This window comes from Vitis vinifera, chromosome 11 (genome assembly GCF_030704535.1).
Source record: "Vitis vinifera cultivar Pinot Noir 40024 chromosome 11, ASM3070453v1".
Taxonomy (NCBI): Eukaryota; Viridiplantae; Streptophyta; class Magnoliopsida; order Vitales; family Vitaceae; genus Vitis; species Vitis vinifera.
The window spans coordinates 19,713,256-19,857,434 of NC_081815.1; the positions used below are offsets into that span (position 1 = coordinate 19,713,256).

The 144,179-nt window shown below is 36.1% G+C and overlaps 7 protein-coding genes and 2 long non-coding RNA genes across 11 annotated transcripts; 7 read left to right on the forward strand and 2 right to left on the reverse strand.

Moving 5' to 3' along the window:
• The first annotated feature begins 9,360 nt into the window (after positions 1-9,360).
• LOC100254769 (xylose isomerase) lies at positions 9,361-16,846 on the forward strand. Of its 2 annotated transcripts, none has more exons than XM_010658499.3 (21): positions 9,361-9,488; positions 9,788-9,878; positions 10,665-10,775; positions 10,962-11,036; positions 11,155-11,284; positions 11,378-11,469; positions 11,661-11,711; positions 12,269-12,345; positions 12,421-12,475; positions 12,590-12,691; positions 12,912-12,963; positions 13,179-13,224; positions 13,306-13,361; positions 14,487-14,538; positions 14,664-14,743; positions 14,872-14,942; positions 15,035-15,075; positions 15,212-15,311; positions 15,426-15,497; positions 15,595-15,672; positions 16,442-16,846. In XM_010658499.3, the coding sequence occupies exons 2-21, from the start codon at positions 9,819-9,821 to the stop codon at positions 16,475-16,477; spliced, it is 1,437 nt and encodes a 478-aa protein (XP_010656801.1). In that variant the 5' UTR covers positions 9,361-9,488; positions 9,788-9,818; the 3' UTR covers positions 16,478-16,846. The 2 variants fall into 2 exon arrangements, with proteins under 2 accessions (XP_010656801.1, XP_002277520.2); XM_002277484.5 differs by having other exon boundaries at positions 9,473-9,620.
• Positions 16,847-20,359: 3,513 nt separating this feature from the next.
• On the forward strand, positions 20,360-52,441 carry LOC100249651 (ADP-ribosylation factor 1). Its single transcript, XM_002277545.5, has 9 exons — positions 20,360-20,523; positions 20,609-20,788; positions 20,885-20,923; positions 21,221-21,283; positions 23,240-23,258; positions 26,464-26,575; positions 27,495-27,542; positions 27,852-27,982; positions 52,057-52,441. The coding sequence occupies exons 2-9, from the start codon at positions 20,686-20,688 to the stop codon at positions 52,088-52,090; spliced, it is 549 nt and encodes a 182-aa protein (XP_002277581.1). The 5' UTR covers positions 20,360-20,523; positions 20,609-20,685; the 3' UTR covers positions 52,091-52,441.
• Positions 52,442-61,994: 9,553 nt separating this feature from the next.
• Positions 61,995-108,434, forward strand: LOC100247834 (probable 1-deoxy-D-xylulose-5-phosphate synthase 2, chloroplastic). 2 transcript variants are annotated; one of them, XM_010658498.3, is made up of 10 exons: positions 61,995-62,276; positions 104,893-105,087; positions 105,239-105,403; positions 105,535-105,685; positions 106,085-106,356; positions 106,457-106,730; positions 106,831-107,138; positions 107,339-107,620; positions 107,717-108,001; positions 108,134-108,434. In XM_010658498.3, exons 1-10 carry the CDS (start codon positions 62,154-62,156, stop codon positions 108,284-108,286), a joined length of 2,208 nt encoding a protein of 735 aa, XP_010656800.2. In that variant the 5' UTR covers positions 61,995-62,153; the 3' UTR covers positions 108,287-108,434. The 2 variants fall into 2 exon arrangements, with proteins under 2 accessions (XP_010656800.2, XP_002271585.1); XM_002271549.4 differs by lacking the exons at positions 104,893-105,087; positions 105,239-105,403; positions 105,535-105,685; ... (4 more) ...; positions 107,717-108,001; positions 108,134-108,434 and adding exons at positions 62,552-62,746; positions 62,904-63,068; positions 63,220-63,370; ... (4 more) ...; positions 65,130-65,414; positions 65,547-65,847 and having other exon boundaries at positions 62,033-62,276.
• LOC132254630 (uncharacterized) lies at positions 66,378-71,164 on the forward strand. Its single transcript, XM_059740640.1, has 9 exons — positions 66,378-66,463; positions 68,575-68,643; positions 68,735-68,792; positions 69,278-69,694; positions 69,782-69,928; positions 70,022-70,147; positions 70,240-70,659; positions 70,754-70,891; positions 70,979-71,164. The coding sequence occupies exons 1-9, from the start codon at positions 66,378-66,380 to the stop codon at positions 71,162-71,164; spliced, it is 1,647 nt and encodes a 548-aa protein (XP_059596623.1).
• LOC132254671 (uncharacterized) lies at positions 71,937-72,361 on the forward strand. The gene is made up of 2 exons (XR_009466973.1): positions 71,937-72,050; positions 72,149-72,361. It is a non-coding gene; the product is annotated as an uncharacterized LOC132254671 (long non-coding RNA).
• LOC104880780 (uncharacterized) lies at positions 89,835-91,219 on the forward strand. The gene is made up of 3 exons (XR_786928.3): positions 89,835-89,947; positions 90,464-90,526; positions 91,124-91,219. It is a non-coding gene; the product is annotated as an uncharacterized LOC104880780 (long non-coding RNA).
• Positions 108,435-126,256: 17,822 nt separating the features above from the next.
• Positions 126,257-127,797, forward strand: LOC100244502 (zinc finger protein CONSTANS-LIKE 5). Its single transcript, XM_002277917.5, has 2 exons — positions 126,257-127,075; positions 127,160-127,797. The coding sequence occupies exons 1-2, from the start codon at positions 126,362-126,364 to the stop codon at positions 127,529-127,531; spliced, it is 1,086 nt and encodes a 361-aa protein (XP_002277953.1). The 5' UTR covers positions 126,257-126,361; the 3' UTR covers positions 127,532-127,797.
• Positions 127,798-133,050: 5,253 nt separating this feature from the next.
• On the reverse strand, positions 133,051-136,555 carry LOC100261525 (probable receptor-like serine/threonine-protein kinase At5g57670). Its single transcript, XM_010658497.3, has 10 exons — positions 136,234-136,555; positions 135,821-135,939; positions 135,541-135,659; positions 135,332-135,453; positions 134,852-135,241; positions 134,464-134,718; positions 134,204-134,361; positions 133,904-134,119; positions 133,450-133,599; positions 133,051-133,359 (listed from the first exon to the last, which is right to left on the reverse strand). The coding sequence occupies exons 1-10, from the start codon at positions 136,364-136,366 to the stop codon at positions 133,213-133,215; spliced, it is 1,809 nt and encodes a 602-aa protein (XP_010656799.1). The 5' UTR covers positions 136,367-136,555; the 3' UTR covers positions 133,051-133,212.
• Positions 136,556-139,672: 3,117 nt separating this feature from the next.
• LOC100256439 (PTI1-like tyrosine-protein kinase At3g15890) lies at positions 139,673-142,029 on the reverse strand. Its single transcript, XM_002271845.3, has 4 exons — positions 141,966-142,029; positions 141,683-141,830; positions 141,296-141,558; positions 139,673-140,536 (listed from the first exon to the last, which is right to left on the reverse strand). Exons 1-4 carry the CDS (start codon positions 142,010-142,012, stop codon positions 139,843-139,845), a joined length of 1,152 nt encoding a protein of 383 aa, XP_002271881.1. The 5' UTR covers positions 142,013-142,029; the 3' UTR covers positions 139,673-139,842.
• Positions 142,030-144,179: the final 2,150 nt, after the last annotated feature.

The following is a 144,179-nucleotide window of genomic DNA, read 5'->3' on the forward strand; positions in this document are numbered from 1 at the left end:
ACTTCCTCTCAAAGATTTACAAATAAAAGATCTCACAAAAATCCTAGCACAAGAACTTTAAGCTCAAATGATACAAGTAAAACTAGAATTGAAAGGTGCACTAAAGATATGCAAGTTTTGAAATAATGGTGCACTAAAAAATACTCTTCCAAGGCTCAAATATAATCAAGAAAGATTTGAGAAGGTTAAACTATTTAAACAATGAAGTTTGGAGCCTTTTTATAGAAGAGAAAAGTCAAACTAGCCGTTTGGGGGTTCGACCGGTTGATTAGCCGTTAGCATTAAATGCTTGGCAGGTGACCGTTAGCCTCAACCGAACCTCGACCGGTCCTCGATTGGACCTCGACCGGACCTCAACCGGGAAGAGAATTAACTCGACCGGGAAGAGAAGGTCACTGGGAGAGAGAAAAACTTTTTCGCCTCCCTCGACCGGACGACACAACTGGTCGACCGATTCCTCAACCGATTGAACCAGTTGAGCCATTTTTTAGCTCAACACCCAACCTTTTTCAACTTAAAACCTTTTAACACAAGTTTGAAAATCATTTAACATAAGGTTTTAGTTGAAAACATGAAATCATCCAATTCTAAAGATATTTAAAACAATATTACTCTTAGATGATTTTGGTGCATAAATAAATAATGAAATGCATTAAAGTCCTAGTGCACCAACAACCTTACAAAGAGATCTTATGAAGCTTAGGTCTTGAAAAACTCTTTTCTTTGAGGTAGTCTTCTTCTTCATGATTTCTCATTGGCTTGATTTGTCTTTGTGATTACCACTTTGGAAATCATCTTGCCTAATCACACTTGAAATATGATCATTAGTCTCAACCTTATTTTGTTATCATCAAAATCAAGATTAACCAAACTTTGGTTTCACAAAGACATTTTGGTAATTATGTGAGGTTGCATAGAGATTAGTGAACAAGGTCTTGAGATTAGGTTAATTGATTAATTAAATAATCCTGTGAGGTTAATTAATCATTTACGACATATTTTGAGCTAGATTTAGTGACTCAAGTCCTTGGTGGGTTTAAGTCACTTAAGTCTAGTTAGGGAACCCTAAAAATACTCCCTTATGGGTTAGAATTTCACCTCTATAGAAAGAGAGTCATAGTTTCCTTTCTTCTAAAGATCCACCCTTTGGAATGTTAAGATTGAGTTAGAGTTATCTGACGAATTACTATGAAACCACTTTTCATCAAAAGGAATTGATTTGGGAACATCCAAATTGATGGGATAAACACAAACAATGCACAACCAGATTTTATCTCCTTTTGTGAGAACCTAATAGGAATTAATCAAATAGAGCAACAAGAATTCACCCAATCAACAAGTATATGAACACCAACAATTTTTAGCGTGGAAAACCTTCTCCAATGTAAAAAGTAAAAACCACGGGACTTTTAGGCCACTTAAAAACTCCACTAATATAATCAATGGGTTACACAATTGTCTCTTGATAAAACTAGAGGCATTCATCAACCATATCTCAAGACAAAATAATCTTGACGATTTCAACAACTTTGCATAAAGACAATGGAGAAATCTCACCAAACACAACCACTGTTCTCGAACTGAAATATAACTGTTCTGAACTCCAAATCCAATCTTCACCGTACAGAATGAAGATCAATGAGTTCAGAACTTGCTCACCAAAAATCAGCTCAATCGAACCATTGATTAACCTTGATCGGAGCTCATGATCAAAACTGTCCGGATAGAAAACTTACCAAAACAGAGGCTCTATTCTAGGATTGAAAGACGATCGTCTGGAACTCCAAATCCGATCTTCACCGTTCATATTGAATATCAATGAGTCATAAACCTCTCCTCCAAATTTCAGGTCAATCGGCCTACATATGGGATTAAACCTTTGATGAAATCTGGATAGTGAAGAAAAACTCAGTTTTTCTCTCTAACTTCAAAAATGGTGGTTCTCCCCTTATCTCTCTTTTCTCTTTCTACTCTCTTTTTCTTCTACTTTTGGTAGCTGCAAAAAAAAAATTGAAGAAGAAAAAGAAGAGGGATTCTTATATAAAGGCCTAAGAGGTCTTAAATTGGGCTTTTAATTTGGGTCTTCCACATGAGGAAAAACCCATCAAATCTCTCCATTTCCAATTATATGGAGGGACTCGCCATTCCAACGATTGAACAACAAACTTCAAGTTTCTCCCTTGGTAAAGACTTCATTAACATATTTGAGTCATTGTGATCGGTATGTATATTCTCAAGTTCAAACAAGTTGTCATTGAGAGCATTTCTCATCCAATGATACCTCACATCAATGTGCTTCGATCTTGCATGAATGTTAAAATTCTTACTAAGGTGAATGACGATTTGGTTATCACAGTATACTACATAGCGATGCTGCTTAAATCCAAGCTCATGTATGAAACGCTTCATCTACAACAACTCTTTACATGCTTCTGCTGCTGCAATGTACTCTACCTCTGTTGTAGAAAGTGCAACACATTTATGTAGTCTTGATTGCCAAGACACAGCACCTCCTAAGAATATCATCAAATAGCCTGAAGTATACCTTCTATTATCTACATCCTCTGCCATGTCTGAATCAGTGTAGCCAATAAGTACTGGTTTCTCACTTCCAAAAGTGAGTTTCAACTTGAAAGTGCCTCGCAAATATCTCATAATCCACTTGACTACCTCCCAATGTAGTCTTCCTGGATTAGAGAGAAAACGGCTAACAACACCAACTGCATAAGCTATGTCTAGTCTAGTACATACCATGACATACATCAAACTTCCTACTACTGAGGCATGCGAAACTCTTCTCATGTCTTCATTCCCCTTATCTATAAAAGGGTTATGTCTGCTGCTTAGCTTAAAGTGACTAATTAGAGGAGAACTAACCATTTTAGCTTTGCTCATGTTAAATCTTTCAAACACCTTTTCAATATATTGCTCCTGTGACATATACAACTTCTTGGATGCTCTATCTCGCTCAATTCTAATACCATGAATTTTCTTTGTTGGCCCCAAATCCTTCATGGAAAATGATCTACTTAACTGCTTCTTCAGCTTATCAATTCTTGAAACATTTCTACCAATAATCAATATATCATCAACATAGAGCAACAATATAACAAAATCATCATCAGAGAATTTCTGGATAAATACACAATGGTCAGAAGTAGTTTTTCGGTAGCCTTGCTCCCCCATAACTAATTCAAACTTCTTATTCCACTGCCTCGGTGCCTGCTTCAAGCCATAAAGACTTTTCTTCAACTTACACACATAATCCTCTTTTCCTTTTATTGTGAAACTCTCTGGCTATTCCATATAAATTTCTTTATCTAAATCGTCATGGAGAACTGCGGTCTTAACATCCATCTGCTCAATCTCCAGATCAAGACTAGTTGTCAAGCCCAAAACTACACGAATAGACGACATCTTAATAACTGGAGAAAAAATCTCATCAAAATCAATACTTTTCTTTTGACTGAACCCTTTGACAACCAATCTAGATTTGTAACGTGGCTGTGAAGTGTGTTCTTCTTGCTTCACTTTGTAAATCCACCTGTTCTTCAAAACTCTTTTTCCCTTTGGCAACTTGACAAGCTCAAAAGAATGATTCTCATGCAATGACTTCATCTCATCTTGCATAACATCAACTTCATCTTATTTTCATATCTCATGACTTCCTCATAACTTTCAGGTTCTTCCTCATCAGTTAGTAATACATAATCATCAACAAAATACCATGTGGAAGGATGTCAGTCTCTGGTAGACCTCTTGAGTGGAATATCTGGTGGAACCTCTGCTACTGGTGACTGCTCATGAACATCATCATCCATCTTAACATGTGTGGGAGTTTCAACATCACCAATGTCATGTTGGTCATCATGTGTTCATTTTCAACCTGTGTAGGAAGATGTGTCAAAGGAATTGGATCTAAGTTAATCAGATTATCACTATACTAAAACTCTATTGCATCAGTCTTCTCAATGTTTTGTATGGTATGATCTTCCATAAACATAGCATCTCAGCTTCTTACAAGCTTTTTCTGCACCGAATCATAAAACTTGTAACCAAGCTCATCCTGACCATAGCCAATGAATACACAAGGTCTTGTCTTAGCATCAAGCTTAGACCTCTCATCTTTTGAAATGTGCACAAAAGCCTTGTATCCAAAGACGCATAAGTGATCATAAGAGATTTCATAATCTGACCAAATTCTACCCGGAACATCAAATTCTAAAGGAACACATGGTGTAAGATTGAGAACATGTACAACAGTATTTAAAGCCTCACCCCAAAAGGATCTTAGCAACTGTGACTGCGAAAGTAAACATTTCACCCTTTCAACCAATGTTCTATTCATTCTCTCAGCCAATCCATTCAATTGAGGAGTCTTAGGAGGTGTCTTTTGATGTCGAATATCATGTTGTTTACAATACTCATCAAAAGGACCAGAATACTCACCCCTATTATTAGTTCGGATGCATTTCAATTTTTCACCAGATTGTCTCTCAACAAGAGCATGAAATTGTTTAAACACCTCTAACACTTGGTCTTTTGTTTTCAAGGTATACACCCAAATCTTTCTTGGATGATCATCTATAAAAGTCACAAATTATAGAGATCCACCAAGTGTTTTTGTTTTCATAGGACCACACACATTAGAATACACTAAATTAAGCATACTTGGCTTCCTTGTATGGCGGTATGTTTTGAATGCAACTCTGGTCTGCTTTCCTACTAAGTAATGAGCACACCTTTTCAAAGATCCATTTTTCATACCAGAAAAAAGATTCTTCTTAGCCAAAATCATCAAGACCTTCTTACTCATGTGACTGAGCCTGTTGTGCCAAAGCTCAACCGTGCTATCTTCATTCACTGCATTGATACTGGAATCAATTACTCTTGTATGCATCAAATACAATGAGGAACACTTCTTTCCTTTTGCTACCACCATAGAACCTTTGGTGAGCTTCCACTGACTATCACGAAAGGTGTTGCAGAACCCTTCATCATCAAGCTTACCTATGGAGATTAAATTCATGCGGATATCCAGAATGTGTTTGACATTCTTCAAAATCAACACAATACCATTACTAGTCTCCAAACGCACATCTCCCATACTAATGGCTTTAGTCGAGCCATCATTACTCATCCTAACACTTCCAAAATCACCGGATGTGTAGGATGTAAAGAAATCTTTCCAATGTGTAGCATGGATTGAGGCACCGCTATCAATCACCCAACTGGTCCCCTGGCAAGCAAAATTAACGACATCACTATCATAAACAATAAGAAAATCTGAAGTGGTAGTGGCAACTCAATCATCTTCACCACCATTGTCATTCTTCTTGTCCTTCACTTTCCCTTGTTTTATATCTATCTTCAATTGGCAACAATACTTCCTTATATGCCCTTTCAAAATGGCAATAGTGACACTCAACATTGGCAAACTTGTTAGTCTTGTTTTTGCTTCTATCTCTGTTCTCCGGACCTCTACTCTTACTCCTCCTCTTCTTTTCAATAACTAGGACATTTGACTGTGAAGAAAAACCCTGTGACTTTCTTCTCATCTCTTCATTCAGAACACAACTCTTAACCAAATCCATATTCATAGTACCATTTGGGGCTAAGTTAGACAAAGAAGTTCTAAACGTCTCCCACGAGTCTGGCAATGTACCAAGAAGCCACAACCCTTGCACCTCTTCCTTAAACTTGATATTCATTCTAGCCAATCGATTAATAATACCTTGGAATGTATTCAAGTGATCTGTCATAAGAGTTCCATCTTGATACTTCAAGCTAATCATCTTCTTGATCAGAAACAATTTATTGTTACCATTTTTTCAAGCATATAACTGTTCAAGCTTGTTCCATAGACTCCGTGCATGTTTCTCTTCACTAACATGATTGACAACATTATCATTTACCCACTGTCTGATATAACCACAAACTTGCCGATGAAGTAAATTCCAGTTTGCATCAGTTTTATTTTTTGGCTTTTTAGAAACAAACACAGGCAAATAATAATCCTTCACATACAATAAGTCTTTCATATTTCCTTTCCAAACATGATAATTGAAGTCATTCAAGGGGTGTTTGGTACACAGGAATAGGGAGTGGGACTAGACATCTCATTCTTTTTATCTCTTATTCCTATGTTTGGATAAATGTTAAGAAGACAAAAATTGAATAAAAAATTATTCAGGTAGAAATCAAATCCAACTTATAAGTCAAATTTGAATTCATTAAAAGTAAGTGGTATTCTGATTCATTAAACCCATTTGATAATATAAAATAACCTAAATTTACTATTTTACCCTCTCATCTTATTCTTCAAGTTTGATACTTATCTTTTTTGCAAAGCTAGAGACCCATTCATCATCTACTTTTTATGCAACAAGTGATTCTCTCAAACTAAATCAATAAAACCTTCCACGACATTTAGAAAAAAAATTCAATTTCTAATTTAAATATTATAATTTCGGATATGATACTTGTTGAAAATTAGAACGAAAATTGAATTCTTTTATTTCCTTTTTTGGAAATAGGAAAAACATTTGCTACCTTTGAGAATTTAAATATTATAATAAATATATTCTTTTTCTTTTTTTTGGTAAAAATATAATTTTATAACTACCTAAGCATGACAAATTATTCAAAGTTTTAATAAAAATAATAATTGAATATTTGTACATTAAGGTTATATGATTTTTTATGGTTAATTTTTTATTTACGAGTATATATAGATTTTTTAGTTTTATTATTTAATAACAAAAAAAGCTCTCAAATTTTATTTTTTAAAATAAAAAAAAAATTTAAATTATATAGAAGGATATTATTGTAAATTTATTTCATTTTCATTTCCATTCCTATTATTATCAAACATTGGAATGGAAACAAATACTCATTCTAATCTTGCATTTCTAAGTTCATCCAAATGCTAGAAATGGAATCATCAAATTCATTTTTATCCACTAAGAAATAGGAATGGAAACAAAATATTCATTTCCATTCCCTATTCCAACGTACCAAACACCCCCTCAGAGTAATCATTCTACTTGTATTGCTTTCTATTGTTCTACACAAGACACATATTATCTTGAACAAATGCTCTGATACCACTTAGATTGGATAAACACAAACAATGCACAACTAGATTTTATCATCTCTTGTGAGAACCTAATAGGAATCAATCAAATAGAGCAACAAGAATTCACTCAATCAACAAGTATATAAACACCAACAATTTTTAGTGTGGAAAACCTTCTCCAATGTGAGAAGTAAAAATCACGGACCCCTTAGGCCACTTAAAAACTCTACTAATATAATCAATGGACTACACAATTCTCTCTAAATAAAACTAGAGACATACATCAACCATATCTTAAGACAAATTAATCTTGGCAATTTCAACAACTTTGCATAAAGACAATGGATAAATATCACCAAACACAACCACTGTTCTTAGACTGAAAGATGACCGTTCGGAACTCCAAATCCAATCTCCATCGTTTAGATTGAAGATCAATGAGTCACAAACCTCTCCTCCAAATTTCAAGTCGATCGGCCCACAAACGAAGCGGAATCGGACCTTTGATGAAATCTGGACAGTGAAGAAACACTGAGTTTTTCTCTCTAACTTAAAAAATGGTGGTTCTCCCATTCTCTATTTTTTTTTCTAATTCTATTCTCTTTTTCTTCTACCTCCGGTGGCTGCAAAAAAAAAAATTTGGAAGAAGAAGAAGAAGATGGATTCTTCTTCTAACCCTTTTATATAAAGGCCTATGAGGCCTTAAATTTTGGGCTTTTAATTTGACCTTTTATATGAGGAAAAACTCAACACAAATCACAGGTAGAGTTTTCTAAAGTATTGTTAATATAAATCCTTATGATAAAAATTGTATTTTTTTTCCTTCAATTGTTAAGGTCTAGAAGCTTAAGGGAGTATTTATATACTTAACCTGAATCTAGGATAAGGAATAGAGTGATCTTCTATTCCTTTCAATGGTGACATTGTCATAATTTAATTTACCACTAATATTTTAGATAATTTTCCATATTTGGATTGTGGTTTCGTAAGGATAATTTCTTATTAACATACTTTTTTGGGTTTGATTATTAATTCAAACAAATTTTGTTATTAGCATATTGTTAATGGTTTTAGTTTGTCGGGTGGGGGGTGTTTCAAAAGTAATAAGAAATATTCAAGATCATTTAAAATATTTCAAAAGTAGTGAAAAAAATATTCATCACAATTATAAATTTTAAAATAAAATAGATAATTGTTTATTTTGAAAATACTAAAACAAATCATAGCCATAAATTAAAGTTAGTTAAGGGCAAAGTTTCAAAGGAGGAGAGAGACATCCAAAGAGGATGAGGGGCTGAAAGACCCAAAGATTCTTCTAATATTTTGTTCCCTTTCCAAAAAATGAAATAAACAAAGCTTTTTCATAATAAAATTTTTATATAAATTAGATTATTATCCATTTTATAATTATTATTAATTGAAAGAAAAATACAAGGAATGTGACTACAAAATAACCAAAATCCACGTATTCTACTTTTATTTTATTTATTTATTTGATTTTGATGTGTCATCGCTGACTCACACCTTGATCCAAAATAGTTGTAGTTAGTTCAACTTAATTGGATAAGCCTTCGTACTTTTCCTCAAAAGCCTATTCCCATTGACAAAATCATTACCTTACACGTGGTCACCCATTGATCTCCCATCCACCAATCAACTAGGTGACCAGGCGGTAATGTTATCACTACCGTTGCAATTATAATATTTTAATCATCTCGGAAAGTCCTAAAAGTGCAAACAAAATCAGTGACAAAGTGAAAAGACATATTAGTCCTCAATTTTCCAATTATGTTTTTTTTTTATTGTAATCTTAATATTATTATCATAATAATAATAAATTCCAACCTCCTAAATAGTAAATACAAGCTGGTCACAAAAAGAAAATATATATATATATATATATTTTTTTTTTTCTCATAAAAATAAAAAGAAAAAATCTTTGACCATCTCACTACTATTTTGAAATAATATTATCTCTTCTAAAATCTTGCTAAAAAAATAGTAAGTGAAGATTATATTTCTTTTTATGAATAAACTAAATAATATATGATATTTTAAATAAATTAGAGATAAATGTAGTTTAGTTGATAAGTTGAATTGGCTAAAAAGCGATAATTAAACTATTAATACAACTATTTGAAATGTATAAAATAAAATTCCCATTAAATTAATTAACTATATAAGTTGCATAATTTCGATGGGGCAAAATCGAGAAATAAGGGAGATAAAATGACACGTGTGAATGACGTGAGGTACGTCCTTATCCTTGAAAAATTCATTAATCTTTTGAATTTCCAAAATTCATCTCGAAATTTGATTATATATGCAGAGGAGACAAGGGTTGGTTGATTTAGTTTTGTTTTTATCCACAGGAGTTGAAGCTTTTTCAGTGTCAATTTTATTCTTCTCTGTAAGTTTCTTGTAATTCTCAAAAACATTTAAGAGATTCAGTTCCCTAAGGACTGATCCTTATCTTCTATATGAGTTTATAAACGCAATAACCCACAAGGGTTTAGATCACTGGTTGTGAAAAACCTTCTGGGTAATGGCCAAGAAAGCCTATGAAATTTTTTTTTAATGGATTATTGTGATTTTTGGTTGATGGGTTTTGATTCTTTTGAAGGGACGAAGTAGACATGAAACATATATCTGGGTCTTTATTTCTATGCGTGTGTGATTGATGGGTTGCGTTTGCTTTTTGAGTTGCAGGAGTAGATTGGATGAGATAAAAGAGAGAAAGATGATGGCTGGGAAGGTTTTTTTGTTTCTTCTTTGTTTAAATGTGGTCTCGTTTGCAGTGGTAAAGAATCCCTTTTTCTATTTTTTTAGTTGTTTTTCTTTTTGATTTGATGCAATCATTTTTTTATTATAATAAAAACAACCGTAATCGATCTGTATTCTGTTTTTAATTTGGCAATGCCTACTTCAGAGATTTTAAAAACGAGAATAGAAAATAGAGCATCCAGACGTGTTCTTTTTAGTGGCCAATGCTCGTCTTTTAGCCAAAATTTCCTTATTCTGAATTCTAAAGTCTGTTTGGTTTGTGAGAAAATAGGGAGGCAGATAAACAAAACTAAAATCTAGGAACAGAATCTTCCTTTCATTGTTGAGTAATTACTCCTCACATTTTCTCAACATCTACCTTAAAGTGCAACAAAAAAAATTGAAGCTTTTCATATGATTAACCCCATCAAGTGCCTTATATTTAATATTAATGAAAATCATGCTTAAGATCCGTACACCGTTTTTTATTCTGAATATGTCAATAGATTTTGATCCTTCAATCAAGATGATTTCCTGCAGTGTAATTGTTTTCTTGTTGTGTTTACTATAAAGATAATATCATAATAAAACATGCAATTTCTAAAGCATGAAATTAGAAATTAAATTTGTAATGAACAAATGGGTTGGGGTCCTTGATTGCGTGAATTGCATTGATTCACTTCATGTTAGCAGTCGATTACTTCTTTGGAATAGGGGAAAAGGGAGTGAATTGTTGGAACCCAAAAATTTTAATGGAGAGGGAACTGAGGTGAGCCAAATCCTTTCTTCTATGTTGGTCTTTGATTTCATTAATCTTGTGCAGATTGCTTCCAGTCCACAAACTTGCCCTGCTGATGATGTTAGTAGCAAATGTGGTGCTTCAGATGAATGGGAAGGGGAATTTTTCCCCGGGATTCCCAAAATTAAATATGAGGTAAAACAGGGTTAAGACCTATTTGTCCTGGAATATTAAAACATCATCTGCTTCATCTCTATGCACTGGTTGTGTTTTAAAAAAGTTAATACCGAGGCTCAAATTCTATGTGGATCTGTCTCTGCAATCCCTTTGCTCCACTAATTCCTTTTTTCCTGAAAAATTGTGGGAATTGCTTGCTTTCAGGGTCCTTCAAGCAAGAATCCTCTTTCATACAAGTGGTATAATGCAGATGAGGAAATTCTTGGGAAGAAAATGAAGGTTGGTTTCTTTTCTTTTCTTTTCTTTTCTTTTCTTTTTTTTTTTCTTTTTTTTTTTTGCCTCAGATTTATTTTATCAACTAAATTGCAATTACCAATAAAGTTGTTAATGTCAATAGGATTGGATGAGATTCAGTGTTGCATTTTGGCACACATTCCGTGGAACCGGAGGTGATCCATTTGGTGCACCTACAAAGTTTTGGCCATGGGAAGATGGTACTGATTCATTGGCTATGGCCAAGAGAAGAAGTAAGTTGAATCTATATTGTTCTTCCATTTATTAATTGTTGGAAAATAGTGTATAACATGACCGATCTTTTTCCTCTATTAAATACAACTTAGTGAGAGCCAACTTTGAGTTCATTGAAAAGCTTGGAGTCGATCTATGGTGCTTCCATGACAGGGATATAGCCCCTGATGGTAAAACCCTGGAGGTGAGTCAATTTTCAAGATTATTTATTGCCATGATGATAGTTTTTAAGATTCAATATCAGAAATGAGGGGAATGTCGGTTGCTTACATGTTTGAATTCCTGGAAAGAATGAAAATGTTTTTGTTATATATCCTTTCCATACTCTTGAAATTTGCATAAGTGATCATATTTGATAAATGATGCTTGTTACAGGAAGCTAATGCAAACTTGGATGAAGTGGTCGCCCTAGCTAAAGAGCTTCAGGTAATTTCTTCATCCATGAATGGGTATGTAGTCATACACATGATTATATATCATACATCAAGTAGACACACTATTTACATCTTTGTTCTCCATCTACCTCCTTATGCATGCCAGTTAGTTGAGCTCCATTGATGATCAAGTGCTATAAACCCTTGCTGAAGTGGTTTGAATATGTATGCTTGTTGCTTTATGTGATATTACTTTTTTAAAAGGAGAGAGATTTGAGGGTGGGTAGTGTCATACCATTAGCAGCATTTTTAAAGAAGTCTCCATTCCTAATGCCTGAAAAGGGCACCAAGTTTAATCTGAGGTGTTCTAGTTAGGGGTTCCTGATTTACTGGAGGAAGAAGAGAATACAGGAAACCAATGTATTTTCTGGGCTGTCTGACAATGCTGCTGCTACCTAACATTTTTTATTGCATTGATCACACCTGCATTCATGGATGGCCAGTTCAACTGAATGGCCATGCTGTTGTCACTTTCTTTGGATGCCAATATGTTTGATATGTCCAATCTTTGTCAGGCCTGATACCTATACTTCCCTTGCATCTTTACAGGGAAAAAAGATCCATCCTTTGTGGGGTACAGCTCAGTTGTTCCATCATCCTCGCTATATGCATGGTGGTGCTACTAGGTAATTTTTGTTTAATCCTTGTTTGAATGTAATCTGCCTGTCAATGGGCTTATATTTTTTAATCTTGCTTTGCAGCTCTGAAGTTGCTGTGTATGCTTATGCTGCCGCTCAAGTCAAGAAAGCCATGGAGGTGGGTGGTAGTGTGCAAGCAATCTTTACAAAAAGAGCCATGTGGATATAAATTGTGCCTATAGTATTGCTGTTTCAGCTGGAATCTAACAGTGCTAATTTACACATTCTACAGGTTACACATTATTTAGGTGGAGAAAACTATGTTTTCTGGGGTGGTCGAGAAGGTTATCAAACTCTATTGAACACAGATATGGGAAGAGAGCTTGATCATTTGGTACATTTATTGGACATCCGTTTTGTTATTGTTCTCTTTTATATTACGTGAACTCTTTCCTCCCTTGGTACAAAATTTGGTACTTTAATATCGGTATTAGAAGATTTTTTATTTTTATGAGATTTGTTAGATCTTAGCTTCACTCATTATGTTTTCTTGTAATTTTTATTTTTTTTCTTGGTTTAAAGGTGTATGTCTGTTGTTTTGTCTATAAAAACAGGCAAGGTTTCTTGAAGCTGCTGCTGCATATAAGAAGAAGATTGGGTTTAATGGTACACTTTCTGTCCATTTCTTCCCTAAACATTTTATGTGATTAATATTATGAATTGATCGTCCAAGAAATCAGTCAGTCTAAAGTGGAGGAAATATTTTAAGTTGGATGGGAAAGACACTAAATAGATTTGGTTTTCTTTTTTCACTACTATTATTGTTATTATAATCACTTCTCCAGGGAATTAAATTTGCTTCTTTCTATTGTTCTTGCCAGGGACTCTTTTGATTGAACCCAAGCCTCAAGAACCTACAAAACACCAGTATTCTTCTTAACTAGTTCTTATAATTGATAGAGCAGCTAGCATTCGCATGTATGTTTACAGTATGTAATAATGTGGCAGGTATGACTGGGATGCTGCAACCACCGCTAATTTCTTACGAAAATATGGTCTTATAGGTGATATTCGCAATCCCCTCTTTATTCTATTCTGACAATATTGCATTCATTCTGGACTAAAATCATTTGCGATTAATTTCGAAATATACTAGGCTTTAAAATTGGCAATCTATCATGAACTGAGTTTTAGAATTTCCTATCGAGCTCCTTTAGTTTTTTTATTATTCTAAGGGTATGCTAGTTATACTATAAATTGTTTTGTTATTCTTTTGTTTACTTAAAGTTGAGCCTTTCCAGAGCATCTGGCATTTTAAATGAGATTATATTTACACATTGGAGTTTATCCTAATCTTTTTATGTCCAAACTAAACTTCAGATTGATACTTTCTGAACACTTTGAATAGTTTTATTTTATGAGACTTTGAAGCTTTTTTCCATTGGGTAACTGCTGGGCATAAAATGTTGGTGGTGATGGTGGTGTGTGTTGTGATTTTTTAAATACTTTTGTTTATTGTTTGTCAATGGAATTAGTTCTGGCTCATGAAATCTGATGATAGGTTAACAGACCAAATTTCTTGTATACATTTTCCTTGCTTATTCATGAGGAAACTAAAATGTTAAGGTACAAATTCATTAAATTCCTGGTTTCAGTAAGAATTTGTTACAGTTATTTTAGATTTAAGGTTAATTTAGGATTATTAAACTTGTCGCCTTCATCATGGGGTGTGGTGGCAGCTGCAATTCATGTCAGACATGTTTATGGCTCCAAGATGCAAGGGTGGTGTGTTTTCGATATGTCCCCTATTATTAAAAAAAAATTAGTTCACAAATTTGCTGAATTATATCTTTGTATAGACATCCTATAAAAGGTATGTTCTCAAAAAAAATGAAATGGGGATTCATGGAGAGATAAGATACAGCCTTTTTTCAACACTGGGCGCATGGAATATTTTCTGTTTCTGGCTTTGAGTATCATATATTTGAGTTTGTTTAATATCTTTTTATGGAATAGGTACTTCAAAGAGAACAATATTACACCTTTATCCATAAACCTTAAACTTGCCTTAATTGATTTATTTGTCATGGAAGCTTTGACACTATCTATTGAACACCCAAGAAATATTACAATCAAATACTGTACTGAGTGCTTCTTAACCTATTTTTATCCATTCTGTTCTTTGGTAGGGGAATTTAAGCTCAACATTGAATGCAACCATGCAACCCTATCTGGTCACAGGTTTGTCCTATAATTTTGTTTCAAGCTTTTCTAATGTCTTGCCTGCATGTTTGTAGCTTTTTCTTGATAATCACTTAAGGATAAAACTACTTCTTTATGAACTTTACTATGTGTGTACCATGCAGCTGTCATCATGAGCTTGAGACTGCAAGACTCAATGGTTTACTGGGAAATATTGATGCTAACACTGGCGACCCTCAAATTGGTATTACTGTCTACATAAACTGCTTTTCTAGAATTTTTACTTTTCTTTTGCCATTTTACAGGCTTGACATAAATTAGTATATTCTGATTATGAGATTGTAACCTATAGCTGTTGTTTCATGAATGCAGGTTGGGACACAGATCAGTTCCTTACAGATATAGCTGAGGCAACCATGGTTATGCTCAGTGTGGTCCGAAATGTATGTCAACTCGTTGCTGATGATTTTTCTTCTACTTTTTTTTTTGGGGGGTTAAAAAACATTAACTGGTACTACCTTTTTTTCATTGACAGGGAGGGCTGGCCCCTGGAGGATTCAACTTTGATGCCAAATTGTAAGTTTCTTTCTTTTTTGTTTATATGGACCTTATTTTTATAATGTTGTTTGTTTGTTTGTTTGTTTGTTTTTTCAATACTTCTTATGCCTCTGGAGATTACCATACTATCTTCATTTTTTTTTATGAATTTTAGGCGAAGGGAGAGCACTGATGTTGAGGATCTCTTCATTTCTCACATTAGTGGAATGGACACCCTGGCCCGTGGTCTCCGAAATGTTGCTAAATTAATTGAGGTGATATAACTCACTCTTTTCAGCTAGCAACTCCCAACTTCTTTTATTATGATATTACTTTCATTTTAATGACCATAACAGTAATGGTTTTTTGTTTTTTGTCCTGAAAAAAAGGATGGCTCTTTGGAGAATCTTGTTCGCAAGCGATATCAGAGTTTTGACACTGAAATCGGGGCTCAAATAGAGGTAATATATCATTGTTTTCTTTTTCTTTTGCTTTTATAGCTTTATGTCTTCCATTGGAGGATAATGCCCAGTATGCACTTATGCAACCTCCGAACAGGCTGGTAAGGCTGATTTTGAAATGCTAGAGAAGAAAGCCATGGAATGGGGAGAGCCAAAGGTTCCTTCTGCGAAGCAGGTATAACTTGAAGTATAAGATTCCTATTTTAATTTTCTGCTTATGACAGTCGCATAGCAATCTGTGATCTGTGGCCGTTTGGCCTGTGTAAAGATGACTGTTGCCCTGTCAAAATTGGATCTTAAGAAAAGAACCAAAAACTACTGACACAACTAGAGCAGAGTTTTGCATTTTCCAGACAATGGTATGCCCTTAGTCCTCCCTAATGCTCTGTCATTACCTTTCATTTCTGTTCCCATCTTTCTTCAGCATCTACACCCAAAATGCCTCTCTCTAATCCAACCCAATTGTGTTTCTGGACAATACAAAGACTGTAAATTCAATGAAGAACACTTCCTCATTAAACCACTCCGTAAAATCTCCCTGTTCAAGTTGAACTACATTCTGTACAAAATCTTTTGTGTTCTCTTTCACTTTCTTTACCTCTCCTCCCCTGAAATTCCCCTTGTTCAAGGACATGCGATTTTTCTTTCTTCTTTGCTCATGATTTTTATTAGTAGTAAAGTGAGACCAGCCTTTTTGGCCAACTAACCCCTTTTTAATGAAACAACCCCTCATCAAACCAAACTTTTCTAGGAACCTTTCAGTCCAGAGAAGATCTTCTTTCTTTCCCTTGTGAGATATAGTTTTTCAGATATCCTTTCCTTTTCCAGTCCATTTGATTTTGATTTAAGTATGCATGCCATGCTAAGACTGCAGGTCCATAGTTTGAAGCCACTGATCTTCCTCGAGTTATAGGATCTAATAAGTAATTTTTATTATGTTGCAGGAACTTGCGGAGATGATATTCCAATCTGCACTGTAGAAAGCAGCATGTTACAAGCTTTTATTTTTCTATTTAGTATTGGAGTCTATCAATAATATAGGAGCAACCATGAAGTTGAAATTGAGTCAGTCTTCTCGTTCTAGGACATTGATGAACTGATTCAGGGAATGGAACCTGTTCATATTAAGGGGGGGGGGGGCATAGAGCAGTTTTACTTTCTACTTCCATCGGAAAGAGCTCATGTATCTCAGCCTTTTGGCTACGGGCAAGTATTGAGCACATTTTACATGTTATTTCACAGCTTTCATGGTGAAAAGCTTTTCATTAGATGTTCATATTAAATTTTCATAACAGAGTATACAAGTCTTGACTGAAATAAAATCAGAGCTCACTTGTCACAGGAGTAAACATGGATTTTTTAGTACTCTTCTACCATCTTTTGGGATAGTTATGGACTGTTTGGGTGGGAGAAAATGTAGAGAGTTGGAAGTTGGTTTCTTGTATATTTTATAAGGCTTTTGGATTTGTTTGGCTCCCTAGAAAATGCAAGAGGTTTTCATGCTTGGGGGAAATCCAGCCAGTAAGATTAAAACCCATATTGGGTAATGTGTTTCTTGTAACATCCTCCTTTCGGGGTCATTTTGAGATGACAAAAGAGCTAATCAGTATAACCTGAAGAATGTTCAATTCAACAACAATTCAATGTTGGAATGGTTTTTGATAGAAAGGGTTTCTTTAAAATTTGTTATAAATCAGATCAGGAGTCTATGGTATAAAAATTGGATTATTTTATTTTATTTATTTGTGCAAATAAAAAAAATGAAAAAAAAATTCTACTGCTTTCTATAAGAATGAACCGGTTGATTTGTCCAAATTAAGGTAAAATGTTGAAGAGAGATGAGCAGACACTGAGACGCTACACTCAATAATACTTGTCTTGAATGTAGGGACCCCTCCTCCTGAGAACACGTGCCACGCACCTCATGGTAACACGTGGCACGCATTATCATCCGGATCACCCCTATCCGGATACACGTGACGCGCTTCTCATATCCGGACTGCCTCAAGGAAGGGCAAACGACACTTATAAGCATAAAACATCTGGACGGCTTCCATAATACATCCGGATGACCAACATATGTCATCCGGATATGATTGTCCGGGTCATTGACTGAAGTAAAGTAAGTCTTACACGTTATCACAACAGCCTGCCATGGTCCACGTTCCGCCACCTGCAGAGTGAAGGGACGACCTCTGTCAGCCGCCCGTAGGGTGATGATGGCCCTGCCACCACCTAATGTCATCATGACAACACAAAATATCTCCCCACCATTGGAGAGAGAAACAATGCTTCTGGAACTATATATATAAAGCCTTCACAAACAAAGAGGAGGTAAGTTTTGTTATACCTAGTAAAAGGCCAACTGATTTATCTCTCTCTCTGACCATGGCTGACAAAACCATCGGAGGGTGCGTCCGAACATCCCGTCCGGACGCCTTTTGCAGGTGAAACGACTGAGTCAAGAACCTATATTAGTTGAGATCGTGCGTCCATCCATTTGGCGACTACGTGGATCATTAGGGACGCGAGGCCTCAACATTGAACACAATAACCACAAGCAATTTCTATGCATAATTAAAAGCTATAATGCTCTTCAAACCATTTCATAAGGGATTTGATGAATGAAGATGAAACTCTAACCCTTGGTTGATTTTTCTCAAATTGCCCTTTGCCTGCTTGGATTCTTTCAACTAACATGACCTAGCATAAAATTTATACTTGCATAGTGCTAATATCCATACATGTCAACCTTATCTTTATAATCCTTCAAACATATATAAAAGACCCTCTTAAATCTTTTTCATAAAGAACCTTCAATCCATTGAGGTTCATGATTGAATTTTGATTAAGAATTTGAGTAAAATAGGTGAATAGAATTCCTAAAACCAATACAATTACAAGAAATTAAAGTTAAAATATTGTTTTACCAAACAATTTGAACAGAGAATTGACCTAAAATAATTTATCTTAAACTTGCCAAAGACTTTGTTTTTTAACTGTTCACAAAAGTGTATTGATATGATGCATTTTTAAGAGGAGAATGTTTAAACCAAAAGTGGTAGATATTAAGCTTCTTTTCCTAAAAGTTTTGGTTCATCACTTTCCATGTGTGCACTTTGTTGACATTGAATTATATGCATCTTATAAATATCTTATGTGTTCCAATTATTGATGCAAAGAAGTATAAAACACTTTAAATTTTGAAAGCACTTTCCATAACCATTACTGAGAAGTGTATAATCACGAGAATAAGAAAAAAAAAAGATTGAAATGGTTATTTGAAGATCATCTTAAAGTTAAAATTATAAATCACTGTATAACTTTAAATTTTTTTGACAGTGATTATAAAAAACGTTTTTGATTTTTTTAATAGTTAAAAGATAAAAAAAAAAATTGTGTTAAAAAAGTTAAAAACGTTTCTTAGAACGGACTTTTCTTTATGTCATGAATATTATTTTGAAGTTTAGTATGAGTCATTAAATGAAAAAAAAAATTCAATAAGAAATTACTGAAGGGGACCACTTTGGCTAGATAACAAGGGCGTGTCATTTATCAAGATTGAAGCTTAAGATTGTTTAGTGAAATCCCAATTTGTCTAGTAACATATATGTAAGTAGATATAAATATCATGGTTTTAAAAACTAGATCGGACCTCCCAGTTCAACTGATTCGATCGTCAGTCGGTCCGATTGTCGATCGGTCACTAATTATGTCTGATTCGGTCAATTGGGTCATAAATAAGTTGAACCGGTGATTTGACTGGCGAATCGGACAAACCGATCGGTTCCATTTGAATCGGATGGTTCAATTAATTTATTATTATTATTTTTTTAATTTTACACTAGCAAAACGACGTCGTTTTGATTCTTCTAATATCAAAACGACACCATTTTAGAGGATATAAAAACACTCCCTCCTTCATCTGACTTGAAAGTGAAAAAGCTGCAGCCCCCAATGCGTCGCGACACCCATGCCAACTCCCACCGATGGTCTCCCCCGTCGTTACATCGCCTGCCCGTCCTGGTGCAAAACCCGCTGCAACTATCCCCCCTCTCTCTCTTCTTCCCTCGCACTGTTTCTACTACAACCATCCCCCCTCCCTTTCTTATTCTCTCACACTGTTTCCGCTGCAATCATCCCCCTCTCTTCTTCCCTTGCGTTGCAAAGCCCCTTCTCGGTGCCCCAAACCCCTCGTCAGACCACCCCCCACCCCCCTCCTCTTTGTTTATTTATTAATTATTTAGTCTTCATAGCACCTCTCTTTTTTTGTTTATTTATTAATTAGTCTTAAGTGCTGTGCGAGGGTGGGAGCTAAAATTGATAAAGTAAAAAAATGCCTTTTATATGAATTTACATGAATGGTATGAGGTATAATTTAATGCCTTTTATATGGATTTATATGGATGATATGAGATATGATTTAATGGTAAAATTAAAAAATATTACAATTTTAAATTAGTTTCAAATTTTTTGATTTTTAAATAAAATTTTAATTTTCAAATAATATATAAATTATTATTTTTATTTTTATAATTATTTTAAATTTTAATAATTTATAAATTATATATTTATGACATCACCAGTTCGATAACTTTTTTAATTCAATGATTGTCCAATTATGAAAATATTGATAAATACATGAGATCAATATATTAATAGATGAGATTAAAATATAAAATAATGGGCTTAAGGATACTTTGTGGAGACATATTCTTTTCGGGAAATTAAAAATTGAACAAGGAAAAAAATAAATCTCCTTCACCTTTGGCCCTATTGGATCGGGACCCTTGAGGGAGTGGGAGTGGGGCCAATGCTGTGATGGACCCCAATGGAAGGTACGAAGAAATCGAAGCCAACCTCCATTTGTTTCTTGGTCATTTTTCAAAAGCCTTCTGCTTCAGCCTCTGCCTCTGCCTCTGCTTCTCCTTGAGGCTTTTCTAAACCTCCCCATAATTTTTCAATTCTCAATTAACCCCCCAAAACAACAACAAATCTAGCAAGCAGGCCCTCTCCTTTTCTTGAGGCACTGTTTTCAATCTCTGGAAATTTCCTCTCTGTTTCCTCTCTCTCTTTCTCTCAATTCACAGCCAACCGTGCTTGTTTTGCAGGAGGATAGGGTGGGTTCTGCTCTGCGGATCTGATCTTGTTTCATTTCTATCTGTCTGAACAACAAATCAAATACAGTATGGGGATTTTGTTTACTCGAATGTTCTCTTCGCTCTTTGGAAACCGAGAAGCTCGGATCCTCGTTCTCGGCCTTGACAATGCGGGGAAAACCACAATTCTCTGTATGGTTCTTTGATTCTAATCTTACCCTTTTCTTGTTTTGCATTTCTGTGATTTGGGTTTTAGGTGGTTGCTGATTTGATTCGAGTTTTGTTCAGATCGGCTTCAGATGGGGGAAGTTGTCTCCACAATTCCAAGTTGGTATTCTTTCTCTGCGCCTTTGTTTTGTTTGGTTGCTGAGAATCCTTAGGAAAAGGAACAGAACATTGAATTTTGAATCTTTCATGTTCTGCCATCAACTGCATCAAATGGTTGTATTCGGCTCACTTGAGGAGAGGTTTTGTCTCTTCGGGTTACAAATGACGAAAATAAAATCGAAGATTGAAAGTTTTAGCTTTAAATTTAAATTTTCCCTTTTTATTTGAAGCCTAGGAACCAAACGGGCATTAGTGTTTGAATCGTGGAATAATTTGTGTGTTTATGGTTTCATGCAGCAATTGGCTTCAATGTGGAAACAGTACAGTACAATAATATCAAATTTCAAGTATGGGATCTGGGTATGTGAATTAAATCCTTGATCTATATCTTCTATTAGCAAATGACTAAATTTTGGTTGGTGTTTTTTGATTTGTTTAACCAAATGCTGACATCGCACAAATGAAATTATAGGCATTATTAAGCTGCAGCTCTATTTTTCACCCCTTCTGATGAAATCAAAGGGCAAGTATTACTTTGATATTCTTTGATCAATAACTACCATAAAGGGAAAAAATTCTGTAATTTCTTTCTAGGTTGGATTTTGTTTGGTCTGTCAATAGGTGGATGCAGGGTGCCTATGTACATGTCTGGGTCTTGCTTGCAAATGTTTCCCAGATTGTTGAAACCTCAATATTGAACATTCAATTTGTTCAAACTCCCTATTGATGAACCTATTTTAGAAAATAATATTTCTCCTATTTGTATTGTGTGGGAGTAGAATCTTAGCAAATGGAGTTCTCCAAGGTCTAGAACTGAAGTTTATTGTATGTGGTTTTAGGTCTTCAGTCAATCTCAGCTGCAAATTTAATTGATTATGTGTCTTTCTGTTAAACTCGTGAAGATTGCCAGGAAGGTTGTGAATATGGAAGCAGAAAAATGGCTTGTTTCTTTATAGAAATATCTAGTCTATAGTTCTATTACTACACATGGACATGTACCCTAGTCTGGATTAAAAAGTGTTTTTTGAGTGATAAGATTGGCAAGAAACAGAAGAAATATAGATAGATGCATTACACAAAAACTAGTAATTGGCTGGATGCCATTCTATTTTCCATGAAATGTCTATACTCCTCTTTGTCCAATGGAGGTATAGAGGCATTCCCTTCTATGATTGTTTGGAACCCTTGGTCCCATCGAGAGTCAACTTTTTTGCTCGGGAAGCCATGTGGAGAAGAATATTGGCGTTGGACCAACTCAAAATAAGGGGATGGATGAAGCCAAATAGATGCTATATGTGTAAAGTAGAACAAATAGTTGATCACATCCTCCTTTGTTGCTTGGAAGCAGTAATGTTTGGCAGTTGACTTTTGCTCAGTTTGGAATAGAGTTGGTGGTGTACTCCTCACTAAAGAAAGTCTTTCTGAGCTGGCATGGTTTCTTTGTTGGGAGGAAGAGGAAGAGGAGAAAAGCTTGGAGAGCTGTTCCCTTATCCATTTTTTTGGACCATATGGAAGGAAAAAAATAAGCATGCTTTTGAGAATACTTAAAACGTTGGTCAAGTTCTCTAACAATCATTTATATATAACTTTTTGGAATGGGTTAGAGCATACAGAGACCGCTCTTTGTTCATGTTGAACTTTATTGATTGACTGAGATCTATATAGTGGGTGGGAGTTACTTATCAAAAAAAAAATATAGTGGGTGGGAGTTGTTTTTTTGTCTATAACTCCCCTTGGTTATGGCCTTTTGATGCTTTTGTATATGCCATGTATATTTAAGTGCTTGTTAAGCACTGTTAATATTAGTGTTTTTGGCCTATCTAAAAACGAAAAAAAAAAAAATCAACAGATTTGCATAACTATAAATAATAAATGGTTTTCCACTCTATTGTCCTCAAATGTTAGTATTTCCCTTGAATATGGGAAATCTCCAACTTTTTCACTTCATAAAATAAACCTTCAGGATTAGAGCTGGAGGTTCTGTGGTACTTTGGTGCGCCCTTTTTGGTGCTTTTTAATACAAATCTCATTTACTGATAAAAAAAATAAAAAATAGAGCTGGAGGTTCTGTGGTCTTAAGGTATGTTGGAATTTTACATGTTGTGTACTTGTATACTTGACTAACCTAGCATATGAATATATTGGTTTTATCCCTTACCTACAGCATCGTATTCTTCAGCCTTTTCTGGTTCTAGCATATAAAACTTTTCCTAAAGTAAAATATTATGCTCAGTCATGTAAATTTCTCCATGAAAGAAAAAAGAAAAGGAAAATTATGGCTATTTCTGATACTGTTTATATTGTTTGTTGGTACAGGTGGGCAAACAAGTATCAGGTAATCTTTTTCTATTGAACCTTTTTTTGCTTATTTTATGATAGAAAATTCTATTTGCCTTCTCTTGTTAGATACATTTATGTTGCATGTGTGGCTCTTTGATGTGCAGTAAAATTTTGTTCTTGAATGGTTATGATGGTAAGATGATAAATATCAGTTTTTTTTTTTCAGTTAGTTTTTGGAATTGTGATTTTACTTCTTTTGTCATTATTGCATAAATTTATGGCCTTGGTAAACTTCATAACAAGGGTCTCCAACGGGCAAGCCGGGCCTGGCCGGGCCGTAAATAGGAGGCCCGCGGCCCAGCTCGGGCCGGGCCTATGGGCCCGTTGACTGGTCAACGGGCCGGGCCGGGCCGGGCCATGCTAAAATGTTAGGCCCGCGGCCCGGCCTATGAGCCCGCGGGCTGGGCGGGCCGGGCCGGGCCGCGGGCTTTTTAAAATAAGCCAAAATGGCTTTCAAAGAAAGGAAGGGAGAGGGGGGGATTCGAACCCCTCCCCTCATGCTTAAATTTCAAGGCTCTAACCAACTAAACTACATTTCTTTTATGCTTATTAATTGAATTAATTATATATATATATAAAAATAAAGTATATTATTTTTTAAAGGGGCGGGCCTACGGGCCGGGCCGGCCCTCCGAGCTTAAATTTAGGCCCGCGGCCCGGCCCGCCCATAAACGGGCTCGGGCCGGCCCGGGCCTAAAGCGGGCCGCGGGATTTTTGGAGACCCTTACTGCATAATATAAGGGTCTATTTGGATATTGTTCTTAAAAGCAAAAAACAGTTTTAACAGACTTTTGATATAAAACAGTTTTTCAGAATTTGTTTTGAAAATAAGTTGTTTTTTAGAACAAGTTTCAAGTGTTTTTAGTGTTTTTTATTTTTTATTTTTTTTAAATTTTTTTTATTTTTTATTTTTGTAGCATGTTTTGAACAAAAATTGAAGAGTTGAAAAATACTTTGAAAACTTTTGCATTAAACCTAAGTGTGAAAAAAACTTCATGAAAAATAAGTCAAGAAAATTGTTTTCCACATTTAACTTCAAAAATAGAAGTTTGTTCTTGAAAACAATTAAGAACTATTTTTAAAAGATCACTAAACAAGCCTTTTTTTTTTTTCTCTTTCAAGATTACTAGTGAAGTCAATTAGGAGGGAAGAAAACCACAAAGTAATCTAGAAGGATTCTAAGAAGGGTGTGTTTTCAATCAAATCTTTCTAATCGATCTTCGAATGCGAGAGGTCAATCCACTTTTCAGTAGATGTTATATGGAATCCATGGGTCCTATTCCAAAGTGAGTTTTTTTGCTTGGGAAGCTAGTTGAGGAAAAGTTTTGACATCATATTAGCTCCAGAAAAGAGGGTGATTTTTAATGAATAAACATTTTCTTCTTAAACTTGAGGGGGCATGTTCTACTTCACTATACCAAAGCAAGGATCATGTGGCAATGGTTGTTCTCCTTATTTGGTGTAGTTAGGGTTATCCCTCTTCAATGAAAGAAACTTTGTTAAGTTGGTATGACTCCTTTATAGGGAGGAAAAGGAAGAAGGTGTGGAGAGCCATTCCTCTTTGCATTTTTGGACAAGTTTGTGGGAACGAAATCGCAAAGTATTTGAAAGCAAGGAACAAACTAATCAAAAGTTAAGAAATTCATTTCTTTGTAATCTTTCAACTTGGGTTGGCATGTACATGATTGATTTTGTGGATCAAGTGGGGTCTTATTGAGAGTGAGGGTGGTTTTTTTTGGCTTCTCCTTTGAGGCCTTTCCTTTTGGTGTGTATGTCATGTGTACTTTGGTGTACTGATTTTTGTTTTTAAGTTATGCATAGGGAACTTAATTCCTTGGTATCTTCAATTAGATTTGTCAACATTGGATTTTGAAAAATCTTATGATCATATAAATTTGGATTTCCTATTTGTTTTGAATCTTTCAATTGAGAAGATGGGGTTTGGGTTAGGGTGGATTGCATGGATTAGATTTCATATTTCTGTAGTTAGATTTTTATTCTTAGTGAATGGCACTTCTTCATGTTTCTTTTAGAGTCCTAGATGTCTGAGACAAGGGTATCCTCTATCCCCTTGTCCATTTTTGCTGGTGATGAAAGTTGTAAGTTGTTCCATCTCCAAGACTTGACTTCATTTTTCTGTAGTTATATTTTTATTCTTAGAAAATGACACTTCTTCATGTTTCTTCTAGAGTTCTAGACGTTGTAGGCAAGGCTATCCCCTTTCCCCTTCTCCCCTTTTTGTTGGTGATGAAAGTTCTAAGTTGTTCCATCTCCAAGACCGTGGGTGGTGGTCTTGGGAGAAGGGAGGATCAGGGATGAAGACATCCCTTCTTTTTTTGTACGCTAATGACACTTTTTTTGCTGTCTTGGTATCATAATTTAAATAGAAACAAAATTATATGAGTAAGGAATGTGGAGAATTCAGAGGTCCTAGCAACCATGCTTGGTGGCAAGGTAGGGAAGCTCCCTTCTATATGGGACAATGTGGTGTCATACCTCGTTCACATAGGGCCCTAGCATTTGTCCACATGCCATGGTGAAGAAGTGATAACAACCCCTTGTAGACTATTCCTTTTTTTGTTTACAGATAAAATGGTAGTTGACATGGATCTGTGTCGAACTATGCCATCCTCTTGGACTTCTCTTCGTAGAAACAGAAAAAGAAAAAAAAAAAAAGGAGGCTTCAAAATATTCCAATGTATATAATTTTTGTTGGAATGCCATGTTTGACTGAGGTACCAATCATAAAGAGTTCATTTTTGTGGTATAGAAATCTTGGGTTTATGGAATGTGTAATTTTCTTAAAATTTTTTCGAAGTGGCTGTTGGATACCAATAAGATGATGTAGCATCATTGATCACTCTAAAGTTGCTTTTTGAATCTTAGTATTGGGATTCTGGATTGGATAAAAAATGGATGTTCTGGGTAGGATCAAATCTAGAAAATTTTCAATTTCAAAAACTGGAAATAAGTCTCACTTAAATAAGGTTCTTTTCTTGTTGGTTTTATCATTGAATGGAAATAGATATTACATGCATATGGTTGTTTTCTTCTCTGTTTTATGAAGGCTAAGACATCCTTTGACCAACTTTGGTCTCTGCAATGTTTCAATTTACCTTTCTTTTGGGCATAATTTGTAAGTTTGCATCAAGGGCACAGGATCATCAGCTGCTTGTTTGGTTTATGTTTTTTGGGCACAGGCCATATTGGAGATGCTATTTTCCAAATACTCAAGCCATAATATATGTTGTTGATTCAAGTGATACTGATAGATTGGTAATAGCTAAAGATGAGTTTCATGCAATTCTGCAGGTACTGAACTGAGTTCTATAATTCCTGCTTCTTACTTTGCTTATTTATTATCCTTATCATTGTAGTTTTATTAACAGATATAGGCTGCATGTATGGTATACTTATCTAACACACAATTAGCAATTAATAAAATTGACCTAGTACTGTGTAGGCAACCTATCAAAACAAAAGGTAGTACTGTGTAGGGAGTGAAAGTGGTGATTTTTGAAAATTTCAGGAAGTCTTATTCTTCGTCTTCTTGTTGTTATTATTATTGTTGTTGTTGTTTATGATGTGAGGTAATATCATATAGATAAATGAATTAGAAGGCAATGATGCTGCACCTGGTAACTTGGGCTTCTTCTTTATTATTATTATTATTATTTCTATTTTAGAAGGTAGTGATGCTCTAAGTGTTAACTTTGGCTTCTTCTTCTTCTTCTTCTACTACTACTATTATTATTATTGTCATTGTTGTTGTCATTATTATTATTATTATTATTATTATTATTATTATTATTATTATTATTTCTATTTTTGTTGTTTATGGGTTGAATTTAGAAGGTAGTGATGCTATAATTGGCAACTTTGGATGATTTGGTTTTGCTTTAGTCCTGTTGTACATTTTCTCCGTATAAGAGTATTTGGCGAATTCTCCCATACTTTTGAGAGACTTTGTTTTGGTTGGTTTTCTTTTTCTATCAACAAAAAAAGAAAAAGAAAAAGAAAAGAACAAAAACAAAAGCAAAGACAAAAAGAAAAAAAAGAAAAAAGGCAAAATACTTTCCCTTGGATCCTGTTGTCCACTCTTCAGGTTTGGATTTAACATCATATTGATGCATATTTAAGATTTTATGCATTTAATCTATATTTGACTTGTACTTTTGCTCAAGATTATTAATTTAGAATGCGAACTTACATTTTTTGAATTTTATGGTAGGAGGAAGAATTAAAAGGTGCTGTTGTCCTCATTTTTGCCAACAAGCAGGTTAGTGGTAGTGTCATGTTGCTTTCTAAGATTTGTAGGGAGTGGGAAAAAATTTAATACATTTATCATACTTGGAGAAGAAAGTTGCATGTTTGCTCTTAACATAAACCAGAAAGTTGACAATAATGCTATGGACATTTATTTAGAATACAAGAAAAGGGTGCAGCTGCATTTTTGTGGTTAACCAGTTTAAAAAATCTTCTTGATTCAGCTTCATCCTCTATGAACTTTCTGCGCATAAATCCATCTGTGAAATTTGTGTGTTTAGTTGATTGTTTTTTCTTTCTCTTTTTTCCCTGTTCTATATAGGATCTTCCTGGTGCACTTGATGATGCTGCTGTGACTGAGGCCTTAGAGTTGCACAAGATTAAAAACCGTCAATGGGCAATTTTTAAAACTTCTGCCATAAAAGGGGAAGGTCTCTTTGAGGGCTTGGACTGGTAAGTCAACACTTTTAATGATAAACATGTTAGTGTTGGTTAATAAGGTTACCAGGCATCTGTGCTTTCAGATTTTGAGTTGCTCTATTGTTCACCATTTTCTAATATTTCTTGCATCACATTAGGTCCATATTTTTATGAAGCTCTTGTTAATCTATTTAACAAGAATCTCAGTTTATTTCTTCATTTCATGTTCCCCTAACATGCTTTGGCATAGATGTTGAGCTTTGGGAGTGCTGTTATTGTGGATAGGGTCAAGTTTGTAAAGTGGTCAATGTAAATTTAGGGAGATGGAAAGGAAATGTGCTTCCAAGGAGGGAAAGGAGGCTTATGGGTTGGCCTCTCTCTCTTGACCTTAAATTCTGAGAAACCTAACTGCCTACCACTAGAATATGCAAGTACTTTGATGTTATTTTGCCCCCCCTTGACCTATTTTCTGGCTCCGCAACTGATGCATCCCATATACACGTTTTGGCTGGATGGCTCCAGAGGTAATTCAGAATTCAGAAGGATATAATGAGAAGGTAATCTCTATTGATTGAGCTACTCCCCTGATTGAGTAAAAATTTCAATTTCAATCTATCAAGCCACATTTTGCATCATTATGGATATAGCATATACCTGAATGGCCAAGAGTATGTCTAGAGGAGGTAGAAGACGGTTTACTGTGGAATCTAAAGCTTTTGATCTTGTGATTGATGAAGTAGGAGGAAAGCTGAGAGGATGTATTTGGGAGAGATGTAAAGGGCTATCATCTTGGATCAGATTTGGAGATGCAAGCCTCAGTAGTTTGTTGGTAGGAGTGGAGTCCTGCTGTAGAGATAGAGATGATAGTAATTGGTCCCTCGCATGGGAGGAGGAGGGAAGGAAGTATAGATTGGAGCGTCGTACAAATGAGGCGGGTAGATTCATTCTCTGTTCTGTTTGTGATTTGGAGGCAAAAAGGTTTTGCTTAATTTTTCCAGAAGGAAAGAGGCTATCTGGAGGATGGAACACCTTGGATGAGAAGCTAAGGGAGGTTGGGGTAGCTCCATTTAGAGGAGTAAAGGACCCTCTTTCTCTTGAGGTGCTGAAGAAGGAAAAGGAGCCTGATCAAAGGACATATGCAGATGCAGTAAATCTGAGATTGGGGAGACTTGGGGACAAGGTTTGGCTGGAAGCGGGAAGGAGGGTGAAGCCTGGTAGATTAGAGCAACTGGGTCGTTGCTTAGTGGGTAGATGGGATAAGGTGGAGAACCATCCTCCTGCGTTGGATTATCTGAAAAACTGGGCTGTCCATGCTTGGCTCCTCAAAGGCAAGCTGGACATAGCTGTAATGGGAGGTGGGCTAATACTATTTGAGTTCGAATTGATGAGTGAGGCCGAGCGTGTTCTTGCTAGAGGGAAGAGAAAGGTTCTAGGCAGTGTTTTAATGATGGAAAGATGGCACCCGGAGGTGGGGTGTTTCAGCAATGGTGCTTTTGCTAGCGAGGTATGGGTGAGAGTGGTAGGTCTTCCCCTTCACTTATGGAATTGAGAGGTGTTTAAGCTGATAGGAGATGGTTGTGGTGGGTTCATTGCCGTGGACAACAAGACGGAATCAATGGCAGAGCTGCAATGGGCTAGAATGCTGGTGAAATTGGCGGGCAGGGACACACCTTCCTCCGTCCAGATTGTGGATGAGATGGGGTACTTCTCAGTCCAGTTGTGGTGGGAATCCCCACCTTGGTTCTCTCAGGTGGTGCCGGTGGGAAGTGGTCTCGGGAAAGGGGATGCAGTGGCTGAAGAAGTTGCAGGGAGTGGGTCTCGTAATGAGTGTAGAGGAGGCGTGCTCGTGAAGGTTGGACAGCCGAAGGAGCAGAGGGGAGTAGTTGAGCCGCCCTGTGGTAGTTCTTCAAAAGGGGTTTCAGGCTGTCCATATGAGTTGGCTGAAAGGGGGCCTGGAAAGGAGGTGACTGATGGAGAAGACAGCTGCGGGATCAGCAGTCGAGGTGGAGGGAAGTTGGCAAACATGGGAGGTTTTAAATCTGGGCCAGCTGCTTGTGTTTTTGGGCCCGATTGGGAGGCCCAAGCCAAGAGCGGGCTTGGAGAGGGTGGTCTTAAGTCAGAATATATGGGAGCCCAGATGCTTGGGCCAGATTGTGAGCCCAGGCCCATCATGTTAAAAGGGTGGGTAATGGGTTGCGAGGAAAGGCCTTTCCTCATAAAGGGGTCGATCGCGGGCTGCGAAGGGAGGCCCGACATGGGTTTTGAACCGGTGTTGGGGGGGTTAAAAGAAAATAGGGCTTTTCCTTGTGCCGAGGTCGGGGGGATGGAGATTAGGGCTTCAATGGAAGCTTCGGGTGGCCAAGTTAAGGAGGACGGGGGGATCGCTTGCATCCTAGGAGGAGATTGGAGGGATTCCGAGTATCTAATGGCGAAGGCGAGAGCGCGAATGACTGAAGAAGCGCTGTCGGCTGAAGCATCCAGGTACGAGCCCGTTATCGATGTTCTTGGGGGGGATAGGGTCCACTTCTCTTCTCCTACTCTTTCTGGGTGCGATCGGGCTATGGTGGTGGGGGGTGTTAGGGGTCCGGTAGTTATTGACGAAGGTGTTGGGTATCAAGCTCCGTTGCGTGCGTTGTTGACTGATGGCAGTCCGTGGGAGACGGGTACAGAGGGGGGAAAGAATAGGGGATTCACGTCAAAGGAGAGAGAGGATCTGGAGGAAGAAGAGGACCAGGGCAGCGGTTGGGATGACAGTAGCTTGGCTAAGTTCAGTAAGACTTTGGGATTCTCGACAGTTGGTGTTGAAGGGGAAGTTCTTAAATTACTGTTAAGGCTGAAATCAAGGAGGGATCAAGGTAAGAAGAAAGGTATTTCAGGGATGACTAGGTTTGATAAGGAAGTGAAAAAATTGGAATGGTCGATTAATTATGAAGGAGAGAGCAGGAAGAAAGGCTCGGATAGAAGAAACGGGGACAGAGCTCTGTGTCTTAAATGAAGATTAAAATCCTATCTTGGAATGTCCGGGGGGTGAATGACAGAAATAAGAGGAGTTCAATTAAGGCCTTAATCAGATCCCAAAAAGTGGATTTGGTATGCTTGCAGGAGACTAAAAGGTCTCAGATGACTCTAGGGGTGGTGAGAAGTCTTGGAGTGGGGAGATTTTTAGATTGGGGAGTTCTAAATGCGAGAGGGGCAGCTGGAGGGGTGTTGGTTTTTTGGGACAAAAAGAGTGCTGGAGCTGGAAGGGATGGAGGTGGGTCTTTTCTCAGTCTCCTGCCGGTTCAAGAACTGTGAAGATGGTTTTAATTGGATTTTTTCAGGAGTGTATGGCCCTACCGTAAAGAGATATAGAGAGCTGTTTTGGGAAGAGCTAGGGGCCATCCGCGGCCTCTGGAGCGATCCTTGGTGTATCGGAGGTGACTTCAATTTAATCAGATTTCCAAACGAGAGCAGAAGAGGGGGAAGGTTGTCTTCTTCAATGAGAAGATTTTCGGAAGTGATTGATGACTTAGATTTGAGGGATCTTCCCCTTCAGGGGGGTCCATTCACGTGGAGTGGAGGTCTGAACAATCAAGCTATGACCAGGTTAGACCGTTTTTTGGTGTCGGAGGATTGGGAGAGTCACTTTAAGGGGGCGGTGCAGTGTACTTTTCCTAGGCCTGTGTTCGACCACTTCCCTATTCTATTGGATGGGGGAGGGGTTAGAAGAGGTCCTGTTCCTTTTCGGTTTGAAAATATGTGGCTTAAGGAGGAGGGATTTAAGGATCTGTTGAAGGGGTGGTGGCAGTGTCTAAGCTTTAATGGCTCGTTTAGTTTCATCCTTGCTGAGAAGTTGAAGGCTTTGAAGGCGATTCTAAAGTTGTGGAATAAGGATGTTTTTGGGCAAGTGGATGTCAATAAGAAAGTGGCCCTGGACAAGGTGAATTTCTGGGATGGTCAGGAGAAGCTTCGCCCCTTATCTTTGGAGGAATTGGAAGCTAGAAAGGTAGCAAAGGGGGACTTCGAAAAATGGGCTCTAATGGAGGAGGTTTCTTGGAGACAAAAATCAAGAGAAGTTTGGCTAAGGGAGGGGGATAGAAACACAGGTTTTTTTTCATAAAATGGCTAACTCCCATAGAAGGAGAAACTGCCTGTCCAAGATTAAAGTTGACGGAGTATGGTTAACAGAGGAGCAGGAGATAAAGAGGGGTGTGGTTAGAGCTTTCAAGGACCAATTGACTGACTCGGGGGGCTGGCACCCTTCAATGGAAGGTCTGGACTTTAATAGAATTGGAGATGAGGATGCAGCTAGATTGGAGGAGGTTTTTTCAGAGGAAGAGGTCCTCAAGGCTCTTTCAGACCTGAACGGGGACAAGGCTCCGGGTCCAGACGGTTTCCCCATTAGGTTTTGGCAATTTTGCTGGGATATTGCCAAAGAAGAGATTATGGGTTTTTTGTTAGATTTTCATGAGCGCGGCAGATTCGTTAGGAGCCTAAATTCGACCTTCCTGGTCCTAATCCCAAAAAAACCTGGTGCCGAGGACCTTAGAGACTTTAGACCGATCAGTTTGGTGGGCGGTTTGTATAAACTGTTGGCAAAAGTGTTAGCCAACAGACTTAAGAAGGTAGTGGGCAAAGTGGTGTCTTCAGCTCAAAACGCCTTTGTTGAAGGAAGACAGATTCTTGATGCTGCCCTTATTGCCAATGAGGCAATAGATTCTCTGTTGAAACGAAACGAGAGTGGAGTGTTATGTAAATTGGATTTAGAGAAGGCATACGATCACATAAACTGGAATTTTCTGCTTTTTGTATTGCAAAGCATGGGATTTGGGGAGAAGTGGATTGGGTGGATATCCTGGTGCATCTCTACAGCAACGTTCTCAGTATTGATCAATGGCACCCCGGAAGGCTACTTCAACAGTTCAAGGGGGCTGCGTCAGGGGGACCCCCTATCCCCTTACCTTTTTGTGATAGGAATGGAGGCCCTTAGCAGGCTGATCCATAGAGCAGTGGGGGGAGGGTTCCTATTAGGCTGTAGGGTTGATGGAAGGGGTGGGAATGGGGCTTTAGTCTCTCATTTGCTGTTTGCCGACGACACGTTAGTGTTTTGTGAAGCTTCTGAAGATCAGATGGTCCACTTAAGCTGGTTGTTGATGTGGTTTGAAGCCTTATCAGGTTTGAGAATCAACTTGGACAAAAGCGAAATTTTACCGGTTGGTAGAGTGGAGAGTTTGGAGAATTTGGCTCTTGAGGCTGGCTGTAAAGTGGGTAGGCTGCCTTCTTCTTATTTGGGGATCCCTTTGGGGGCGAACCACAAGTCTGTGGCTGTTTGGGATGGGGTGGAAGAGAGATTTCGGAAACGGTTGGCCTTATGGAAGAGGCAATTTATTTCCAAAGGAGGGAGAATTACTCTAATTCGGAGTACATTGTCAAGTATGCCTATATACTTGATGTCTTTACTTCGAATGCCAAGAGTGGTTAGTCTAAGGTTGGAGAAAATTCAAAGGGATTTCTTGTGGGGAGGGGGTGCTTTGGAGAGGAAGCCTCACTTAGTTAATTGGGATACCGTTTGCATGGATAAAAGGAAGGGGGGTTTGGGAGTTAGACGCCTTTCCATCCTTAATAGGGCCCTTCTTTGCAAGTGGAATTGGCGTTTTGCGATTGAAAGGGAGAATTTTTGGAGGCATGTCATTAGTAGGAAGTTCGGGGAGGAAGAAGGGGGTTGGAGTTCTAGAGATGTTAGGGAGAGTTATGGAGTAGGATTTTGGAAGGAAATAAGGAAGGAAGGTGCCCTTATGCAAAATAAAGTCGCTTTTCTAGTGGGGAATGGTAGAAGGGTAAAATTTTGGAAAGATTTATGGTGGGGGAACTTCCCCTTATGCAATTCTTTTCCCTCCTTGTATGCTTTTGCTTCCTCTAAGGAGGCTTGGGTAGAGGAGTTTTGGGACACTTCGGGAGTGGAAGGGGTTTGGAGTCCTAGATTTTCTAGGCCCTTCAATGATTGGGAGGTGGAGGAGGTGGAGAGGCTTCTTTTGACAATCCGAGGTGCAAGGCTTAGTCCTCTTATGGAAGATAGAATGATGTGGAAAGTGACTTTGAACGGGAGTTTTTCAGTTAAATCACTCTATAATGATCTATCTTCAAGAAGAGCTGGTCTTTTCCCTCATGGTTTGATATGGAACCCTAGTGTGCCTTCCAAAGTGTGTTTCTTTGCTTGGGAGGCTTCTTGGGGTAAGGTGCTTACTATGGATCAGCTTAAAAAGAGGGGGTGGGCTGTTGCCAACAGATGTTTTCTGTGCTGTGAGGAAGAGGAGTCAATTGATCATATTCTTATACATTGCTCCAAGGCAAGAGATTTATGGGAATTATTGTTCGCCCTTTTTGGAGTGTGTTGGGTCCTTCCATCTTCGGCTAGAGAGACCCTTGTTGAATGGAGGGGCTTTATGTTGGGCAAGAAGCATAGAAAGGTGTGGAAGGCAGCCCTGTTGTGCCTCTTTTGGGCGGTTTGGATGGAAAGAAACAAGATTGCTTTCAATAATGAGGACTTTTCGGTTCATAGGTTGAAAATTCTTTTGTTTGTAATCTTTGGGTGTGGACAAAATCAATTGTAAATGAAGGTCCTCTCACTTTACCTAGTTTTCTTGATTGGCTAGGCGCTAGATAAGGGTCGGGCTTGTTTTTTCTCTTCCCTTGGGTGTGCCTTAAAGGTCCTTTTGTATACTCCCTGTATGCTTTTGGGTTTTCCTCTTGGTGCCCTTTTCTAATATATTTCTGCTTTTGCCTATAAAAAAAAAATGGGTTGGCCTCTGGAAACCAATAAAAAACGGATGGGAAACTTTTCAGAAATGCACTATCATATTGTGGGAGATGGCTTGATGTTTGATGGGGGAGCTCCCTTTGTGTGAGTTCAATGGGGATCAACTGACTTGTAATTAGCATAATTTCCTAGCCATCTTGGACGAAATTCAGTCAATTCAGAATGAAATTCTGCTTGAAGGTCATTACAAAGTTGGTCTATAGAATTCTTCTTAGTCAAATTAGGTCCTGAATTGAATGGTTCACTAAGGTCAATGAATGAATAAAGTACAGGAAAAGAAAATTATGTGATAGGTATATGAATTTTTTTTTTCTTTTTCGGAATATGCTTATATGCTTCTTAAATCACAATTAAGTTGATCACTTTAAACTGCTAGGATGTGGTATGGAAATCAAAATTTAATAAAGGCATCTTTTGCCCCTTTCTTTGTTTTCTTACATTGTTCTCATCTAATTTCTTCTTCTCTTCTCATCTAATTTCCTTCTTATCCTGATTTCTCTTCTATATAAAAAGTGCTTCTGTTATCCTATTTCTACGTTTGTTGAGAAAAACTTCTCTTAGAAATCCTCAAGGGGATTATCTATTCTTAGGGGGGTGGGGGTTGTGTTAGGGTCATAAGTCCTCTGCATAGGATAAATTTCCATGATTGGGAGCTTGGATTGTTTAGAATTTTCTTTACTGCTTTTAGAGGGTGGTACATGGGGTGGGTTGCTTGGACAAATTGGGCTGGATTTGGAGGTCAGTGAAGGAGGGCATTTTTTTTTCTGGTCAAATCCTATTATAAGAGCATGAGGACGTCTTGTTCTTTTTCAAATTGAGGAGGTTTGGGTCTCTTTATACAAAGATTAGCTTTTTTTACTTTGGTGACAATGTAGGAGAAAATTCTTACTATGGACTAGCTTAAGAAAAGGGAATTCACCAAGCTTAAGGGGCTTGAGACAAGGTGACCCGCTGTCTCCTGATCGATTGATTTTTCATTGTTAATTGCATCAAAACGAAATTTATAACCTAATTCAACTATGCTAAAGTAACTCTTGCCTGATCAAAAAGGTTTTTAGTAAAAGTTATGGTAGTATAACGATCTTAGGTGTCATCCATTGGGATGGTTTATTTTCGGTCATTAAGGCTTGAATGGAGGAAAAAAGAAATGATCGTGATAAAGTGAAATTGGATTGACAATTCATGATGAAAAATAAAAAATAATGATTTCAAATTTGAAAGAACAATAAAATGTAGAACAAGAGAAAATAACAAGGAAAAGAAATTCTTAGAGTTAGAATATTCTAGAAAGCAATTTATATGGTGAATAGATGTTGAGATCCATTTATCATCAAGTTAGATTGAAAATCTAAATTCTCATCTAAACCAATTTTTGATTGAACTTTAGGTCTAGATCTAATTTTTCTTCAAATCATCTTCCAATGATTCACACAATACAACTATTCGATCTTATTAAATCTAACTTTAAGAATTTGATGAATCTACCTAGTTTGCATTGTAGTAGTCATTCAAGACAATTTGAAGAGAAAAATCTCCAAAATTCAATTAATCAATCAATTGGATCAAATTACCTTTGTAATTAAAGCTCGTTGCTCTAATTCACCATAAATCTTGCCTCTAGATCCTCCTTCCTTCGAGAAAACGAGGTTTAGCCACTCATGCTTGAAGATTTGGTCTCATAAGGCATGTTTGGCTAGTGAGAAAATGAGGGAAAATGAAAGAAAATAGAGAATTCTATTGAGAGAAAGAGTTTCTAGAAAAATCTAAAATCAAAAGTATCCCAGAAGCTCTTTAATGAGAAATTCAAGTTCTTATTTATATGCCAAGGTTAAGTGGACACTTGACATCATCTAAAAGGTTTTCTGGAACCTTCTCCCTTCGGCAATATGGAGTTTAACAACAAAATAATAATTTGGCATGAGCTTAGCCATTTCACACAAAGAGAATCAATTTCGCATGGTCGTGCAAAATCAGTGGAGCAATAGCAGCAACAACAACTTTCTGGACCATTTCGCATGACTATGTGAAATCAACTTAGGCATCCTCCTTATATTGCAACCGATTTTCCTCCTTTGGTCCATTTCGCATAGTCATGTGAAATTTTCACATGATCATGAGAATCTCCAATATTTATGTTTTTGAGCTCCCTTTTATTTGATGTCTCTCTTTCATTTGCTTAGAAAAGTAAGGTTGAGATTGGAGAAAATTCAGAGGGATTTTCTGTGGGGTGGGGGAACTTTAGTCCATAAACCTCACCTTGTAAAATGGACCTTGGTATGTCTGGAGAAAAGAAAAGGTGGTCTAGGGGTGAGAAATTTATCTTTGATGAATAACGCCCTATTGTGTAAGTGGAATTGGAGGTTTGCTAATGAGAGAGATGCTTTGTGGAGGAGTGTAATTAGCCTTAAGTATGGCGTAGAGGAAGGGGGTTGGTGTACTCGGGATGTGTTGGGAAGAAATGGAGTTGGGCTTTGGAAAGCAATTAGGAAGAAGTGGGGGTTGTTTGACGGCAGGGTAGCCTTCCATTTGGGTAATGGGCAAAGAGTGAAATTTTGAAAAGACAAGTGGTGTGGTGATGAGCCTCTTTGTGAGTCTTTCCCATCTCTTTTTTCCATATCCATGGCAAAGAATGCTTGGGTTTCGGATGTGTGGAATCCGGTTGGTGATGGGATTGGCTGGACTCCTCTCTTTGCAAGGGCGTTTAACGATTGGGAGATTATTTTGTTGGAGCGGTTGTTGCAAAAGATCCAAGTTTTCAGGGTTCAAAGGGAGGAGGAAGATAGAGTGATATGGACAGCTTCAAAGGATGGGGTTTTCTCAGTTAGATCCCTTTATTCTATGATGGAGCCGGGGGGTCTTCCTTTGTTTCCTAGTGAAAGAATTTGGAGGGCAAGAGTGCCTCCCAAGGTAGCTTTCTTTGCTTGGGAGGCTTCTTGGGGCAAAGTTTTAACTCAGGAGCAACTTCAAAGGAGGGGTTTCTCTTTGGCTAACAGGTGCTTTCTCTGTTTATCTGAAGAAGAAACAGTGGATCATCTCCTACTGCATTGTATCAAGACGCGGGTCCTTTGGAACCTCCTTTTCTCTCTTTTTGGTATATCTTGGACTCTCTCGTGTTCAGTGAAGACAACCCTTCTTGGGTGGAATGGAGGGTTTGTGAGCAAAAGACGCAAGAAGGCTTGGCAAATGGCGCCGTTATGTATTTTTTGGACAGTTTGGAAGGAGAGAAATAGGTTAGCGTTTGGGGATGAGGACCTTTCGCTTCAAAGGTTGAAATATTCTTTTGTTTGTAATCTCTGGTATTGGGTCAGGGGTTCCTTAGCAGAGAGTCATTCTTCTCTTGTAAGTTTTGTAGACTGGATAGGCTCCTAGTTAGGAAAGGTGGTGTGTATACTCCCTGTATACTTAGAGGGCACCGGTTTTTGGTGTTTCCTCTTTTCGTTTAATATACTTTTTTTACTTATCAAAAAAAAAAAAATGTTTTTGAGCTCCCTTTGATCGTTTCTTCCATTTTCTTCTTTTGACTTCGCCTTAACTACCTCCAAATTAGCTTCAAATCCCAATCCAATTACACTAATTCTTCCCCATCATCCACATTATTTGCCCTTTTCAATTCGATTCATCTCTTTTATCACCAATGTATCAAAATCATACCTTGAAATGACTCCAAAACTTCATAAAACTTATTAGTAATTCTTGCAAGGGCAACACCATGTTAATTGAGCATTTTAGGCATAATTATTACTCAAAAGATGTGAAACTCATGAGAATTACTATCTAAAATATGCTTTTTTTGAGTACTAGTCATCTCCCTACTTGTTCAGTCTGGTCATGGAGGTGCTTAGTCAGCTATTGCTCAGAGCTAGAAGTGGGGGTTTATTTCGGGGTTTGAGGTGGGGGGAAGAAATGGAGAGGGGCGAGATGTGTCTCACTTGTTGTTTTCCAATGACACCTCAATTTTTTGTAGGACCAATAGTGACCAACTGAGATATTTAGGTTGGGTGTTTATGTGGTTTGAGGCGCTTTCTGGTTTAAAAGTGAATAAAGATAAAAGCGAGATTATTCCCGTCGGAGGGGTAGAGAATATGGATGAGCTAGCTATGGGGTTGGGGTGTGGAGCAGGGAAGCTTCCCACTTCTTATTTGGGTCTTCCTTTGGGTGCCTCTTTCAAATCCCCAAGGGTGTGGGATATGGTGGAAGAGAGATTTAGAAAAAGATTATCTATGTGGAAGAGACAATATCTCTTTAAGGGTAAGAGACTTACTTGGATCAAAAACACCCTTTCTAGCCTTTCGATTTATTTCATGTCCATCTTTTTCATTCCTCGGAAGGTGAGTGCAAGACTTGAAAAGATTCAAAGGGACTTTCTTTGAGGCAGTGGAGCCTTAGAGAGAAGGCCTCATTTGGTGAAGTGGAAAGTTTGTTGTGTTGATAAGGAGGGAGGACTAGGAATTCGTAGCCTTGTGCCTTTAACAAGGCTTTGCTTGGGAAGTGGAGTTGGAGATTTGCAGAAGAAAGGGAGCCCATTTGGAAACAAGTCATCATTGACAAGTTTGGTTTAGAGGAAAGGGGGTGGTGTTCGAGAGTAGGGAGAGGAGGCTTTGGTGTGGGGTGTGGAAAGCCATTAGAAGAGAATGGGAGGGCATACGAGGTAGATCCCACTTCTTAGTAGGGAATGGGAAAAGGTTTAAGTTTTGGTAGGACTTGTGGTGTGAGGATCAAATGCTAAAAGAAGCTTTTCGTAATTTATTTCTCTTGGCTATAGATAAAGATGGTTGGATGTCAGATGCTTGGGAGTGGGGCTGTTGGAGTCCTCACTTTTCAAGACCCCTCAATGATTGGGAGATAAGAGAGGTGGAGTCTTTGTTTCAGAAGCTTCATCCATTGGTTGTTAGAAGAGATGTGGAGGGCACTTTGAGCTGGAGAGAAAGTGGGAATGACTGTTTTTCTGTTAGTTCTCTCTACCCTTCCTACACAAGGGCTTCTAGTGATCCTTTCCCTTGGTGCATTATTTAGAGGTCTTGGGCTCTAGTGAGAGTGAGTTTTTTTGCTTGGGAAGCGTCTTGGAATAGAGTTTTGACTACCGACCAGCTGAAAACAAGAGGATGGAACATACCAAATATATGTTTCTTGTGTAAAGAAGAAGAAGAAACTAATGACCATCTTTTTATGTTTTGTAACAAGGCTAGTATGTTGTGGAATTTGATCTTCTCCCTTTTTGGTGTGCATTGAGTTTTGCATTCCACTATGAGGGGGAACTTGCTTGGGTGGAATGGAGCTTTTGTGGGTAAAAGAAGGGCGAAGGCGTGGAGAGCTGTCCCTTTATGCCTAATGTGGACCTTATGGAAGGAAAGGAATGGGAGAACGTTCAACGATGCCAAACGGGTTGACCAAGCTATCAAATATTCTTTTTTGTATTATTTTGTGAATTGGGTTAGGGTGTATATAGAGGATCACACATTGTCTTTGGTTGACTTCATAGATTGTTTGTTCATTAAGTAAGGGGTGGGCTCTTTTGTCTTTGTGATGCCTAGTTTTTTGAGCGTTTAGTGTATACTTTGTGTGTACTGTTTTTTCCGTTTCTAGGTGTTTCTAACACATGCTCTTATTTACCTTAAAAAAAAAAGGTGTTGCCTGTACAAGTGGGATAGGAATTGGCTAATCATGTTCTTGATCTGGAGTTGCTTTAGGGCATAATAGAATATGTTTGAGGAGTATGGAAAGTTAAATAGTAAGAGTGAAAAGTTTTTTTGTTAAATACTTTGTATTTTTCAGCAAGTGTCTCTTTGGATTTTGATTATAGATCTTTAGTTGATTTTATTGATTATCTAGGAAATAGTTAGGAAGTTGTTTATCTTGTGGTCTGTTTCTTTTTCTTGCCTTTAGCACTTAGCGTACTTCATGTATGCTCTATGTCACACACCCTTTTTATCAGGCACTTCTTTCAATAGAGTTTATATTCATATTAACATACTCCAATTAAACCTTAGGCTGATAATAAATTTATCAAATCCACCTAGACAGGGCAAAGGTAGGGACAATTTACTTATACTTTATTTTATTTTCTTATGGGGCGGAGGCGCCTTAGAGAATAGACCTCACTTGGTGAGTTGGAAGATTATTTGTGCTGCTAAAAAGGATGGAGGTCTGGGCATCCGTAGCCTAGCTATTCTTAATAAAGCCTTACTTGGGAAGTGGCTGTGGAGATTTGCTAATGAGAATGATCCCCTATGGAAGCAAATTATCTTTAGAAAGTATAGCTTTCAAGAGGGGGGGTGGTGCTCCAAAGGTGTAAGAGACCGTTATGGGGTGGGGGTTTGGAAGGCCATTAGAAATGGTTGGGAGAACATTCGAACTCACTCCTGCTTCATCGTAAGGGACGGTACTAGAGTGAAGTTTTGGAAGGGCTTGTGGTATGAAAATCAATCTTTGGAAGATGCTTTCCCAAACTTGTTTAATCTAACAGTCAACAAAGAAGGCTGGGTTGTTGAGGCTTGGAAGGAGGACGGAGTTGGGGGCAGCTGGGGGCTTCGTTTTAATAGACACCTAAATGATTAGGAGATGGGGGAAGTAGAAAGCTTGTTAAGCAAACGTCATCCTTTGACCATTAGAAGAGGTGTGGATGACTTGCTTTGGTGGAGAGATAACAAGAATGGGACCTTCTCAGTCAAGTCTTTTTATAACTCGTTCTCAAGGGGCATTAGAACTCCTTTCTCAGCTAGAATTATTTGGACGCCTTGGGTTCCAATTAGGGCTAGCTTCTTTGGTTGGGAGGTGGCTTGGAGCAGGCTGCTCACCATTGATCACCTAAAGAGAAGTGGGTGGAGCATCCCTAACAGGTGCTATTTGTGTAAAAATGAAGAGGAAACCATAGATCACCTTCTTTTGTTTTGTGAGAAGGTTGGAATGTTATGGCTTCTGATCCTCTCCCTTTTTGGGGTGCAATGGGTGATGCACTCCTCTGTGAGGAGGAACCTATTGGGATGACATGGTTCCTTTGTGGGCAAGAAAAGGGAGAAAGCTTGGAGAGCTGCCCCTCTTTGCTTGATGTGGACCATATGGAAAGAAAGGAATAGGAGGGCCTTTGACGATGTTGAGAGGAATGACCAAGAAATCAAATCCATTTTTTTGTACACTTTTGTGAATTGGGTTAGATAGAGGAACACACTTTCTCTTTGATTGATTTTGTAGACTGGTTAGTTACCAAGTAAGGATCAGGCTTGTTGCCTTATTGTCTTTTGTTCTTTTGTTTTCTGGTATACTCCGTGTATACTCTTTCTTTAGCCTCTTTGGCTTTTAATGAAATTTCCTTTACCTATCAAAAAAAAAAATTTATTGTGTTTGCAAGGTCAGAATCACCTAACAATTGATGTAGAAGTTGTTAGTCTACCCTCAATTACTTTTCGGAGTTTCAGCACGCCTTTATCCATGGCGTGCGACCATGTCAACTAGGATTTTCTCCTTTCTGTTATGTCTGAAATGAGGTTTGGGGAAAAATGGATTAGTTGGATCAAGTGGTGCATTTCCATAGCTAGTTTTTCAGTTCTAATCATTGGGAGTCCTTCAGGCTTTTTCCACAGCTCAAGGGGCTTGAGACAAGGCGACCCGTTGCCTCCCTATCTGTTCATTCTAGTCATGGAGGCGCTCAGTTAGCTGCTGCTTAGGGCCAGATGCAGGGGTTTTATTTCGAGGTTTGAGGTGGGGAAAAGAAATGGAGAGGGGTGGGATGTGTCCCACCTGTTGTTTGCTGATTACACCTTAATTTTTTGTGAGGCCAGTAGTCACCAGCTGAGATATTAAAGTTGGGTGTTTATGTGATTTGAGGCGCTTTCTGGTTTAAAAGTGAATGTAGATAAAAGTGAGGTTATTCCCATCGGAGGGGCAAATAACATGGAGGAGCTAGTTGTGGGGTTGAGGTGTGGTGTAGGGTGTGGGATGTGGTGGAAGAGAGATTTAGAAAAAGATTATCTATGTGGAAGAGACAATATCTCTCTAAGGGTGGGAGGCTTACCTTGATCTAAAGTACCCTTTCTAGCCTTCCAATTTATTTTATGTTCATCTTTGTCATTCCCTGGAAGGTGAGTGCAAGACTTGAGAAGATACAAAGAGACTTTCTTTGGGGTGGTGGAGCCTTGGATAAAAGGCCTCATTTGGTGAATTGGAAAATTTGTTGTGCTGATAAGAAGGAAGATGGACTAGGAATTCGCAACCTTGTGGCCCTTAACAAGGCTTTGCTTAGGAAGTGGAGTTGGAGATTTGCAAAAGAAAGGGAGCCCCTTTGGAAACAAGTCATCATCGACAAGTTTGGTTTGGAGAGAGGGGGTTGGTGTTTGAGAGTAGGGAGAGGAGGTTTTGGTGTGGGGGTGTGGAAAGCCATTAGAAGAGAATGGGAGGACATTTGAGATAGATCCCATTTCATAGTAAGGAATGGGAGAAGGGTTAAGTTTTGGAAGGACTTGTGGTGTGAGGATCAAACGTTGAAAGATGCTTTTCTTACTTTATTCCTCTTGGCTGTAGAGAAAGATGGGTCGGTGTCAGATGCTTGGGAGGAGAGTGGGGAGTTGGGTTATTGGAGTCCCCACTTTTCAAGACATCTTAATGATTGGGAGATGGGTGAGGTGGAGTCTTTGTTTCGGAAGCTTCATTCTTTGGCTGTTAGAAGAGATGTGGAGGATACTTTGAGTTGGAGAGAAAGTGGGACTGGTTGTTTTTTCAGTTAGTTCTCTCTACCGTTACACCACAAGGGCTTCTAGTGACCCTTTCCCTTGGTGCATTATTTGGAGGTCTTGGGCTCCAGTGAGAGTGGGTATTTTTTGCTTGGGAAACGTCTTGGAATAGAGTTTTGACTACCGACCAGTTGAAAAAAAGAGGATGGAACATTCCATATAGATTTTTCTTGTGTAAAGAAGAAGAAGAAACTAATGACCACCTCTTTCTGTTTTGCAACAAGGTTAGTATGTTGTGGAATCTGATTTTCTCCCTTTTCGGTGTGCAATGGGTTTTGCATTCCACCATGAGGGGGAACTTGCTTGGATGGAATGACGCTTTTGTGGGTCAAAGAAGGGCAAAGGCATGGAGGGCTGCCCCTTTATGCCTAATGTGGACTTTATGGAAGGAAAGGAATGAGAGAGCATTCAATGATGTCGAATGGGCTGACCAAACCATCAAATGTTCTTTTTTGTATAATTTTGCGAATTGGGCTAGGGTGTATATAGAGGATCACACTTTGTCATTGATTGATTTTGTAGATTGGTTATTCGTTAAGTAAAGGGTGGGCTTGTTTGTCTTTGTGAAAAAAATAAAAAATGAAACTCTTAACCAAGGTTTAAATTGTGGAGAGAATTGGTGTGGGTATGGAGGGGGGGTTCCATGTAAGACCAAAAATAAAATTTACCTATAAAAAACAAAATAGAGAAAAATGTGGTATTAGCAATATTAGGGTTATTCGGGGAAGGATTTAAACTCTGAATCAACTTAGAAGGAGGAATTGGAGTATTCCTAATAGACGCCACATGTGTAAAGGGAATGAAGAGTCGGTTGATCGCTTGCTTCTTCATGGTTTCAAAGTGATAATCTTATGGCAGTTGGTTTTCTCTTTGTTTGGAGTGGCTTAGGTAATGTAGTCTTCTGTTAGAGGCAATCTTCTTAGTCAACATGGTTCTTTTATGGGAAAGAAGGGGAAGAAAGCATAAGGGCTGCTCCTATGTGCCTGGTTTGAACATCATGAAGGAAATGAAATAGGTCTTTCGAAGGAGTTGAACAGTCGGATCAAGCAATCAAATCTTCGTTTATGTGTATCTTTTTAGATTGGGTTAGAGCATACATAGATGATCTTTCTATGTTTATGATAGATTATTTAGATTGGTTGAGCATGAAGTAAGGAGAGGAGGTTGTTGTTGTTGTTTTTTTTTTTCTTTCTTCCTTTTGCTTGTCTGCTCTTGGTAGTAATTGTATAAATCTTGTGTACCTCGTTGTGCCATTTTTGGGGCTTTATTTATAAAGATATATATATATATATATCCTTATTTGCCTATCCAAAAAAAGGAAAAAAAAAAAAACAAACCACATGTAATGGTATTGGGAACCAAAGTTGTGACTATCTAGGCTAACAATTCTTGTACTGAATTGCGTTGGATCCCCAGAAGACCAAACAAGTCCATCTTTATAGATATGATGCTAGGTATATTAAATCCAATATTTCTCCTGTCATTATAGCTTGGCATATAGTGGCATGCTTCTCCCTTGGCCAACCATATTTCTCAACTACAATAAAGAGTTTAGTGCCTTTGAAGCACTAGGCCAAGGCTCCACCATGCAACTCTGTAGTCCTACTTATACAATGAGCAGTCTTGAATTTAATGCAGTTTGAAGAGAGCCTTTTTTTTTTTGGCCTGAGCCAGCCTGCTATTTGTTTAGGCATGTGCCAAACATATTTACCAAATCTCGATTCCCACATATATATATCCAAATATTGGACGATGTTATGCCTTTTTGTAGTCCAATTTGTACCTTTCCTCTACCTAATGTTCTATAATAAGAAATTCTGTATCCTACATTTACTTTTATCAGAAATCCTTGTTGTTGTGAGTCAACTTGCTACCCATGTTAGTTTAAAATGGGAGAGAGAGAGCGAGAGAGCGCAAGAGAGAGAGAGGGCGAGAGGGCGCGTGAGAGCGCGTGTGACGGGGACGACGAGGAGATCGGCGAGGCGAGCCGAAGGCGAAGCTTTACGGTGGAATCCAAGACCTTCGAGCTTGCCCTGGAAGATAGGAAAGGGAAATGCCAGGTTCGCGTAGTGGAGAAGAAACGAGGGGTCTCGACATGGGTTCGGCTAGGGCTGGACAGCTTAGGGCTCTTTAAGGAGGGTTTAATCCACTGTATTCGGGACGAAAAAGAGGGGCGATGGGAGAAGGAGTGGAAAGAAAAAGGTAAGCTGTTCACCTTGGCTCGGGGATTCAACAGAGCGGGTGTTTTCTTGAGATTGGGGGTTGAAGATTTGGAACGAAAAAGGTTTTGCATCTTCTTACCGAGAGGAAGGAGGGACAAACGAGGATGGACGGCCATGGCGGAGATGGTATGTCAAATGGAAGAGTTGGCCGGCAGAAGAACAGAGTTGCAGGAGGTAAGGACCGTCGGAAAAATTACTCCGGTGAAATCTTATGCAGAAGCAGTCAGAAGGACAGACCGGGTTAGCTTAAACGCAATAAAGATGAAGGTCACTAGGGAGGAGATCGCTGGTAACTTAAAGAAGCTGGAGCATTGCCTCGTCGCGAGCTGGAAATCCAACGGAAAGGGGGAAGACGACTTGGAAAGGTTGGGTAACCTCTGGGCAAATTCTTGGGGCCTAAAAGGCAAGCTAGGGCTGGCCAAGTTGGAAAGAGGTAAGGCTTTGTTGGAGTTTGAAGATATTAGTGAGGTACAACGTGTGGTCTCTTCGGGGAGCAGACTGATGGGAGGAGCCCATTTACGGCTAGACCGATGGAACCCAAAGATGGGATGTCGGGTCGAGGAGGAGATGGAGCAGGTAGCCTGGGTTAAAATCTTCGGCCTTCCAATTTCGCTTTGGAGCCAGGGGATTCTGAAGAAAATAGGGGAGGAATGTGGGGGCTTCATAGACATGGATGAACGCACAAGGTCGATGAGTGAGATCCAGTGGGCTAGGATTTTGGTTAAAACAAAAGGTGATTTCAGACCGAGTATGCTAGAGATGGAGGTAGAGGATGAGGCATATTCTGTGGCTTTATGGTGGGAGATTAGGCCGGTGGTGAGACGGCTCTTCTCTGCGACGGAAAACAGAAGGAAGAAGGAGGTTAGGGGTGACTCGCATTCACGCGCGGAGAAGCGCGTGGGAAAGGAGTTGTTTGGTGCGGGAAAAGAGGACCTGCAGTTGCCAGATGATGGGAGAGCTGTGCAGGAGAATGGGCAGGGTCCAGCTCACGGCAGAATGGATGGGTCGGCCGCCTGTGGCCCAAATATGGGCCTTTATGGGTTGGAGAAGGATGGTGGGCCGAACAAAATAGATGGGCTTTTGGGCTGTAAGTTAAAAAATAAGGCTAAGGTGGGTGATTTAGAGGCAGGCCCAAGTTGGGCTGCTGAATTGGCCTGCCATCAGTTATCTGAGGTGGGAGGCCCGGAAAGGGAGGGCCCAACTGCTCCACTAGAGAAGGCTGGTCTTCTGGGCTGTTTTAGTTCCAGAAAAGGAACCTTTTCAGAGGATCCTTTGATGAGTTTGGTGCTAGAGGAGTCTAGAAGGGGACAAAGGGATGTTGGTCTTTCAATGACTGACCGTGTGCTGGAAGAGGAAGCTAAAAGGTATGCCTCATTTTCCCATCCTAAAGGTAAACGGGCTGTGGGTACACCTCTTCTTCTATTTTCTAATTCTGATCGGGCTCCGGAGGGAGAGTCTTTCGATCGCCCAGGGGGTATTGAGGAGGAATTAAGGGGGGATATGTCGACTTGGTTAACAGTATATGAGGGGAACGTAGAGAATGTAGATGGATCCTGGAAATTGGGAGAGGCCAACAAGAACAGTGACGTGGCCAGGGGCAAGGAGGAGAACAATGGTGGCATTGGTTCTCAACATACTGAAAATGAGAAAGAGGATCTATGGGAGGAAGGCAGTCTAGCTAAATTTAGCCAGTTCTTGGGATTCTCTACAGAGGGACTGGAAAAAGAGATTTTGTGCTTTTTGACTAAAATCAGAAAGAGGCGGGAGAAGATTCACAGTAAAGAACTTCTGGAAAAGACAAAGTTTGAAAGAGAGCTGAAGAGGCTGGAATGCTCTGTCAATTACGAGGGAGGGACTAAGCAGAAAGCTCCTTCACAGGGCCAGGGGAACCAGTTGATAGTTGCCCGATGAAGATGAAGATTATTACCTGGAATGTGAGGGGAGCTAATGACAGCTCTAAGAGGAAAATAATTAAGAACTACATAAGGAACCAGAGGGTGGACCTAATGTGCATTCAGGAAACTAAGATTCAGGAGATGTCGGAGGGTATAGTGAGAAGTCTGGGTTCGGGGAGATTCTTAGATTGGAGAGCCCTAAATGCGGAAGGGGCTGCGGGTGGCATTTTGATATGCTGGGATAAGCGGGTCCTGGAGATTCTTGACTGGGAAGAGGGTCAGTTTTCCTTGTCTTGTAGATTCAAGACCATAGAAAATGGGGCTACTTGGGTTTTTACGGGAGTGTATGGCCCTTTCACCAAAGTGGAAAGGGAGGGTATGTGGGAAGAACTTGGGGCAATAAGAGGCCTTTGGGATGATCCCTGGTGTCTCGGTGGGGATTTTAACATCACTCTGTTCCAACACGAAAGGAGCAGCCAAAGAAGAACCAGCTCAGCCATGCGGAGATTTGCAGAGTTTGTGGATGATCTAGAGCTGGTGGACTTAACCCTTCAGGGGGGAGAGTTCACATGGAGTGGGGGGCTGAATAATCAGGCGTGGGCGAGACTAGATAGATTTTTAGTCTCTCCTAGCTGGTTAGATCAGTTTAGTGGCGTCACGTAGGGCAGGTTATCTCGACCAACTTCTGATCATTTTCCAATCGTGTTAGAGGGGGGTGGGATAAGAAGAGGCCCAACCCCGTTCAGATTCGAAAATATGTGGCTTAAGGTTGAGGGATTTAATGACATTGTTAGAACTTGGTGGCAAGGAATTGAAGTCAGGGGCAGCGCTAGTTATAGATTGGCCGTCAAAATGAAGGAAATTAAAAAGAAGCTGAAAGTGTGGAACAAAGAGGTTTTTGGGAGGCTGGAAACTAATAAAGCTTCAGCTTTACATCAAGTAGATTTTTGGGATCGGGTGGAAAGTGAGAGAGTTTTGTCTATGGAGGAAGCCGAACTAAAAAAGGAAGCTAAAGATTCCTTTAAGAAATGGGTCCTGTTGGAGGAAGCCCATTGGAGACAGCACTCAAGGGAGCTTTGGTTAAAGGATGGGGACAAAAATACGGGGTTTTTCCATAGAATGGCTAGTGCACATCGAAGATACAACGCTATGGACAGAATTAAGGTTAATGGGGAGTGGCTAGTAGAGGAGCAGGAGGTGAGAGAAGGTGTTGTGAACTCGTTCCAGCAGTTGCTTACTGAAGACATGGGTTGGCAGGCGGATATTGGTAGCATTCCGGTGGGTTGTATCAGCCTGCAAGATGCAGAGAGTTTGGAAACCCCATTTGCAGAGAATGAGATTCACTCGGCATTGATGGAGATGAATGGGGATAAAGCCCCTGGCCCGGATGGCTTCACTGTTGCCTTTTGGCAAGATGCATGGGACTTTGCCAAGGAGGAGATCATGGAGATGTTTAAAGAGTTTCATGAGCATAGTTCCTTTGTTAAGAGCCTCAACAACACCTTTTTGGTGTTGATTCCTAAGAAAAGCGGGGCGGAGAATCTTGGAGACTTTAGACCTATCAGCCTGGTGGGGGGGCTCTATAAACTGTTGGCTAAAGTTTTAGCTAATAGGCTCAAAAAAGTGATTGGTAAGGTGGTGTCTATTGCTCAGAATGCCTTTGTAAAGGGTAGACAAATTCTGGATGCGTCTTTAATTGCTAATGAGGTGATAGATTCGTGGCAGAAGAGGAAAGAAAAGGGTCTTATCTGCAAATTGGATATAGAAAAAGCTTACGATAGCATCAATTGGAAATTCTTGATGAAGGTCCTCCAAAAAATGGGCTTTGGGCCCAAGTGGATGGGATGGATGTGGAGTTGCGTTTCCTCTGCTAAATTCTCCATTCTTGTTAATGGAGTGCCAGCTGGGTTCTTCCCTAGCACTAGAGGGCTTCGTCAAGGGGATCCCCTTTCCCCTTATCTCTTTGTTATGGGAATGGAGGTTCTGGACGTCCTTATCAGGAGAGCGGTGGAGGGGGGTTATATTTCAGGGTGCAATATACGGGGTGGCAGTAGAACATCCTTGAATATTTCCCACCTATTTTTTGCTGATGACACAATTGTGTTTTGTGAGGCGAGCAAAGAGCAAGTTTCTCACCTAAGCTGGATTCTCTTTTGGTTTGAAGCGGCTTCGGGTCTTCGGATTAATCTAGCCAAAAGTGAGATCATTCCAGTTGGAGATGTGGAGGATATTCTTGAGTTGGCAGCTGAGCTAGGTGGCAGGGTGGGGTCTTTGCCCTCTCATTATTTGGGCCTCCCCTTAGGGGTCCCCAATAGGGCTACTTCTATGTGGGATGGGGTGGAAGAGAGGATCAGGCGGAGACTTGCCCTTTGGAAAAGACAGTACATATCCAAAGGGGGGAGAATCACTCTCATAAAAAGCACCCTGGCTAGCTTGCCAATTTACCAACTGTCTATTTTCCGCATGCCTAAGTCTGTTGCTAAAAGAGTGGAAAAAACACAAAGAGATTTCCTATGGGGGGGAGGAAACTTGGAGGGAAAAGTTCATCTAATTAAATGGGATGCGGTCTGTACAGAGAAACACAAGGGAGGGCTAGGATTAAGGAGAATAGCCACTCTGAATAGAGCCTTGCTGGGAAAGTGGATTTGGAGGTTTGCTTGTGAAAAGAATAATTTCTGGAACCAAGTGATCACTACAAAATATGGGCAAGAGGATTATGGCTGGAGGCCAAAGAAGGTCAGTGGTGCGGCAGGAGTAGGGGTCTGGAAGGAGATAATGAAGGAATCTGATTGGTGCTGGGAAAATTTGGCATTTATAGTTGGGAAGGGTTCCAAAATCAAATTTTGGAAAGATAGATGGTGCACTGACATTCCGTTGTCCCAATGCTTCAATCAACTCTTTATCCTTGCCGTGCATAGGGATGCTACGATTGAGGAGATGTGGGATCAGGATTCGGGCCAAGGGGATTGGAAGCTTGTTTTTATGAGGGACTTCAATGATTGGGAGATGGATATGGTTGGAGAGCTGCTTCATACTTTGAGGGGCCACAGGCCCTCCTTGGAGGATGATTCAGTTGTGTGGAGGCAGGGAAGAAATGGTATTTTCAAAATCAAAGAAGCTTACAGGCAGTTGGATAAGCCTAATGTCACAGTATTTCCCGCAAGGAGAATATGGGTGGATAGGGTGCCAACTAAAGTCTGTTTTTTTGCTTGGGAGGCTACGTGGGGGAAGGTGCTTACTCTGGATAGACTCCAGTTAAGAGGGGTGCATCTCCCGAATTGCTGCTTTCTGTGTGGTTGTGAAGAAGAGAATGTAAATCATATTCTTTTACACTGTATAGTGACTAGAGCCCTTTGGGATATTATTTTTGGGTTGATAGATGTTAAGTGGGTCCTCCCAGAAACTGTAAAGGAGACTTTAATCTCCTGGAGGGGCTCATTTGTAGGGAAGAAAAGGAAAAAGATTTGGAAATCCATTCCGTTATGTATTTTTTGGACGGTTTGGAGGGAGAGGAATAGGTTAGCTTTTAGGGGGGGTGAGTTGAATATTCAGAAATTAAAGTATTCTTTTGTCTGTAACTTGTGGAATTGGGCCAAAGTGTATCTAGGTGAGGAGTCTTTCTCCCTCATAGGTTTTTTGGAGTGGATAGCTTCCACTTAAGGGAAGGTAGTTTCTTTCTGGTCCTTTTTCTTTTTGAGGCTTTAGCCGCCTTGTATACTCCCTGTATGCTTTGTGGCGTTTAGCCCGTTCTTTAATATATATCTTGCTTACTTATCAAAAAAAAAAAAAAAAAAAAACTTGCTACCCATGTTGACATGTGATTCATGTTTCTCCCTTATCTAAATCTCTTTCTTATATCTCCTCTAAAACCTCTAACATTTGTTGTGATATATGTAGCTCATTGGAGGATGTATCTCTGAAAAAAATTCGTTGTATTCTGACGTGCTTGATTTTCTTCCAAGTCATTTACTTCAAGTAGTTATGCGATTAAAGCTTTGGTGATGAACATGGAAGATTCTTGCAACTAAGGGAAAACCGTGTCTGTTGTTGTGTATCATGTTTGGAAGGATCATGAAATAGAATTTCACTAAGTTAGTATTTCATTGATTTGGCAAAAGATTAAATGGAGTGAGATAAAATATTGAAAAGTTTAGGCTGTCAGAAGTCAAACACCACTTTCTATTTTAGATAAAGCTCTAATATATTTCATCACTTCTGTTGAATGGAAACTATGGTGAATAAAAAGATTGAAAAGTTTGGCTTCTTTGAAGTAAAACATCAATTCCCAATTTGGGCAAAGCTAGTTTCGCACTGAGGTAGTTGTTGATACTTGCTCAATTCACAAACTGAAAAAGCCCAACTAGGATTGTGGTAGACAATGCTACTTTTATAATCTTTGTTGCCCCCTTTTCTGTTTGATTATCATTTTTACAGAAATCTAATGAAAGCAATTGCTTGCTTATGGATGTAGGTTGAGTAATACACTCAAGTCTGGAGGTGGCTAACTACTTGGGAGATGAAAAGGTGAAGGTGCTATGTTAGCCAAGCCAGAACAAAGAAAGAGGCTTCATTTTTCAACTGGGAGAAGTTGTGAGAGAGAATTCATTCATGGATAGAGAGTTATCTCATTGATCTTTCCTCGTATCTGGATTCAACTACTGATAATACACATGTAAAATTTTCATCAAAGACATTTATATTTTAGTGCATTATTTTCCTTGTTTGGTACTCTGTATTTTTATATTTTTCCAGTTGCTGCTTGATAGGATGCACCTTTTTGTGGGCTTTGTTACCTTTTTTATTTTTTTCTAAATTTTGTTTTATTAATTGAAAAATGAGAGAATGTTTTGGTTTTACTAATTCCCCCCTTTTTCTGTATTTCACACTCGTGAATGTACTACTGTGGGAGTTTTGAGGTCAGCAGCCCTTGTGATGGCCGTTTATGTCATGAAAAAGGAAAAAAACGTGAAAGAAAAGAAAATTGCTGAGAGGTGGGTCTTGTTGTACTTGCTTGTTGGTTTCCCAAGTAGAATACAGAATAGGAGTCGTCACGTGAAAACAATAATGCTTTAGTCTCTTGATGGTTTGCTTTTCTCCCTCTCCCCCTCCCTCTCCCTTACAGAAATCATAAAATTTCTATTTTGATTGTTATTTATACTTGTTTTTTGATAATTATTTGTTTATATATAAACATTAACTCAATATTGTAACTTGAAAGTAAAAATGAATGAGAATAATAAATATAAATTTTTAAACTCTGAAATGTATCCGTATCTATTTCTTTGGTTGCTCTCCCGTAACCTTATTACCTAATATTAAAGATATAACAAATAAGAGTTAATAAGATCAATTTTGTAATCTATAGCCTCGACGAGACATCATATGGTTACCATCTTGTATCTAAAATTGCTAATATCCTGGAATGGAACAAAGTGCCACATTATGGAATCTTTGTTGGTATTAGTTCAATAATTATAAGTTTACATTAAGCTTATTTATAATAAACTAATCATACTTATAATAAGATTCCAATTCCTGTTAGACTAAAAGTCCTAATTAACATAGGAAGTTTAAATAAATAACAATTCCTAATATTTATCAAATTCTTAAACTTACTCTAATTTGGCTTTAAGTCAGATTATAATTTCAATAGCCTCCCTTAATTCGAATTGTAAAGTCAATCACACCAAGCATCATTTTCAACTTATCAAACACGTCTGTTTTTAGTGGCTTGGTAAAAATATCTGTAACTTGATCTTCTGATCTATAAAACTCAAGTTCAATCTCTTGATTTTTTACAAGTTCCCTAATATAATGAAATTTGATGCTTATATGTTTGCTTCTACCATGAAACATCAGATTATTTGTCAATGCAATAGTAGACTTATTATCACACAAAATCTTTGTAGAACCCTTCTGTTTATATTTCAATTCACTAAGCATCATGCGAAGCCAAATTACTTGACATACTACGGAAGTAATTGCCATCTATTCAACTTTTATGGTTGATAATGCTACAACTTGTTGCTTCTTTGATGACCATGAGAATGCTCCTGTTCCAAGATAAAAAAACATATCTAGCAATACTCTTTCTAGTCTCTACATCCCATCTCCAATCACTATCTGTGTAGCCCATTAAACTGAAGTTCTTTGAGTAGAAGTAGAAGATTCCATGATCACGAGTACCATTTACATACCTCAAAATTCGCTTGCCACTTGCAAGTGTGACTGATATGGTTTTTCCATAAATTGACTAATAATTCCCACTCCATAAACAATATCTAGTCTAGCAGAAGTTAAATAACGAAGACTTTCTATTATGCCCTTGAAATATGTGGGATTTACTAATCCTCCAATGTCTTCTTTTTTAATCTCTAGTCGCTTTGCAATAGGAGTACGGATTATTGATGATGATTCCATCTTGAATTGTTTTAGAATGTCTAAAACATAACTTTTTTGTGAGATAAAGATACCATCATCTGTTTGTTGGACTTCAATTCCAAGAAAATAAGACATTAATGCCAAATCTATCATTTCAAATTGTTGTTTCATTGCCTCCCTGAAATCTTTAAACATTTGTTGACAATTTCCTATAAAGGTTAAATCATCCACATAGAGACAAACAATAATTACATCACCATTATAATTTGACTTGATGTAAAGTGTGTGCTCAAAAGGATACTTTTGAAATCCATGTTGTAATAGATAGGTGTCAATTCATGTGTACCAAGCACGTGGTGCCTGCTTTAACCCATATAACGCCTTATTGAGTTTGTAAACTTGTTTCTCTTACCCTTTCTTAATATATCTTGATGGTTGTTCAACGAAAACCTCTTTTTCAAGTACACCATTAAGAAAAATTGACTTCACATCCATTTGGTGAATTTTCCACATTTTTTTGAGCTGTAAGTGCAATTATCATGCGAACAATATCTAATCTAGCAATTGGCGCAAAAACTTCAAAATAATCAATACTTGGCTTCTGTTTATAGCCTTTTACAACCCATCTTGCCTTAAATCGATCAACATTACCATTAAGTTTATATTTTGTCTTATAAACCCATTTAACACCTATAAGCTTTTTTCCAACTGGAAGAAAAGTTAGCTTCCATGTATTGTTCTTCTCTATTGATTGAATTTATTCATTCATTGCTTGAATCCACTTCTCATCACTTGCTGCTTCTTCATATGAAATAGGATCATAATATGCAAATAGACAAAAATAAACTAAACCTTCATCAATAATTTCTGTGTCTTTTATGACTTCATAATCCTTTAGATGTGTAGGCATAATATGAGAACGTTTTGGGTGACTTTGTGATTTAGAGTCTTACCTTGTTTTTGTTTGCATAAGAGAACTTCTAATAGGAGAAGAAGTATTTGAAGTAGAAATATCTATTGTAGAATCCTTCTGATTATCAAAGTCTTCTTCAATGACAACTCCTTTTTCCTCACTTTGTGTTTGAGTCCATGTTCAACTCTCATTCTTCGAGAATTGAACATCTCCACTCACAATTAACTTCCCTGTTTCTAGATTATATAGTTTGTAACCTTTAGTTACATCACTATAACCAATGAAAAATACACTTCTCAATTTTGTCATCAAACTTTTTTATGTGCTCCTTTGGCATATAGGAATATGTAATACACCTAAAAGTTCGTAAAAAAGAAACTTCTGGCTTATGACCACTCCAAGCTTCCTTAAGTGTTCTTCCAAAGATTGCTTTAGTATAACACCTATTCAATAAGGACATTACACATGTAACAGTTTCTACTTAAAATTTTTTTGGAGGAGACTTGACCTTCAACATGCTTCTTGCCATTTCAACAATAGTTCTATTCGTCCTTTCATTTTGTTAAGGGGTATAACTAGCTATCAATTATTGTTGAATACTTTGACTTTTGCAATAATTATAAAATTCATTAGAAGTGAACTCCTCTCCTCTACCAAATCTTAATATCTTAAGACTGAAACCACTTTGTCTTTTAACAACAACTTTGAATTCTTTAAATTTGTTAAAAGCCTTATATTTTTCTTTTAACAAATAAATCCAGCTCTTTTTTGTAAAATCATCTATAAAGGTCAAAATATATTTGTTATGACCAAGAGATCTTACCTCATCGGAATCACATATATCTGTATGCACCAACTCTAAAGGTTGTTTAACTTTTTTGGATCTTCTAATTGGCAAAAAATTCCTATGTTGTTTCCTAAGGAGACATCCTTTACATGCATGATTTGGAATATCAATCATAGGTAATTCTATTACCATGTTCTTCTGCACTAATGACTTCAACCCACAGCGAAGATGCCAAAGTCAATTGCTATCTTCTATTGTTGCCTTCAAACTAAATAAAGTTTATGCTTGAAGAAACATAGGAAACATCCTATTCTTTGTCACCTATACTTTTGTTCATCTTCTTATTTTTATCGCTAAGGGTGAAAACTCCATTAGAGATATTAATGATATGCCATTTTTTGTCTATTAATTGTCCCATACTCGACAAATTCCAAAAAAGATCTAGAACAAAAAATGCATCTGCTATAGTAACATCAGTACCATCTTTAGAATGTATTTTAACATTACCTTTACCCATGATCGAAACTTTGGATTTGTTTCGAAAATTAACATCGCATCGGATTGATTCATTTAATTGTGAAAACAATTATTTCTTACCACACATTTGATTATTGCATCCTATATCAAGATACTAAACATCTTGCCAATCTACATTTGATGTTGCCACATTGCAGGCTAATACCAAATTCTACTATACCTCGACGGTGTTTGCTTGCTCATCTTGTTCATTCTGCAATTTTGTTCGACATTCTGACTTACCTCTTCCTTTAGAAGAATTTGTGTCACCATCTCCATTTATATTGTTGAAGTTGTTGTGTCCTGTTCTATCTCTGCCATAACCACGACCTCTGCCACCTTGTTGGCCACCACAACCTCTAATAGATGCTTTACTCTACAAGGCTTGCTCCAAATTGTAGAGTTGGTTTTCTGATTCATTCGTTGTTCATGCGAACATAATGAACTCATCAATCTTTCAACTGTAAGAGCGAGAATATCCTTTCCTTCTTTAGTTGCTGCAACAGTATAGTCGAATCTTGCACTTAAAGAGCGCATAATTTTCTTTACTATCCGTTGATCATCAAGCTTCTCACCATTAACCCGCATCTGATTAACAATAGTTTGTACCCGATCAAAATAATCTGAGATAAATTCGGAGTCATTCATGCGAAGAGATTGGAATTCACTTCTTAATGTTTGCAACTTCATTCGCTTGACACATTCATCACTTTTGTATAATTTTTGTAAAGTAACCGATGTCTCTTTTGCTATTTCCGCCTCTAAGATTTTCTTAAATATGGATTCATCCACTAGTTGGAAGATTTGTATAAAGTGCTTTTTAATATTTCTTTCAATGAATCTTTTTACTCATTTGATAGTGCCTCGAATTCTTTTGAATCAGTCACTTCGTTGTAACCAATATTCACTAGATCCCATAAATCTTGAGATCTAAATAAGACATGTATTTGAATACACCAATTATCAAAATTTTTACATGTGAATTTTGGGTGTTGAGGAAGAATTGAGTTATTATTTGTAGCCATAATTTCACCAACAAGATTGCAACTTTCTTGTGATTTTGCACATTCCTTGGTATTCTAGCTCTAATATGACATTTCACCTTCTCTGATCTTTTGGCTTTGATACTAATGTTGGAACGCACACAATTGGGTATTGATAATATTTTTGCTAAAATAATAAATTTATTGCATTTTTAAATTTAACATAATAAAAAACCTATTTATAATAAACTAATCGTACTTGTAATAGGATTCCAATTACTATTAGACTAAAAGTCCTAATTAACATAGGAAACCTAAATAAATAACAATTCCTAATATTTATCAAATTCCTAAATAAATATTAGGAATTGTTATTTATTTAGGTTTCCTATGTTAATTTTAAATAAATGAATTTTGACCTGAGTTTAACTTGATCAACTTGAGTCTAATGTAATCAACTTGAATCTAACCTGAACTTGAAGTAATGAAGTTGGGTTAAACTTGGGTTAAGGACCTCAGGATTAGAGTTCGAGTTGGGTTGAACTGGAGTTGATTGTTTCTAAATTTAGGTCAGACTTGGGTTAGTTATCAACCCGACTGACCTACTCAAGTTATACCCCTAATAACTATATATATATATATATATATATATATATATAAAAGTGCTTCCCAAAAGCCACACATAACTCTACATATATAGATGTACCCAAACTCTTTTGAAATTAGGCCATGGTAATACACCTATATTATTATGTAATATAAAACATGTACTAAAATTACAATTAAATGTAACTGGAGTCTTTACTTGGTGTCATATTAAGTAAACAATATCTGTATTTTCCAGCCTATTAAAATGTTTACTTTATATGAACTTCATCATTTGAGGTCGATTCATTCTTTTGAAAAATATATAGATAGTACTAAGATTAATTAAAAAAAGCTTAAAGGTCAACTTAATTGTCAACCTTGTGTGGAAATTCATATTTGATAATGACAAATATTTTCTTGGTTCAAAAGTTGTGATAAGATGGTTGGTACCAATATCTTTGTGCAAGCAAGAGAAAAGAGACCATAGATTTGCACAAGCTAAATGAATTTTCAACCGTAAATTTAGTGATGGGTGAAGGTAAGGCTTGGAATGATTTGGACCGCGAAATAAAAAATCCATTCATTTATAATAATCATGTAGGGGAACAGGTTTTTAATCCTTGATTTGATTTCCTTTTTGAGCATTTAGCAATTATTTAGATACTCAGAATCCAAATATGATTCATAATCTCAAAATAAATTAGATGCATGGACGAATAACTTTTAAGAGATTCAAAATTAAGGGTTAATTTCACTCACATTTTCCTAAGTTTTTTATTAACCCTCGTCATAAATCTCTCTTAATTTAAATAAGAGAGATGAATGAAAATAACCAATGAAAATGATAAGAAGTGTATTTGATGAAATTTTAAATTAATAGGAATGAAATATATTTAAGGTTATGTTTGGTTTCCAGAAAATTTGAAGGAAAATGTAAGGGAAAGAAAATATAAGAGAAAAGTAGAAGGAAAGAAAAAATGAAGGAAAATAAAAGATATATTAAAAGTTGATAAATTATGCTAGTAGAACCCCATTAAAGCTTTAAATTTCTTGTCCGAAAAAACTTGGGGAAAAATATAACAAGAAAAAAAAAGAAGATAATATAGAAGAAAAAAAAATTAAAGTTTATAAATTATTTATATATGTTTCTTCAAATCTATTACTCATTTTTTCCCTCTTGTTTATAAGATTAAATAATTTAAAAATATATAAGTTTATTAATTATCCATGGATTTCTTCATTATTTATTTATTTATTTGAGAAATCTCCATAGAAAATTTATTTGATATTTGGACATAATTTATGATTAATATTGTTTCAAGAAATATTCAAGAATTAATTGGGAGAGGCTAAAAATTTCTGAGTTTGTTTTGTAATTTACCCTCTAAGATAAATTTTTATTTGAAATCAAGGAAGAGTAATTTTTAAATTTGATTGGTAAGGGTTGGTTTATCCTTGGTTTACTCACTATCGTTAATTATAATGGAAAAAAAATGTAAAACATAGATTTGTAGCTATTAGAATAATCCATCAATTTGATAATCATCCATATCACTACCTTAGACCCCTATATAATATATGGATGTCTCTTTCATGAACCTTTTCTCTTATAGGTCTTTCACACCATCAAATTAATTGAATCGACAACACCTCATCCTCATGCCTATTATTTAATTTAATTTCCAAATTGGAGATACATGCATGTTATAATATCATGCTTTAATTAGTATGCATTTTTGTCTTAACCACATGCATTTAAAACATGACAACTACTCGAATTGGCTTTTCATTAATGGGTAATAAAAGAGACATCACTATGGTTGGACACAAACAAAAAAACTTTCCTTTCTATTCAACCTTCCATATGTTATCCAAAACTTTTCAAAAATAGTTGTGAAAGTATTTTGAAAATTGTTGCAACCATGTTTTATAATATTAAAAATAAAAAATATTTTTAATTTATTTTTCATAGTTTTATGTATAATATTTTATTTTAAATTATTTTTTATGCTTAAAAATAATCTTTATTTTTTTTAGGTATTAAACGTGTTTTATGATTTTTTTTAAATAATAAAAAGTTTGTCGAAACCAATTTTCACAACATGCGAGCCACGTTGGAGGAGAAATTTGGGGTTTCTCCATGATGCTCAAGACTTGACGACACCTCTGCTTCTTTCTCTATTATTTCCCTTCTTGTACGTGGATCATTTTATCCACTCGTTTTTTGGTCTTTTTCAAGCTTCACTTTTTTCCCCCAAAAATTACATACCCACTAATACCTTTTATTTATTTATTTTAAAATTATTTAATCTCTATATAATAAATCAATAAATAAAATAATTTAAACCCATGGGTTCAACCCCCATATAAGATAAAATCAATCCAAACCCTTTTGAAGTAGTTTGATATTTCTCAACAACCTCTAAATAAATAGACATGGTTGTTGGGCATGTGAACTTGCTTGCATGGCCCCAGTTAGAAACTCGTCTCTTTCGGCCCTTCCAAAATTATTCAAGACCAAGACCATATTGATGTACTGTGTAAAATGTAAAACAAATAGCTACATCAACTTCAGTACTATGGCAGTTTGACAATACTCATGAACGTGAATCACATGAAAACAACATAAATCAAGATTCCTTTTGATATTTTCTACTCATACCCAACCCTTTGGTCGATAAAGGCCGGTCTTCTCAGATGGTTGATAGGGAATTTACATTTATTTGATTGTCTATGCTAACCTAGATGGATTAATATTCTGAATATACCATAGTTCAATATCACGTGGTTTCAAATTCCAAGCTAGCTAGCTCATATTTTCTAAGGATTGGGCTTTTGAAAATCATTTCCGCTAAGTAAATTTCCGTCGGCATTCTAATTGATTTTTAAATACCTCACTAAACAAATAAATAAATAACTTTTTTTTTTCTATTAATCTCCCTTTGAAACAATTAAAATTAATTAATAACAGGATTACTTGAACTTACTACCTATGGTAAAGGTAAGTAATAAGAGGTGGGCCCACTCCGTGTGTACGTAAGAGTTGATTTTATTATTTCCTTGTCTAGGTATAAATGACAAATCATGAAACTGCATTATATACTTAAAATAATGAACGCACAATGAATTCTAAGTGTAATGACAAATCATAAACAATGAATTTAAATTAAATTTAATGCAAAACAAATATTAACATTCAATTGATTAAATAGTTTCAATTAATATTTAAATTAAACTATAATTATAATTTATAATATTACTAATTTACTAACATATCTTAAATAGTTGTTGAGGGTCCGATATAAATATCATACTTTTTAACTCTTTTCCTCACCTACAGCTTCATATTCACTTTTGGAGTGGTATATAGAAACTGAATTTGAGTCAAAACTCCCATCAAAGCAAGCTCTTATGCCGTATTGAAAAACTGATTTTCCTAAAAATTTGAATTTATAGGATTTAAATTCAATATATATATATATATCACACTCCTTAACATATAGTAGATCTACAACTTCAATACGGAGCCATAAAAAAATGGAGCAATATGAGATTGAGGGAGTTTTTAAGGGAATTCTAGGTAAAATGGGATGAAAATAAAGTATTAATAGGAAACATTTGGGTCAAAATAATCACTCCATGGAGAGAAATGTTGAAAGGAGGGTAGTGATTTTTTCAAACAACTATTGATTCAATCATAGATTAATTAGTAACACAATGTGATATATTGATGCGGCAAGCCATGGACTATCTAATAAAAAATCGTTTATCTTTTTATAATTATTTTTCAATTGTTCAATGAAAATCGAGATATCTTTTTTATGTGAGTTTTCATGTGGTAATACCTATTATCAATAATTGATTTTTTGAACAAAATTTCATACATAGAAACCAATTTTTATTATTATTGTTTGTGACAATTATTAATTTTTTTTCTATTTTTTTAAAAAGAAAATAATTATTAATTTAAAAATCTTAGGAACGTGATTTATAATTAAAGAATAAATTAAATTAAACAGCACATCCTTATCAATAATGAATACAAACGAATCAATAATAAACTACTTAAAACAAACATTTTGAGAAGTAGCAGATCCTGTAAGATTTAATGAAGCTTGTCCACTATATGGGTTGGTGGTGGTCAGAAACTGGTTAATCATACACCAAAAACACGTGGGAGTTCTTGGCCCTTAAAAAAACCTTGTGCCAGACCAGTGACCCCACTTCCTTTTCACACCTTTCTGCACATTTGTTTTCTTTATAAAGCCCTCCATATTCTCATCCTCCTCCCCAAGCTCTTTCTACCTTCGTCCTGCTTCCTCGGCCTCTTCTTCCTCTTCAACCTTTAGGATCGTTTTCATCTTCTTATCTATTACCACTCAATTTTCAGAGATAAAACAATGGCTTCTTGTGGTGTTTTGAGGACTTGTTTCTGCCCAACTCTCTCTTCTCAAGACAGGACGCCTTCTCTCAGCCGGCTCACTGCAACTACTGCTACTTCTCGTCCAAACAGCAAGCCAAAGGTCTTCATTTTCTCTCTTTCCTACACACAGCTTTTAATAATAATGAAATAGCATTGGAGACAAAGAATATCATAGAAATAGCATCCTCCAAAGTTAAAACTAGATGTATTTTGGCTGTCCATTGGAGAAATTTAAGGTTGGGTATTAGAGTAGAGTAGTACACAGTACCAGTACAAATTCTTTATTTTTTATGGCCACAAAGAGATTGTTTGTGTATATAATTAAATATACAGCTAGCCTGTAGTGAACTTACTTATTTTCATTTTGCTCCCCAGTCCAATAGTGTCATGATCACTGCTGCCCAGGACAACAATTTAAGTGAGGACAAGAACACAATGGTCGGGAGTGAACAGCAAGCAAGAAGGAATCCAAGGTTCACAAGATCCCTCAATTTCTCTGGGGAAAAACCTTCAACTCCAGTCCTAGATACCATAAACTATCCAATTCATACGAAGAATCTCTCCATTGGGGTAAACTCATCTTCCATTTAATATTTCTATATATATATTTTTTCGTTTTTGATGGCCAAGAAAATGTGTAATATACGACACATGATGGAATATTAATTAATGTTTTGAAATGGATATTTATAGTGTCTGTTTTTTTAATTAAAATCTGTGATTTCAGGAGCTTGAGACGTTGGCTGCTGAACTGAGGGAGGAGATTGTTTATACAGTGTCAAAAACTGGTGGGCATTTAAGCTCAAGCTTAGGAGTGGCTGAGCTAACCATTGCACTTCACCATGTGTTCAACACGCCCGATGATAGAATAATTTGGGATGTGGGGCATCAGGTGAGCCCTTGAATATTTCCCTTTTACTTGTTTAAGTATAGCTGTCACCTGTTCAAATCAGAGCTAGCTAGAAAGGATTCACCATTGGTTTTATTAGTACTGGTTGGTTCCGATATTGATGGTGACTGGAGTTAATTTTGGTGTTTTTCAGGCATATGCGCATAAGATTTTGACCGGAAGGAGATCAAGAATGCACACAATCCGGCAGACTTGTGGGCTTGCTGGCTTCCCCAAGAGGGATGAAAGTATATACGATGCCTTTGGAGCTGGCCATAGTTCTACTAGCATTTCAGCTGGCTTAGGTAAAGTGCGAATTCAGCTGTTTATTTATCATTAGGCTATTTCGGACTACATGAAGTTAAGCCAACTGATATTTCAATTTCTCAATTTTCATTTTTTCCATGATTTTCAGGGATGGCAGTTGGTAGAGACTTGTTAGGGAAGAACAATCATGTGATTTCAGTGATCGGGGATGGAGCCATGACAGCAGGACAGGCATATGAGGCAATGAACAATGCAGGTTATCTTGATTCAAACCTTATCATAATCTTGAACGACAATGGGCAAGTTTCTCTACCCACCGCCACTGTTGATGGCCCTGCTCCTCCTGTTGGAGCTCTAAGCAAAGCCCTAACGAATCTACAATCAAGTAGAAAGTTTCGTCAGCTCCGGGAAGCTGCAAAAGTGCGTAATTTCCTCATACCACTTCATATAACTAGAAGCTGTTTGTATCTTTTTTTTTTCTTTTCTTCCAGAGACTAAGGTTTTTCAATCCATCAACAGGGTTTTACTAAGCAAGTGGGAGGCCAGGCACATGAAATTGCCGCCAAAGTGGATGAATATATGAGAGGAATGGTGGGTGGCTCTAATGCTTGCCTCTTTGAAGAACTTGGACTCTACTATATTGGCCCAGTGGATGGCCATAATGTGGAAGACCTTGTTCATATCTTGAAGAAGGTTCGGGCTATGCCAGCACCAGGACCTGTTCTTGTCCATGTTATCACTGAGAAAGGAAAAGGGTATGCTCCCGCTGAAGTTGCCGCCGATAAAATGCATGGTGCGTGGACTTAACAACTCTTGTTTCATTCATTAGAAAAAAAAAAAAAAAAAAATGAAAGTTTCACGTTGGTAACATTCATCTCATAGTAGTGTGTGTTGTTGTGTAGGTGTTGTAAAATTTGATGCCATGTCCGGGAAGCAGTTGAAGACCAAATCGAAAACTCGTTCCTACACCCAATACTTTGCAGAGTCTTTAATTGCAGAAGCAGAGAGAGATGAAAACATTATAGCAATCCATGCTGCTATGGGGGGAGGCACTGGACTTAATTTATTCCAGAAACACTTCCCTGATAGATGCTTTGATGTTGGGATTGCAGAGCAACATGCTGTTACCTTTGCTGCTGGTCTAGCTACTGAAGGCCTCAAGCCCTTTTGTGCTATTTACTCTTCTTTTCTGCAGAGAGGTTTCGATCAGGTAAATACATACAACCATATGCTAGTTGTTCATGGAAGACATGTAGGGAGACAGAGCATAATAGCATAATATAATATGTAGATGTCATAACTCAAATTTGTCATTATAATACAATACTTCAATAGTTTATAGATACAAGTAATCTCTAAATTCTTTGATGATTTAACTCAAAAGCTAGGTGTTGGTGTTGGTGGTGGTGGTGCAGGTGGCGCATGATGTAGATCTTCAAAAGCTTCCAGTGAGATTTGCAATGGACAGGGCTGGCCTTGTAGGTGCGGATGGACCAACCCATTGCGGGGCCTTTGACACTACTTTCATGGCTTGTTTACCTAATATGGTGGTCATGGCTCCTTCCTGTGAAAGTGAGCTCATGCATATGGTAGCCACTGCTGCAGCCATTGATGACAGGCCCAGCTGCTTTAGATACCCCAGAGGAAATGGCATAGGTTCCATTCTTCCACAGAATAACAAAGGGACCCCCTTAGAGGTACTAATATACTAAAGATATGTGTTGGTTTTCACTCCTGCCTTCGCATATCTTATGTTTATATTAATTGTTTTCTCACTCACATTAATTTGGAACCTAGATTGGTAAGGGAAGGGTGCTAAAGGAAGGAAGCAGAGTGGCAATTCTGGGCTACGGAACTGTAGTACAAAACTGTTTAGCGGCGAGTAAGCTTCTCCAGGTCCTTGGAGTCTCCACGACTGTGGCGGACGCACGATTCTGCAAGCCTCTTGATGGAGATTTGATCAGACAACTGGCTCAAGAGCATGAGGTCCTCATTACTGTTGAAGAAGGATCTATTGGAGGATTCAGCTCTCATGTCTCCCATTTCTTGGGATTGAATGGATTACTCGACGGAACACTTAAGGTATGTAAGGTTCTTATAACACCTTATTTTCAATTTCATGCATGAAAAAAAATGATTGATGGGCAAACAGAATTTAAGAGTTATATACAAAAGAAACCACTGCTCAAGTTGATATTGTTTCCCTTGGTGCAGTGGAGGCCTATGATGCTCCCGGACCGATACATCAACCATGGATCTCAGACAGAGCAGGTTGAAGAGGCTGGGCTCAGTTCAAGGCATATTGCTGCCACAGTTCTCTCATTGATAGGTGAAAACAAGGATAGCCTTCACCTCCTCAAACTATAGGTCATTAAAGGGCTCCTGCTGCCTTTGGAGGGCTATCGCTTGTTTCTACTGCTTTGTAAATAGCCAGGGGATCGATTTTCTAAGAACGCCCCCAATCAAGAAATTAAACCATGTAATTTATAGGTTATGTATACCGAAATGTTTAATATCTGCAGTCTCCAATAAATAATTGCAGCTGGGAAATAGCACAAATGTCTCCAATCAAAGTATTCAACTTACAAACAAGTCCATATCGCACCAAATATTGAAACCAATAAAGCCCATGTAATATAGCCAATAAAAAACAAGTCCAAATAATTCATGAGAAGACAAAAGAAATCAAAAAAATACTAACTGCTCATGTATAAAATAGTATTAAATAGATCAAAGTAGAAAAGGCCCTACCATACCAAAGAGCTAGCCCACAAGCCTTAGCTTAGGTCCTTAACTCACAACTAAATAACTAAATAGACCCTTAGCACCCAAGCCCCAAGGGACCCTTTCTTCCTTTAATTTCTGCTCACTGCCTCTCTCATCTCACACCTAAGATCTCTACTTAAGAAGAAGAGAGATGGTCAAATGGAACTTAGCCCCTTTATAGCTGATGAAGAGTGGTGTGGGAAGGTTGGTGGTGGTCCACGACAATAGCAACAGTTGGTAGAGAAGAGCAACAACGATGATTGGAGGAGAAGGGCGGCAATGGCAATGTGGGTTGAGCTTTCTAGAGATTCTGATGAGGCACTTATCACGGGAGGTAAAAACTATTGCGGTTCTCTCCTCTCAAGGTAAATGCTGCTCTTTCAGTTCTCCCCCTCAACAATGCTAACCTTCCTTCCAAAATGGATCTTGTAGTCTTCTCATTCTTTTGCTTTAGTTTTTACCAACTAAACTGCCTAATGCTTGAGCATTAACAATGCCACACCCTAAAAAATAAGAAAAATGAAAAACAAAATAAAAATAAAAATCAGATGATACATACATTTAGTCAAATACTAGTTTAAAAATAGTTCCTAGAAATGAGTCTTTGAAGAACTTCAGTGGTTTACAACAGCCTCCGAATACTAGTTTAAAGATGGTTGTTTTAAGTTTATAAAATTTCATTTTTTTTCCCTTTCCATCTGTCAAAAAAATTTCAATATAAAAAAGAAAGAAAAGAAGAAAAAAAGAAGAATTTGAGTTCAATTTTGGGCATGTGAGCTTGCCCAATATTCCAAACTCGATCGTCTCTGTCACGACTGCACTATAGCACTAGCATTTTGACAACACTGATGAACGTGAATCACATGGAAACAACACAGAATGAGACTCCTTTTCATGTTTAATTTCTACTCATACCCATCTCTCCAGATTGAAAATTTTAATCCGTCTATATTAATCATACAAAAATGTCATAATCTCTATCCTTTTCTTGATAATGAGTTGAGCATGTCTTCTATCATGTGGCTTCAACTTCTATGCAAGCTTATCTTTTCTAAGGGGAAAGTTCTATGGTGCTGAGGGAGGTACCATACCTCAGATTTTTTGTAGCCGTTGGATGCAATAGTTTTAATCTCAGCCATTGAAAATAAAAAAAAAAAAATGAAAAAAGGAAAAACTGGCTACCTGTGGCTACCTGTTGTCTCCGGTCTCAGCCCATTTCCCGTTTGTTCCCTCTCTTTCCTCATTTGAACCCCTCTCAGCCCCTCTCTTCTCCTCCATAGCTGAGCGTCTTCTCCTCCAGCTGTGTCTCGTGCTCTCATCTCCAGCTGTGTGTCGTGCTCTCATCTCCCCCAGCTGTGTCTCGTGCTCTCATCTCCAGCTGTGTCGTGCTCTCATCTCCCCCAGCTGTGTCTCGTGCTCTCATCTCCACGCTTCTCCATAGGTTGGTTGGCTGTGTCTCGTGCTCTCATCTCCACACTCCTCCATAGGCGGCCGTCTTGTCCTCCATAGTCGGTTGTGTCCCCGTGCTCTGATCTCCACTCATCCTCGACAGCCGGGTCTAGTTTCCTTTTTTTTCCTCTCTTCATTCAAGTAGTGTCTAGTGCCAAATTTATCACCAGCCCGTCTCCACATTCACAACCCTCTCTCAATCTACTCCAGAAAAAAAAAGGAAATCCTATCTTCGGAAGAAACCTAAGAGGCAAATGCGAGACAATGAAGAAATGGGGGAAAGAAAGCACTGAAGAAGGAGATAGAGACCCCTCTCACGATTAATCTTTAGTCGAGTTTCTTTTTTCTCCATTTTTTACGGAGTTTCCCGATATTTTCCTCTATTCTCCATACTCGACTCTTCTCAGGTATCTCCATCGACTGTTATTTTCAGGTGCTTTAAGTTGTCTTTGTGTATTGTTGGATGTTTTTGTGTTATTGGGTGTTTTCGGGTAAGATATTGTAGCTGTTTCGGGGGACATCTTTTTGAGTTCTGGCTTTTTTAGTATCCCCTTTGATTATGTCCATATTTAGTTTTCATATTTGGGGTTTTTTCGGGTTTTGAAGTAAAGAGTACGATATTCCCGCTCCCTCTCTCCTATCCATAACCCTTGTATTTTGTTCATATTTTATATTTTGTTTAAGGGGTGTTTTCGGCTTTTAAATTTCGTGGTTTGAAGACCCGAATTGAAGACATAGCTGGAAGAAGAAGAAGAAAAAAATGTGAGTATTGATAATGTGTTTTACAATATTGTAGCGATTATATTTCATGGTTTTTGTGAGATTTATGGATTGATGACATTAATGAAAATAATGTGGTTAGATCCATAATTGGAGATTGAAAAAGATTGATATGCTAATTTTGTGACCATTTAAAATGTACATAGATTTAGGGAGGATTTTGTAGTGGTGGTGAAAGTATGTTTGATTTATTATATTTGAAATCATATTATAAACATTGACTTAAATGCTTTGATTTAATTTTTAGGAGTGAACGTGATGGACTTGCAGTTGTTAGAAATCCAAAGAGGCCTATCGGCGCTTGGATACATTACTAGTAAGGCAAAATAGAAATATGTAAAATAATATGTTTTTTAATGTATTTTTTGTGGTTGTTATTGTTAAATTTGTTTGAAATTGTTTTGTAGTAATGATCAATTAGCCATGATGAAAGAGAAGGATAAAGGAGTCAAGATAAATGATGATGTAAGGAGTAATTTTGCTACGTCTAATATAATTACATTTTAAAATAAGAATTTAAATTATGTGAGCAATTAATGTAGTTGAGGAAAAAATTGGGCAAGAAGTGGAATGCACTTTCAAAAGTAGAAAAAGAAAATTTCATGGCAAAGTCCAAAAAAAGTTCAAAACAATATTCACTTCAAAAGGGTGTGGTTCCAAAGGTAATTTTTTTTTTGTAATGAATATTTAATTTCTTTACTTATGTATTTGTTGGAAATTATATTAATGTAAACATGTTTGATGTTTGTGTATCTTTTCAGTTATATCTTTAGACTCGATGCTCCCCCAAGCGAGTTATTAGAGTGATTGAAAATTTAGAACCAAAGCAAAAGGCAGCCATAGAAGAAATAGGATTTGGTAGCCTCTTGCAACTTCGATGTAGGAAAATTGATCATGGGTTATGTCTTTGGTTGATAAATAGTTTTAATCCGAACACTTATATGTTACAGTTGTATAATACTTGTATCAAATTATCCCTCATTGATGTTGAATTTATTATGGGATTGAGGGCAAGAGGGTTCAAGATTGGCATGAACAAAGATGTTGGTCATAAGAATGATTTATGTAAAAAATATTGTGATAAAAAAGGGCGATTGCCATTAGTGATGTTAGAAAATCAAATTAGGGAGGATAAAGAGGGAGGAAACGATTTTAAAGTTCGTTTTGTATTATTTGTGTTGGGTGCATTATTGTGCCCAACAATGAAGCTTTTTGTGAATCGCTCTTTCTTACATCTTGTGGAAGACATCGATTCAATAAAGAAGATGAATTGGGCAGAATTTGTGTTGTCCTATCTTGTGCACGGGATTGAAGAGTTTAAGAAGAAACAACAAAGTGGGGTTTGCGGTTGCTTATTGTTTTTAATGGTAATTAATTTACATCATAGTGAAATACGATTTTGTTTTAATATAATTTATGAACTAACTATATATCTATGTCAAATATACTCGTAGTTATTCTACCACGAGCATATATCCTTTGAAGAGAAATTCCTACCGCTATATACTCGACATTCTCCTCGGATTACTGCTTGGGGAGATGATGAAGTATTGGACAGGAAACGAAGATTGAAAAAACTTGGTGGATATGCAAATGAGGATGTAAGTTATAGTTTTGAAAGTCGTTTACTATTGATTTAAGTTTTTAGTGATTTAAAATCTGATATGTATTATATTTTGATGAATATATTGTAGCTCAAAATATGGGTGATAGAAAATGAGATAAGGGATTGTGTTGATGGAAATGCAACGACAATGGCGAGTGAGAATGAGGACGATGAGAAATTTGTATCCAATCTAAACAAAGATGTTATTAAACGAGTAAGTGTTTTACAATATTCATCGTGACTATCTATATTAGCATTGAACCTTTGTATTATGATGTTATTAATCACGTTCGTATATATCACTAGGTTGATGGTGGGAAGTTAATGGAGATGGATAAAACCTTTCAACAATTAAAGACACATATACTTGATATGGCTTATGGTGCAAGTAGTAGTAGTTGTGATAAAATTTTGGCTAAATTTGAGGAGAATTATACTCAAGTGAAAGGTCTCTTCCTTAGGTCAAGCGGAAAACCTTTGAGAATGCACGAGGAAGGAACGAAGAATGACATCCTCTCATGCGAGAGAAGTTTGGAAGATACGAACAATATGAATGTGAATGAACATTATCTTCACACTTTGTCAAATGACAAGTTATGCACCGAGGACTTGAATGAAAAGAATGAAGATGCATGTGCTACATCAATTGAAGTGCATATCATTCCAGACGAAAATGAAAATATCTTACCACTTCCAATCAAAAGGAGTACAAGAGATTATGGAAAGGTATGTATCATATAAAAGAAAAAATTATTTTCTTTACAACTACTTAACCATTACATAGTTAATAGATGTATATTACTGACATTTTCCATATTAGGAACCATTACGAGCACTATGTGGTTATCCTAATCATGTCATGAAAACACGTTCATCAAGGGAGAGGAAACCAAGTAAATTCAAGGTCTCCCCGTTTGTACAGAAATCAAGGAAGATGGTAAAACGTGAAGCATCAGAGGTATAATACAAATAGTTTAATATCATTGTTCTTATTTTTTGATACTTAACATATGTAGTTAATAATTATGTCTTGTTTTCGAATTAGTCAATCCCCATGTCCATTCGTGAAGACGTGGTGGATACTCAATCATTCAATGTACTTCAATCTCTTGTCGCTGATTATGTTTTCAATAAAGCGTTGTCAAAAAGGTTTGTCGCGTCTAGAACATTCATAGATGTGTTGTTACAATTTTTGCCTTCATATGCTTCCAATTTACTGAAGTTTGGTTGAACATATTATTATTTTAGTGAGCTTCTTATTGACTTTGGTCATGAACATGGAGTTCGTGGAGATTTTGCATGCTTACGTCCTAGACAAAATTTGATGGATGTTGTAAGTACCTACTTCATTTATATCAAATGCATCCTATATTAGTTAAATAAATTTATTGAAGTTATTGTTCAACAACAGGTAATAAATTTAGAAGCCTCAAAGCTAAATTATTTTGAAAGACAATTCATAGGCATACGAAGTATAAGATGCTATCTTCCCACGACATTTTCAGTAAGCTCATATTTCTCTTGTTGTTTACTTACATATTAAGTACAATATAGTAATGTTCGTATTATGTTTTCTTATTAGCAAATGATTTTGTGCGGGAGCCCTCATCCTTTTTTCGATAGAAAAACATCCATCGTTAGTAAGTACATTAGTGAATTGGATGATTGCGAGAAGGTTAGTAATTATTTCTAATGTTTAATTGCATATATGAAATTTAGAATAGATATTGTTTTCACCTATAATATAGTAGATTTTTTTTGCCCCAACTCATATATATTGTTTTTCTAACTTTACAACTATTTATTCCAATGCATGACGAATGCCCTGGTCATTGGTATCTGTGCGTCATTGACTTCAAAAACTCTCATACCCAAATTTTGGACTCATTACGATCGAAGAATAGAGACAAGTTCCGGTTTCAGAGTGTCAAAACAGTGTATGCTTTCATGTTTATATTTTTCTTCTATTCTATTTTTTCCTCTTCCATATTTATTAACACTTTCATAATAAATTAGGTTGAATTTTGTCAAACGTTCTTCAAACTATCTGACATAGGGAAAGATGTCTTCCAATTCTCCATTGATTGGGCTCCTTCGATTCCGACCCAAGAGAATGGGTTAGTATGAATACATAACTCACATTACTATTCTTTTCCTGAGGTATAATTAGACAACCATTGAATAAGTTGTTTTGTTTTTCTTTTCTCTTTCTTAGGTGGGACTGTGGAGTGCATGTCATTAGACATATGCAGAGATTCAAAAATGGTGATCCGATGACGAGCTCCGACTTTTGTAATTCTATGAAAATACGTCGAGAAATAGCATGTGATTTAGTTTTACACGAGGGAAATAGAGAAAAACAAACCATTGTGGCTATTGTTTGTACAAAGACGTCGACACGAGCAATGAAAAAATTATTATTATGATATTTTTTATTTTTCAACTATTTATCATTTCCATATCCACATATTGTCATGTTTATTGGGAAGTTGTGAGCTTCGATGACCATACATTATTAATGATTAAGTCCATTTTATTCAATATCCAAATAATCTTCTTTCAATATGGTCGTCAAAATGAAATTGTAATATATTGGTATCATTCATGTTCGACATGTGTGATTTTGTACGATCTTTAACCTAATCAGATCTGTAAATATTCATTTATCTATACTAACAATATATAGTTAGTACATTCCTACACTGGTTGACGAATGCCGTTCAGCCGGTAAGAACCAGTCCAACGATTTATTTATGTCCACTTTTCATAGGCATACGCATTATTCGTACCGGTTGAGAACATTCCTCATATTTTCAGTTGTGGAAAGTGGTTGATCAATGAAGAAATTGTCTCAACCGGTTGACGAATGATTTGACCAGTGGGAACTGGTTGACAAATATAGCAAATTGTTGAGGAATTTGCTCAATCGGTTCATGGTTTTTTAACCAGTGGCAACCGGGTGAAGATAGGCATCAACCGGTTGAGGAATTTGCTCAACCGGTTGCGTATTATGGGTAGGAAACGTCAACCGGACGAAGACGGCTGGAACCGGTCGATCGGGTATACACAACCTGTTGATCAACCGGTTAAGGCATTTGTTACCAGTGGCTATCGGATGAGGAATTTCCTCGACCGGTTGAGAAATTTTCTCAACCAGTAGGCACTGGTCAAAAAAACCTCAATCGGTTGATGGCCATTTGCTCAACTGGTTGAGGATTTGTTTAACCAGTAGCTACCGGTTGAGGAAGTTTCTAAACCGGTTGAGGAAAATCCTCATCCGGTAGCCACTGGTCAAAAATGCCTCAACCGGTTGAGGAATTTCCTCAACCGGTTTCCTCCTACAATGCTATTGTGCACAAAAAAGGGTATGCTATGAGTTGTACCAATAACTTTTCACTATGGAAACATTCGACAATGTACCATTAAGTTCAATTATAATGTTTGAAATTTATGGAAACTGGCATTACAATTCACCTAACTACGATTTACCCATTTTGAGTAAAATCACTAAATTTACCTATTTCATGTTAATTACATCATATATATTACTTTCCTATAGTTAACTCATAACCACCTAATTGTCAAACTTTAACCACAATTGAATTTAATTAATTCCGCATAATTAACCGTTTTTTTCGACATGATATAAATGAATCGGTTTCTCCATTTACCAATCATTTTATCCCTTGTTATCAATTAAATTATAAATGTAGAGGATATTGCATTCTATCTATCAACTTGACTCTTGATCAAAATTCAAACTTTTCATTAAATAGTTAAGTTAAAAGTACACATTAGTGGAAGTGATAACGTCAACTAATATAAATACTGATTTAATACCTACCATCCCTTACTCCGCTAAGGAATAAAAAAAAGGTTGCATATCCTTTTCATTTGGATATTTGTTTGGATTCCCACCTTCACATGGTGTTGACATACTTTGTTCATGTTGCTGAACTCCTGCTATCTGCACATGCACATTTCATTGTTTTTTTCAGCTACCCAATTCCATTCCAATTAATTAAACTTAATCATTAAATAATGCATATCTGAAATTTATGTCAAAAGTGTTTCTTCATTCTGATCTTACATTATTAAGTTCACCCCAATCTATGTACATGTCAGATGGGTCATTCGGCAACTACTCCCCTAACATTCCCTGCATGTTTCAATAATTAAGTGTTGTCAATTATTATTGAATTATATGTTATCAATGTTTGGAAATTATATAACAAGCCTATTGTACATACATGTAAGGTTGAAAAAATGTCAACTGATGAATTTGTTGAAGGCATCATTTCCCTTTGAATGTCACCTTGGGAAGACAAATTAGTTTCCTCCTACGTATTCATAATGCCATCAAAACAATTATGTTAGTCATTTATGTTAGCACACCTACAAAAATTAATCTTAGGGGCAATTTGTATTGAATATGACATACCATATAACCCGGCTGAGCATTTTGAGGGATTGTAGCTTGTGGACACTTTCGAATTGTGTGACCCACTCTTTTACAACGACTGCATCGTCTTCCCTTTTGAACATTCATTGCCACTTTGCCTGGATTCCCTTTAGTCTTCACAATATTTGGATCACGAACTTGGTTAGTACCTGTCGCTCCATCTGATGCTATTTTCTTCCCTTTCAAATTATAGTTATAGAGTTCCTCCATTCTCGCCGTCAAATTTTGTATTTCATTTTTGGCCTCTATAAATGAAGATGACGTATCTGACGCAAAGTAGGAGAGCTTGTTGCACATCGAACTCAATGAACCATATCGTACAAACCGATCCATGTTGTTATCCGTCTCATTCACTGGTACTGATCTTGTATACACCTTTGCTAACTTTGTCCACCTCTTCATAATACATGACTGTGGAATCTCTTCCAAATACTCCACCTTCATAACCACCACCATGTGGCAACATGGGATGCCAATTGACTCAAACATCATGCATGAGCATTTTAATGTTACAATATCCGGGCAAAATTGTACTTCCCAATTTAAGTTCGGGTGTCTAAACTTAGATAATGTGTATGCCCGCATTGAATGATCACTTACAACACCAACCACAAAGAATAACTCAGCATTTTTCATCTCCTCAAGAAATTTAAGGAAAGATTCTTTTGTGTATACCGTCGCAGCATGATTTTCAAGTATGGCTAGTTTGGTTGAAATACGGGTGAAGAATTGTTCGACTCGAACTCTGCCTTTGCCTCGTTTTTCCGTATTCTCAGTATGGCTCTATCAAATTGTTGTACAAACTCATACAGTCGCAAGCGAATTTTTAAGAATCTATTTAGATATGCATTCATACTCTCACACCTTTGTGTGGTTCTCATCCCTCCAAAGAAATTTCCACGTAAATACGCCTCTGCCCATCTTTTACGTTTCCCATATATCTCGGTCACCCAACGATTCTCATTAAGTCCCAAATTTGCAACCATTTCATGCCAAACCTTTTCGAATTCTTCTTCATTTCCACGCATGAACATGCACCTTGCAAATATGCTTGAGAAGTCCTTAATATGCACATTCGTGAATGCATTTCGTTGCAAATGCCATGAACACAATCGATGACACGTATCAGGTAATACTTTTTTAATTGCCTTACGCATAGCTTTATCCCCATCGGTTACAACAGATATGGGTCTCTTATTCATCATTGCTTCAAGAAATGTCTCCAACACCCATTCATATGTCCCAACACTTTCATCTATCAATAACGCACAACCAAATACAACAGTTTGATGGTGATGATTAACACCGACCAACACTACTAGAGGCTTTTTATAGGCATTTGTCCTATAGGTTGTGTCAAATGCTAGGACATCTCCAAAACACGCATAATCCATTCGAGCAGTTGAATCAGCCCACAACAAATTTGCTAGTCGACTTTCTTCATCAATGTTGAATTTATAAAAAAATGAAGAATCCATTTCTGCCTTTCCACACAAATAAGCCAATGTCGCTTCTGCATCACCGTCTTTAATTTCACTTCTACGCATTGCATCAACGTGATTGTATATATCTTTTTGTGTGAAACCGACGTGCTCATGTCCCCCTGATTGTTTTACCATATAGTCCATAATTTGTGTGGTTTTAACACCTACTTTACGCAAACCATCAACTTGTGCCTTATCGGGATTACTTATTGTTCGATGAGACCGAATGAATTGTGTGTTGATAGCATCGACCAAATTATGATTATGATCTCCTATAAATTCCTTTACAATCCACTTTCCATCTTTCCTATTCAAGCCTACACGAAATGCAGCTTCACATCCAACCCTAGTCAATGATCGTGGCTCACGCTGTCGCTTGTCATTTTCAATAAACTTTGTCGCTCGCTGCCCTTCTCTAGAACACACCCACTTTCGAGATATTATATCTCCATTCTTGTCTCGCTTCAAATCATCTTTTCGAATACTAAATCCGGCTACTCTAGCTAACATGTTGTAAAATGTTTCAGCCTCATCTATGCGATCGAATTGCAATTTGTAGACTTCTTCATCTGAAATACCCTTCAACACCTTCTGTTTCAAACCGTTTCCACCCATGTCGTAAGTGCCACCGATAAATGCATCGTCATTGACGACGTCCTCCTCCTTCACTTCAAACTCCCGCTTGATTGTTTTCTCCTTCACCGATTGCATCATCTACATTACATAAATAAGGTTAAAAAATTCCCCAACAAATTCACCGGATGCATTTTGGTGGTGTTCACAACATTTTTAAGTCTCTACCGGTTCAGAATATCCATCGACCATCGACCGGTCGAAGTAATCCGGTCGAGCGGATGTGGAATTTATAAACCAGTAGCTACCGGATCATGAATTTTGTCAACCGATTGAGGAAATTCCTCAACCGGTAGGCACTGGTACAAAAAAACATCAACCAGTTGATACCAGTTGATCAACCGGTTGAGGAATTTGATCAACCGGTTGAGGAATTTGCTCAACCGGTTGAGGAAATGGCTCAACCGGGTGTGTATTTTTTAAACCAGTTGCTACCGGTTGAGGAATTTTCTCAACCGGTTGAGAAATTCCTCATCCGGTATTCACTGTTTTAATATTTAAACCGATTAGCTAATTGTTTCTTTTCGTTGTTGATTTCATTAAGGCCTTCATTCCTTATCAAAACGTTATAATGTTGCCCTATTTAGGCATACTATGTTAACAAAATTTCCAACCTTAATCTTAGTTGCCATCTTCAAGGAGTTTGTTAGTCACAATAATTAATACCTCTCATCCACTTTCTTTAAAATAACACGGAAACATGGATCGGTTTAGGCTAAAAGAACACGGAAACAATTAGCCTAAGGAGGTTGCCCTATTTAGGCTAATTGCTTTTGGGTACACCGCCAAACTTATTCCAAACTTACCCCATATTGGGAGTCAATAATACACATTTCTTAAGGTTGATTCTCTCTTTTTAAGTCATTTGAATATGTATTACCCTATAATTTTGATGATGTTGTGATTTTTACAACCAACATTACTCACTTATATTAACTAAATTAATCTCAACTGTTCAACAGATCATTGATGCATATTACTAACAATGTGCTTTAGACAATCAAAATCCAAACTCTTTAACATCAATACATACCATTTAAAAATCACTATTAGGTTTTCGAAATATTCCCCCATCCATTTCAAAGATGAATGCATTAAGCTAAAAAAATGTATTATGGCTTTGTTTACCTATTATTTATTGAGTTAAAGATCATACCGTTAAAATGGAAGGTCCAAGTGTGATGCAGCTTGAGCTGAAGATTCGTCTTTTGGATGTTTTTTGTGACCTGTTCTCCAACAACTAGCAGCCCTCGTTCAGATGCTAAGGTTCTTACAATACTAAAACTCCCCCAAATATATACTAAGATATGTATGTGGTTGGTTGCTGGAGTTATTACCTTTTTTAATAGGCTGCCACATGTTGAAAACCTACCACCACAATGGTACACTTAGTGGTTGATAGTTTAGATATTTGCATCAGTTTTTTAGGTGCCATTAAATATAACATTTATATCAGTTGGGAAAGTCAGCCTAATGTGGTTATTTTTTACAGCCATTGCAAATGGATAATTGTATAACTTAAGAAAATATAAAGGGGAGATATGGACTTAATTGATAATATTGACATTTGTTACTGTTGTTTAGCCAATTTATTGTAACTATGTTTTGATACCGTTTCCTACATACTATATTTTTTCATCAATTAACGGTATTTTTAAAAAAAAATCATGCTTCCTAATATATCCTATATATGAGAAAGGTTAGTTAAGTAGACTTAATTACGTAAAATGAGATATGTTATGATATTCTACTTATGGAAATTTTAAATAAATTCAGATTCATTAATTTATGTCACTCACCATGGTATATCGTTCTTATTCGAACATTTTGTCATACAACCATAATTAATTTTAATGCCCCTATAATAGTATATGTTAGTTAATTACAATTTTAATCTAATAGGTCTGAGTATATCTTAGTGAGTTCATTACACTATATTTTTCCATGAATTAACGTAATTTATTGTTAATTAATGCTTCATAATATATCCTTGACATGAGATAGGTAGGTTAATTACACTTAATTACGTAAAATGAGATAAGTTATGATATTCTACTTATGGAAATTTTAAATAAATTCAGATTCATTAATTTATTTCACTCACCATGGTATATCGTACTTATTCGAACATTTTGTCATACAACCATAATTAATTTTGATGCCCCTATGGTAGTATATGTTAGTTAATTACAATTTTAATCTATTAGGTGTGACTATATCTTAGTGAGTTCATTAGACTATACCGTACCTATCAAACAGATTAGTTAATTTATCTGATTTAATTAACTTAAGTTCTCATATTTTATTTTCCTTAATATAAATTTTGTGAAATTAACTTCAATTAATTTCTTTAAGGTACATCAAAATATTTATTCATTTAATCCATTATAGGTTTAATCAGTTCATATGGAAACTTTTACATTAAAAGTGTAGCAAATATAATGTAAGACATTAAGTTAATTAAAATTTAAGTAGTTCATAAACTGGATGCCTCTCCACGAAGGTCGACCGATGCTCAAACCAGTTCTACCCCCAACCCCTTTGTCTTCTACTCCATTCTTCTTCATCCTCGCGCGAGACCTGAACCCGTCCGTCTTCCACTTCAGTCTTCTTCATCCTCACGCAATAGCTGAAGCCCATCTGAATACTCATGCCCCCAAAACGAGGTCGAAGCATCCTCACCCGGTCGGAAAGGGAAGAGGCCGGCGGTATCAAGGCTGCGCGGGACCAACAAAAAGACCTCCGACCGACAACAACCAAGCGAAAGCACCCACAACACCTCCGATGGAGCAAAACGCACCCCCAACAATGGTAAACGTCCGGCCGTGGAAGCAAGTCCGGAGGTTCGTAAGAAGGCCACCTTTGATCGATCTATGTTCGCAACCCCTGACCTAGCCCAACGATTTCATCTTCACTTTGTGAATCGGACCGTAATCCCGAGTAGGAACATTGCTTTTGCAAAGCTCAGTTATTTCCATTTCGATGTGCTTTTCGCGAGAATGGGTTGGCTTCCGATTGTTTCCGTCAATGAGTTCGTTTATCCCAAGGTTGTGAAATGTTTCTACTCCAATATGACATTCGAAGACGAAGGACCCATTACTACCACGATTAACGGTGTGCAGATCGTTTTTGATGTTGCTGCACTTTGTCGGATTTTAGAGATTCCAAACGAAGGGGTTTGTTTGTATGAAGCTAAGAAGTGGCCAAGGGTAGAAGGTTTCAAACCTGCAGAAGCTTTACAGAGGCTATGTGGTTACCCGAGAGCTGATAGACCAACTTCCCATTTGTTGACTGTGTTGAGTCGTATCCTACATCACATGATATCGTACATTTTCATCCCTAAAGGAGGGCACCGCGATGATGCATCTTTCTTGGAGGCTTTTTTGGTTGACAGCATTCTCACAGAAAGAAAGGTTAATATTGGTTACATAATTTTCCAACATATGAAAGCATGTTCAATCAGCGAAGATTCAGTTCTCCCCTATGGCATGTTTATCACAAAGATTGTCAAGTACTTCGATGTCAATTTGCGCAATGAGAAAGACGGGAAAAAACTCAAATCATTTGATACATATGATCGGGCTTCACTTCGGCGCATGCATTTTGTACGGAAGAAAGATGGTTCATGGGCAAGGAAGTCTTCCGTTCCCCCCTCAGAGGTTGATGTCTCTTCAGACAATGGGCCCTCCGACGATGAAGAATACGAAGATCAGGATGTACAGGGAAGAACTCATGCAAAAGCAAATGTCACACAAATACCGTCAACAGGTGGTGTAAGAGCTAGGGCGTTAACAAATCATCCTTCACTAATTAGACCGGACGACTCTGAGGCATTAGATAACCTCAATGCCCAGATTAAGTCCCTTGGTACCCGCTTGGAGGAGATTGTATTAGCCAATGACCGACGGTTGACATCTCTGGAGAATCGCATTGATGGTTTACAAGAGGAAGTTAAAGAGGGTATGCAAGTTATACGACGCCAGCATGATGAGATGATGGTCTTCTTCCGATCCCACTTCCCGCTTCATGGACCAGACCATTAATGACCCCTTCTACATTTTGTACTAGTTTTATAGTTATTAAAATTTCTTTCTGTTTTTTGACATTTGGCTAATATAAATGCCCTTTTGTTATTATGACTTCTCGTATTACTTATGGATGTTGTCATCGGCCATTCACATAAATGGCGTAAATGTATTCGCTCAATGCAAATGATGGTATATGGATGATGTATTTTCCTCTACATGTATATATTATACCTATCTTAGTTTGTTTATAGCTCTTGATATATAGGTTATTTTCATCTCTTTAAAGCTTCTTCTGTATATTTTAAATTGTTGGTAGACATCACATAATTTAGGTTCCCATTTGGGTGCCATGAATATTTTTGTCTTTTAAATATTGAGTCGGAAATCCCTGGTTTAAAGATGGCAGAAGGAAGGTTATGACTATTTCCATCAAAAGCATAGAAGAATCATGCGTTAGGAAGGTTATATTGAGTATTGGTTCCTCGTAAAACGTATGTATTCTCCTCCCTTGGTCTAATCTACTATAATATCTACGAATATGGTCAGCCTACTATATTTTTTTCCCATAAAACTTGGGCAGTTGCAAGCGTTTGCGGCATTGCATCACCCGGTACTAGTTTGTTTTGCTACCGGTTGCATGTGCCCATTTGGGTTATGGGGGAAAAATTTGGCAGTGTCAACCGGTCGAGGAACACCCTCAACCGGTCGCAAAATGTTTTGCAACCGGTAGCCACTGGCCACTTTGCCCAATGCATGAAGAAATGGCCTGTGGTAACCGGTCGAGCAGAAAGGTCTACCGGTTGAGGATAACCGGTCGACCGGTTATGCCTTATTAGGGACACTGAGCTCTATTCAAATTGATTCACAACTTCGACCACAACTGGAAGAGTCTTCACCTTCTTTAGCACTTTGGGTGATGTAGCATTTGTCTATGCTGGGCACAACGTGGTGTTGGAGATCCAAGCAACAATTCCTTCCACCCCTTAGAAGCCTTCCAAGGGATCTATGTGGACAGAAAGAGGTGATTATTGCTTATATTGTTGTTGCCTTGGTCTACATTCCTGTTTCTCTTATTGGATACTGAATGTTTGGGAACAGCGTTGCTGATAATATCATCATAACACTGGAGTAATCAAAAAGTCATAAGTAAGTTTACTAAAGTCTGTTTAGTTGTAAGGTAGGTGGTTAAAGGGTTCAAATGGATTGATGTATTTTTTTTATTTAAAAATGTTTAAATTAATGCTTTGGAAAAACAGGGGACGCTCGAGTGGTGGAAGTAGCACTTAAGTACTAGAACCGCTCAAGCACTTATCCAATGCTCAAATGCCCAAGGCTCTTGAGTGGTGGGTAAGTGCACTCAAGCAGTTATCTCGAATCTGCTAGAATATAATAGATAATTTTTTGAAAATTCATGAGTATTCTTGTTGGGAATTTGAGATACCGAACTCCTTAGCTTATAGACCTATATAAATCCTCCTTTAACCCATTTAAGGTTGGACACATTGAGAAAGACTCAACCTAACTTGCCTTGTCATTCTTAATCTCTCAATGAAGATTCAAAGCTCAAATCTTAAGTTATAAAACTTAACATCCCTTTAGTGTTGCTAAGAAGAATTCACTAGAACAATAGGAAATTGTTGTGTCATGGACATGGATCAAGTTGTAAGTTTTGGAAAGTAAATCTTAGGGGTAAGTTATGAACTCATTTTGTGTAACTTTATCTTAAATACTGGATTTTATATTAAAAGTTTTAGAGTGGTTTTTTATCTCCATAATTAGTACAGGGGTTTTATTGTAAAAATTCTTGTATCCCTTATTTGGTTAATTTAATCTCCCATGCATAAAAAGAATGTAAGTAATTAACCACCTCAAAAATCATAGCTAAATAATTTAATCTTATTTAGTGGTCTGCATGTTGAATTGACTGTTGTTAGCTTCTATGTTTTCCTTTATTCTCCTTATATTTCTCAGCAACCAAAAGGAGCCTTAAGGGATTTCTTTATACAAACCCCACAAAAATGGATAACAGATTCCTTGTTTGATCAGTCATTTTTCTATCACAGCTATTAACATCTCTTTTGTTCAATTACTTAAGTTTTTCCATTTGACTCGGTTTTGTGAAGCATATTTGAGGTTCACTTACCAAGGCACATAATCCAATTCTAGAGATTTTCTCGTTTCTTTTCTTTTGTTTTCCCTTTTTTTGGTCTTTTGTGTTCTGTTGTGGATGGTATATTATATTCAGTTGGTTTTAATGAATACAAAATACAGATTCAGTCATTTTATATGATTCTATGTTTGGGGCATTGTTTTAGATGTGCCATGAAATGTTCCATCTATGCTTTGCATAGCATTTGAAATCATATTGATTTTGCTTTCTAACAGAATTTGATATTTTTTCATTTCTTTGAATGTCTGATCTTTTTTATTTTAGGGAAAAATCTATTTTTATAGATAATACCTATTTTTAATGTGATGTAGTATGGACGGAAATCCAATGTCCTACATCGGCTGATTACTAACGTTGGTTGGGCCTTATATGTGGGGCTACCTCTACCCACAATTAGCTTAAGCTCTTAGTAGTATATGTGGTCCTGCATCATTTGGTATCAGGGTGAGGTTTTGGCCTGGCTTCCCTCGGCGAACAAAAAATTGGATTATTAGCACAATGCCCCATTAACCACATTTTTTTGCTTTATGATGCCACCATTATTACTGTGACTTGTGTGTTTGAATGCCATGGAAAACAAAAAATTGACCCCACTGCTTAGCAAACTGGTAAGGGTGTTTATTACAGTGAGTTTTGCATGGCCATTTTGGATTAAGTCCAGCTTCATTTTCTTCTTAGATGATGCTTGCTTGGGAACTCTTCCACATAAAAGGATTATTCTTTCATACAAGCAGATAACATGGATGCTTTTTTTTTTTTTTCCTTTTTAAAAATTAATGTTGTAGAAGAGAAAATCTAATGTATATGCAGATTGCAGTGTAAAAGATTTTTTGTTTTGGCTCTGCAATTACAATCACATTTCTTGTATAGAAAAATGGATGGTAATTGTCCACTAAGAATGGCTTGCTCTAGTATGAAAACCTTCAATTCATTCTGTGAAAGCTATGAAAAGAAAATTTGTGATGGCAGCCCACGACCCACATATATTCACTTTAGGCATGTTTTGAAACTATTATTTGAACGAGCCATTTTGTTATTTTTATTTGTATTTTTTTAAATTAGTATGTAAATTTAGTACAATTTTAAAATATAAAAAATAAAAGGTAAAAGTAGGAAAGAGAAGGAGATCATTTTGAACAACCAAAACTCAACTTTGTTCAGATAAAAGGACTACTTTGAACCCAAACTCATATCATGGCGGAATAGTTTGCAAGGTTGGATCAATGATAGAAAGAGTCCATAAATGCTATCAAATAGCTCTTTTTGGTGTGAAGGTTTTCTTATTAATCTCACTATTTTTGGTACAATATTGAAAAGATCTTCGGAGTACGGAAAATATAAATAAAGTATGTAGAATTAGAAAATTTTAGAGTATCGGTTTAGTATCTATTGAACTTGTAATTTTAATTATTGAAAGTGTGTGATGAAATTTAGGCCATTAAATTATTATATAAATATGCATAATAAGGAATAAGGAAATGAAACCAAATATGAAAAGAGTCAGATTGAAGTGCCAAAAGTCAGAAATGATGACAAAATTCCATCCATTTAAAATGTAGATTTTTAATTTTATTATTATTATTATTATTATTATTTTTGTTTGTTAGGGTATTAATGGAGTTTAATAAAATTCCTAACAGTTTCATGTTTCAAATTTCTCACCTTTTATTTTCAAAAGTATTTGTTGGGTTTTTATATGTACTCTTTAGAAAAACCCCCCTTTTTTTTAATGGATGAATAATAACAATGGGTGGTTCAAGTCATGGAATTAGGAAGGATTTAGGAAGCTTAAAGGGCTGTTTGTGAACCATTTTTTGAAGTAATTTTTATTTTTTATTTAAAAAACATGTTTGATAAAAAAAATTTATTAAATACAATTATTCAACAAAAATTTGACGATTGTTTTTGAAATGTTTTCAAACAAACCCTTAATATTTAATTTAAAAAACATCATTTTAAAAATTATGTATAATAAAGAAAATGTGACCAAATTGAAAGGAAATAGCATCATTTTAAATAAATGAGTAATAAATAAGAAAATTAAAAAAAAAAATTCCTTTTTACCTAATCACCGCTTGCTGATTGGTAGTTTAATAAGGTGTTAAAAAGAAGGGAAATTATATTTCAATCCATCTTTGCACACACTTTATTTACATATCCACTAAAAACCATATCTCATTAATATATTTACCTAAAATTTTAAAAATACTTAAAATATTGTTCCCATTATTCTCTCCACACTCTTCTTCTTCTTCTTCTTCTTTTCCCTCAACTTATTTTTCTCAACCACAAAGAGAAAATTATCTTCTTTGCTCATTTAATAACAAAAGAGTTTTTGAGGCATACGACATGCCACATGAATATCTTTTAGGAGTTATTCTTTATGTAAATTTTTTTATCAAACACCTATTGTACAAATGATAGAGAAACATTTGTAAACTATTTAGAATGAGAAATCGTGACATAGTGTAATAAAAATGAAAAAAACAAAAAAACTCATTTCATGGTGTGGGAAAGTTAAATACTTTGGAGAAGTTCAGACATGAAAATGTGAACAATGAGAAAATGTTTGAAACTAAAAGGTCAGACACAATAAAAATATTGGATGAACAAGACATGTTTAATTATCTGACAGATAAAAGCGTTTAGAAGAATAATTTTGATTGATTCCAAAAATGTCTCCATGTAAAGTTTAGAAGAAGTATAATGTCAAACATTTATAAAAAGTTCAATCTTTTAACATCGAACATCATCCACGGGATCTCCTTCTTCTAACTCAAAGCATGCACACCTCGATTCTTAGACCCTCTGATGAGATTTTTCTGATTGACCCCACAAAAATTGGGGATTTCAACTGAAAAGGGGAGGGGGAGGATCACGAGACAAGGCAAAAGGAAAAAAATCGCTGCGTTGACCGCGTTGACCGCGCGCCAGGCGGTCGACCGTGTCACTTACCGGTCGACCGGTTTGTCGGGGTGAGAATTTAAAGCGCTTCCCGCGCATCAGTTTCTCACCCATTTCTTCTGGTGCTTCAGGGCTTTTGCCGTTCCAGCTGCCCTGAAGGGATTTTTTACGCCATTACAGCCTTCTGAGACGTACGTTTAGCTTGTGGAGTCTAGGGTTTTTGGATTTTGGGACTCAGGCCTGCGCATTTGGGCGATTTCCTCCTCAGTTGGCGCGTCAGAGCCTGCGTCAGTGTATTCCCGCGCTTGAGGCCTTTCAGGTGTGTGTGCATCCCTCTCTTCAGCCTCGTCTCCTTCATCTCAGCCTTTCGGATGGCACCTAGGAGAGAGTCAGCCGCTTCCAGGGCTAAGGGCAAGCGCCCTGCTGAGCCATCTCAGGCAGATGAGTCTGAGGCTCGCCGAAAGGCGAGGTACGACACCGCTCTTTTCGGCTCTGTCGAAGACTACCAGAGGTATAAACAAAAATATGCCCAGCGGAAAGTTGTTCCAGGGAGAAGCATCAATTTCTCCCAGCTTAAGTACTTTGGATTTGAGGCGATATTTGGACGGATGAGATGGCTGCCAGTGGTGACTATTTCGGAGCCTATCTTCCCGACTCTGATTCGCACTTTCTACTCACGGTTGACCTACGGGGTTGGAGGACCGATCACGTCCACTGTCAGAGGAGTTCAGATCACCTTGAGTCCGGAGAGCATTTGCCGGATTTTCGATATACCATCAGTTGGACTCAGGGTGTATGAGTCCAAGGTGTGGCCCATGGTGCCGGGATTTGAGCCCAGAGAGGCTATTCAGAGGCTGTGTGGACTTGCCGATGCCCAGGGGATGGGCAAACCCTCTGCACATAGTCTGACAGTGATTAGCCGTATCCTTCATCACATGGTCTGCTCCATTCTGTTGCCACGGGGCGGACATCTAGACGAGGTATCCTACCTCGAGGCTTTCATAGTGGATTCCATTTTGACAGGGAGACGGATTCATGTCGGGTACCTGATGATGATGCATATGATATCTTGCTGTGAGAGTAAGACCCGCGTCCTCCCCTATGGTCGCTTCCTCACGAGAGTATTCAAGGATGCCGGGGTTGATTTGAGCCGCGAGACAGATTTGGAGACCCCAAGCACGTATGACACATATGACGAGCAGTCTCTGGGGCGGATGAAATTTGAGAAGGCCCCTGATGGCTCTTGGATCAGGAGAGCTGAGCGACCACCGCCACAGGAACAGGGGCAGGGACAGATGCATCATGTAGATGAGGAGGAGGCCGAGATTCGAGAGATGGAGGGTGGGCTAGACCCTCAGAGGGACTTTGAGCAAAGCATGCCTGAGTGCGACATTCCTCCTTCTCAGCCGATGATATCTGAGCCGGCATACACATCTGGACCATCTGAGCCTTCTCACGCAGAGATACCATTTCAGCCACCTCATGCACCCGATCATGCGCCTTGGATGGATTTATCCGCTCAGATCAGTTATCTCGGGACTCGTATGGAGGAGCTTGCAGTCGTCAATGATACTCGTTTCCAGTCTATGGAGGATCGCATAGATGAGTCTCAGACCGACTTCACCTCTCAGTTTGAGCGTCTTGATCAGAGACTTGGGCGTCTTGAGGAGCGTATGGATCACCAGCATCAGGAGATGACCTCTCAGTTTGAGCATCTCGATCAGAGACTTGGGCGTCTTGAGGAGCGTATGGATCACCAGCATGAGGAGATGATGGCCTACCTTCGCTCAGTGTTTCCTCCACCTCCGCCTTGATATGTTCGAGACCCCCCCCCCCCCCTCCCCCCTCCCCTCCCCTTCGTTTCTTTTTTATGTTGCCAAAGGGTCTAGGGGGCACACACATGCATGACATTTCCATATCATTAGTCTTGTGTTGTGTATATGCGATATTATTATATATGATATGATATTTTCAGAATTCACATTGTCTCCTATTGAAATTTTGCATGTCATTTAAAATTTTCGCTTTAAATTTACTCATGTTTGGATTGCGGGGGAGATTTCTTCTCTCCTAGATAAGGAAGGTTTGTCATCATCAAAAAGGGGGAGATTGTTAGCCGAAGGGTGCCCCTATTTCGTAAAACTAATATATTAATACTAACGGGTGTTTCGTAAAACTTAAGACATTTCAGTACTTAATTTACTTTATCAAATTTAAGGTGTAATAAAGTTCAGATATCGAAGAATAAAAAAATTGGTACTAAGTTTTTTTTTTTTAAAAAAAAAACAAAAAACAAATACATGTTAAATTAACAAAGTTATTTCATCCCTATGATCAAATTTGGGTTTAATCCATCTGAGCATATCCATTGAGCTCCCAGATAGTTCCTTCTTCAAGCTTGCAAGATCATCATCAACTGAAGAACTCTCCAGCAATGCAAACTGTGAAAGAAAGGAAGAGTTTGGATTGTAAGGATCATTCAAATGTAGTGCACTATTACTTTTAAGTTAAGAACTAGACCACTTTTAAGTTAAATATCATTGATAAATAGTGTTAGTATATTAAATAAATATAAATTACCGCATTTTTTGATTCTCTGATACTTACCAACGGGTCGACAAAATGCATCAACCGGTACCAAGTTTTTTTGCTACCGGTAGCCACCGATCAGTTTGGGTGGTGCATGAAGAAATGACTAGTGTCTACCGGTCGAGTTCACAGGTCAACCGGTTGCCAATGACCGGTCGACCGGTTCACGTTTACTACAATCGGGGGAAAGATCCATGTTTGTAATGGTAAAGGGAGAAAGAAAACATGATATATTTTGCACTTCAGAATATTGAGATGATTATTGTCAATTATGGTTTCTTTGCAGGTCAAGCTGAACCTGTCTGTATTGGAAGACATTGATGATGATGTAGAATTGTGTATGAACCTGTCTAAAGAGGAATCAGTGATTGTCCTTACAGGTAAGAAGCAAGCAACCTTGGTTAGCTTAGGATGCTCCGACCCAACTCGATGTTTGGACAGACTTTAGTCAAAATTTTTCAATCTAACTCATTTTGGGTTAGACATGGGTCAATGATCCAATAACCAAAGCCTAACTCTAGACCGATTTGATATTTTTATAATATTTATAATGCATGTTATTCTATATAACTCCAGAATAGGTTTTTTCCTCTGATACCCGGAAGCAGAACATGGGTTCATGCCCCCCCGAAATAGTTGGCCTTAAGGCTTTGTTTAGCTGAAATGAGTAGTTCTTTAGTTTGATCCACCACCTTTATTATCAACCCTAGATTGTTGTGCTTTCAATTTCCATATGAACAATACTTACTTTCAGGGATTTGGTAGATTCTATTATTTGAGTGGCAATGGAGAAAAGATGTGACTTGTTTGATTCTTAATCCTAGGAAAAAAGTAATAGTTTTACCTTTTTCTTTCTTTTCATTTTCTATATGAGCATTTACATTCTTTGTTTCCTATATTATGGTTACTGTTGGATTGCATGACATACATTGTGGGCCCAAATCTTACAAGCTTAAACTTTTAGGAAAATTGGTAGTTCAACATGGTATTGAGCCTCATTTGATAGGAGATCATGTGTTCAAATGTCACCAACTTATTAACCCCTAAAGAGTCTGGTTGTGGTTGTTGGCCTACGGGCTTCTGTGTCTCTCCATGTGCAAATATGGGGTTGCACATGAGGGAGGGTGTTAGAGTGCATGATATACATTGTGGGCCTAAATACTACATTAGGAAGATTGGTAGTTCAACAGTTAGATTGATGAACTTATCTAAATTTCTCTTTCTTTGGATGTTGGCATGCTTTTCTTTCTTTTCCTTCTACCTTGCCATCTCTCATCATATGGATATCTGTATTGCGAACTGTGCATTAAGGTTTCTTTACATTTTTTGGGCAAATTGTTTTGGGTTTGATATGGTCATCAGCCCATCTACAACTGTAGGATCCTTTGTTGCAATTTGTAGAATAATTTTGAAATCTGTTTGGAATCAATGAGTCACTTTGGTACTGATAGAAATGCAGAAAAGACCCAACAGTTATCTTTAAAAAACTACCTGATTCAGATTTCTTGGTGAAAAGACATAGTGGATAAGGTTCAATTACCCAGCAAGCTCTTGTAGTCATTATTATAAGTTTTGAGTCTGTTTTTTTACCCTATCCTGCATTAGTATAATGCTACAAATTTCTGCTAATATTCATTTACTTATTTATATGCCTCTAGGTGGATCCATCAGGTTCATATTTCTCATGGAAAGCCTCTGCAATGGGGAAGAATGTCTCAAATGCAAAGACATTTCTCGAGAAGAGGTATTTAAATCAGAATTTGGTTGCTGTGTCTTTTTAAAATGATATCAAGCAGCAGCCTATCTTTATTGTGTTTGATACTTTTGCAACAACAATTTTTTTGAGGCTCTTCGAATTGCCACATTGCTAGGATTATGTGGCTGCATCTTGAAGTTCTATTATAAGCCTTATGTTTCATACTCAACTTTCTATGGGAAATGAAGGGCAAGGCTCGTGTTCACCTTGAGTTTTCTGATTTTTTAGTTTCCTATAAAAAATTATAATAAATTGGATTGGTAATTTATGTGTAGGATGCACTTTCAACTTTGCCAGGGCTTGAACTTAATCCATGTGATTTTTTTTTTAATTTATTTCTGCATTTTGGTAATAACTTCTGTTCACTATTGTAACTTTGATTCCCTTCTTTCTTTTCCTTTTCCTTTCCCTTTCCCTTTCCCTTCTTTTTTAACATTCAATTTCCTTTCCCTCTCTTTGATCTTAACTTAGGAGGAGAATTGAATATGTTCCTTTTCCATGTAGGTACACTGATGATATGGAACTTGATGATGCTGTCCACACGGCTATTTTGACACTCAAGGAGGGGTATATGCATCTTAAACTTCTATTCTTTTAAATTTCAGCTAACGAATGTTTGAAAACTATCAAAAGGCACATCAAGAAGCTTTGAACTTATCTGTTGTTCATTCTGCATTTAGTTGCTTAGTGAATTTTCTTCTTGAAAGAAATTCAGTTGAGTGATTTACTAACGTATAATTTTACTCATTCTTTGAGTAAGAGGGTTCTGCATCCTGGATTGCTAGAGGGACTTCCCTGGCCAAAAAGGATGCCTAGTATGGCTGACTAAATCAGAGTTTTTGAGAACTTCAAATTGTGTTCAAAATTTGTATGAGATATTAAAATGCACAAAATGTTCTCTGAATAGAATCATTAAACTCATCACAACTGAGGCTATCACTGGATAGTCTCATTGCCGTGCTATGAGCTTTTTCCTTTAATTAGCACAATTTGGGCTCATGATTCATGCATACACCATGGTGAAATGATCTGTTTCTTTCTTTTGGATTATAAGATAATATATTTCTTGTTTATGGCCTGTGCCAAATCAGCCCTTGCAGGTTTACTTATGATGTTGCATTTCGTTCTCTTTAGTTATATGCTGAGTTTCATAAATTTGTGCAGATTTGAAGGGCAAATCTCTAGCAAAAACATTGAGATTGGTATTATAGGCACTGACAGAAAATTCAGGCAAGTTTTGTTTTCATTTTCTCATTAAGCTTGCTGGTTGTCTTATGCCTATGAGACCCAGAACATTGACCTAGGTTAAGTCCAAAATGATTTGAAAGTTTTCTTTTGGCTCAAATCCTCATATCTGCAAATTTTCTTTTCTAGTTTTAAATCAGATGATTATATTAACTCTGTCTTTCTCTCTCTCTCTGTGGCCTTTGCTCTGCAACAAAACTCTTTTAGTTACATTCTGCTGAAATTAAGAATAATGCTTTGTTTTTATTTTTTTTCAGGTGCTTTCTTTTAAGAATAAATAAACAAAATTATAGTTCTTGATGCAAAAAGAGACAAAATAAAAAACGCTTGTCATTAAATGCTCAAACCACTCTTAAAATTTCATTAACCTTTTTCCTCATTTACAAATTGTTTAGATATGCCTGATGTTATTCACACACAACCATAGAGTGCAAATTCTTGAATGAAAAATAGTCCTCACTTTTCCTTTGTGTTTTTGGTTCCAAATTTCATTGCTTGCCATTAAATGGTTTGAGAACTTTTCATTGATGTCGCTAGCATTTCTCAAATTTACACATGAAAATTCCAAGTTACAACGTACAATTCCAAGCTGGCAACAATCTATGTCATAACTGGGTAATACCATTTGAGTGTACGAATCACCGGATCAAAAACCTAAATGACATCTAAAGGATATTCGTGTACCGGTCGACCACCATACGAAGTGGTTGCAATCTTTTTCGAACCGGTAGACACTGGCCATTTTGGTGCTTCATCATAAGAAATAGCAGTGTCTACCGGTTGGGAAAATAGGTCAACCGGTAGCATTTAACCGGTCGACCGCTTCATATATAATGAAATAAGATGTTAAAGTGTTGGATTCATGCATAGATTGTTCTCCACTTATTAGAAAGTAGTTTTTTTGGGCATGTGATTAGATAACACCTCTTTTGGCTTGGATATTGTTTCAATGAGTCCATTACACTCAAGGAGTCTTCAAATGATGCCCGGAAAAATCATACTTCAAAAATACTAAAAAATTAGGAAGGGTACGAAGAATGTGAGGAATACTCACATTCTTCGTACCCCTTCATTTCCCCACTTCTTTGATACTTTTAAAAAACTTTGAGACTTCATATAACTTGGATGTTGTTTAAATAGGTTTATTACACTTAGGAGCCGTTCAAATGATGCCCGAAAAAAATAAAAATCCGAAAATACTAAAAAATTAGGAAGGGTACTCACATTCTTCGTACCCTCTAATTTCTCCACTTCTTTGATACTTTTTAAATTTTTTGGGACCTCATATGACTTGGATATTGTTTAAATAGGTTCATTACACTTAGGAGGTGTTCAAATGATGCCGGAAAAAATCAAAATCCGAAAATACTTAAAAATTAGGAAGGGTACGAAGAATGTGAGGAATCCTCACATTCTTCGTACCCTCTCTTTCTCCACTTCTTTGATACATTTAAAATTTTTTGGGACTTTATATGACTTGAATATTGTTTAAATAGGTTCATTACACTAAAGGGGTGTTCAAATGATGCCCGAAAAAATCATACTTCAAAAATACTAAAAAATTAGGAAGGGTACGAAGAATATGAGGAATCCTCACATTCTTTGCACCCTCCCAATTCTCCACTTGTTTGAAGTTTTTAAAATTTTCTACGACTTCATATGGCTTGGATATTATTTTTATAGGTTCATTACACTTAGAAGGTGGTGAAATGATTTCCGGAAAAATCCAAATCCAAAAATACTAAAAAATTAACAAGCGAACGAAGAATGCGAGGAATCCTTACATTCTTCATACTCTCCCAATTCTCCACTTGTTTGAAGTTTTTACAAATTTTTGGGACTTCATATCACTTGGATATTATTTAAATAAGTTCATTACACTTAGGAGGTGGTGAAATGATTTTCGGGAAAAATCCAAATCCAAAAATACTAAAAAATTAACAAGGGAACGAAGAATGTGAAGAATCAAGCAATGTGAACCGGTCGACCGGTTATCTTCTACCGGTTTCCTACTTATCTCAACCGGTAGCCACTGCCCATTTGAGAATCAAGCAACCAAAAGGGTCAGTGGCTACCGGTTGAGAAAAGTACGCAACCGGTAGAAGATAACCGGTCGACCGGTTAGTATCATTCACTTCTGTGGGCTTTTTAAAATTTGTTGGGGCATCATATGGCTTGGATGTTGTTTGAATAGGTTCGTTACACTTAGAAGGTGGTCAAATGAAATCCGGAAAAATCGAAATCCAAAAATACTAAAAAATTCACAAGGGTACGAAGAATGTGAGGAATCCTCACATTCTTCGTACCCTCCCAAATCTCCACTTCTTTGAACTTTTTAAAATTTTTTGGGTCCTCATATGGCTTGGATGTTGTTTGAATAGGTCCGTTACACTTAGAAGGTGGTCAAATGACATCCGGAAAAATCGAAATCGAAAAAGACAAAAAAATTCACAAGGGTACGAAGAATGTGACGAATCCTCACATTCTTTGTACCCTCCCAAATCTCCACTTCTTTGGACTTTATAAAATATTTTGGGGCATCATATGGCTTGGATGTTGCTTGAATAGGTCCGTTACACTTAGAAGGTGGTCAAATGATATCCGGAAAAATCGAAATCGAAAAATACTAAAAAATTCACAAGGGTACGAAGAATGTGAGGATCCTCACATTCTTCGTACCCTCCTAAATCTCCACTACTTTGGGCTTTTTAAAAATTCTTGGGGCATCATATGGCTTGGATGTTGTTTAAGTAGGTTCGTTACACTTATAAGGTGGTCAAATGATATCCGGAAAAATCGAAATCCAAAAATACTAAAAAATTCACATCCTCACATTCTTCGTACCCTCCCAAATCTCCACTACTTTGGGCTTTTTAAAAATTCTTGGGGCATCATATGGCTTGGATGTTGTTTAAGTAGGTTCGTTACACTTATAAGGTGGTCAAATGATATCCGGAAAAATCGAAATCGAAAAATACTAAAAAATTCACAAGGGTACGAAGAATGTGAGGATCCTCACATTCTTCGTACCCTCCTAAATCTCCACTACTTTGGGCTTTTTAAAAATTCTTGGGGCATCATATGGTTTGGATGTTGTTTAAGTAGGTTCGTTACACTTATAAGGTGGTCAAATGATATCCGGAAAAATCGAAATCCAAAAATACTAAAAAATTCACAAAGGTACGAAGAATGTGAGGAATCCTCACATTCTTCGTACTCTCCCAAATCTCCACTACTTTGGGCTTTTTAAAAATTCTTGGGGTATCATATGGCTTGGATGTTGTTTAAGTAGGTTCGTTACACTTATAAGGTGGTCAAATGATATCCGGAAAAATCGAAATCCAAAAATACTAAAAAATTCACAAGGGTACGAAGAATGTGAGGAATCCTCACATTCTTCGTACCCTCCCAAACCTCCACTTCATTGGGCTTTTTAAAGATTTTTGGGGCATCATATGGCTTGGATGTTGTTTAAGTAGGTTCGTTACACTTAGAAGGTGGTCAAATGATATCCGGAAAAATCGAAATCGAAAAATACTAAAAAATTCACAAGGGTACGAAGAATGTGAGGAATCCTCACATTCTTCGTATCCTCCCAAATCTCCACTTCTTTGGACTTTTTAAAATTTTTTGGGGCATCATATGGCTTGGATGTTGCTTGAATAGGTCCGTTACACTTAGAAGGTGGTCAAATGATATCCGGAAAAATCGAAATCCAAAAATACTAAAAAATTCACAAGGGTACGAAAAATGTGAGGAATCCTCACATTCTTCGTACCCTCCCAAATCTCCACTTCTTTGGACTTTTTAAAATTTTTTGGGGCATCATATGGCTTGGATGTTGCTTGAATAGGTCCGTTACACTTAGAAGGTGGTCAAATGATATCCGGAAAAATCGAAATCGAAAAATACTAAAAAATTCACAAGGGTACGAAGAATGTGAGGAATCCTCACATTCTTCGTACCCTCCAAAATCTCCACTTCTTTGGACTTTTTAAAATTTTTTGGGGCATCATATGGCTTGGATGTTGCTTGAATAGGTCCGTTACACTTAGAAGGTGGTCAAATGATATCCGGAAAAATCGAAATCCAAAAATACTAAAAAATTCACAAGGGTACGAAGAATGTGAGGAATCCTCACATTCTTCGTACCCTCCCAAATCTCCACTTTTTTGGACTTTTTCAAATTTTTTGGGGCATCATATGGCTTGGATGTTGCTTGAATAGGTCCGTTACACTTAGAAGGTGGTCAAATGATATTCGAAAAAATCGAAATCGAAAAATACTCAAAAATTCACAAGGGTACGAAGAATGTGAGGAATCCTCACATTCTTCGTACCCTCCCAATTCTCCACTTCTTTGGACTTTTTAATAATTTTTGGGCCATCATATGGCTTGGATGTTGTTTAAGTAGGTTCGTTACACTTAGAGGGTGGTCAAATGACATCCGGAAAAATCGAAATCCAAAAATACTAAAAAATTCACAAGGGTACGAAGAATGTGAGGAATCCCAAACCTCCACTTCTTTGGGCTTTTTAAAGATTTTTTGGGCATCATATGGCTTGGATGTTGTTTAAGTAGGTTCGTTACACTTAGAAGGTGGTCAAATGATATCCGGAAAAATCGAAATCGAAAAATACTAAAAAATTCACAAGGGTACGAAGAATGTGAGGAATCCTCACATTATTCGTACCCTCCTAATTCTCCACTTCTTTGGACTTTTAAAAATTTTTGGGCCATCATATGACTTGGATGTTGTTTAAGTAGGTTCATTACACTTAGAAGATGGTCAAATGAGATCCGAAAAAATCGAAATCCAAAAATACTCAAAAATTCAATAGGGTACGAAGAATGTGAGGAATTCTCACATTCTTCGTGCCCTCCCAAATCTCCACTTCTTTGGGCTTTTTAAAAATTTTTGGGGCATCATATGGCTTGGATCTTGTTTAAGTAGGTTCGTTACACTTAGAAGGTGGTCAAATGATATCCGGAAAAATCGAAATCGAAAAATACTAAAAAATTCACAAGGGTACGAAGAATGTGAGGAATCCTCACATTCTTCGTACCCTCCCAAATCTCCACTTCTTTGGACTTTTTAAAATTTTTTGGGGCATCATATGGCTTGGATATTGCTTGAATAGGTTGATTCCACTTAGGCGGTGTTCGAATAAGTCCCGAAAAAATTAAAAGCTAAAAATACTAAAAAATTAGAAAAGGTCCGAAGAATGTGATGAATCCTCACATTCTTCGTACCCTCCCAAATCTTCACTTATTTGAAGTTTTAAAAATTTTGTTGGAGTTCATATGCCTTGGATATTGTCTAAATAGGTTGATTCCACTTAGGTGGTGTTCGAATGAGTCCCGGTAAAATTAAAAGCCAAAAATATTAAAAAATTAGACAAGGTACGCAGAATGTGAGGAATCCTCACATTCTTCATACTCTCCCAAATCTCCACTTCTTTGAAGTTTTAAAATTTTATTTGGATTTCATTTGCCTTGGATATTGTTTAAATAGGTTGATTCCACTTAGGCGGTGTTTGAATGAGTCCCGGAAAAATCCAAATCCAAAAATATTATAAAATTGGACGGGGTACGAAGACTGTGAGAAATCCTCACCATTTTCCGCTTGTATGAGGGTGTGAAATGGATTCTTCAAAATTCAAAATGGAAATGTACGAAAAAATATTGTGAGGCGTTTTGATTTCCATATGGTTAGTAATTATACATTTTTCGTATTTTCAATATTTTAACTAATTTTTTTGTGTAATTCAATTTAAACGCTAAGAAATAATTTGGTCATATATTATCAATTAATAATTAGTACACAATTAATTTAATATAAATTTAATATTTATATTTTATATCATTTATTTATATTTTTTCTTTTTTTTTTCACTTCATAAACAAATTATATTGCTTTTCACACTTCAAATAGTTTTCAAATTTTGTCAACAAATTATTTGATGTTAAAATAAATTATATTTACTTTTCCTTAATTTATAAATTTTATCACCAAATTAGTTTGAATTTTTTTTATTTAAAATTTAATTTTTATCTTGGGTTTAATCACTTTATATTACAAAAAAAAAAACTGGTATTTATTTTTTCAAATTTCTCTTTATTTTTCTGTTGCACAAAAAAAATTCCCCAAACAAAATAATTACATTAAACAGGAATTTATAATTGGTTATTGTAATGGATGTAAAAATGTGTGTTGCATGGGATTAATTCCCATGGCAACCGGTTACCAACATGAAGAATTGGTTTTGTTTACTTTTTTATTATTTTTCCATGCCATGTGTCTTCATCTTGTGAGCCCAAAAAAGTGGGTATGGTACCGAAAAACCACTTTTCGGTACCTTAGCATAACCCTTTCTAAGATCCAAACTTATTTTCAGAACTATTTAACCTTTGAAAATCATTTTTTCCAAATCATTTCGGTCGTCATTATTATTGACTTTTAAATACCTTGCTAATAAATTGATAAATAAATAAATAAATAAATAATGAGAATACTAGATGATCTATTGATTTTTATAGAATTGAGTCTAATATTTTAATTCATGTAAAAATAAAAACTTTTTATGTATACAAGAAATGGCCAAGAATAATCTAGATAAAATGATGTGGTCCAAACCTCCAAATTGAAAAAAATATACATATACATGTCCCATCGAATTGTTAATATCATGATTTATATTAATTTATCTAGGTCTTAATTAATTTACTTACAGTAATTACTACAAGAACATATATAGCTTTGGACTATAAATTTAAATTTCTTTATAATTTCTGACTATAAGTTTAAAATTATTAGTTTTTCACTTAATTTTTGGTTATAAAAAATTACAAACTTTAATTTTGGTAGAGTTTTTTTGCCATGAGAAATTATAAATTTGATTTTTTTTTCATAGTTTCTTACTATAAAAAAATGATATGTTATTAATTTTTTTTAGCATAATTTGGAGTATAAAAAATTACAAAAATCTTTTAACTAAATTTTTCTTTCTAGCTTCTTTCTATAAGAAATATTTTAATTAATTATTTTTACAACTACTAGGTATGAGAAGTCATAAAGTAAAATAATGAGAGATATTACCTTACAATATAGCCTCTATTGAGTAGCCCATAGTCCATGCATCAGCAATAGAGCAAGCTCCCAATCCAACATTTGGGCTCACACCAAACTTATAGGAAAGGTCCCATAAATTGGGGGCATTCTTCTAGCAAGAAAAAAACCTTAGATGGTGAAACCCTGTCTCTCCCCATTACCTATTCTAAGAGTATGAAAAATATATTTCCACCTTTTTTTAATTCTTGAATCTGGGCGTCACTCTTTCTTTCTCTCTCTCCCCAAGACCCATTCTAAGGGTATGAAAAATATATTCCTATTCCTACCCTCTTTTAATTCTTGAATTTAGGGCATCTCTCTCTCTCTTTCTCTCTTCTTTGATCCTTCTTGTCTTTGTCTTGTAAACCAACTTACACTTTTGGGTTTTATCCATCTAGGTGCTTTTATGAAAATCTAGACTATACCATATTATTGGGATTCTAACTTTTCCTTCATAATTCCTTGCTATAAATGAGTATCAATATCACTCACTTTTTTCGTTATAAACTATGGGCTACAATCCTCCTGTTATGATTAGACACTCATATACTAGAAATATTAAGAATGATATATGCTTGTGCCCTTGGATTTATAGTATTTTGTGTAAATGCAGGATTATTTTTAGTGTTTTCTAGTTTATATAACTTTTTGTCTTATTATTTATCATATAGTCTATAGTAGAAATCTAGCATTTGTTCGGACAAATACCTTTTCATCATCCTAAATATAAAAGTAATAACCTTTGAGATTCTCTTAGATATCCTACAAACCGATACAACTCTTAGGTAAATGAGGTAAGACATAATTTATAAGACATATTTGTAGACTTTCCATTTTATTCTAGTAGCATATGTTACTCTATATATTCTCCTTTACTTCTCGTTGCCCTATAACGATCCCATGGTGGTCCATTGTAGGGGTCTCCAACGGGCGGGCCGGGCCGGGCCGGGCCGTAAATAGGAGGCCCGCGGCCCAGCTCGGGCCGGGCCTATGGGCCCGTTGACTGGTCAACGGGCCGGGCCAGGGAAAAATCTTCGGCCCGCGGCCCGGCCTATGAGCCCGCGGGCTAGCGGGCTGGGCGGGCCGGGCTGCGGGCGGGCTGCGGGGCGGGCCGAGCTGGCGGGCCAAGCCTTGGGCTTTTTTAAATAAGCCAAAATGGCTTTAGAAATGAATGGAGAGGGGGGGATTCGAACCCCTCCCCTCATGGTTCAAAGTAAAGGCTCTAACCAACTGAGCCACATTACTTTTGTGTTAAATGTTAGAGTTAGTTATATATATATAACATAAAGTATATTATTTTTAAAAAAAAAATTAAAGGCTCCAACCCATGCTCCTAGCTGCCATGTGACCGTTGGGCAACGGTCACATGGCCAATTTTTTTTTTTTTTTTTTTTTTTTTTAAAAAAAACCTTCCTATAAATACATCTTCTCCCTTTTCATTTTTTCATCAAATTCTCTCTATTTCTCTCTCTATTTCTCTCACATTCTACAATATTTCAAATTCTTTTATTTTTCCCTCAAATTATACAATATTGTTGGTGGTGCAAAACAAGCATTGGTGGCTCCAAGAGTTCAAATTTGCTAGGAATTTCTGCATCGGTTCTCTAATTGAGTAACATACTTTACCCCTACTACTTTATTTTTTTGTTACATTTTTTTTTATATTTATTACTTTATTATTTTTGGCATAATATTTTATCAATAATTATAATATGACAACAAGTGCTTCTTCATCTAGTCCATGTGATGAAATATCATCAAACAAAAAATTTACTTCAAATATATGGAATTTTTTTGATAGAGTAGAAATAATTTTAGAAAATAATAAAAAAGAAATAAAAGCAAAATGTAAAATTTGTAATAAATTTCTTACTGGTGGCTCAAATGCAGGCACAAGTCATTTAAAAAGACATCACGAAAATTGTAAAACTAAAAATAATGTAGATATTAGAAATTATATGTAATTAGGTAAAAATGAAAGTGGAAATTTAAAAACATTTTCTTATGATGAATCTAACTGTCGTGAAGAAATGATTGATTATATAATAAGAGCAGAACAACCTTTCAACATGATGGAAACTCATGATTTTGTAGGAACAATTCAACGAGGTATTAATCCTCAATTTAAAGGTTGGTCTGGAAATACAGTTAAAAGAGATATTATGAAAAAATTTTATACACAAAAAGAAATTTTAAAAAATTTCTTTGCAAATTTTGAAGGAAATATTTGTTTAACATCTGATATTTGGACATCTTTAACTCACACTGGTTTTTTATGTATAACTGCTCATTACATTGATAATGAATGGAAATTAAATAAAAGAATAATTTCATTTAAATTAATAAATGCTCCACATAGTGGTAAAAATATAGCAGCTTTAATAAATGAAGAAATTATAAATTTAGGCCTTCGTGATAAAATATTGACAGTAACATTAGATAATGCTGCTAATAATGATGCAGCAATAAATAGACTAAAACTATATTGGCAAGTAAAAGATGATCATGCTAAAATATTTCATGTGCGTTGTTGTGCACATATTTTAAATTTAATTGTAAAGGATGGATTAAAAAATGTTGATGATACATTGGAAAAAATTAGAGGCATTGCATATAGTATTAATAGTTCTCAAGCAAAACATGAATTATTTTTTGATTGTTGCAAAATGTTAAATATGAAAAGAAAAAATATAAATTTGGATATGGCCATTAGATGGAATTCCACATATAAACTTTTACAAAATATAGAAAAGTAGTCGAATTATATGAAATACAATTACTTAACAATGATTCTGATGCAGATATTTATGCATTAAGTGATTATGATTGGCATGTTGCGGATCTTTTAAGAGATCTTTTTGAAATTTTTGATACTTCAACAAACATTTTTTGTGGTGTATATTATCCAACTTCAAATCGAGTTATTATGCAAATAACTAATATTTTTATTGTACTTCAAAAATATTTAAGTTTTGAAATATTTAATGATACAATATTTGCAATGATAGAAAAATTTAGAAAATATTGGGGAGAAATACCTTTAATTTTTTATATTGCTTTAATTGTGGACCCTAGATTGAAATTTGAAGCTTTGGATGAATGGTTAACAATTATTTATTTTAATGACCAAATAAAAATTGAAGAAATTAAAAATGAAATAAATTCATTATTATATAATTTATATAACTATTATAAAGAAAAATATGGTAATGATATTAATACTAATAAATTACCACCTACATCTACAAACTCCTCATCTTTTTATAAAGGAGCTCTAGAAATGTTGAAAAGTCGAAAAAAGACAACAAATAGTTCTCCAAATAATACATCTGATTTAGATAAATATCTTAATACTGATATAATTCCATTTGAAGATCAAGAAGATTTTGATATTTTAATATGGTGGAAATCACATCAACACAAATATCCTGTGCTTTCTATAATTGCTCGTGATGTACTAACAGTTCCTGTGAGTACAGTTGCATCAGAAGCTGCTTTTAGTGCAGGTGGAAGAGTTATTAGTAAAAAACGATGCAACTTAGCGCCAGACGTTATTGAAGCAGGGATATGTGTAAAAGATTGGGAAATTGCAGAAAAAAGGATGTACGATTCCATTCGAGCAACAGAGATGCTTGCCGATATGGAATCTTTAAAACTATCAAGATCTTCATGGATGCATGATAGTTCGCCATCACCGCCAGAAAATAATGACTAAATGTATATTATATTTTTATTTTTATTTTTTGTGGTTGAAAAATACAAATGATTGACAAATAAATAGGTGCCAACCTAGTTGGGATGTATTTATTTTGTAGTGATGTAAAATTTTCCCACATTTTTAAATGTAATTATACATTCAATGAATAAAATTTTGAAATGAATATTTTTTTTAATACTTTTTATTTTTGTAGTTTTTTTTTTTTAAATGGGCGGGCCTACGGGCCGGGCCGGGCCTAAATTTAGGCCCGCGGCCCGGTCCGCCCATAAACGGGCTCGGGCCCGACGGGCTTGGGCCGGGCCGGGCCTAAAGCGGGCCGCGGGCTTTTTGGAGACCCCTAGTCCATTGTCACTCATTTAGTATTATTTTTTAGCCACCTTTGGAGATTCTTTATCGAGAGATTTTTATGGATCCCATTTGTGACCTTAGTCGCACTTTATTTTAGTAAACTTAGTTGCATTTCTAGGATTAAATCACTTAAATGCACCTTACTTTAGCTCACATTCAGCTCACTCACTTAGTCACACTTTAGCCCACGGTCAGCTTACTTAGTTGCATTTTACCTTAGTTCACTTAGTGACATATTAGGTTCAACTCACTTAATTGCACTCTATCTTAAGTTCAACTCACTTAGTTGCATTTTAACTTAGTTCACTTAGTGACACCTTAGGTTTAACTCACTTAGCCACACTTTAACTCAGGTTCAACTCATATAAGCTCATTTAGTCACACCTTAGGTTAGTTTACTTAGTGACATTTTAGTTTAGTTCACCAAGTTACATTTTAAGTTAATATACTTAGTTTAGTTCATTTAGTTGTATTTTAAGAATTTTCTTAGTTGCACCTTAATTTAACTGTACTTTAAGATAGTTCGTCTTAGTTGTACTTTAGTTTATTCCATTTAGCTAGGTACACCTTAAGTTAGTTTATCTAAGTGCATTTTAGAATAATTTATTTGGATGCATTTTATGAAGCTTTTTAGGTGTATTTTAGGACGACACTTCATATCATCTTACATGGCATGTACATGAAGGCTTATTTGGGAAGATAAGGAAGACCTTAAGACACTGATATTTTGGAGATTATTTTGTTTTGATTTGTTTTTGTTATTTTTTTATTTTATTTATGATTATTATTTTTTTTTTTTTTGGAGATTTGGAAGGCTCCCATTGAAGACAGGGCTTGAGAAGTGGGAGAGGAGAGATTCACATGGCTACATGGAGATTTTTTAAGATTCAGGAGAGTTTAGAGGAAAGAGGAGTCTTTGGAAGGTAAATTGCCATTAAGATGTTTTTCATTGAAAAAACTCTTAAAAGTACAATTTGGGAGGGTTATTTGGGACTTGTGGCTATCATATATTGTTATAGGAAGACACAAATTGTAACTTAATTTTGGAGGAGAAATACATGGTTTTAGGAAGGTAGGAGGATTTTTAAGAGTTCACACATGAGCTGCCGTTTGCTAGGAGAGTTGGGATTTGTTTTTAGGAGACTCATGCACAAGGTAAGAGAGATTAAGAGATCATGCCATGAGCATTAGAGAGGAGAACCCGACTGTTACATTAAGGAGTCCATGGATTGGAAAGATTGAGGGAGAGTATGAGAGCTTTCCCGTCATATGTTCAATAGGTTTTGGTATTTTGGGCATAACTTTCACTACAAATATCAAAAATTTTTTATAAGAATTCTTATATTTTATATAAAGGCTTCTATTTTTAAAAATTAGAAAAAAAAATTGTATCCAAAGATGACCTTTATCATTTTATTTATTTATTTAATTAATTAATTTAGATAAACTGTTGTGCCAATGGAAACTCTGATACCAAATTGTTGTGTCAATGAAAGCTTTAATGCAAAAAAGGTCAATTCAAGAATACTAAGATAAAATAATCAAGATAAAGGTGCACGAGATTTTAACGTGGTTTGACCAATCATACCTATGTCCTCGGATGAGAGAAAAATATTTCACCATACAAAACATTATAAAATATAAAACCAAATACAATTATTGAGTTTTCGAAACATTCTATATTTCCTCATTCCTTTTATATATACCTTACCACGGAGCCCTCTCGCTTCACCAAGTATGTCCCATTTTTCCTTATATCTCCATTTATCTTGTATAGTCTCTACAAATCCATTTCATCTCATAAATTTTTCTTCTCATGACTTAAAATATTTATAAAGATATTTCCAACAACCTTTCTTATTCTATAAGGAAATCTAATATTACAATAATATATCAATTTAAGAAATTTTCTATTTAATATTATTTACAAAAAAAAAACTATACTACTTAGGAATTTAAGATACTTTCCAACATAAACTAATATAATACCTATAGGGACATACATATATCATGGACAACAAGATGATATCAATCGGCCTAACCAAAGGCTCAATTCAAAATTATTTAATTTGTTTAGAGCATATATGTCACAAATAATGATAACTTCATAACCGGGGTCTTATTACAACTATTCAAGAAAAGTGATGTAAAAGCTATATATGTGACATAATATGAATAAGGAAAAAAATAAAGTATTTACGAAAATTTTAGAGTGTGAAATAGGTATGTATCAAAGACGCAATGGTGAAAAATGTAATGTATGAATTAATATAGTTAAAATATAAGTAGATAGGATTAAAATAAAAATAAAAAATAAAAAATATAAAGAATAAAGTCAAATTTTAGTATAGACTAAAAAAGTGGGTGGCATTATTTTTTGTGTGTTCATATGTAGTGAATGGATACGTGGCCCAAGAATATGTGCGGTTTGATTAGGTACGTTGAGGAGTTGACAGCTTGCATAAGCTTGCATGTGGTGAAGTGACATATTAATTTCATTTTGCTCTCCAGTACAATAGTGTCATGGTTACAGCTGCCCAGGACAATAATTCAAGTGAGGACAAGAACACAATGGTCCGGAGTGAAGAGCAAGCAAGGAGGAATCCAAGGTTCACAAGATCCCTCAATTTCTCTGGGGAAAAACCTTCAACTCCAGTCCTAGATACCATAAACTACCCAATTCATATGAAGAATCTCTCTATTGGGGTATATTTATCATCCAATTAATGTTTACATTTATTTTTCGTTTTTGATGGCCAAGAAAATGTGTAATATACGACACATGATGGAATATTAATTAATCTTTTGAATGGATATTAATAGTGTCTGTTTTTTTAATTAAAATCTGTGCTTTCAGGAGCTTGAGACGTTGGCTGCTGAACTGAGGGAGGAGATTGTTTATACAGTGTCAAAAACTGGTGGGCATTTAAGCTCAAGCTTAGGAGTGGCTGAACTAACCATTGCACTTCACCATGTGTTCGACACGCCCGAGGATAAGATAATTTGGGACGTGGGGCATCAGGTAAGCCCTTGACTATTTCCCTTCTAGCTCTCACCCTGTTCAAATCAGAGCTACTGACTCATGCTCTTTTGGTAGTATTAGTACTAGGGGGTTCAGATATTGATGATGACAGGAGTTTTGGTCTTTCTCAGGCATATGCGCATAAGATTTTGACTGGAAGGAGATCAAGAATGCACACGATCCGGCAGACTTGTGGGCTTGCTGGCTTCCCCAAGAGGGATGAGAGTATATATGATGCCTTTGGAGCTGGTCATAGTTCTACTAGCATTTCAGCTGGCTTAGGTAAAGTGCGAATTCAGAAGTTTCTTTTTGAGTATGTATTATAGAATCAACCATTGGATTTCTTACTATAAAGTCATGGTATGGGCCATCCATTGGTCTTACCAGTCTCATCAACTTCTCTTCTGTCTGTTAAGAAGATCCCACTTAATTGTCAGCATTTTTTTAGGTGATTCAGAATTAAGAACTTCTTGGGAGTACTGTTAATGACACCCAACCCATGAACAAACCTTGGAGATATATGTTCTGGACATTCTAAGTGATCCCAACCCAATTAAGAGTTTTATATATATATATATATATATATATATATATATTAATCATTAGGCTATTTCGGGCTAGATGAATTTAAGCTAACTGACATTTCAATTTCTAAATTTTCTTTTTTCCATTGATTTTCAGGGATGGCAGCTGGTAGAGATTTGTTAGGGAAGAACAATAATGTGATTTCGGTGATCGGGGATGGAGCCATGACAGCAGGACAGGCATATGAGGCAATGAACAATGCAGGTTATCTTGATTCAAACCTTATCATAATCTTGAACGACAATGGGCAAGTTTCTCTACCCACCGCCACTGTTGATGGCCCTGCTCCTCCTGTTGGAGCTCTAAGCAAAGCCCTAACCAATCTACAATCAAGTAGAAAGTTTCGTCAGCTGCGCGAAGCTGCAAAAGTGCGTAATTTCCTCATACCACTTCATATAACTAGAAGCTGTTTGTATCTTTTTTTTTTTCTTTTCTTCCAGAGACTAAGGTTTTTCAATCCATCAACAGGGTTTTACTAAGCACGTGGGAGGCCAGGCACATGAAATTGCCGCCAAAGTGGATGAATATATGAGAGGAATAGTGGGTGGCTCTCATGCTTGCCTCTTTGAAGAACTTGGGCTCTCCTACATTGGTCCAGTGGATGGCCATAATGTGGAAGACCTTGTTCACATCTTGACGAAGGTTCGGGTTATGCCAGCACCAGGACCTGTTCTTGTGCATGTTATCACTGAGAAAGGAAAAGGATATGCTCCCGCTGAAGTTGCAGCCGATAAAATGCATGGTGCGTAGACTTAACAACTCTTGTTTCATTCATTAGGAAAAAAAAAAAAAAGTATCACGTTGGTACCATTCATCTCATAGTAGTGTATGTTGTTGTGTAGGTGTTGTAAAATTTGATGCCATGTCCGGGAAGCAGTTGAAGACCAAATCGAAAACTCTTTCCCACACCCAATACTTTGCAGAGTCTTTGATTGCAGAAGCAGAAAGAGATGAAAACATTGTAGCAATCCATGCTGCAATGGGGGGAGGCACTGGACTTAATTTATTCCAGAAGCGCTTCCCTGATAGATGCTTTGATGTTGGGATTGCAGAGCAACATGCTGTTACCTTTGCTGCTGGTCTAGACACTGAAGGCCTCAAGCCTTTTTGTGCTATTTACTCTTCTTTTCTGCAGAGAGGTTTCGATCAGGTAAAAATTCATACAACCATGTGCTAGTTGCTCATGGAAGACATGTAGGGAGACACAGTATAATGGCATAATATAGAAGTATAGATGTAATAGATCAAATTTGTCCTTGTAATACAATACTTCAATAGTTTACAGATACAAAGTAATCTCCAAATTCTTTGATGATTTAACTCAAAAGCTAGGTGTTGGCGGTGGTACAGGTAGCGCATGATGTAGATCTTCAAAAGCTTCCAGTGAGATTTGCTATGGACAGGGCCGGCCTTGTAGGTGCGGATGGTCCAACCCATTGCGGGGCCTTTGACACTACTTTCATGGCTTGTTTACCTAATATGGTGGTCATGGCTCCTTCCTGTGAAAGCGAGCTCATGCATATGGTAGCTACAGCTGCAGCCATCGATGACAGGCCCAGCTGTTTTAGATACCCCGGAGGAAATGGCATTGGTTCCATTCTTCCACAAAATAACAAAGGGACCCCCTTAGAGGTACTTAAATACTAAAGTTATGTGTTGGTTTTCGCTCATGCCTTTGCATATGTTACGTTTATATTGTTTTTTAACTCACGTTAATTTGGAACCTAGATTGGTAAGGGAAGGGTGCTGAAGGAAGGAAGTAGAGTGGCAATTCTGGGCTACGGAACAATAGTACAAAACTGTTTAGCGGCAGGTAAGCTTCTCCAGGTCCTTGGGGTCTCCACGACTGTGGCGGACGCACGATTCTGCAAGCCTCTTGATGGAGATTTGATCAGACAACTGGCTCAAGAGCATGAGGTCCTCATTACTGTTGAAGAAGGATCTATTGGAGGATTCAGCTCTCATGTCTCCCATTTCTTGGGATTGAATGGATTACTCGACGGAAAACTTAAGGTATGTAAGCTTCTTATAACACCTTAATTTCAATTTCATGCATGAAAAAAAATGATAGATGGGCAAACAGAATCTAAGAGTTATATACAAAAGAAATCAGTGCTCAAGTTGATATTGTTTTTCTTGGTGCAGTGGAGGCCTATGATGCTCCCGGACCGATACATCAACCATGGATCTCAGACAGAGCAATTTGAAGAGGCTGGGCTCAGTTCAAGGCATATTGCTGCCACAGTTCTCTCAGTGATGGGTGAAAACAAGGATAGCCTTCACCTCCTCAAACTATAGGTCATTCAAGAGCTCCTGCTGCCTTTGGAGGGCTATCGCTTGTTTCTACTGCTTTGTAAATAGCCATGGGATCGATTGTCTAAGCACGTCCCCAGTCAAGAAATTAAACCATGTAATTTATAGGTTATGTATACTGAAATGTTTAATATCCAGAGTCTCCAATAAATAAATACAGCTGGGAAATAGCACAAATGTGTCATAAATAATAAACAACCAACTATATATCATCAAAGTATTCAACTTACAAACAAGTCCATATCACACTAAATATTAAAACTAGGGGTGTAAGTGGAACCTTAAAAACCGAACCAAACCTAACCAAACCGACATATTTGTTTCGGTTTTCATTTGCAAAATGTTTGGTTCGGTTTGAAAAATTCAACAACCGAGAAACTCGGTTGGGTTTTCGGTTTTTTTTTATAAAAAAGAAAATTCATAAAACAAACTGAACCGAACCGAACTTATGTGCATCTCCACATAAGAAACGATAAGTATTAAAAATTTATAATAATAAATACGCTCACATGATGTTGTTAGTGTCATTCATTATCTAATGCAAAAGAAGGGTCTACAAACCTTTTTTTTTATTAATGTTATTAAAATAAGTGAGAATTACCCACTAGCGTGAGTTGGATCGGAATAATTACTGAAAAATGTGGTATCTTCTAAAGATTTTAATAGGCTTAAATACCAACTTCAACTAAAACTTATAAAATTCAAAGTATTTAAAGCACTTCACTTTATTTTTAAGACATTTATGCTGCGTGGATTTCACATTTATTGTAAATTTTGGGTTTAACCCTTACAATTATATATAATTTGTTATTTAAATTTACTATATAAAGCAAAAATACTTCTAAAAAATATTTTCAAAATATCATTTATTGTTTTTTTTACATTTTTTTATTCTAATTTTTAATTTTATTAAGAAAAAAAAGGTTTTATAATTATATAATAAAAATGATGATTTTTTCATATATATATATATATATATATATATATATATATATATATATATATATATATATATATATATATATATATATATATATATATATATTTTAATTTTAAATTAATAAATTATGTTTTTATATTAAATTCAAGGAAGATAAAATATTTAATTTTTCATTTAGATTATCTAAAAAGAATAAAAAAAATGATGGAGAATGTTTAATCATTTTTTATTTTTTATAATAAAATAATATAATTTTTAAAAATTTATATGATTTTTTTTCCTTTGCATAGCATTTTTTTTCTTCTTAATTTTCATATATATATATATATATTTTCTCAATGCATCGAGTGGATGATGTTAATACATTTGATATGTTGAATATTAATGAGATATAAAAAGTAATATTCAAGATTATTACTTTTATTATAAAACACAGGTACAATAAAAATATGTTATAATTATAATATAAATACACTTACATTATAATACATCACAATAAAACCTAATTAGAAAAATTTTGTATGATCATACAATATTTCACAACATATTCATATCATAAATAATCACAAGACTCGTAGTCTTTTTATATATATATATACAAAAATTATTAAATAATTTCAATGCATTGGATGAATGTTGTTAATATATTGATACAATGTATTAATATTAATAGGATATGAATAAGTATTTTTAAAATTATTACTTTTGTAATGAAATATAGGTACGACATAGATGCATTATACTTACAAGTTAAATACACTATCATTACAATATATTACAACATAATTTAATTTATTTTTGTTTAATTTTTTCGTGTGCTATATTACCCAATGAATAATTGTGAGTTATTCTATTTAATAATTGTGTGTTAGTTAATTGAATATTTATATATTATTTAATTGATGAGTGCTAGTAAAAAATAATTATTCATTCTATTATGGTAACAAATTTTTTAATTATATGTTTCATATATAAAACATATAATAACCTTAGGATATGGTTTTTATTTATGAGATATTGAAAATTATTTTTTTTACAAGGTTATTTAAAAAATCTCAATTTTTTATTTATAAAAAATAGTAAATTTTTAAACAGTCACTTAATTGTTCAAGAGTGAACAATAATTTTTTTGGGCATGGTTGATAACTTGTACTTATTATCATATATGGGTCTCACATCATTGACAATCTCAAATTTATTTATAAATAATATAGAAAACATATTAAAGGTAAAATTCACCTCTAAAAATCCCTATGAATAAGCCTTCCGAGTAGTCTACCATATTCCCTAATTCTCCCTTAAAATCAAAGCAGGACTCAATTTTTACTCATGAGTACTTGTCTTCAATCATTTCTCTTCACCACATGCAACCACCACAACATCAACTATGGTCTTCTCCTTTTTCCACAAAATGCCCACACTCCATAAAACGGAAGATTTGTGATTCATACATCTCTTCCAAAAAGTCATTTTATCTCTATCTTTTTTCTTGTTCTCCATTCTCCACTACCACTTTTCCTCAAATTGATGTCGGCTTGTTGCCGACATTCCCATTCCACCGATGGCAATGCAAGTTGTAAGAGCCGACGAGATTTCGAGGCTTTATAGAACTGGCCCCAACCTCGATCGTCATGGTGGTTGTGAGGGTGATTAGTGGTTGATAGTGATGGTTGCAGTAGCGGTTGCTGCAGGAATCAAGTGTTATAAAAGTTGGTATTGGTTCCTCTAAAAAACCGTCCATTCTTGCTCTCTCAGCCTGCCATTATCGACATTTCTCCCATTTTTGTTCTCATTTCCGTTACAATACTATTCTTTTTTTCTTTTTTTTTTTGAATTATTTCTTCCATTACAAGTTGAGTTGTGATTTTTCATTGGGAACTAATAAGAAAAAGGCACATACTTTTTTTTTTTTTTTCCATTTTCCTTTATTTGTATTGGTTTGGTTGCTTCTATGGTCATCAATAGAGGAGGCGTGCATGAGCAAATCCTAGGGTTTCAAAAGTTAAGACAAGATATTCCATTTTTTGATCTGTACAGTAATGGTTTGCAAAGGTTGGGCTTGTTTGTAGGTCCAATTTCCATTTAAAAGGCTTTGTTTTTATGGGTGTAGCCCAATTTCTTAAATGAGTTTGTTCCAATTGTTTTCTTGGAGGTTGTTTGAAGCCTACAATTAGGCCCAAACCGAGTCCTTCAAACCGAACCAAACCAAACTCAATATGTTTGGTTCGATGCGGTTTTCCTACCTATATAGGTATGGTTCGGTTCGCTGCAAACACAGACCGACCAAGTCGGTTTGATCAAAATTTTCCCTAATAGATGATCGAACCGAGCCTCCTTACACCCCTAATTAAAACCAATGAAGCCCATGCAATATAGCTGATAGCTCATATATAAAATAACTTTAAATAGATCTGTAGAAAATGCCCTACCATACCAAACAACTAGCCCGCAAGCCTTAGGCCGAACGTAAACTGAACTCACAACTAAATAACCAAGTAGACCATTATCACTCAAGCCCTAAGACCCTTCCTCTAATTTCTACTCACACCCTTTCTCGTCTCACACTTAACTACAAGTTGCCTACATATCCTAGTGTGGGATCAAGTCTTAAGTGTAGTTAAAAATGAACTATGGGATCACATAACTCCAATGATAGAAAAACAAAAATACTTGAGTTGTATAATTTAAATTACATGAGTGGAATCACATTAAATCCAAATCTAAAGCAAGCAAAATATAATCAGAAATCCAAAGCCTAAAGCCTACAGTCATAAATCAAATTTAAATCAATAAAAAAAAAAATGTCACGCCCCAAGACCCACTCTAAGGATATGACGGTTATTTCACGCCTCAAACCCGAAGGCTTATAGTGTAACTTGACCAAACAATTATCTTGTAATTGGAACTTATCAATTACCAAATACCTGTTCAGAGTAGCAAAACAAAATTCTAAAATTTTCAAAACTTAACTTTAAAATTAAGCATCCATCAACCAAAATCCATTATTCAAATAGATTACAAACTCAAACAATTCAAGTGTTGACAAAATTTTCATAATCTCCAACTCTCAACTTCAAACTATCATAAAAAAAAAATTAAAAGTTCAATATCTAAATAGCTTCCAAAAACCAAATAATCTAAATGAACATAAACTTATAAGCTAACAATGTCCAAAATAACATCCTAAGCAAAATCCTAATGATGATCATTTCCCGACCTAGCCATCACTCCTCGCCCGAACTAAGGGTACCTAAAAAGTAATCAACAAATAGAAATGTGCTCAAATCCCAATAAGAAACATTAATGCAGTCCATGGATCAAATATTTCAAGTTCGCTTGCAAAATAGGAGATATTATAACTAATTATTTTCATAAACCTTTGAATCAATTTTGTCAATACATTCAAAACTTTTAATTGTACACTTTCATTTCTAATTCAAACATTTTCATATTAAATTCAGTCAAAACATTCAAATCATTTATTTACTCTGGTCATCAACATCAAATGGTGCCCAGTTAGGTAAGACTTTTCAAATAGGTGACTAGTCTCAAATTGTTTCTTTAAGGTGAATGAAACCAAACACTACTAGTACTAGTAACCTCTAACCAAACCCCTAAAGGTTGGAGTCCAAATCAATTATATTCTCCACTAAGAAATATAAAGGTCAACTATTATATCCCGTTGACAATGGTCAAAAAGTCATAAGTCAACTATTATATCCCGTTAACAATGGCCAAACAAATCAAAATCAAATACTTATTTCAATTATTCAAATTTGCAAAACATAATATCTCCACATTTCTCTATTGTAAACAAAATATAAGGTTCTAACATACTTTTCATACAAAACATATTTGATCCATGCATAAAACGAATAATAACTCAAAATGTTTCTAAATGATGTATATAAAAATTTGTTTCTAAAAATAATAACTGCATTAATTTTCCTTACCTTAAAAGCACTTAGAAACCTTGAAGAGTTTAACCTCAAGAATCTAACTCCCACCTAACATAACAAAAAAATACTATTATCACAAAATTATTTTCTAACTTCTTAACCAATAACAATTTAATTAGTTTCCCTTTATTTATTTTATTATATTTTATTATTTATTAATTATTATTTTTTTCAAAATTTTATCCTCAATAATTTGTTTCCAATTCCTAAACTAAATTGAATTTCTTAGAAATATTTATTTGAAATAATTTCTCTCTTCACTTTATACAAGAATTATTTATTCAATCCAAACCCATTATTATGTAGGTTTCTTAGACCTACTTCTTTTAATAACATTAACCTACACACACATATATATATATTTTCATCCCAAATTCTACATGTCATTTAACTTTTTAAAGTACGCACACCAATTCTACATGTCATTTGACTTTTTAAATCACACACACCAAATGACACCATATTCAGAATTTCTTCATCATTTATTCATTCATTTCATTTTTTTTTCTTTTATATACCCAATCACGTCTCAAGTCCTCCCTCATAGACTTCTTCCACGTTTTTTTCTTCTTTTTTTTAAAAAAAAAAAACAAACCTTAATCTAGCTAAAGTTTTTTTACAAAAAGTGACGGATCTAAGAATACAAGATTGAAGAATTAGAAGAAAAAAAATCTTACCTATAGAGATTTGTTCTTCTTTTAAAAAAACAAACCCTAATCTAGATTGGGGTTTCTTAAAAAATTACCTAAATTTTTTCACAAAAAGTGACGAATCTAAGAAAATAAAATTGAAGAATTAGAAGAAAAAAAAAATCTTACCTATAAAAATCTATTCTTCAAACCCTAAATTCTGACTCCAACCTTACGTTCTCTAGAATTTTGTGAATAGGAGGAACGCTATTCAGAAAAGAACAAGAAGAACAAAGATTTTTAATTTATACCTAGGGTATTTATTCAAAAAATTACATTTTTACCCATCTTTCATTTTATTAAATTAATAATTAATTATTTTTATTTTCCCAACTTATCCAAATAATTAATTAATTACCTAGGCGTTACATAAAATGTCTAATCCCAAATCATAAGTCTAAATCAAATTTAAAACAAGTCTTAGCCCAAAACCAATGAATTATATCCAAATAAAATGTTAAAGCCCAAGGTTCAAATTAAATCAGTAAAGCCCATCTCACACTCTAAATTTCATAGCCTTACATTATATAAACCAAAGCTCAAATAAAATTAAAATAACTAAAGGTCAAAGCCTCTAACCAAATATCAAGCCCAAATTTAGAAAGCTCAAATTAAATTAAAGTTTTTCTACTCCCAAAAAACAAATTAAAATGAATATCTCAAATCCAATCGATGGCCCAAACCCAAATTAAATAACTAAAGCCCAATTTCAAATCCTAAATATTCATCCAAAGCCCACATTAAAATTTAAAAGCCCAGTCCAAGAGCCCATGCTCAAGCATTATACTCTAATATATAAAATAGAGTAAATAAATAAAAAATGTCTAAGGCCTAAAACCCAAATATTATCGCTAAAGTTCAAAGATCCAATTACAATTCAAAGGCCATATTGTAAATTTAAAGATAAGCCCAAGTGCTATGAAATCCAAAGATAAGCCCAACACATCTAGTTTAAATCAATATCTCTTACCCATATAGAAAAAATTCAACTAATCAAGCCCAAAAAGAATTTGATGTCCAAATCCAAATTAAAACCAAGTCTTGTCAAAACAAAGCTAAGCCCAAAGTTCACATCAAACATCAAATAATTAAAGTCCAAAGCCTAAATTGAATTTTGTTGCAAAAATAAGGAGTTTCTAAAAATATTTTAGGTCATGAGAGAAAAAGTTATAAGATGAGATGAAGATAGATTTGTGAAGATTATACGTAGTGGATGGAAATGTGCAAAAGAGTGGAGACACTTGGTGAAGGACTTATGGTTTAGGGTATAAATACAAAAAGTAAGGAAATATGATATATTTTAGAACCTAATAGTTATATTTGTTTATGTTGTTTGAATATTCTCTATCATATAGCAAAATATTATCTCTCATATATGGATGTAAGCATGGTTGACTAAACCACACTAAAACCTCATGTACCTTTATGTGTGGATTGTTTTGCTCTTTTGTGTTCTTCCATTAAAATATTGGCATTAAAGCTTAGATATAATATTCTATGTTGTTTGAGAGTACAAACACTAGTTTTACATTTATCTTCAATTCAATCTTCCTGTCTTCTAAGAGAACAAAGTTGGAGCTAGTCAGTCCATGCAATGCAATACAAAGATTCCTACAATCGATATTTTCATTGATATAGATATTTCCATCTTTGAGTGTAATGACCTTGGTGCTTAATTTAAATTATTGTTTCCATTTTTGTTGTTTATTTTAATTTAATAATTTTTCATCATTGTGGATTTTCTTGTTATGGTTGTTAAATTCAATGTTTGTGTATCTGTTAATTGAGAACTTGCTTGAAAGTGATAGAACTTAGTGCTATCAAACGCTGGCACAACCAAACTAATTTTACACTGGAATTTTAAAGAAATCAAATGACGATAAACTGGTTAAATGATGATAATTAATTGAACATAATGCCATATATAGATGTGCACACTAGAACATGGGGTTGCTTCATAAGCATGTGTTGCTAGTGTATGCAAGCATGCTTAACTAAATAGTTTATGCAAGTTATATGTGGATTCATTAAAGGGCTAATTGGCCAAGTGTTAGGATAGAACCTTAAAAGTAGTAACATGATACAATATTTTGATTTCATTATATACGTCATTAGTTTTTCCTTTATCTACCCTTTTTGTATTATGATATATTTGAGTATTCTATTAGTCACTTGTATTGCATGTGACTTAAGTATATTAGGAGCTATATGGAAGATTTAAATCATAGGTTTTTTTTTATATGTTGATGAGTTTGTTCACAGTTGGTTCATAGGTTTGGGTAATTCATTAGAAGTTGTAGTATATTGCCTCTTAATTGGCGACATGACTTGTCTTAATCATTGGAATAAATTTTATGTGGTAAATATATTAGTATGTATAAGATCTAAGGAGAGTCATGACTAATAGTTATCGAGTTGTCATAATTGTTCCAAACTATTATGTTGCACGGGTTCTCAATCTTGAGAAAATACTGCACTACTGTTGAGGTCATTGGTTACTTTGATCTACAAGTAAAATCTTAGAGTGATCCTACATTCCCTATGGATTTAGCGACTAGTGGTTAAGATAGATGACAACAAATATTCTTAATAGAGACACCATGATATCTCATAGGTTTGAGATAATAGATCCCCTTAGGTTATCTTAAGGATTTATGATCATAAAATCTAGAGTCATAGGAATCCTTCAAGTAAGATTTGACATATGTCATGTATGGACAAAAGTATATCAACTAATCATAATATCGAAAGATTTAAGACTTGAGGATTGAAAAGGCAATCCTAAAAGGTTGATTACTACTATTTTATTGGATTACTAACATTAATTCATAAAGAACTTGCATGCAATAAATTATAAGTCATGGACCCAAGTTTTACATCTAGATCTAATATCATAGGATAGTAGTGTTGTTAATTCTCTTTAATGAGTTAGGTCAACTTCAATATTTGATCTCGTGGGAGTCAATATTTTCCTATAGGTTTCAATGGGGCCCCCTCTAGCTCATACTCTTTGGTGACACTTGGTTTAAGAGAATTTTCCCTTTAATTATAAGTGTGTATAAAGGTATGTAAGTATAAGTGCATTTATGCTTTTACAGTGCACAAGGTTGTACAAAAACTTATAATTAAATTTTTGTGGTTTCTATTTGAGCTATTTAATATTTTATTAGAGTTCATTAGGTTAATTAATTAAATAGGACCTATTAAGGTTAGATTAAGTAACCCTAGCTTATGGAATGAATTTTACTCATTTAAGTCTAGTTATTTATGTATATCAACCTTCTTAGGGCTTAGGGTTAGACAACTTGAGTCACATGCGTACTCATTTGTGATGTCATCAAATTAAAATTAAATCAAATCAAATAAAAAGTATAATATAATTAAGATTAAACAAACAAATGGACACAAATTTTAACTAGCCGACAACCAATCAAATAATGACCAAAAATTAAGATTTGGTGTCTAAAAGGCTTTTTCCAAGTTTTCATCTATTAATAATGGTTTAGCTTTAACGAAGTTTTTATGAATGAGGGTTAGTAGCCTAAAAAAAAAGAAAAAAAAGAAGAAAAGCACTAACACATGTTTAATTAGCTTTTGAATTTTAGCATAGTAGCCTGTTTCATTTTCAAAACTTGATTAAATTTGCATATGAACCACGTGACTTCAATTGATAAAGATATGTTAGATGTGATATTCAAAAAGTGTAATCAAAGGAAAAATAATTTTGTGTGTACATGGAAATAAGTTTGCTTTATCTTTTGACCTTCCAAAAATAACAACCTTATCCTAGTATTTTAATAACACTTAAAATTCTACCCACCTTGACCTAAATGCATACTCTTGATCATATAATTTATGATATAATTAAATTTAATTTGAATTAAATCAAATGAATGGTATAATATTATTAATATTAAATGAACAAACAGACACAAATTTTAGCTAGTTATCAGCCAATCAATTAATCACCAAACATTGAGATTTGGTGTTTAAAAGGCATTTTAGATAGTTTCATGTATTAATAATGGTTAAATTTAACTAAGTTGTTATAAATCTTGTTTAGTAGCCTAAAAAATGCATGGACACATGTTTAGCTTTGATTTTTAGTATTGTAGCCTTATTTCATGGTTAAAACTTGAAACTTGATTTGGCTTGCATATCTGAGGACCCGCATTTTTCACGTGCGTCCCCACTCGATCGGCGAGACTCGCTTTTTATTTGTGAAAAATTGATTGTTGAAAAAAAGTTGGAGTCACCACCTATTTTATTTTTATTTTGAAGGGAAAATAAAACAAGAAAGAAAAACCCTAAAAAGTGACTCCATAGTTTTGGAAAAAGCATGTCTTTGAAAAACCCGAGTCTAAGTCCAGGGATCAGGTTACTTATTGGGAAGGTACCTCTAGGAGGTAGCACCCCTCTAAGCCCTAAAAAGGTCTCTACTAACAAAGTTAAGGGAAGTGTGGCCATTAATCAGTTAATTATGGATACCTAAGTAGGCTAGGTGATTTCAAATATTGCATGCCTAAAGAGAAAACAAACCATAAGAGAGAGTCGAAGTGCGTACCTGAATGGCTTCCCAAGCGCTATCATAAAACATAAAAGTTAGTGTAGAATTGTAGCACATAACATTTGTTTTATTCAAGCAAATCAGGCATATATCAAGATATCCAATAATCACGTCAAATATGGATATAGTCATCAATGACATACAAGCCCATAGAGTTCTAAAAAAATAGATGAGAAGAGAGCGTACCTGGATAGCAAGCTAAAACGCCACTATGGGAAACAAGATTGCTTAATAATAGGTGCATAATAATCTCACGTATCTCAAAGAGAAAGCACAATTAAACAAATATCAAACAAACACTATTGAAGAGGATATCATGAATGTCGGGCCCCCACCAAAGCCCTAATTAATTTTGCATGAATTGATTCTATGAATTCCATTATTTGGAATCATGAAGTTTATTCATGCTTGTCAAAAATCGAGAAAATCATAAAATAGTTGAAGATGATGAAAATGCATGCCGGAAGGGAAAATGGCAGTAAATAGTATGTTAAAATTTGGATTTTATGCCTAGAGACTTCTCGGGAATTTTAAATAAAACTAGAGTTATTTTTTTACGGGAAAAGATTTTGAAATCCAGATTTAAAATGTGTAAGATAACAAAAAGAATAAGGAGAAACATTAGGAGGAGCATGGTGTGTGGCAAGGTGACCACTATATGAGTGAGGTCTGAAGGTGCACTTCAGACTAAATGGTTGAAACAGATTGCATAGGGAGGATTCTGTAGACCACTGGTTGTCTAGAAAGAAACTGAATGTGTTCGTTTTTGAGCCCATGTTCACCGGATTTTAGGGTGCCACCTCATTTAAAAAAAAGGGCTTCAATTCAATTCTAGTTTCTCAGGATCACAATCTGAATTATCAACAGAAGCTTCTGGTGAAGACATAATGCTCAATTTCAGATTAAATTTCCCGTTCTATAACTCGTTTTCTCTAAATTCCTTTAATGTCTGTGCTTTCTGATCATATAAGTTGCCCGTCTGGTTCCTTGTTTGAGACTCTGCCGAACCTGGAATAATGCCTCTAGGTCTAGCTGAGGGGACCTACACCCCTTTTCATGGAACCTGAGGCATGCGTTAGTTCGAAACTCTATTACTTTGCCTTCCATTGCTTTAAGTCTTTTAGCCATCTCAGCCACAAATCTGGAGATTCATTTATCTTTCTTTAATATTCAAGCCAAATGTCAATTCAGTCCGCTTAAACCCCGATTTGAAGGATTTTGAACCCTCTTTTTGCGCTCTTGATGTTTTTCATTTCAACTACAATGACAAACCACCCTTCGAAAAAAAGAAGAAATCTGGACCGAATCCTAAACTTTTTAATTCACAACTTCTTGAGCCTGACTCTGAGTCGACACAATTGAATCACCTTGGATAAGAGTGCTTCTAAAAATCCTCCAGAATGTAGGCACAAGGCCATCAGAGAATCCGGTGGGGATGGTGGGCACCAAGGTGGCATCTGTATAGGTGAAGCCTGGAGACGTGACTGACTCCTCTGCTGGTGTTGAATCCTTGTATACATTCTGCTTTCTTTCGGCACTTTCCGGGACTCCCTGCTGTTCAAAGCTTTGGTGATATCTGGTGAGGGGTGAAGAGTTCCAGCAAACTTGAGTTGCTCTTTGAGAAATACGGACCCTGGCATAATCAGCTTTCCATATCCGTATCTCCCTCGGATCCATAAGCTCACATAAAGCAGTTACTGAATGGGGATTCTGGTGGGCATTTGATATCAAGGACATTGCTGGAAGAGAGCTTGAGGGCTCTATTTAATCATGGGTGGCAGTGGAAACTAACAGGAAGCGACAATTCCAGCTCTTGCTTAGAGTTTCCAGATTCTTTTCCAGCAGCCATAGAGCAACTTGTTTTCATCTACTTCAGTGAATCTGAAATATCAGTTGTTAATTGTGGAATGCATTCGCTTGCTTGCCCTTCTGGTATAAATCTAATGGCATTATAAATGGCAAATTTGAACTTTTGCGAGCACAATAACATTTCCACTGATTTTGCACTGTCCATCTAGAACATCTTGGATGGTATCGATTTTTAATTTGCATCTTTCAAGCTTCTGGCACATCCTATAGGGACTTTCAATGGGACAGAGTTGCTATTCAGGACCTTCAATCAGACTTGTTTTGTGCATCGGAAGTATTCCTCGCTCATGTACGAGTCGTTGGAGATAGGTTCGCCGCTCACTTTCAGCATGGAGGACCCAGCCATACTTATCTTGATGAACAATTCGCAGCTCAGGATACATTGCTTCACAAACCAATTCAAATGCACACTGCCACTCATTGATTTTTCTGAAGCAACAGACGCAGGGAAGCACTCACAAAGAGGCAGTAGCTGTTCTTTAGTAGAAAACATGGATGCCAAATTTAGAGTGCTTGTCAGTAAGTTCTAAAGAGGAGTCAATCCAAACTGAACACTGCTGCTGTCCATTGAGGCATTTGATGCCACTCCCAAAAGGTCCTCGTCAATTTTACTAGTACCAGAGTAGCTTCCATCTTGATAAGTGGAAAGGAAGAATATATTTGAGCCATCATAGAATCATCATTTGTTCCATCCCCATGATGAACATCAAAATCAATGACTAGCACACGCTTTAATTCATGTACAGCTGGGCATAACAAGCTGCAATGGCCACATTTCCAAAACACGGAAGTCCATAGGATACTTTGAAGTATCATGACCTGAAGATCTTATCAATGCAAAACCCATTGGTGGGTCCTGGCTGTTCTTTGATGCTGCTACGTGCTAGGTCCAGGCATTACTACTGAATCAACTAAGGTAATTCCTGCTCCAGCTGCAAGCAGTGGCAGTAGCATATGTTGGTCCAGAGCCGTCAATGTAAATAATTCCCTTCTGTGAAGCCCAATCCATATACCCTCAGTATCCTCAAACTCTGCCTGTGGATTAGATAACCTGTTCTTTTCAAGCAGTAAATAGAGGTTCTCCCAGGAATCGGGGAAAGGTTCTTTAACAACTAAACTTCTTACACAGTGGTACAGAGCAAAGAACTCATCACCAACTCATATTGCCAATACCAACAACTGATTTTGGGGGTTTCCACAATCTGGCCAAATCATTGTTGCTTCTCAGTAATAGGTAGAAGCAACTGACCAATTGCGACTCTGAACATCAGGTTTTTCATAAAGCTCTCTGCATCTAGCAAGATCCCCAAGACAAACAAAAACAAAAATCTTGCATTTTTATTGGTAGAACAGAATTATAGATCTCAGACTTTCTATAGAACAGTGGCTCCTTTGGACGCCCATTACATCTTTATTTTCTTGATCAAGTCTTGGTAAAATTCAGTAGCTTCCAACAGAAACAATTTAAATCTTTCTAAATATTTGTCATTGCTGTTCTGTGTATTAGCAACATTCTGAGGCATACCAGTTTTAAAGCAGTTAAGATACGTATGACGGAGCTTTGGAGCCTGCACCTTTACCTCAACTTTCATCGTAGAAGTACCATCTTGCCCATTGCTACTTCACTGTCGATTGGAATAAAGCCCGAGCAGAGAAGATTGTAGCATGCTGCATAATTGCTGAAAATGAGAAGAGCATTTCAAACCCATCATGATGAAAGGCACGGAAACGAATGCACTTCATGATGCTTTGCACATCTGGACTGTCAAAGGATGGCAGATCTCAAGACTTAGAATTGATGGAACTTGAAAGGAAGGCTAATACCAACTGGGGAAAACAAACCTACAAGAAAGAAACAGCAGCAAACCAGGTGGATGATGCATGGTCTTCAAGGTTGTAAGGGAACTCAACAAAAGTAGCTATTGCTCCAATTATCTTTTCAACCCAGTCCATTTGATCCAGTGCATTCTTTGCCTAACACTAAACTCAATAAGCACTCTTAAATCCAACCAGGAGTTCATGGTTGTCCCTGTAATTAGGGTGCAGGGCATATACTATGTCAACAGATACAAGTAAACTCCTCTGAATTATTATTTGAAGCAGCTTATAATCAGAACTGAAGGAGTTAGTGATTCGTAACAATGCATCCAAGATGACATTCCGGAGCTGCTAATCCAAGAGTGACGACAAATTTTCCTCTATAAGACTCTGCCACTGTGTACAGAGGACTCTGCTGGAGGCTCTCATTCCTCGTTGAAAATCTCCTTCAACAATGTTGCCAAATCAACTACAGCCCCTACATCAGTCTTCACCAACAACTTTGTATCCTCCATGAGGCTGTATCCTGTTCCAACCGGGTTAACCACAAACAACATATCTGCTCTTCTCTTCATTCCCGCACTTAATACATATTATTGTCGCCGCATTTAGCTGGACCTCATCAGCCGAAACAAGCATCCGGAAAATAAACTCAACTCCTCCACAAAATCCCTTTCTTTCCCATACACGTTTATCATTGCAGTCTGGAAAACCAACATTCCTTGTCATTGGCATTTCTTCAAACAACTCTCGTGCTCCTCAATTTGCCCTCAATGTATATACCCTGAACTGGTGGAATTCCGAGAAGCCATATCTCTGATCTCCATATGAATCCACAAATTTACATGACTGCCACCAACCTTAACAAGTGCATAGACGGCTGACAAGCCACTTGGACATGATTATTCGGAAGAATCTCCTCTGGGTCTTATATTGTGATAGTAGTTCCAGAATTTTGAAGCGTTTGACCTCTTTACTGAAACTCATGACTGTATGCCCATGCTTTAGAGTCAACCCCATATGAAAAGTTGATGGCCGTGTGATGGGTAGGAAGAAAAGGCAAAACAGATATGGTAGAGAGTAGAGGAAACAATGGGAAAACAGACATGAGAGATTAAAAGAAAATAAAACCACATCTCATGATTTTTCAATAGGCTCAGGTTAGTGGGAACAGGCATGGAGTTATATGCTTCCGAAGACATTAATGACATCCAAAATCAAAACAAGGCAAACAGGCAAGTAACCAATCTCAACAAAGCAAATTGTGGCCCTTTTCGTCCACACAAAAATCAACACGACAATTAAATATTCAGGAATCGAACACACAGAAAAATCGAGTATGAATAAGAATTCTAAGAGTAACAAGAAGCATACCTGGATAGCCTTGGTTGCAATTGCTCTTCTCCGTTTCCTCTGTTCTTCTCCCCCAAAAATCCTCCAATGCGTGCTGCTCCAAAAAGGATCTCTTCCCTCAAAAAAAGCTCTCTCCCTTTTTTCTCTCTTTTTTTTCCTCTTTCACGTATCTATATATATATCACTTCCCGAATCTTAAATATGTTCCTGAAAGGAAAATCCCCTATTTTCTCTCTTCTTTTCTCCTTATCCTTTTTTTAAATCCTCCAATTCAAAAGCAATCTTCCCAATTTCAAATTCCTCTCCAAAACCTTCCAAGGAGAGTTCCACCTTCCTTAAACTCCAATGGTAAGTTTTCTTGCAAAAAAACATGAAATTTTTTAAGTTAAATAATTGCATGAATAGATAAATGAGTAAATAAATTAAAAAATGGTAAAAATAATAAATAAATAAATAAGTTAAGGAAAATTATATAAAGAGGAAGATAACCAATAAAAAGTGAATGATAATCATAAAATTAAAACTAAAAACAAAATAAATAAATAAATAAATAAATAAAATAAAATAAAATAAAATAAAATAAAAGTCTTCGTAGGCCTAGTGTGCCTAAACGGGCTTAAGGTGAGACTAAGCGGGCCTAGGGTGGTGCCTAATGGGCCAAGTGTATCTAAAGGCTATCCTAAAAAAACAAGAAAAGCCTAAGTCTAAATTAGGGCTGCCAAGGGTCATAATAAGGGATCAAATAATCCCTCAACCAAAGTCTCCAAGGTGACTCAGAAAAAAGTAAGTGGTGAGTAGTACTGGGCCACCAAGGAACTACTGTGGAGCACTGAAAATGAACTTAGAGACATGTGTTAAAGGGACAAAATTGAGGGTCTACAATATCAATCATATCATATGAGTTTAAAAGGTTATAGAAAGAAAAATAATTTACTTCATACATTTAAATGAGTTTACTTTTATCTTTTGAACTTTTGTAATTAAATGTGCCTGTACTAAAATAACACCCTTATCCTAGTATTTTCATCGTCACTTAGAATCCTACCCATCTTATCTTAACCTATACGCCTACTTTTAATCATATCATATCATATCATTTATATTATAATTAAATTTAACTTAAATCAAATCAAAAGATTAAGCTTAAATAAACTATAGATGACTATCTACCAATCCACATTTTTAATTACCAAATATTGAGATTAAGTATTTAAAAGGCCTTTTATATGGTTTCATTTATTTATAATGATTTAGCTTTAACTAAGTTGTTATAAACTACATTTAGTAGCCTAAAAAAAAAAATAGATAAGACAGATGTTTAGCTTTAATTTTAAGTACAATATCCATTGTTTAATTTTATGTGTTAGACCAAAGTTTGGTTAATTTTAGTTTGATAATTACAAAATAAGGTTTGCAACTAATAATGTTATTTTAAGTGATTAAATAAGATGATTTTTCAAAGAGGGAAAGTTTGAAAACTTTGTTTTTAAAAGTCTTGTTATAGTGAAAGTTCCTTAGAACCATGATACAAGTATAAAACTTAAAGGTTAGGGTTTGATACCTCATAATAATGGGACCATCATCTTGGTTAGACCTTGAGGAAAAGGACATAAGTCAAATTATCCATCATCATGGTTAGAGCTCGAGGACAAGGACATAAATCAAATTATATTGAATCACTGTAAAATCTTGTATTTACAATTTCTATATTCCCTTTTTCTTTACATTTAAATACTTATATCATTGCCCATGATTTAATTTGCCTCCTACATTCTCAATTATTAAATTTATGAAAAAGAGATTAACAATCAATTCATCCCCCTTCTTGAATGATTACCTTAAGTTAATTAACATATAATCCTAACATCATGATTAAAAGTTAAGTAGATTTGCATTTGAATTTTCATATGATTTAAATTGACAAACCTATGTTAAATTCGAGTTTAAAAAAGTTTAATATACTGAATGAGAAATGATTGACTTTATATATCTAAATTGGTATGTTTAATCTTTTGAACTTTCAAAATTTTGTAAGTGTAGGTGTACTAAAATAACAATTAAACCCCAACCTCACTTAAAAATTTTGGTCCCTTAGACCCACATGCATACTCTTGATCATATCATTTATGATGAAATTTAATTTAAATGAATACCATATATAATATGATTAAGATTAAAGAAACAAACAAATATACTAAATTAATTAAACGAACATAAATTTTCACCGGCTATCAACCAACCGGACGATTACCAAAATTTGAGATTGAACTATATTTGAGCACGATACATAAAAACAAAAACATGAATAATTAAAACCCACATTTAAATAATAATAATAATAATAATTAATATAGACGAGAGGTTAGAGTCCAAAATTAGAAAGGAGTTGGTGTGGAATGAAAGGAAATGGGGTTGGTCATAGCCTGAATATACATGTTGAGAACCTGAGATGGATTTGATTTGGGGCGTCCAAATCAAGGTTAAGCACCCAATTTGATTGCCTAATTGGACGCGTCGCCTCATCACAGTCACAGCTGTGACCATTGAACATATAAGAATAATAAAGAAATAAAGAAATAAAGAGATAAGCAATTAAGCAGGGAGCGAGAGGTGGGTCCTTGGTCGGCACAGACAAATGACAAGTACTAATCGCAAATCGCGTGATTACTGTCATAAAACTTATTTTGTGGCTTGCAATCGTCCACGTGTCCACACCTCAGTCGTCAGTACCTAGATTTCTACGCTGAAGATAGACAAGGACTCCAAGCTGAGCTTGAAATGGAGAGACTGTTCCTACTTACATTGTTATTTACAAATCTTGGGCTTTAGATTTTTTTCATTTTTTGGTTTTAAAAACAAGCTGATATGGGATTCCAGGAACTTAACGGCAAGACTTTCTCGGCGGCGACTTGGGCCTTGGCTGCCAAGCCATGCGACTCCTGCAAGTCCGCTGCCGCCCTACTTTTCTGTCGAGCGGATTCCGCCTTTCTTTGCGTGGGTTGTGACTCCAAGATCCACGGTGCCAACAAGCTGGCGTCTCGCCACGAGCGCGTCTGGATGTGCGAGGTCTGCGAGCAGGCTCCTGCCAGCGTCACCTGTAAGGCCGACGCCGCCGCCCTATGCGTCACGTGCGACCGCGACATCCACTCCGCGAACCCCCTCGCTCGTCGCCACGACCGAGTCCCGGTGGTTCCGTTCTACGACTCGGCCGAGTCCTTGGTGAAGTCTACCGCCGCTGCTGTTGGGTTTCTCGTCCCCGGCGGCGCCGGGGATGAGGAGGACTCCGAGGCTGCTTCATGGCTCCTCCCGAACCCGAAACTCCCCGAAGGACCGGAGGTGAAGTCCGGCGAGGTGTTCTTCTCCGATATCGATCCATTTCTGGATTTTGATTACCCGGATGCGAAATTCCCACACCATCATCACCACCACTGCGGTGGAAATGATGGTGTAGTTCCGGTTCAAGCCAAAGATCCCTCACCTCCGGTCACGAACCACCCTGCTGACAATTGTTTTGAACTGGATTTCTCTCGATCAAAGCTCTCTGCCTACAACTATACAGCTCAATCTCTAAGCCAAAGCGTAATTTCCCTTGCAGAAACTAGTGTTATTAATTGTCAACGCTAACATATATGTATATAAATTTGGATGAATTGGTGGTTTCAGATTTCATCTTCAGATGTTGGGGTTGTCCCAGATGGGAACTGCAACTCCATGTCTGATACATCCTACCCTTCGATGAAGCAAGTGAGCGGCGGCGGCGGCGGCGGTTCTACTGGGAGTCAAGCGACCCAATTATCTGGAATGGATCGCGAAGCGAGGGTGTTGAGGTACAGAGAGAAGAGAAAGAACCGGAAATTCGAGAAAACCATCAGATACGCCTCCAGAAAAGCCTACGCCGAGACGCGTCCAAGAATCAAAGGCCGTTTCGCAAAGCGAACCGAGATGGAATCGGAGATGGTTGATCACATCTACAATTCCGCCTCCGCCGCTGCTTTCATGGTGGACGCCGGATACGGTGTCGTTCCGTCCTATTAATTTTCTTTTTTTTTTTTGTCCCCTGAAATAATCTGATGTGCTTTAAAGGCTTTTGGTGTCTTATGTTTAATTTAGTTTCGTTTTTTGATTATCGAATCCTTGATTCCATGGATGAGAGTGTGGTGTAGAAGAAGCATGATGGTAGGCTTTTTCCATCTCAAAGTTGCTCTCAACATCCCCCATCTACTGTGTTTTTTCCCTCTCTTTCTCAAGGCTTCTGTAACTCTGCTGTTAGTAAACCTTTTCACTTTTGCCTTTTCTGATCACGGATCTATTTCTGAGTTTCAATTGGCTCTCACCCACCTTCTTTTCCCTTTCTAAATCTCAATTTCTATTGTAGTATATTTCATTATTTAATTCCAGCTGATGCGCCTAGTGATCTAGTCCCCAACCCTACTGCCTCTGACGAATCATCAGCTCTTTAGAAAAAAAACTTACGAGATAAAATAAATGATGATGATAATGATGGGGTTGAAACAATATTCAATTTTTCTGAATTTTTCCTGGGTTTGCAGTAGAAGCAAACTCTCATTTGACTTTTCTACTTTTTATCAATAAGTTGTTCAACCGATTGACCCTTCTTCCTTTTAATAACGTTATTCTGATTTAATAAATAAATAAACCAAATATTTTTTTCTTGTTAGAAACCAGAAATTGAATCAAATGCATCAGTATATAAATGATACCTTAAATTGAGCAAAGAGAGGAAGAGGATGGATTGGAGCATTGATGGGTTGAGGGGATATTGAAGTGAATCTTGGCTTGGATTTGGAAGAAGTGGGGACGGATATGACTTTGCTTAGTAGGAGGCCAACATTGACCCATGCACCTAAAGGAAACATGGATTCACATTTTATTGTCATGATTCTTTTAGGTTAAAATGAAGACAAGGGACATGACTAAACAATGTCTTAATAACTATCTCTAGTATATGCTGATATGACCGGACCCATTCATCCAAAGTAAATATCATTTGCTCTCAAGTTGAATTGGTCATCTCAACTTTAGACCAAATCTATACATATTAGATAAGTCATCCTCTGGCAGTATTATAAACTTTTCCTTTTAAGAGATGCTTGATATTACATTTAGTCTTCTATATAAGTATGACATCTTTTTAGTTAAGGATTAGATATGATGCTATCTGATTGATATATATATATATATATATATATATATATATATATATATATTATAGATAGATGAATTATCCTTTATAGAAGTGTGAATAACTTTTTCCAAATTAGTCACGTTTTATGGGATTAAGAACTCATCCTCTTCCCCTTCCCTTTTATCACATACATTGCATGCCCACTTTGGCTAATGACCCTTGTAGTATGAATATCATTTATTTTAATTATCAATTTCTTTTGTGATGACTTATGTAGATATTATGATTTGGGGTCTATTTGGAGCTTTTATCTCTCACAACTTTAAAATATTTTTACACATCCCAAATGAATCATTCTTCATAAGCATTGGAAACTTCTCTTAAATGATGTTACATATTATTATAATCACTCTTCATACAAATATGACATTCTCTTCATATAAATATCATTCAAGAATTTTCTTTCCACGGGATAATGTGAAATATCATATTTATTATTTACCTTAGATTTACTAGTTTCACAATTTGAAAATACATTTATTGAAATCTTCTTTTTAATCGATGAAATCATATATATTGTCCATTTTAAGCTCAGTAGTTCGTATAAGCGTCAAGAATGTATTTGTATGAAATCATATATACAATTCATGGATGCTCAAACTATGTTTATGATTTTTTTATTTTTTATTTTTATGGATATTAGTTTTAATACCGGCCATCTATGACCATTATATCATCAATTTCTCGTTCATTAAATCTTAAAACTTAGTATGCATCACTTGCCCCTTATAAATGTGAGAAAATCTTTTGTAGGCTACAACATTTACATTTCATCATTTTTGTCCTATACCGGGTGGCGTTTTAACTTTCTTGGTACATGCCTATAAAAGATATCAACATGATTTGGTCGGGCAAATGGTTGAAATCAGTAGTTGTTATCTTGAAACTACATTCCAGTTAAAATAAATGACTCATCCCTTCAAACAAAAAGTTTTGCAATTTCAAATGAGGAACTTTATGGATTTTCCTACATTTCAATTAATGTCACAAAGGAATAAAAATGACAAACAATTAAAACTTAAAAGATTCATACAGGGAATCTTCCCTAAAATATACATATTCTCGACTATTATCTGCATGGCAACAAATTAAATAACGACATACAAAAGCTACACATATCAAATCCCTCCAAATAGTCAACATGTTAATAGATAAGAATGTTTTAAAACAGTAGAATAAAACCAACAAAAAGGGCACTCTTAATCAATCAATTAATACATCTTCTGATGCCTCACCAACCCCCTTAATTATGAGCCACCCTGTGCCACAAATTGCTCTTATTTCAATTCATTCAAAATAACACATTTCTTTTATCCAAAAGACTAAATAAATTTCATAAATCTTGCATTAACGCTAATAAATTCGAAATAATCTCTAGATTAGAATAAATTTTTAATGTGAAACTTATTCTAAAGGAGGTCAAGCTATAAGGCATATTTAGAAAAAAAAAAAAAGAAAAAAGAAAAATCAGAATTCAATGTCATTCCTACCCCCTCTTTCGATTTTATTTCAACCTCTAATTAACTAGATAAAAACTAAAAAGCATCCCAAATGAAGCCCTCAAATCACTTACTTATGAGTTCTTATTAAAGATTTTTGAAAGATGTAAAATAATTTAAAATAGAAGAAAATAATAAATAAATAAATTAATTATAGATTATTTTCTATACAATTTTTCATAATAAATTAAACATAAACAAATCATTCATCTTAATATTTTTCTTTTCTTTCTTTAATACTTTCTTAGAACCAAACATATCATGGGCAGCTTTAATTTTTCAATTATCTAATTAATGTTGTATAGATATTAAGGGTAAGTTTAAAGCTTTATAATAAAGAATGGAATTAGAAATGCATTCAATTCATTGTTTAAATAAGAATAAAAATAAAATATTTATCATCGTAAAAGTTAGAATTAACTCTTATCATAATTTTAGTTTCTTTTATAAAGTATTTTATTCACATTTATTATTGTTTATATATATATATATATATCAAACACAATTTTATTAGGTAATTGAGGATAAAATCAAAATATGATTTTATTTCAAACAACAAGAATTGAAAATGGTAAGCATCAATGGATTCTCTTAATAATATTTTAACCTTTTGGGGCAATTCCAACCAGGTTGAAATGGGGTAAGAGAACATGGGTTTGACCCCCCATCAAACAAAAGAAAAAAGAATCTACACTCATAACGAATATTGATTTCGGAAACGCATTAAAGATACCCACTTTTGTAGAAATGAGGTGCATGGATATCATTTTCAGGGAGTCTATTGGGACAGATGAATGGGCGGGGGAAGAAAAATCTATACTTGTGGTGGAGAAGTGAGGAATGGAGACAAGTGGTGGGGGAGGGGGACCAATGGTGGGGCAGGACCTCATGGCCATCACGTGCCACCACCATCCCTTGCCATCCGCTTGTGGGCTTCCTCTCACTCTCACCCTCACCCACTCTGTCTCACTGTGGTCCTTTCCCCCCTCCCTCTATCCACTCACCCCTCACCAATTGATTGCATCCCCCACTCCTCTCCCCTCTTTGTTTCTTTCCTTCATTTCATCATTACATCGATAAAACCACTTATTTATTCATAAAAATAATTTTTAAGTTATTAACCCTACATTACAAATCCTTTGAAGAAGAAGTTCTCAATATTTATTTAAGCTACCAAACAAGCTTAAAAGGATGAACCATAACATTACTTTTAATACACTACCCATATCAAGTGGAGATTGGAGAAGCTATTTAATTAATTGGTCTCTTTCATCTCTAGTCCATGCTGGCGCATTGAGTCTGTCTATGACACAGGGGTCCAAATGGAATTGGAACGTTCAGAAATTCACATGCTTAACACGTTCCTTTGATGGGAACATACTGTTATGTTGTGTGGATCACTCTGACTAGAAACAAAGGGGGTTCTTTTCTTGCCGGAGAGATCTTTTTCCTCTCAAACTATTGTCTTACTAAATATTTAAATTTCAATAACCAATGTATATTATGTGTTTTGAGTAGTGGGCCGCCAGTAAAGTTTATGCTTGTGTCGATACAAGCACCTTAGACTTCTTAGGATCAAGATACAAACATCTCTTTAATACAAGCATGAACTTGCGGTCTGTGTAACTTGAACCCATGACATGGTCTTATATGATTTCTATGATTTTAACTCATGACATAATCTTAATACTACTTGTTTGGAATAAACATTAAGATATCAATCATCTTATTTGAAAATTAAATAATTTTTTATTAGATTAAAATAATTTCATTAAAACTAATTAATTAAAGTTAAAATTAATTCATTCATACCCATCAAAAGACTTCATCATTCAAACAAGCTCTTAATGGTATATATATATATATATATATATCCGAAGCTTGTGCTCATTATTGAGGCTTATAGTTGGGTCTAATCGCTTCGAACCTTTCAACGCCCATCCCAAGGTTATTTTTTTTAAGCATGGACATTATTACATGCTTAACAAAATCAGCCAATAACATAGGAGTATAGCCTATAATTATTGAGAAACTGCATTATTAAGCTAACTAGGGTCGGAGTGAACCCAATTAACCTCTAACTCCACGGCCAATCGCCAAGAATCAAAAGAAGAGAATAATGACAATGACAGCCTCCAAAGTCCAAACAACATAACCGAGATAAATAACCAACTCGACAATTCATAGTGGCCCATATGTCACCGTCTACTTAACACATGAGGATCCCTAAGTGCCTAGGTTCTACTGTAAATAAGAAGACCCACTGTACTTAACTCCTTCCGTAGGGACAAAATTGCTCCCTGAGCCATATAATTCGAAGGTCACCATTGTACGTAATATCTGTCATCACATTTTTTTCATTTCCCAGTAAATATATGTATTATTTACCATGTGTCCAATATAAAAATACTACTTCAAGGGTGATAAGTGAAATCTCTCGACCTAGGAGGTGAAAAGGGGAAGCTTCGCAAAATAAAGGGTTTAGGCATGGAACTGCAGACACTTAAAGAGCCCACTGCAAGTCTCAACCGGCCCAATATCGATGGCCCCTTAGCCTTGCAGATCAAATCATTTTCTTATATTTTCGCATTTAAAGTCAAATCATGATTATCTATTCTTGCCCAATAGGCAATATTGGTGGGCCAATATTGAAATGAGCTGTATATATTCTAATGGTCCCTTGAATCTTTAACCATATAAAAACTGCCATACTAGTCTTTTTTCTTTTGTGGTGATTTTTCTGTATTAGTATGACCTGAAGCATCCCATCTTTGGTGGATGAGAAATTCACTGATGAAACACTGGAATTACGCAAAAGAAAAAACCACTTCAGATCTACATACTCAGTATTAGAATAGAGAGTCAATCCAAAGCTTTAAAATTTATAAGTTAATAGAAGAAAACCAGTGATATTGCCTCTTATCTACTGCCCAGCCATATCTATCATCTTCTACACCACAAGAAATCTAAAAGATCAAACAGCCAAAAAAGAAGGTAAATTTTCAGCATACTCAGTAATCATCATCCAAAACTATATCTGTTGGAACATCAGAACCAAAAACCATGGAGTATTCATCCATCTCATCACTTGTATATTTTGGCACCCTCCATCTCCTTGCAACAGCAGAGTCACCACCATCTGTTAGAAGCGCCAGCACCTAGGAAAAATTGTTGGGTTCAGCCAGATCAATGGATTTTATATATCAAATGTATGTAAAAGTATCAAAAGGACGAAATAATTTGTGTACCTCGCTCATTGATGGACGCCATATTGAGGTTTGTCTTACGCAATAGGAAGCTGTGAGGACTAGTCTGTACATTTGTTCCACATCATATTTACCTCCCAATTTAGGATCTGCTAGTTCATAAATGTCTCCAGACTCCATAAGAGGCTTTGCCTACACATATAAATCCTCGGGGTTAGTTGAATTGTCCTAGTTTTAGGAATGGCCTTTGCTTGCTCCTTGTACAGATTCACTTTCATTAACTGATGTGCAATTTGGCTAATGAAAGCGAATCTGTATAAGGAGCAGGCAAAGGCCCAAGTACTAGATTCACAATTTCATTTGGTATGACTTCTAAGCTATCATGCAGAACATAAAAAGAGTGACTGTCAGTCCATTAGATATCATTCTAGTGGGTGTTAAAAAGAAAAAAGAAAAAAAATTCTTCCTTGAAGTGCTTCAATGGAAGTTCCTTTACCCATAGGAGAAGGTTTTGTTTTGATGAGTCCACAGGCCTTCGGCCAGTTATGATCTCCAAAAGCAGAACCCCAAATGCAAAAACATCAGTCTTTTCATCTACAATTCCATGCATGAAGTACTCTGGGGCCAGGTATCCAAATGTACCCTCAATGGGAATCACAGAGTGGTGAGTCCATTTGTTAGGAAGCCATTTTGCAAGCCCGAAGTCCGAAATCTACAGAGACAAGAAACCACCATTAAGTCAAATTAATCAAGAACACTGTCATACAAATTACAGTGAGCTGCTTTGTTGCTTCACCTGTGGCTCGAAATCTGACCCAAGAAGGACATTAGAGGCTTTTATGTCGCGATGTATTATTCGATGCTTGCAACATTTATGAAGATAATGCAGACCCCTTGCAACTCCGGTGACAATCTTGTATCTGTCCGGCCATTCTAAAGGTTTGCCTGTTTTACCTGAGAAAACAACAAGTACCTCTGAAGTCTGAACTAATGCAGTCCACATTCTTAATTTCCCAATTTTTTAGTATACCCTCTAGTGGATAAAGTCTTCCTTACCATGCAATGCAGATGACAGAGTTCCATTTGGAGAGAAGTTAAAGATCAAATGGAGTCCATTTTCAATACAGCAGCCAACCAAGTTTGCAGTATTAGGATGGCAAACATGTCCTATTATGCCTAATTCAATAAGGAACTCTTTCTCTTTGTTTTCATCCGCGTTGTCTTTAGCTAACCTCTTCACTGCTACTATCTGTCCATTATCAAGGTGGCCTCTGTATACTTCTGAATACCCCCCTTGTCCCACCATATTATCTGCCAGTCAAAGCAAGCTCATGGATATGAATTTCACAAAGACAGCACTTAGTATGAATAATTTGAAAAGAAAAAAAAAATCCATGATATTTGAAGCTTCTTCTTGAGAACCTATGGTTCGTATTATCCTTACCTGGGTGGAAGTTGTTTGTTGCTTTTGAAATCTCCTCATAGCTGAAGCACCTCAACAAAGGTTGGTGCTTTTCTTTATCAGATAAACGTTCATTCCTTTTTCTTCCACTTAAATTAAAGGGTGAGAGGAGAAAGGAGGAGATGATCTTAATTGGTGATAATTGCTTCCTAAAGTTGGATTGGCCTTTAAGCTTGGAAGCTAGAGGAGGGGACTCTGTGATGCTTGAATCCCCAAAACTAAAGCTATCTTCTGTGGTGTGGGATTCTCCTTCAGACCCATCTAGTACTGCTTTTCGTGTAGACTTTTCTCTCTTTGATTTTGAGGTAACAAGCTTTTGGACGGCGGAGACAACCTCTTTGTTCGACCTTCTTGAACTTATTTGGCGAAATTCTACTTGAAGGAACATATTAGGACATATGTATATATATATAACAGAAAACAGCAAATTCATTCCAAGAGGTTTCTTTCATCCAAACTGACCTTCAGAATGTGTGGAATTTGAGTCTGAATACTTTTGTGTTTGCCCACATTTCCCAATGGAGATTACTGCACAACCTTCTTGGGCATTTTCAAAACAGTATCTTGTTTTTTTGCGTGAAATTCTAATAGAAAAATGGAAAAGCAAGATTGAAAATGAATAGTCAATTAAGAGAAAGTGGAAATGTTTTAGGACTAAAGAGTTAAGTTACCTATTTGATCGGTTCCTTGAGCCGCCAATAAGAAGAAATTCAGCTGAAATAGACTTTGCTTCCTCAACTAGACCTTTCCCAATACTAGAGCTAAATCCAACCTTAACCTCCAAATTTATCTATAAATAGAAGATTAAAAAACATTCAAACTCAAACAATGTGCAAAGGTATGTTAAGGTTCTGATACATTGTAGAACATTGTACTGACATATATATGAGCATTTAGAAACATTCAGCAGAAGGGTAATAAAATTTTATTGCGATGGAGAACATGGTATACCTGCTTAGACTGGCAGGTCTCAGCAAATTCTCCCACCAGGGATATAACAAAGGCTTTTGCTCGACGAAAGCGTGTTTGATCTTTTGTCATCAATTCTGGTTTCTTCATGTCCTCGCCTACTGTTCAACATACAATGTGATGGAGTGAGAAACAGAGTTCTAGCGAACTCTGAAATAACTTGACTTAAATGGACGCTTGATTTGAGAAGTTAGGACTCTGAAGCAAAGTCTATCAGCTATTGAAGGATGATCATATAATGCTGTTAAATAAGCTAATTACTTGGAACTCCCACGTGGAAAAAAAAAGGAATAAAACAAAAATCTCTGAGACCATTGATATATGATTGACCTGAGAACCTAGCTAATGGGTAAAGGAATCACATAAATGAAAATTTTAGGAGAAAACATACTGACCGATAACATGTAAGGCCACAACGGTGTCATTTGGATGAGCTAAAATTCTGATTGCCCATGAAAGAAGCTCCTTACTGTCATCTGAGTCCAGAGAGATGCCTATAAGTATTTTAGCAGGAGCCATAGGGGCCATTCTCTTGATCAGTTGGTTGACAGGCTCAAATTCAGTGGAATATGGTTCTGGTTCTTCGGTTTTTTCTGTTTCAGGTAGACCATTGAAAGAACAGAAACTGAGCTTATATGTAATGTTGGGACAGCATGATTAAGGCCAGTGGGAGACTGAGGCCACCTTAGCTCTCATTCAAACATTCTTGTTTAGGAAGCATAAAAAATCCCACCTCCGCTCTCTCTCTCTCTCTGGAGTTTTATTATTTTTGGAATACAATTAATTGTTTTAGGTTGGGTGCTTTGGGGTATAAGCAAAGGTGATGGGCATGTATTTGATTTGGCTTGCCATATAAGCCAAAAGAAAGAAGTTTCTGTTCAAACTTGTTGGAAAAGAAAAAAAGTAAAAACATTGTTGAATTTGGTAGGGTGGGCTCTCTGCCACTCAAAAAGATATCCTCACTTTATCATGGATGAAACTTTGAGAAGACTTTTCACTTTTGGATGATTGAGAGACACAGAGAGTTGTCTTAAACTACACATTTAGAAGCATACAGTATTGTCCCAAGATTTCATTGAATTCCATTACATCTATCCTAGGTCCTTTAGCTAGAATGAGTACATGTCAGGCTCAGTCCCAACGTCACTATGACGACTGCATTGTCAGAATTACCAAGTCAATCAGAATTCAAACAACCCTCCTCTCACAAAACCAGCAAACATTCATTCTTTGGTAATGGAACAGGGATGGACGGAGCTTTACAGTGGCAGTGTGTGTTAAGTAACATTTCTAAACTCATGAGAAGCTTTGCATCCTTGGACCATCACAGGCAACTTTGGTAACAAGTTTCATAGATGGTGCTCTTTCTCTGCACTACACACAACTGGAAAATGTGCTACAAGGACACAACTGAGCCAGGTGGGCAACTGGCAAGCCCAATCATGTGTTTTGCTTCACTCACGCATTTCTCTGAAACAAGGCTTGAATCCTGCTTACTTACGATATCAATGATGGAATCCAAAGAGAATTACCAATGCTATTGAATTTATGAGATTTTATGTGATAGTGGAAAAGAGTTGCAGAGTACATATGACTGCAATCGAGGTATTGCAGCACAGCAACATTTGTGACCTTATTACTGGTCACCACCATAGCTCAGACTGCCATCTCTGGATTCTCGACAGTTTCCTAGATTTTGCTGCTATATGCTGCTTTGCTCAATTGAACGCCAGATGTCCTCCATGAAATTGGGGTCATGATCATCTCAATCCCCTTCAGCATAAGATATCATAAGGGATGGAGAATCATTTGAGACTCCGCACCCAATAATTCTTTCATGGATTGTGTTTCATAACTCAAGCACATTCCTGCATAGCTTTATGGATGTATACAACAAGAAGATATAGATATGATTTTCAAACTCATTTTCAAAGTATAAAAGAGCCACATGTGTAGAAGCACCAAAACGGACCTTAAAGTTCTGCTTATTTTCTGTTTTTGGTTTGTCTATTAGTGAAGCTCCAAAACAGAAGAACGTGGCAAGGGAAGATGATGGGCTGATCTGAATCTGGATGAATACGTTTGGGTTGATCTCATTCTTAAACAAATAAGTCCCAGATTTCAGGTTGGTCTAGAAAAATTCCAAGTCCCATCTCATGCATGTTTTATTATTTTTGGTTATTTGGGATAAACGAGACATTTACTTGTTAGGATTAATGATAATCATTAAGATCAGATTCCATTATTGGGAAATTTCACAACTTTAATTTAGATATTAAAGATATCTTTCCCAAAGAAAACTTCAAAATTTAAGTGAAGTACTTGTACTTTTTTTTATTAGAGAAGTACTTGTCTTTTGAAATGACGATTTTCAATTGAATTTTTCATAATTGACATAGATTTGGATATATTTTCAGGATTGTCATATTTTATTTTATTTTTTAAAATTATTGGTTTTGTTTTTTCAAAAACCCATCAAACAATTTGCAACTCCTAAGAGCAAGGAAGTGTGTGTATTAAACACACACACACACACACACACACATATATATATATATATATATATATATATATATATATATATATATATATATACTTCTAAAAACCTACTTATTGTGTTATCATTTCCAATTAGATGATACATTATTCCAATTACTGGAGATTGAGTATAATTTAAACTTTTTTTTTGGAGAATATAAATAGATGGATGCATTTTACTTACAAGATTCATCACTTTACTTTAGTATCTTGGTCTGTCATTTAAATATGGATGCTTGTTAGAATAACAATTCTAGGTTGATGAGTTGTATTTCTTATGTTCATGCTACAAGGATTGGATTCCCATTGATATATATGGCTCTCTCTTAGTTAATTATGTTTTGTTTTTTTATTTCTTATGGCTCTCTCTTGTAATTTTTATCAACAAATATGGTCTTGTTGGCTTTATGATTTTCAGGCATCCCCCTTTGTAATATATATGGCAATGGTGTCTGTATCTTGGATTATCTCCATAATTATATTTTGTCATCTAAACTTTTTTCTTTAATTAAAAAGATTGTTATGCACATGCTATATGCAGCTTATAGATATGATTATCCCTCCCATGCTTTCTCTCCAAAAGGAATAATTTAGTAGATAAGGACATGAACAAGTGCTTTTAAGGGTTTGGAGTTTTCTTAATTAACTTCTATTGAATTAGGCAAACATAGCCCTGCAGTCAAGAGCATCTTAGATATATATATGGAAGTGATATCCTGTGCCAACTTTAAGATGGATACATCACCATTCAGTGAACATCAACAACGAGTACTTTTTTATATTGATCATTGAATTATAATATTTCACTTGTAGAGTATATACTCAAATTATTCATTTTTCTATAGAAAAGTCCCCATATTTATATTGAGATTAATATCAACAAAATGAATGTTGTGACAGATCTTGAAGCAAAAAGGCTAAAATGTAGTTTTCAGGCCAAGAAACAAGGAGAGAGATCGATTTGAAGGCTGGGGCGGAATCAGGCACAAGGGAGTAGAGACAGACATGAGAAACAATGCTAGGCTTTCTTAATTGTCTTTCTTTCTCCTTTTCAAGTACACAACTGAATCATCTTCAAGGGATTATCAAGATATTGCTGTGCCAGGTGCTTTTAAGGAGATCATATAATCGGATTCAGCTAGCTTCTAGCTAGCATTTGGCTGTGTTTAAGTAACCATCTATAATCAAGGGATAAAAAACATATTTAGTTCTTAATCTTTATTGTCTCCATTGTGGAACTTACAATAAAGATCCAAGTATAAGATCATAAAAATGTAAGAGAACAAGATAAATTAAACATACATATTTTGATATATCTTCACACTTCCATCACTAAGAAATTCATAAACAACAGAAAAAGAACTTCCCTTAACCATTGATCTTTCCATGAAAAAGGAAAAAGAAAAAGGAAAAATGAAGTTTGTGTTCATGCAAGTGAAGCCACTCGCCACTCATTCATGGACATGTTACATAATTCTTCTGTCTCCACGGCGAATGCGAGGTTCTGGCATCTTCTGCACTTCCATGGCACCAAAAACGCCATACCCTTTGCTTTCATCAGGATCATTATCATCATCATCATCATCATCACCACTACCTTGGTCAAGTGCCAATAATTCTTCCCCATATTTTACGCTTTCCATTCTCATTTGGGTCACTTTGTCTTTGGGCTGATAACCTTTTAGAAGGCTAACCACTTCCTTCATGTTAGGCCGCTTCTCACATTCATTTTGCACACATAAGGCAGCAACATTGATGGCCTGTCTCAGTTGGTTTTCATCGAAGTTCCCTCGAAGCCTTGGATCCACAAGATCCTTAAACCTCCCTTTGATTATCAGGGGTTCAGCCCATTCAGTTATCGTCCTCTTAACTCCTCCAGGGAGCTTTTCTATTGGTTTTTTTCCAGTGAGAATCTCTAATAGAAGAATTCCGAAACTGTATACATCACAACTCTCTGAAACCTTCCCCCACATGGCATATTCTGGTGCTAGGTATCCCAAAGTGCCCTTAACACGGGTTGTCATGTGGCTAACACCTTCTGGGATTAGCTTTGCAAACCCAAAATCAGCAACCAGTGGTTCAAAATCTGAATCCAGAAGCACATTACTAGCCTTTATATCTCTATGAATGATGTGGGGTGTCACCTCATGATGCAAGTACCTAACAGCATCAAATAAAATGCCCACTTCATTAGCTTCTGATCACAGGGATAAGGTGATTTTGAAACACTTAACGACTATGTAATTAATTCATTTCAATTCATAGAGCATTGGAAACAAGTTCATCAAATACGATGAATTCCCACTTGACTTTCTGCCATCATCTAATTTGTTGGTAATGATATATAGTCACAGTTCATGTTGCCTCCAAAAGGCCCCTAAATGTGACAGTTGGATGGCCCCATTAAAGTTACATCAAATTATAGTGTCTTAATAATGTTAATTTGAGGACACCATGATGTTCATCAAACCAAACTATAAGTACTATCAACTACTGAAATCTTTGAAAAGTAGCAGAAAAGAGACCTTGAGTATATAAAGTTACAAAAATGAAAATATTTGAAAGGTTGAAGTCAGCTGACCGGCACCCTTCTGTTACATAGGCTTTTACAGACTTGATTGGTCTCTTTTGCAAACATAAGTACAATTGATAACTAGGAAAATGAAATTCTTATCACATGTTTTAATATCACTTTGTTATCAAGAACATATGTTACAAGCTAAGCCAGAAGGCCCCAAATGGAATTGGTAAAAATCTTAAAAGGACGGTGTACCCAATTCAATCTCAACGGATTAGTGAATATGAAAATGGAATTTTAGAAGTCTAGTCTTTTTTATTCTCTATATTTAAGTCATTAAGAATAAGTTGTATGTTTGTGACATTAGTATACGTGCATAACAAGGACGAGTTTAAGCTTACAGTAGGCCTTCAGCAGAGCCGATAATGATTTTCATTCTCCTTCTCCAGTCTAGCTGGACTTGACTCGAAAATTGACCATGGAGATAAGAAAGCAAGCTTAGATTGGGCATGTAATCATAGACTATGAGGCGCTGATCAGTCCCCACACAATAACCCCGAAGACCCAACAAATTTTTGTGCCGAACCCGTCCGAGAACTTCAACTTCTACTGCGAATTCCATCTCAGCCTTTGAGTTCATGGCTTTTAACTTTTTGACAGCTATCTGCATATTTGAGGAGCCAAAACCAAATAAATTTTCCAGATGAAGCATAATTGGAAGCATCAAGGCTCAAAGGTATTCAAAAAAGGTGCACAAAAGAACGGATATATATATATATATATAGTACCTGAAGGCCATCAGTAGTTTTTCCCCAGTACACACTTCCAAAACCTCCTTCTCCAAGCTTGTTCTCCTCACTAAAACCATTAGTAGCTGTATACAACTCCTTATAGGAGAATATCCTCCATGGACTGTTAACTCCGACTAATGTTACCCTACAAATATTGCCCATCAAAGCCACCAGACACCCATCAATTGTGAGATAAATTTAGTAGCAAAGACTCCATAAATCATCAAAACTTAGGACAAAAAAGAAAAAAAGTTCAAAATTTTTGCTTTAATGTACATACCCTTCATCAACCTTCTCTGCACCACAGCAACTCAGAGATGATCCCATAGTTGCACTATGGGATGATTCCAATATTCAGTTGAACTTCCACAAAGGTCTTTCCTCTTTTAAACCGCTCTAGTGACATTTTGTCATTTCATACAAGTATCCAGCCGCCCTTGGCCGGCCAGTATTTAGCTAGTATTATTTTTATCAACTGATAATACTATGGGGGAGATATGGTGAAATTCAAATGAAATGCAACTCAGTTCATATTGAATGGGCAAATTAATATAATGTGCACCAGGATGTGACAGAGGTCACGTTGTGAATTCCGCCAAGCCATCTCGCAACAAACTTATGCCTTTTCTATCGAATCGTATATATTATGACTGAAACAGTTGATTGAATAATTTATATTGAACTTTGTCTCTTAGATATTGCTCCTAATTAAGTCATAGGCTATTATAAGTTACTCGGTCAAGTTTCATATGAAGCGGGAAACTGGCTTGCTTTATTTTTATTTATTTATTTGTTTTTGCTGGCGTTGACAAAGGAGGCAAGCATCTAAATTGTGACAGTTATATCAGAAAGTCCATGCCAAACTTTCCTTACTATTTTCATGGGAACATGGGAAATTCAGGGTGAAAAGAACAGATTTTACTCTTCTTAATTCTCATTCTTTGAGGTGCTGAAAAAGAGGATAATTTTGAAGCTCAATTTGAAACTCAAAATCCTTGTAACTGTACAACCTATATGCATTTGTCATATCGTATTAATTAGTTGGTGAGTTGCATGCAAACAATACCATATGGCCAAATCGTATTAATTTGTCATATCTAATATCATTTTGCCAATTGGCCTGGCCTGATTATTCCTTTGACTTTGAATCACAGGTTTTCTTTAAGATGATCGACTCCTTGACTATCTTTTTTCTTTTAAAAAAAAAAAAAATGAAAATGAAAATGAAGGGTAGTGTGATATGTATGTCACATGTGTCAATTTTTAAAGCAACGTGGCATTTGTGTTAGTACCGAAAGCTTAACCAAGCCATGCCAAGCCAAAGATACCCACCAAACACTAGAAACCATGATTTACTCTGCAACCAAGATCAATAGTTGTTCCCTGACCCAAGTGCCATTAACCACAGGGACTACAGTAAGCTTTCTAAATATATTTTCTATTTTTTTTTTAAATAAAAATTTTCTATATAAAAGTGGAACAATTTGTACAAAAAAAATGAATTTATTTTATGTTTTTAAAAATCACTTTCAAAAATTTTAAAATTTAAATTAGTAAAAAAAATTTAATGCTTCAATTTTTTTAAACAATTCTTAAAACCATTATTTTTTCAAAATAATTATGTAAGAGTTCTTTTATCTTATATAAAAATTACTACTATTTTCTTATTTAAAAAAAAAACATGAAATGTATCTAAATAGATATTATATTACTCATTGTGAAAGTGATAAAAGAAGATTGCAAATTGGGAAACCTCGACATCAACTGACTTAGCATTTAGTAAGTCAGCCAATTAAGAACATTTTAATCTTAGTTGGCTAATAGACAATTGAATGTATTTCATTTTGTTCAAAAGGATAATAAGGAAACATGAGAGGTGGTACCAACTAAGAAGAGCAAATATTTATGACTTTGAAGAAAGAAGATAGCACCTTCTTCAATCAAGTATGAATAGCAAGTACTGGTTTGATAGTAAAGTTGAAGATCCTCATTCTAAATAAGTTGATTATTTGATGAGAAACAAAGTAATCTCGGGTGCTAGATTGAATTGAATTGATTAAAAAAGTTATAAAAATGAAAAAAAAAACTTGTAAAGAATTTATAATTGTTGTTGCACAAACCATTTACAAATAACTCCTAGCTTTTGGACCTCTCGTCACTATCGAACTCTCTTAAAGATGATGTCTCTTCTTTCTTCAAAAAAGACTTTTCCTCTTCATTACCCTTTGTCTTCCCTTTTATAGGTCATTTTCACTCGACTTTGGTTGGTCGATGGTGCTATGTTTTTCCTTGAGAAGAGAAATATTAGGTAGTCAAATGTTCGAAATCACGTCACGCCTTGCGATTGGTTGGCGAGGCAAGTGTCAAGCAACGCATAGCCGAACGACATGAGCTTTTTCCTATTTGATGGGACAAGACAAGCTTTGTCTAGGGATTCCTTCATTGTACTTGTCCCCTAACGCCTTTTATATATTGATGGGATAGAATGAACTTT

What these genes read in the sequence shown, in the direction of transcription:
- LOC100254769 (XM_010658499.3), top strand. Translation starts at nt 9,819, where the DNA reads ATGATGGCTGGGAAGGTTTTTTTGTTTCTTCTTTGTTTAAATGTGGTC. An exon ending in GGCTATGGCCAAGAGAAGAA is followed by an intron (nt 11,285 to 11,377) that starts GTAAGTTGAATC and finishes AATACAACTTAG; the next exon opens with TGAGAGCCAACTTTGAGTTC. An exon ending in CAAGAACCTACAAAACACCA is followed by an intron (nt 13,225 to 13,305) that starts GTATTCTTCTTA and finishes ATAATGTGGCAG; the next exon opens with GTATGACTGGGATGCTGCAA.
- LOC100249651 (XM_002277545.5), top strand. Translation starts at nt 20,686, where the DNA reads ATGGGGATTTTGTTTACTCGAATGTTCTCTTCGCTCTTTGGAAACCGA. An exon ending in GGGGAAAACCACAATTCTCT is followed by an intron (nt 20,789 to 20,884) that starts GTATGGTTCTTT and finishes AGTTTTGTTCAG; the next exon opens with ATCGGCTTCAGATGGGGGAA. An exon ending in AGTTTCATGCAATTCTGCAG is followed by an intron (nt 26,576 to 27,494) that starts GTACTGAACTGA and finishes ATTTTATGGTAG; the next exon opens with GAGGAAGAATTAAAAGGTGC.
- LOC100247834 (XM_010658498.3), top strand. Translation starts at nt 62,154, where the DNA reads ATGGCTTCTTGTGGTGTTTTGAGGACTTGTTTCTGCCCAACTCTCTCT. An exon ending in TTTGGGACGTGGGGCATCAG is followed by an intron (nt 105,404 to 105,534) that starts GTAAGCCCTTGA and finishes GGTCTTTCTCAG; the next exon opens with GCATATGCGCATAAGATTTT. An exon ending in TACTCGACGGAAAACTTAAG is followed by an intron (nt 108,002 to 108,133) that starts GTATGTAAGCTT and finishes TTCTTGGTGCAG; the next exon opens with TGGAGGCCTATGATGCTCCC.
- LOC132254630 (XM_059740640.1), top strand. Translation starts at nt 66,378, where the DNA reads ATGGCAATGTGGGTTGAGCTTTCTAGAGATTCTGATGAGGCACTTATC. An exon ending in TGCGGTTCTCTCCTCTCAAG is followed by an intron (nt 66,464 to 68,574) that starts GTAAATGCTGCT and finishes TTTAATTTTTAG; the next exon opens with GAGTGAACGTGATGGACTTG. An exon ending in GAGTCAAGATAAATGATGAT is followed by an intron (nt 68,793 to 69,277) that starts GTAAGGAGTAAT and finishes TATATGTTACAG; the next exon opens with TTGTATAATACTTGTATCAA.
- LOC100244502 (XM_002277917.5), top strand. Translation starts at nt 126,362, where the DNA reads ATGGGATTCCAGGAACTTAACGGCAAGACTTTCTCGGCGGCGACTTGG. An exon ending in CTCAATCTCTAAGCCAAAGC is followed by an intron (nt 127,076 to 127,159) that starts GTAATTTCCCTT and finishes TGGTGGTTTCAG; the next exon opens with ATTTCATCTTCAGATGTTGG.
- LOC100261525 (XM_010658497.3), bottom strand. Translation starts at nt 136,366, where the DNA reads ATGGCCCCTATGGCTCCTGCTAAAATACTTATAGGCATCTCTCTGGAC. An exon ending in TGTGGCCTTACATGTTATCG is followed by an intron (nt 135,940 to 136,233) that starts GTCAGTATGTTT and finishes TATGTTGAACAG; the next exon opens with TAGGCGAGGACATGAAGAAA. An exon ending in AGACCTGCCAGTCTAAGCAG is followed by an intron (nt 135,660 to 135,820) that starts GTATACCATGTT and finishes TTCTATTTATAG; the next exon opens with ATAAATTTGGAGGTTAAGGT.
- LOC100256439 (XM_002271845.3), bottom strand. Translation starts at nt 142,012, where the DNA reads ATGGGATCATCTCTGAGTTGCTGTGGTGCAGAGAAGGTTGATGAAGG. An exon ending in GCAGAGAAGGTTGATGAAGG is followed by an intron (nt 141,831 to 141,965) that starts GTATGTACATTA and finishes CAATATTTGTAG; the next exon opens with GGTAACATTAGTCGGAGTTA. An exon ending in GGCTCTGCTGAAGGCCTACT is followed by an intron (nt 140,537 to 141,295) that starts GTAAGCTTAAAC and finishes TGATGCTGTTAG; the next exon opens with GTACTTGCATCATGAGGTGA.